At 35.4% G+C, this 144,179-nt stretch overlaps 8 protein-coding genes, 2 long non-coding RNA genes, 1 other non-coding gene and 6 pseudogenes across 16 annotated transcripts; 7 read left to right on the forward strand and 10 right to left on the reverse strand.

The window, feature by feature from the left end:
* The first annotated feature begins 15,659 nt into the window (after window positions 1-15,659).
* On the forward strand, window positions 15,660-19,951 carry LOC120153745 (annotated as a pseudogene).
* A 2,067-nt stretch (window positions 19,952-22,018) lies between these two features.
* On the reverse strand, window positions 22,019-24,655 carry LOC120153830 (pentatricopeptide repeat-containing protein At2g13420, mitochondrial-like). The gene is given in 2 exon segments (XM_039165700.1): window positions 22,019-22,185; window positions 23,177-24,655. Coding segments are annotated over 2 exon segments (1,587 nt in total). The 5' UTR covers window positions 24,645-24,655; the 3' UTR covers window positions 22,019-22,066.
* A 3,159-nt stretch (window positions 24,656-27,814) lies between these two features.
* Window positions 27,815-28,468, reverse strand: LOC120153835. The gene is made up of 3 exons (XR_005518822.1): window positions 28,372-28,468; window positions 28,106-28,182; window positions 27,815-27,880 (listed from the first exon to the last, which is right to left on the reverse strand). It is a non-coding gene; the product is annotated as an uncharacterized LOC120153835 (long non-coding RNA).
* A 2,432-nt stretch (window positions 28,469-30,900) lies between these two features.
* Window positions 30,901-37,362, forward strand: LOC120153831 (chlorophyll(ide) b reductase NOL, chloroplastic-like). 2 transcript variants are annotated; one of them, XM_039165703.1, is made up of 13 exons: window positions 30,903-31,184; window positions 31,356-31,424; window positions 32,028-32,086; window positions 32,212-32,298; window positions 32,792-32,859; window positions 32,951-32,999; window positions 33,074-33,159; window positions 33,688-33,745; window positions 34,588-34,638; window positions 36,378-36,428; window positions 36,504-36,545; window positions 36,942-37,052; window positions 37,183-37,362. In XM_039165703.1, exons 1-13 carry the CDS (start codon window positions 30,938-30,940, stop codon window positions 37,228-37,230), a joined length of 1,026 nt encoding a protein of 341 aa, XP_039021634.1. In that variant the 5' UTR covers window positions 30,903-30,937; the 3' UTR covers window positions 37,231-37,362. The 2 variants fall into 2 exon arrangements, with proteins under 2 accessions (XP_039021632.1, XP_039021634.1); XM_039165701.1 differs by having other exon boundaries at window positions 30,901-31,184; window positions 36,378-36,545.
* A 179-nt stretch (window positions 37,363-37,541) lies between these two features.
* TRNAM-CAU lies at window positions 37,542-37,613 on the reverse strand. The gene has a single exon. It is a non-coding gene; the product is annotated as a tRNA-Met (tRNA).
* A 950-nt stretch (window positions 37,614-38,563) lies between these two features.
* Window positions 38,564-40,474, reverse strand: LOC120153834 (protein yippee-like). Its single transcript, XM_039165707.1, has 5 exons — window positions 40,379-40,474; window positions 39,599-39,642; window positions 39,036-39,144; window positions 38,892-38,947; window positions 38,564-38,800 (listed from the first exon to the last, which is right to left on the reverse strand). The coding sequence occupies exons 1-5, from the start codon at window positions 40,472-40,474 to the stop codon at window positions 38,716-38,718; spliced, it is 390 nt and encodes a 129-aa protein (XP_039021638.1). The 3' UTR covers window positions 38,564-38,715.
* A 4,806-nt stretch (window positions 40,475-45,280) lies between these two features.
* On the forward strand, window positions 45,281-47,443 carry LOC120153833 (high mobility group B protein 3-like). Of its 3 annotated transcripts, none has more exons than XM_039165705.1 (8): window positions 45,281-45,353; window positions 45,807-45,913; window positions 46,023-46,151; window positions 46,234-46,291; window positions 46,388-46,432; window positions 46,891-46,971; window positions 47,049-47,129; window positions 47,219-47,443. In XM_039165705.1, exons 2-8 carry the CDS (start codon window positions 45,840-45,842, stop codon window positions 47,252-47,254), a joined length of 504 nt encoding a protein of 167 aa, XP_039021636.1. In that variant the 5' UTR covers window positions 45,281-45,353; window positions 45,807-45,839; the 3' UTR covers window positions 47,255-47,443. The 3 variants fall into 3 exon arrangements, with proteins under 3 accessions (XP_039021636.1, XP_039021635.1, XP_039021637.1); XM_039165704.1 differs by having other exon boundaries at window positions 45,282-45,353; window positions 45,821-45,913; XM_039165706.1 differs by having other exon boundaries at window positions 45,282-45,353; window positions 45,821-45,913; window positions 47,222-47,443.
* Window positions 47,444-48,120: 677 nt separating this feature from the next.
* On the reverse strand, window positions 48,121-69,600 carry LOC120153746. Its single transcript, XM_039165642.1, has 3 exons — window positions 69,130-69,600; window positions 68,751-69,019; window positions 48,121-48,198 (listed from the first exon to the last, which is right to left on the reverse strand). Exons 1-3 carry the CDS (start codon window positions 69,398-69,400, stop codon window positions 48,121-48,123), a joined length of 618 nt encoding a protein of 205 aa, XP_039021573.1. The 5' UTR covers window positions 69,401-69,600.
* A 9,222-nt stretch (window positions 69,601-78,822) lies between these two features.
* LOC120153747 lies at window positions 78,823-79,918 on the reverse strand (annotated as a pseudogene).
* Window positions 79,919-92,878: 12,960 nt separating this feature from the next.
* On the forward strand, window positions 92,879-96,618 carry LOC120153864 (GDSL esterase/lipase CPRD49-like). Of its 2 annotated transcripts, XM_039165732.1 has the most exons (7): window positions 92,879-92,883; window positions 93,900-94,010; window positions 94,704-94,781; window positions 95,088-95,228; window positions 95,506-95,582; window positions 95,671-95,820; window positions 96,261-96,618. In XM_039165732.1, the coding sequence occupies exons 2-7, from the start codon at window positions 93,900-93,902 to the stop codon at window positions 96,472-96,474; spliced, it is 771 nt and encodes a 256-aa protein (XP_039021663.1). In that variant the 5' UTR covers window positions 92,879-92,883; the 3' UTR covers window positions 96,475-96,618. The 2 variants fall into 2 exon arrangements, with proteins under 2 accessions (XP_039021663.1, XP_039021662.1); XM_039165731.1 differs by lacking the exon at window positions 92,879-92,883 and having other exon boundaries at window positions 93,820-94,010.
* Window positions 96,619-99,178: 2,560 nt separating this feature from the next.
* On the reverse strand, window positions 99,179-101,416 carry LOC120153862 (annotated as a pseudogene).
* A 6,659-nt stretch (window positions 101,417-108,075) lies between these two features.
* LOC120153865 lies at window positions 108,076-111,159 on the reverse strand. Of its 2 annotated transcripts, XM_039165733.1 has the most exons (6): window positions 110,639-111,153; window positions 109,760-109,888; window positions 109,565-109,685; window positions 109,366-109,447; window positions 108,666-108,718; window positions 108,076-108,550 (listed from the first exon to the last, which is right to left on the reverse strand). In XM_039165733.1, exons 1-5 carry the CDS (start codon window positions 110,933-110,935, stop codon window positions 108,673-108,675), a joined length of 675 nt encoding a protein of 224 aa, XP_039021664.1. In that variant the 5' UTR covers window positions 110,936-111,153; the 3' UTR covers window positions 108,076-108,550; window positions 108,666-108,672. The 2 variants fall into 2 exon arrangements, with proteins under 2 accessions (XP_039021664.1, XP_039021665.1); XM_039165734.1 differs by lacking the exons at window positions 108,076-108,550; window positions 108,666-108,718 and having other exon boundaries at window positions 108,734-109,447; window positions 109,551-109,685; window positions 110,639-111,159.
* A 3,709-nt stretch (window positions 111,160-114,868) lies between these two features.
* Window positions 114,869-119,016, forward strand: LOC120153749 (annotated as a pseudogene).
* A 2,361-nt stretch (window positions 119,017-121,377) lies between these two features.
* LOC120153866 lies at window positions 121,378-122,793 on the forward strand (annotated as a pseudogene).
* Window positions 122,794-125,423: 2,630 nt separating this feature from the next.
* Window positions 125,424-126,275, forward strand: LOC120153906 (transcription factor MYB73-like). The gene has a single exon (XM_039165770.1). The coding sequence runs from the start codon at window positions 125,528-125,530 to the stop codon at window positions 126,233-126,235; it is 708 nt and encodes a 235-aa protein (XP_039021701.1). The 5' UTR covers window positions 125,424-125,527; the 3' UTR covers window positions 126,236-126,275.
* A 384-nt stretch (window positions 126,276-126,659) lies between these two features.
* Window positions 126,660-127,046, reverse strand: LOC120153844. Its single transcript, XR_005518823.1, has 2 exons — window positions 126,940-127,046; window positions 126,660-126,834 (listed from the first exon to the last, which is right to left on the reverse strand). It is a non-coding gene; the product is annotated as an uncharacterized LOC120153844 (long non-coding RNA).
* An 863-nt stretch (window positions 127,047-127,909) lies between these two features.
* On the reverse strand, window positions 127,910-128,408 carry LOC120153962 (annotated as a pseudogene).
* Between the last annotated feature and the right edge of the window lie 15,771 nt (window positions 128,409-144,179).

Consider the following 144,179-nt stretch of genomic DNA (forward strand, 5'->3'; position numbering starts at 1 on the left):
AAAAATTTAAATTTTTATAAATTAAATTAATGGTGTTCGTCGTTAATGGTACTTATCGCTGCTCGTCAAGCGTAAAAGAATCTCCTAATTTAGGTATATTTTATATTTTGAATTATATAAAGAGGTTCCCTAAAAAGGTAGCATATTTTGAGGCTGATTTCAAGGGGCCATGTGTCATAACATGCATCATGATGGACAATCCCAATTTCTTAAAAATGTGAGTTATCCAATTTTAGATAGGAAGAAGGAAAAAGGAAATAGTAGTTATTTGCAAATGCATTGCTGTAAAGGATGAGCAATAAGTTAGCAGGCACGAGCTGGGTATGGTATTGGTACACGAGATTCCTTGTTTGGAAATAAATTATCAACACTTTCCATATTCAATGCATTAATATCTTTACGTCTAAATCGTTTCCACAAACAGGATGCTTTCTTTTCACAATCCAACTTACTATTAACTTACTAATCAATTGATCAATTCTCATTTCCCAATTCTATTCTACTAAATACTCTTGTAATCATTAATGTTATGCGAATGTATTTGAAGTATATTTTTCCATAATTATTTTAGTCTTAACATGGTATCAGACTTAATTTCAATCTGTCTTTTTTAGTTGAGCCTGACTAAGGTGTTTTTTGGGCTTTCTTCCTTAAGTTTTTTTTCTTGTTTATGCAGCCCACAGGTCCCAAGATCGAAACATGGTCTCTTGTTCCTTTGCCTCCAGGAAAAGTGTGCATTGGTTGTAAGTGGGTTTTTCGGGTTAAGTTTAAACCCTCGGGTGAAGTGAAGAGATTTAAGGCTCACCTTGTTGCTAAAGGTTATAACCAGAGAGAATGAGTTGATTTTATGGATACCTTCTCTCTGGTCGTTAAAATCACAATAGTTCATCTTGTCCTAACTCTTGCTGTCGTTTTTAATTGGCCCTTGTGGCATATGGATGTTCATAATATTTTTTTACAAGGCAATCTTTTTGAAGAAGTTTACATGGAGTTGCCTCCAGGTTTTTGTAGTTAGGGGGAGAATGTTGTGTGTAGACTACAAAAATCGTTTTATAAATTGAATCAAACGTCAAGGCAGTGGAATGCAAAGCTTAGTGAAGCTTTAATTTCAGCAGGCTATGTTCAAAGTAAACATGATTATTTTATGTTTACTAGGAGATAAGGGCAAGTATAGTTGTGCTTTTGGTTTATGTAGATGACTTGCTAATTACGGGTAACGATGAGAAGTTGATTGCTGAGTTAAAAAGGGTTTTGCATAATAATTTCAAAATGAAAGATTTGGGTGAGTTAAAATATTTTTCTTGGGTTGGAGGTTTTTCGGACTAAAGAAGGAATTCTTTTAAATCAGTGAAAATATGCTCTTGAGCTAATTCAAGATACTGGAACAGGGGGAGCTAGGCCAGCAATGACACCTTTGGAACAAAATGTAAAGTTTACAACAACAGATTACGACACGTCTCTTAAACAACAACATGACATTGAAGATTGTTTGGTTAATAAAACAGAGTACCAAAGGTTAATTGGTAGGTTATTATACTTGATACATACTAGACCTGATTTTACATTCTCAGTTCAGCATTTGAGTCAATTTATGCATTAACCAATGAAAGAACACTTGGAAGCAACCCTTGGAGTTGTGTGTTACATTAAAAAAGGTCATGGCCAAGGAATCTTGTTGAAGTCTAGGAGTAATTGTCAGCTTGTAGCCCACTGTGATTCGGATTGGGCAGCTTGCCCGATGACGAGGAAATCTATGTTCGGTTTCTATGTTAAGCTGGGAGAATCATTGGTCTCGTGGAAATAAAAAGAAACAAAGTACAATAGCTAGATCTTCAACAGAAACTGAATATCGAAGCATGACAGTTGTGACTTCTGAGGTGGTTTGGTTAAAGGGGTTGCTGCAAGAGCGTTTGGACAAGAATCAGTCAGCAAAACTTTTTAGTGATAGCAAGGTGGCGCTTCAGACCGCGAAATCTGGTGTTTCATGAACGGACAAAGCACATAGAGATAAATTGTCATTTTATAAGAGAAAAAAATTCAACAGGGTGTAATTCAAATAGAGTATGTTACAACTTCAGAAAAGCAAGCAAATATTTTAACAAAGGCTCTTGGAATATCACAACATGAGTACCTCCTTTCCAAGAAGATTTTATTCCCTATCTCTACTGGATTTTTCGAATTTTTTGTGGTGAAGAGCAATACTACCTTTGTTCACTTCAATTTCTTGGGTGTATGAGAATTTAGAGAACCATGTTAATCTCGAAGGGTATTCGTCCATTGTTATGATTATACTTATCGGGTCAAATTAACTTCTAAAACAATAGATCACCACGACACTATTTTTTATTCCAATTTAGTTTACTATTTATATTTCTAATCAATGTTAACGACTCTGTTTTACCGTTATTATCAATTCATACCCTAACATCACATTCTTGTGTAGTCGCCTAAAACATGATAACGATGGTAGATACTCTTCTCGTGAAGTTGTAGAGCAGGCGAGGCAGGGGTAGAATTAGTATGTAGCTTTGAATAGACAAATTCAATAATACTGTCAGTCGAGACGTGTGTATCATTTTATGTTGATCAAATGGTTATACTGGTTTTTTTTATTAGTTTACATTGAGTGCAAAAAGAGTTCAAGGGATATACTAGTATTTTTTTTTAAATTTGAGGGCCTCATATACATTTATTTTATTTTAATGACTCTTTTGTATGCTCTTGCTTGCAACAAGATTTTTGTGTATTTTTAAAATTTAATTGATGACCAATCTGCATTAACATTATTTTCTTATTGTAAACTAAAATATTTTTTTTGTTATGAATTTTTTATCACTATTTTATTTCTAAATTTAAATTTTCATTTATACTAACAAAACATATTTTCTAATTTTAAAAAAATAAAAATATTTTTATGAAAATAAACATAAAATTTAAAAACAAAAAAAAATCTCAAATTAAACATACCTAATATTCTATTAAAAGTTATCTAAATTCATAGTTAAGCGTTGATTGAGATTTTTATAGCTTGATATCTTTTGTGGTTCGTTTGTCGATGCGATCAAATATGTTTGTATCTATCTTTGTTCAAGTTTCTTGGTTAGATTTTTAATCTTTCATTGTACGATCTTTATGTGATCTTATGTTGCTAGTTTTGTTTCAATGATTATAGAAAAATTTCTTAATTATGTGCTTAATTCACAGTTGTGATTGTAAATCTTTATTGTAATTTGGTATAATTCCTATTTTGAATAAAATTAGTTGCTTCTTAAAAAAAGATTATTTTATATATTTATCTGGGATAATGATATGATTGGTTGGACTAAAAAAATAAATTATCCGTTATATATAATTTTTTGATAATTTTTATACATTTAAAACAGAAAAATAAAAGAAATAAAAACCTCAAATGAATAAACGGTAGAATTATCTTAAAACAATTAAACTATTATTTTTATGTATTTTGGAGTGTAAAATTATTTAATGCCTTTGGGTTTAACTTTTTTTTCTTCTGGTCAATAATATAGGATGCGTAAGTGAAAAAAATTAAAGACCAGTTCTTTTTCTACTAGAAAAAATTAAAATGCAATTTAAAGGTAATAGAAAAGCTACAATGATTTTATGGCATCAAAATGTATTCATCCACTCGTGATAACATATGGAACCAATGAAAGCCATCATAGGTGTGAATCACACATTTAATTATGTGGAGGTAGTGAGTCTATTATCCAAATATTTATTTATTTTAGGAAAATTATGTGAAAGTTTGAGCATCCACTTCATTTTGTGAATCACAATCCAATAGTTAAAATTTTGGACTATTAGAAACCTATAAAAATAAACAACACGTTTTCCATTTTATGCGATTTGTATTCTTACACCAAACTTTAGCCTAACCCATATTATGACACCAGCTTTTTATCCGAACATAGTTGATTCTGATCATGTTCTTGGAACCAAATCATAGTGGATAGATAATAATTTAAACTTTTTTTTTTTTTTTGGGTTTGGAAAGATGACATAAAACAGAGTGTTTGAATTGAATTCTCCAACTCCTCGAGTGTTATCGGATGTGCTTGGCTGAGGATGTTTCAGATTCGGAAGCTAAAATCAATCATTTAATGAAGACAAAAATAGTATCTTTCTTTCGAAGAGGTATGCTATTGGTTTAGTAAATTAGTTCAACTAATTTATTTATCCTTATTCAATTCAACTCCAAATACTTACCTCCAATTAAGTTGTGATAAAGATCAAATATTATCTTGTTATCCAATTTCCCATTAACGAGTAGTAAATAGTAATTAATAACAAGTGATCTGATATCTATAATTTTTTACTTGAGTTTTTTTTAAAACTACTTTAAAATCTAAATCCCACGTTGTCGGCGGCGGCAATTAAGATCTGGGTGTATTCGTCTAAGAGCTGGCATAGCTTCGCATCGTATGCGATTTTCTTGTCGGCCTTGGAGGGTTTCACTGCCATTTTATACGACGTTTTAAAAGGGCAAAATCGAGGGCCAAGACGATGCCGGGCGATCAGTCAAGGCGGACGGGCAATCAACGCCGTCTCTTTAACCTCTGGTTCGGCTTCAGAATCGATGATGTAGAAGAAATGGAAGCTAGTGAAAAATGAAGTTAAGGGTTATAGTTGTTTTATATTTGGGGGGGGACTAGGGTTTTTGTGTTCTCATTCTGGGTTTCAGGATTTGAGCTCGTTTAACACGATGAGTGGATCTGTAGCCCATTAATCACACCTTATTGCTCATCAGAAAATAACCTCTTTGGTGTTATCAAGAATTTGAGGCCCAAGATTAAGTCTTAGACTTTAAGGGCTTATAATTATCATATCCAGTCTAAGATTATTATTAATTTTCAATCATTCCGTATTAATAGTAGTAATAATAGTTAAATAAATTTTAATGTCGATTGATATGATTACTATTGTAACATGCAAGAGAATATGAGTTTGAGTGCGTTCCATACCTCAAGTCGTAAAAACAATCATTTTGTATTTGTTATGAGAAATACGCTTAGTGTCTAAATTTTCATCAGATCACCGAAATTTGATATCTAATCAGGCTGCTTTCTTGTAGAAGTTGATGCATGATTGTCGTAACCGTCTTTCGGTTGGCCCCGAATTGGGCTTCGACTTGAAATAATTGGGTTGGGAGTCACCATCGACCACTTTAAAACGAATTTAGGTAGGTCGGACACCATCTTACCTGATCTGCGTTTTTACTAGAAATGTATCGGGTTCGGGAGTCGGTTACGGTTAAGGAAGGATTAGCACACTTGAACCACCCTTTCGGTACCAATTAATTTGCCGGTTGTCTTAAATTAAGAAAATTGTAATTTAAAATTAAAAGGTAAAAATACGATCACAATTACTTACCTTAGATAGTTTTAAAGGTGTGGCATTTTATTTCCTTTTCGAATCGTTTATAATAGTTTTGCCTTTGTATTTTCTGTGTTTTCCTCTGTATTTTGTATGTAAATCGTGTGTTAAAAATGGGGAGGATTACATGTATTTATAGTGAAAAAAATAACTATTTTTATAATCATATTAACAATAGAATCCTAATGCGACTAGACTCCTTGCTCGGTTGTTGCACGTTTGTTAGTGTGATTGTTGCTTTAAAAGATATGGTGGTGGAAGAGTCCTCATAGGAGAGGAACTCTTGCTAGTTCTATCTTTTAAGAAAATGGGTGTCTACAGCTGCCCCTCTTTGTCCTTTTTCGTGGAACGAAAAATAGGACAAAGATAAAAAGACACAAATTTTCGTTCAGTAGAGTTGAATAATAACTCCCTGTCAAATTGAATTGCGGATGGCTTCTCCGTCGCGAAGTCGAGTCCATCTTGAAATGATTTGAATCAGAATGTGGCTTCTCGTTGTAGTCCACTTTGGTCTTCTTCTCGGTTTAAAGACCTTGGCTAAAAATTCGACTGGAAAGTAATCTATTGACTCCATAATGTGGTTGATATGCCCTCGAGCTGAATGAAACCGAACTCGAAAAGTCTTCGTTGACAAATAACTTTTCTCGACTTAAGCTATGCTGACGGAAAAAAGCTTCTTGCTACTATGGCACGGCTAACCTAGATCTTCTTCTCGGCTTGAAAACCTCGATTGTAGCCGGACAGTAGTGTGATTGAGGTGTCATCGAGCTGAATGAAATCGAACTCGACACTTTTATTGATAGATAGCCATTCTTTCCTTGAGCTATGCTGTAAATGATATGCCTTGGAGCTAAGCGTAATCGAACTCGAAGGTCTTTGGTTGGCAGATAACCCTTTTAGCCTTGAGTTATGTTGTAAATGATGTGCCCTCAAAGCTGAATGTAATCGAACTTAAGGGTTTGGTGTTTCAAGAGAAACATCTTCAAAGGTTTTTTTTGTGTTTCAAGAGAAACAATTTCAAAGGTTTTTTTTTGTGTTTCAAGAGAAATTGTATTCAAAGATTGAAGTTTCAAGGGAAACTGTCTCAAAACTTGTTTCAAGGGGAACTGATTCAAATATTTTGTGTTTCAATGGAAACATTTTCAAAGTTTATGCTTTAAGAGAAACTGTCTCAAGGGAGACAAAATATGCTTCAAGAGAAACTGTCTCAAGGGAAACTATCTCAAGAGAGACAAAATTCATTTCAAGGGAAATGTTTTCAATGTTTATGTTTCAAGAGAAACTATCTCAAGAGAGACAAAACTTAGTTCCAAAAGAAAATGTCTCAAGGGAGACGAAATTTGTTTCAAGGAAAATATATTCAAAGATTTTGTTTCAAGGGAAACTGTCTCAAGAGAGACAAAACTTGGAAACTGTCTCAAGAGAGACAAAACTTGGAAACTGTCTCAAGAGAGACAATGGTGAGCACGATTCCCTTCGTCGTGAAGTTGAAACCATGGATGGCCTCTTCGTTGTGAAGTAGAGCCTTGGAATTGGATATCCTTCGTCGTGAAGTTGAAATCAAAGTAAGTTGTATTGTTCTGAGTCCAATATCCTCCGTCGTGAAGTTGAAATTGACTCTGGAACTGGGAAATTGTTTGTTGACAACCAGCCTTCCCTTCGATGTGAAGATGAACTTGTGTTGTCTCGAGTCCAATATCCTTCGCTGTGAAGTTGAAATTGGTTTTGAAGCTGGGAAATTGTTTGTTGACAACCAGCTGTCCCTTCGCTGTGAAGTTGAACTTGTGTTATCTCGAGTCCAATATTCTTCGATGTGAAGTTGAAATTGACTCTGAAATTGGGAAGCCCCTTCGTCGTGAAGTTAAGCCTCAAATGACATGATATCTTCCGTCGTGGAGTTGAAATAGTGGATGTGTGGGTACGATATCCTCTATCGTGGAGTTGACATCGCAGATAGCTCATTCGTCGTGAAGTTGAGCCTTGACTTGGATATCCTTCGTCGTGAAGTTAAAACCGTGGAGTATTGTATGATGCGGGTGGACACGATTCCCTTCGTCGTGAAGTTGAAACCGTGGATGACCCCTTTATTGTGAAGTTTGGCTTCGAGCTAGATATCCTTCGTCGTGAAGTTGAAATATACTCTAGAGCAAATTGTGTCGCTTCAAGTCCAATATCCTTTGCTGTGAAGTTGAAATTGACTCTGAATGAAATTGGAAAGTTATTTGTCGATAGACAGTTGCCCCTTCGCTGTGAGGTAGAGCAACCACCATATGATTTTGAATCGAGCATCCTTCATCTTGAAGTTGAAACTTGACTCTAAAAGCTGCAAAAACTTATGTATACAAAAAATGATAAATGCGATGCTCTTAAGTATGTCTAAGATGCATGTAACATGAATTAGTTCTGTTTTATCCCCTGGATGGAGTCTCATGCTTTGTGTGCTTGTTCCTGCATATGGAGTAAATGCCTTCAAAAGGTTTGATAATTTGCATCAGGATGTTGAATTCCCAAATATGCCCCAATATTCGATGTTGAATCTCAAAAAATGCCACAACATTTGATCTAAAATCTAAAAAAATGCCCCAACATTTGATGTTGAATCTTCAAAGATGCCCTCATTGTTCCTGATTTCTTGCTTCAGCATTGATTCTAAGCATGAGTTTTATGTTTGAGAGCCACATGTCATTTATCAAGATCCACTCTAGAGAGATTGTCTTGTTTTGAAAAAATGTTTTTCTTTCTCTTTTATTTTCAAAGTTCTGAAAATATCAAAAAAAAAGTTTCGAAAAATGTTTAATCAAAAGTTTTGAAAATATTGCCCTTTTCACGGTTTTACAATTGAGACAAATCATAAAACTAGAGTTCAATAGATATCAAAGAATTAATTACATTGTTAATCCTTTAATAAATTATAGCTATTTGACACGTGCCAAGATAAAATCTATTTTTGGGAAATGGTTAAGTAATGAAAGGATAAAAAAGTCTCAGGTTATTGTGTTTGGTCAAAAGTTTGGCATTTTTGTTTATTTGATGCTCAAAGGTTTGATGGGGTAGCTTGCATGCTCCTCTATTGGAAGTGTTCTCCGATTCCCAGCTTTCATGGTCAAGCTCGGATTGTGCGATGCCTTATCAAGAAATTCGTGCGATCGCCTCAGCTGCCCAATTTTTGTATTCGAGCCGCCTTTTTAGGTTTTCAACTCGAATCCTCCTTTGGTTTCAAGACGTCATTCGTAATTTACGTCTTGAACCCATTTTGTTATTTTTCTTTATCATGCATTAATTACACTATTTTTTTGCAAATAAAGATTAATCCTGATGGGCGGGATGAAATCTGAAGATAGTCTCTTCCATTTAGAAATCCATGTATGATTAGAATGGACTTTTAAGGCACGTAATGTAGGTCATGGTTCATGGTTATGAAAGAAATGGATAAAAGGCTCAAACAAGTGTTTAAGGGTGATTGAACCAATGATCAATTCTTTCTGATGTCTTCGATCATATCTTGCTCAATTTGAATCTGCTCGTATGTGTCTTTCTCTTGATGCTCCATGATCTTCGAGTGGAGTAATTAAGAAATGATTGTGCTTGATCGATCTCATTTGATACTCTATAATCTTCGAGTGAAGTGGTTTAGTGATTCGGAAATGATTGTGTTTGATTAATCTCATAGTTTGAATCTCGATGCGTCATTTGAATCGATAGAATCTTTGCATATGCATTTTGTATTCTTTTTTCTTCAATTTTCCTTTGTTTTTTTTCTCTTTTTATTTTCTCTTTGCTTTTTTCTCTTTTTCTCTTTTTGCTTTGATTAAATCTTTGCACTTGGCATTTGGTTCACTTTTCAGTATCTCATTTAAATCAATGTCTTCACTCATACGAGCAGATTTTCTCCACCTTGCCCCCCAGTGTGGAGGGTGATCCTTGGTTAGGGTTGAATCAAAAAAAATACTATATGCTCAAAAGGGGACACAAGGGATATATATTTTCTCCTATTGTGAAGGGATGAATAAAGAAAGTAGTTCATCATTTCATACATGGAAGTCCTCACAGAAGAGGTATCCCTAGGAGGATAGATTTTTATGATTATTTTTATTCACATAAAAACAATACAATTAATGCATGGTAGAATTATTTCGAGTGAATTCTTCTTTCTGCTTCTTGCCCCCAACATGTCTCAATGTTCATGCTCCCTGCGAAATGCCCCAAGTTGTGTCCTAGAAGAAGGCTCATGTTCAAATGAACAACTCAATGCCTTGGGTTTTAATGGCATAAAAATGTCAATTTTAAGTCTAAAAAGACAATGGTGTGACTTTGTTTGACTCAAAGAAAGGTATGGGTGTATCAAAAGATAAAGGCAATGTTCAACAGTTTCAAAGGGATGTAATGTCAAAATTTGGTCTTTTTGGTAATGACCATGAGTTATTTTGGGTAAAGAATCAAGGTATTTTATTTTAGGGTTTGAGACAGGATAAGAAATGTCTAATCTTTCCATATGTCAAAAATCTATAATTCTTGAAGAATTAAAAGAATCCTTAATTCATTTAATATTCGAAGAACTAAAGATTAAAATTTGTTCAATTGCTCCACCTTAGAAAGTAGCATAAATTCAATTGTTTAAAAGATTAAGCAAACATGAAAGATCAAAGACGTGTTCAAACAAAATAATCCTCTAAGTGCAAATGATATATGCAATGTCCCCTTCTTCGGCTGTCCATGCCCCTGAATCCATCAGGTTTTGGATCTCGCGCTTCAACGCCTTATAGTTCTCAGAGGAATGCATGGAGAATCCTATGTGGCAACTGTAAACAACTTCAACATCGTAGCCCTTAAGATACGTTGACTCTTTTCTCAGATCATCCTGGCAGGCTTAGTCGTACAACCAGCTGATCGGGCTGATTCGTTGTGATTTCAGTTTTTTTCTTTTGATGTTACAATCTTGCTTCCATTTGGTGTCATGTGGTTAAAACCACTTTATCGAATTCTCCATAAAGAAATTTCATGTTTATGAAAATGCTTAAAAAATGAAATGTAGATGCAAGATGAAAAATGCAAAATGCATGAAATGTTCGAGGTATTGATCCAAAAACATATATGTTATTATAAATAATCTTTATTGGGACAAAAGTGTTTTATCTTTTAAGAGACAATAAACATATTTAAAGGTACATCCAAACTAAATCCTCTAGACCCTGAAACAAGTTGACTAGTCTTCTGTCTTCGTCTGTCACCGGTCGAATACCCTGCCGAACCGCTCTGACTTCTCTGGCTAAATCGTGCAAGTGACGAGCTGTTTTTTGTACTTGTTCCCAGAAATATCGAATGACTGCATCTCTGGCTTTCATCCTTTGCTGAACCTGTTCTATAACGGAAACATCATTGAAATCCTCCATCAAAGGGATTATCTGAAGTTCATTGAATTTTTTGACAATGGCTTCCAATTCAGCTATCGTTTTTTCATCTTGTTCTTGTTGTCTTTGAAGGGACTCTCGAGGTCAGTAACATTTTTCTCGTCTTGCCCCTGCCACCTTTGTCAACCTATTTTTGAAAAGTTGACTTTTGATCTATTTGATTGTGGGCACCATGTCTTCTTGATCGAATGTGACACATAGTTGTCTTCCAGATTATCCTCATTTTCTTTCTAAGTCTTTTCTGGCCATAGTCGGACCCTTGCGTTTTTCACCTCTTGTATTACAACCCCTTTGTCCATTAATGTAGATCATTCATGTTTTAACAAACACGTTTTCGGTGGATAAACACCTCTTTTAAATGATGCAAATGATGAAAACAAAATAAAAGAGAATAAAAGTAAAATAGAGTTAGTGAGGTAAATCAAAACAATAATAAAAACGAAAAATCCTACCCCACATGCTTTAATTCCTACCCAAGCATGATCTCTATCCCGCATGCTAATTCCACACAAATCCTAACCGCATATTTGTCTAGTTCGCATGCTTTGAACAGAAAGTAAAGCATGAAACAAAACAACCTAGGGTTTGGAATGAGATTTTAAGGTGGGCTCTAATTCTCCATAGCCTCCCGGTTTATGTTCTAAAAAACGGTACCCGAGTTCTCCTTGCCGGTGCCTCCTTGGGCTTACCAAACACTTAGTCCTAAGCCCATTACAAGCTTATGTGGACTAAGTTAAACTCGAGATGAAACATTCCCTTATGCCCATACGGAGAATAAATTCACACGAAGACATAAGGTATATGAATCCCGAAGGTTACTTGCTAGGCCCATACGGCGAATAAATTCACACGAAGGCATCGCTTTCACCCCCACTTAAAAGGGTTCGGAGCTCGGGTTTAGAGCCTTAGATGAAAAAATCTTTAAGGGCTGAAATCATGAGAAAACGATTAGTATAATTATTTACCCGAAAATATAATCAAAAGTAAGTAAAAAATGATCGAAATATTACCTTAAAATTTAAACTTACCCTTTTCGTTAAAAATACAACTGGAAATTACCTTAGCCTGACTCACTTACCTGTCCCCAGTGGAGTCACCAAGTTGTTGAAACCATCTTTCGGTTGGGCCCCGAATTGGGCTTCGACTTAAAATAATTGGGTTGAGAGTCGCCACCGACCACTTTAAAATGAATTTAGGTAGGTCGGACACCATCTTACCTGATTTACGTTTTTACCAGAAATGTATCGGGTTCGGGAGTCGGTTACGGTCAAGGAAGGATTAGCACCCTTGAACCACCCTTTTGGTACCAATTAATTTGCCGGATGTCTTAAATTAAGAAAATTGTAATTTAAAATTAAAAGGTAAAAATACGATTACAATTACTTACCTTAGATAGTTTTAAAGGTGTGGCCTTTAATTTCCTTTTCGAATCGTTTACAATAGTTTTGCCTTTGTATTTTCCGTGCTTTCCTCTGTATTTTGTATGTAAATCGTGTGTTACAAATGGGGAGGATTACATGCATTTATAGTGAAAAAAACTAACTATTTTTAGAATCCTATTAACAATAGAATCCTAATGCGACTAGACTCCTTGCTCGGTTGTTGCACGTTTGTTGGTGTGGTTGTTGCTTTAAAAGATATGGTGGTGGAAGAGTCCTCATAGGAGAGGAACTCTTGCTAGTTCTATCTTTTAAGAAAATGGGTGTCTACAATGATATATATATATATTCAAAAAAACATAATAATATATATAGTCATTTTCATTTTTATTTAATCAAGATGTGGTCACCATAGATTAACTGTCGTAAAACCATTAATGATTTTCTAAGTTGGTACGATAATTAAATAAATAGAAAATACATTATTTCTATGTGGATTGGGTTAACTACATGATTTATCACTTATGTTTATGTTTTGTCATTTTTTCTTCACTTACTTTAAAAAGCATAATATATGGTCACTTTAGTTTTTATTTAATTAAGATGTGATAACCACGGGTCAATTATCATTACACTATTAACAATTTACTGAGCTGACATGATAATTAAATAAAATATAAAATACATCATTTTCACGTGAATTATACGTGGATTAAGTTTTAAAAAATAAAAAAAATATTGATATTAACATGAAATAAAAAGGTAGAATCAATTATCGTTCTTCAAATCCCTAAAACAAAGTCTCCATTGAAATACTTTTCTTTAAATCCCTAAAACAACACCCTTTTGATATCCCTAGCAGCCTTTAAAATCCTAAGAAGAAAAAGAAAAAGACGCGCTGACGAAGAAGGATATTATAGAATCAAGCAGTGATGATTTCAACTCATTATCCACTGTGACAAATGGGAGAACTAGTATCCTAAAACAATACCCATTTATCGTTGTAAAAAATGAGTTAAAATCATCACTACTAGATTCCATAATATTCTTATTTATCGGTGTATCTTCTTCTTCTTAGTATTTTAAGGGTTGTTAGGGATATCAAAAGTGTATTGTTTTAGGGATTTGAAGAAATGTATTTCAAATGGGACATTGTTTTAGGAATTTAAAGAAAATTGGTAGTTGATGCTTCTTTATTTCACGTTTATATCAATTATTATTTTATTTTTTAAACTTAATCAATGCATAATCCACGTGGAAATGATGTATTTTATATTTTATTTAATTATCATGACAACTTAGAAATCTTTAATGGTCTGACCATAGTTCGTCTGTGATGACTATATCTTAATTAAATAAAAACGAAAGTGATCATATGTTATGTTTTTTGAAATAAGTAAGAAAAAAGTATACAAAACACAAATATAAGTGATCAATCATATAACATAGGAAATGACGTATTTTCTTGTAAGACCCTAAATCGCAAGTTAGTAGTTCGAGCTAACCCGAAATCCTTAATTAGAGCCCAAAAATATCCTTTGGACTAGTTGAATATAGTTAAGTAAGAATTGGGCTTGATTGGGCCCAAATATTATGTCTTTGGGGTAAGTTTATTAAAAATTAAGAGTTTGAGGACCTAAAGTGCAATTATCCCTTTTTTAATCAAAAGCTAAACCCCTTATTTTATCAGATATCAACATGAACTACCCTATCACTAAGCTCCCAAACACTCTTCCTTGCCATCTCATCTTCTTCTTCCTTCTAGTGAAGCAAAGATTAAGTCTTCAAGAGATTAAAGCTTAGTTGAGTTAAGTGAAGGTAAGAAATAAATTCTCTATTTCTAGAGCTTCATTTCAAGCCCCATATGTCAAGTTTTAAGCTTTAAACTAAAAAATGGGTTTTAGTGGGGGCTTATGAAATAGAGGATTCTAGCTTGTGTTTGGGAAAGGATGAAGTTTAAGAAATGTTTTTAAACCCTTAGTAGTCTCCTAAATAAGCTAGTAACATATTTCATTATGCATTAGTGAAAGAAGTTGGAGAAGGGTCCAAAGCAAGGAGAAAGAGAAGTTAACTTTAGGGTGATTTGGGATTCTTTCCAGCTATCAAGACCTTAAGGTAACACCCTTATAACCTTCTTATGTCAATTGTAAGCATTACCATGCATTTATGTAGCTTGCATTAGCTTTGAAGGGTCCAAAACATTATCATGATAGCTTTTGAAATTATGTGTTTTAAGCTATATGATGCCTCTTTATGACCCTATACTTAAATAAGATGCTAATAATGGTTGTAGACCTCTTTAGGGCCTTTAGGGTGTTTCAGAAGGGATGAAAATGCTCAAACAGGGCATTTTCTGGTGTCAGTACCAATATTGTATGGGTCTGTAACACCCCAAATTCAGGGCTACCAGTTTCGAGTTTACTCGAGAGATAAGTGAACCTTAAGAAGTTTTTAAATTAAGTTGTTGGGCTTAATTTGGTTTGTTTGAGCCCAATTTATCATAAAAAGGGGTTTTTAATTAGTAGTCGATATGAGATAGACCAAAGGGGAAATTAAATCATAAATAGAAATATGAGATATTTTTTAGGGTCTTTTTATGTTTCAGCCATGGGTTTCCCCTTCTCATTCTTATTTATTCCTCTTTGTTTTTTATTCAAAGACCAAGATTCAAGGTTAAGTTCTTCACCCATTTTATACTTTATTTTCTTTCTAAATTCCTCTAGAAGCATTGTTTTATTAAATTAAAGTCTTGAGTTCTTTCTAGCTAAAAGAAAGGTGTGGGTTTCATCCAAATCATCAAGAAATGTAATGTGTCTAAGCAAGGAGGTTTATTTCGGGTTTCAAAAATCAAGGTAGTGTACTTCTAATCCTTTGGAGTATTTAGTTTTCATAGATTTCAAGTATTTGTAAAGATTTGGTAATTTAAGCATTTTAAGTTCTATCTTTGATTTCTCAAGCAAATCATGTTTTAGGTGTTAATAACACGTTTTTATGATACCTTAGGACCCTAAACAATTTACTAGAACTTCAGAATAAGTTTAGAAACTAAACCAAGTCATTTAGGATTGTTTTGGGTGAATTTTTTAGCCTAAAATATCAGTTTCAGGGTTCGAGTATCGATACTGGGATGAACAATATCGATACTAGATGAATTGGGGCAAAAATTAGGGATTTTAAGTAAGAATATCGATACTGCAAATGGGAGTATAGATACTGCCCTTACAGTATCGATACTCAGGGTGACAGTATCGATATTGTTCTTGTAGTACCGATACTTGTATCAATACCCGTATCAATACTGCTAGAGTATCCATACTGCTTAGTAGAGTATCAATACTCCTTAAAACTAAAAGATTCAAAACATCGTTCGTTGCATCCGAATATCTATAGATTGTAATAAAATTTACAAATAACCTTAGGGAGGGGTCCTAAATTATGAAATGACCCAAATGCCCCCTAGGTGGCATAAATTATCAAAATACCCTTTGTTGGAAGTTTACTGCCATACATTGAGGGTCTTGACTCTTGGCTTTTTGAAGGGACACTGGATGACCCTTTTGAGGAGGTAACTTTGATTCAAGCTGAATTTTATTCTAAAGACTGAAACAATATCTTCAATTTTATCTCTGAGAAATTTCATATTCACAGAAAGGAAGAGTACCAACATTTACTATCTTTTTCAAAATTCTCTTGATGCATTGATGAAGGCCATCGTTTGGAACATGAACGCATTCTTTATTTGTGAATGATTATGTTAGTTTCCAATTTGTATTCCATCCTGCCTTATATGTTAGTTGCGTTTTAGTATGCTTCAGGTCTCTGATATATGTACTGTTTGACAATAATTCAAAGTTGCAATATCTTTACACAGTAGAGATCAGGTGGTTTTATATAATGTGTTTGTATTTCCAAATTCAAATGCATTGTTGTAAGTTCATCAGTAAGTCTACAATTATTGTCTTTGGTCTTTTGTGGCAGATGTTCTTGTATGCTAGTAAAGAAATCTCAGTTGACGAGCCCGAGTTCTGGGAAAAGAGTTATTTACTAAGGATTATGCAAAATTGCAATTTAAAGGTTGACTCATATGCCCCAAATTATACCCATGATTATGCACCTGGGATGAGTAACAGAAGGGAAACTGCTGAAAAGGAGTTTGTTTCTACACCTGGTTCTGTGAAAGGAAAAGAACAAAACAATAGAGATCTTGTAGTATGTCCTTTATTTATTAAAGACATAGCAAAGTCAATTGTTTCTGCTGGGAAATCATTGCAGCTGATCCGCCACGTTCCTATGACATGAACAATGTCTTCTTGCAAAAATAATGATAAAGGCGATGATGATTTTGGGAATTATAATGATTGTGATATAAATATGATAAACCATTGGCAGGGCAGGGGTAACTTTAGCTGAAATCTTTTGTGTCATTAGCTGGCCTTTTAGGCCATGGTGATCATATCTCTCGATATTTCTGTGAAGGTGACCATCGCAGAGCAGAGATTATTTCTTCCTTATCTGCGTATATGAAAGAACAGAACATAGAATCTGATACTGCTGGACCCTTGCCAACTCGGACAAAATATGGTATAAGTTCTTAGTCAACTCATTGTTAAAGAAAGATGCTATAGATACAGAACCTGCAGATAAGGATTCTTGTTTTTTACCTGATATAAAAGCAGAAAATCAATATTTGTTCCATAGATCTTTTTGTCCAGAAAATCCTGTCATTACTGTGTGTCGAATGTTCCTTGACAAGAACAGAAATTCATGGAAACCACTGAACTTATCACAAAAGTTTTGCTTACCTCCTTTAAATGATGAATGCTTAAGAAAAGCAGTTTTTGGAGAGAAAAGTGAGGTTTTTTCTGGACCTCATGGAACAAACTATAAGTCTGGTTTCCAGTTTGGTGAATCGGAACATCTTCATGCCCAACATGACACTGAGTTACTGGAAGTTTTGTTACCCTTTCCTACTCTTCTTCCTTCTATAAAGGTAGTACTAGACAAATGTTTTTTAAACTCAATATGTACCGCAAACCCCATGCAAACATTTTTCAAATGTAACCGAATCTGGAAACAGGATGATATCAGCATGTCCAAGCTATTGCCTTTCCAGAAGAATAGCACCCTTTCATCAAGATTACTTAGCTGGATTCAAACTGTTCAACCAAGAACTACCCCACTTCCTATGGTTATTATGCAGGAATGTCTCACTGTGTACATCAAGAAGCAGGTAAATTGCTGAAATATGCTTTTGTTGTTCTCTTATTTCTTTAATGTGAAAGTTTTCATAATTTTAATATGTTTAGATTTGATGTCATAGGTTGATTATATTGGCATCCTTATTCTGTGGAAGTTAATGAATGGCTGGAGATTAATGGATGAGCTTGCAGTGCTGCGTGCCATATACTTATTAGGTTCAGGTATTTATATGGTTTGTTGACTTCTATTGCAAATTGGTCGCCATATACTTGTTAGTTCTGTGTACCATATTCTATTTCTCTGACATTTCCCTCACACCTTACTATCTTCAGGTGATTTGCTGCAACACTTTTTAACGTTGACATTTAATAAGCTAGATAGAGGAGAAACCTGGGATGATGATTTCTAGTTGAACACAATATTTCAGGTAACTTTTTTAATGATTTAGTTTTTCACCATCCTTCAATGCTTTGGGATGCTTAATTCGTTGCGTTTTCACACATTGAAAGTTGCAATTGCTGATCTCAGTCATGCTATGTACAATTGTCTGCTTTTCACTTGCTTATTTCTTTATTACTTCCACTGGGATGGTGTTATATAACCTTATAAGCTACAGGAATCTATTAGAAACTCAGCTGATGGCACGTTATTGAGTGCACCAGAGTCTTTGGTGGTGTCCATTTCCAAGACTCATGGTTTTGATGGTGATGAGCCAACAAATAATGTTACTGTTGCTTCAACTCCTCGTAAAAGTTGTACAGAAAGCTATGGAATTGATAGCCTCGATTCTCTGAAATTCACCTACAAGGTCAGCTCTTGAGACCATAGTCCCCCCTCCCCCCGACACAAAAAAAAAAAAAACTTCAATGCTTAACAAGTGAATCATGTCCTTTATATACATGTACTGGACGTGGCAAGTCTCTTGGCCTCTTGAACTGATAGCTAATTCAGAGGCAAGAAGTATAATCAGGTACTATTCTCATGTTGGTTGTGAGGTGGTGTTATCTGGAAATATGCATGTTCTCAAATATTTTTTTGCAATGTAGGTCATGGCATTCTTGCTGAAGGTCAAGCGGGCGAAGTTTGCACTTGATAAAGCTCGGAGAAGGATGTGGAAGGTTTGTTTAATTTTTTTTTTTACAGTGCTCGTCTATCAGATAATCATTGTTTTCTCCATTGTAGTGCACATTCAAAAAGAAACCGTAAACTTGTGGTTGTGAGAACCAATCTTGCTGTTGTCACTATTTATGTGATGCCTTTCCAGGATAAAGGCACTGTAAGAAACAACCACAAGCGTCATTGGTTAGTGGAGCAAAAACTTCTCCATTTTGTTGATGCCTTTCATCAGTATGTGATGGACAGAGTAAGTTCTTTTTTTGAAAATTGGATTGAGATTTTGTTTATTTTATGATTTTATCAACGTTTCCTTTTTTATTTCAATATCAATGTCCTTATAATAAATTCCCCCCCCCCTCTTTCTGGTTCTATGTAATTTTTTGGGCTGATTGATTGTCCAATAAACATTCGGGAAGATTTCCTGTTATTACACAAACGAAAAATGGAAAGAAAGGACAAGTAGCAACCATCTTATCTGAATATAAAAAGGAATATGCAGTTAAATTGCGCTGTACACAAATGGCTCAGGGCATAGCTTCTGAAGGATTGATGTATTAACAATTTAGGTAAAGTAGAAATTTAGAAACAAGCAGTGACCTGGAAATGGTAGATAATTTCACTTTAAAGGTGTGGAGTTGTTAGCTTTAACTTTCGTTATTGTAGAATCACTAGGCCACATGTATCATGCTTTCATCACTCTTTAGATATAATTATACCGTCTCTTCAGAAAATTTCCTCAAATGAAATACTAAAATCCTTCTTGGTTGGAGTTTCAAATTAAGCATATCTTAATAAAATTTTGAACTTCCGACTTGATAACTAATCGAATGCTTTTGGACCATCTAAATTGAATGCCTCTATGTACCTTTAATGCATTTAAGTGGTATGATACTTTGGTGGCTTTTCAGATCTCTGACTACCTTTTGGAAACCAGGTGCATAACAGTGCATGGCCTGAACTCTGTGAGGGAATGGCAGCAGCTGGGTCCCTAGATGAGGTTATAGAGGTACATGAGACCTACTTATTAACAATTCATCGGCAATGCTTTGTGGCTCCAGATAAGCTGGTAAGATTTTCATACATTTTTATGTTTGTGATCTAAAAAATTGTGTGCACTGTGTAGGTTAAAAAGTTTTGAGGAATGAAGTTTGATTATTGCTTGATTGTCTCTTTGATTTTCAGTGGGCTATGATGGCAAGCCGAATTAACAGCATTCTTTCACTAGCTCTGGACTTCTACTCCCTACGGCAGACTTTAAGCAGCGGTGGAGCGGTTTCTGCAATTAAGGCCAGATGTCAAATGGAAGTAGATCGGGTTGAGAAGCAGTTTGACGATTGCATTGCTTTCCTCCTTAGAGTAATTTCCAGTCCTTCTCGGTTGTGTCAGCCTTTTTTTTTAATTCAGGGTTTTTATAGTTTAAATCTCATTCATGTTTGCTGAGGATGCTAAATATGCGTTCGTAGAGATAATATCCTCAATTGGATTCCCTAATTCAAAGGCTTGTTTTCAAAATGCAGGTTGTCTTTTAAGCTCAATGTGGGGCACTTGTATGGTTGTAAATGAGACGAGACAGATTACGAGTTATTCGAGATCGACTCGATCAAGGCTCGATAAATACTCGGATCGAATGGACTCGACTAGAGCTTGAGCTCAACTCGAGTTCTTAACAAGCTGAAACGAGCTACTCGATATTCGACTCGAAAAACTCGTGAGCAGCTCGAAAATATAATATATTAAGATTTTATTTAAAAAAAATAAATTAATAATAATATTAATATTTATGTATTGATTTTTTTAAAAAAAAATACAGTAAGATTTCATGTATTTAAGGTTTATGTTCGAGTTCGAGTTTGAGGCTTTAATCGAGTTAAGTTTAAGAATTTTTTTTTTTCATTTCGAGCCTTTTCGAGCTGCTCACGAGCTTCAGTTCAGGATTTCGAATTCGAGTCGAGCTTGAAAATTTTAAGCTCGCGAGTTTTCGAGTCGAGTCGAGCTCCATTTCAGAGTTTTCGAGTCGAGTCGAGCTCAGCAATACTCGAGCTCGACTCGGCTATTTTACACCCCCAGGCACTTGCCTCATTTGGCTGATCTGGTTACTAGAATTAATTACAACAATTTCTACATGTCTGATGGTGGAAATTTGATGATTGCCCCTAGCTCTGAAAGTGCCGCTGCAAGACTTGGGAGGACCTTTTCAAGTTGAACGCCAATACAGTTCTTTTTTGTTACTTATGGTGCTCCATCTCGGAACCAGGTACAATCAAGGAAATTTGAACTATAGTCTCTAAAGCTGATCATACATATGATCTTTGAGTTTGTGATAGACAAGGTTAGTGGAGAAATCAATTAGTTCGGCGGTGGGGTATAATCTTTGCAGGTAGATTTTGGAGTTGATCAACTGTCAGATTTTGGAAACCGATTACTTGACTGATAATTTGAATCCTGGTATGGAACATACCATCTTCTCATTAGATTTAGGTTATTTGTGGTGTTTTGTTGATTTAGGCAGTTGGCAACATGTTGATATAAGCTCCTAATTTTACTTATACATATTCATGACAATCAACGCTTACACAATTATTCATGTCACAATTCTTCGGACCTTGTTTTGCTGCTTTCGAATTGCCATATATCATTTGATTACCAGAATACTGCTTAATCACTGTTGCATTATGTTGAATAATCCAAGTGTTAAACCCGATTGGTTAATAACGAAAATGACCTAAAATTAGTAAGGCAAGAATCCAAAAATTTAAGAAGACATCAATCTGACCGGTCTAGTTTGCAATTGTAGCATTGGGAACAAGGTTGAGGCACATTAGTGATATTTATTAACCTTAGGGGGTGTTTGGTTTAGGTAATATGAGATTATCGGGAGATTGAAATCTCATTCTTCCGTTTGGTTGGCCAACATTCCCAGCCCCGATAATCTTTTATTCCCAACAATGATATTTTGGGGATATATTACCGGAAATGTAAATATCTCTATTCTCTTAGGTATTGTTGGATTATCGGCGTTTTAGACTAAAATGCCCTTAAATTTTTTTCAAAAATATCCTTATACTGTCTTTGAATAAAAAGAATTCTACGAAAGTTAAATTATAAATTTATCTTTAAACTATTTTAGGTTTAAAAAAAAATCTATAATTAGAATTTTATATGAAGTTCAGAGGTTAAAATAAAATTTTATCCTTTCATCAAACCAATTTATCTTTTCAATTTTGTAAAAAATTATATAAATTTGATAAATTTAAATTTTTTAAAGAAAATATACAAATTAATTATAGTAATATTATAGTAGAATTCAACTTGTTAAAAAACAAATATATAATAATAACAATTTGGTAAAATATACATTCCAATAATCTTTTATTCCTTTAATCAAACCCGGTAATCTTACATTTTTGCTAAACGAACCAAACACAAAATACAATATTCTCAGTAATTTTATTCCCGCCGATAATTCTATTACCACTGGTAATCTTACATTCCATGAACCAAACGAACCCTTATAATGATCTGGAAAAAGCAATTAACATACAATTAACCAAAAAAAAGGAAGAAGTGAACTTATCTCCTGTATGGCTTGAAATGATAATCTTGAAACTCGGAACCAAAGGTTATTGATTCTTCGTCAAATTTCTTATTTAACCGTCTCCAAGTCCTCAACATATTAGACTGTATTAAACCCTCTGTTTTTAAAATTGGATCGGATAGTCCGGTTCAACCGAAAATTATTGTTTAGTTCGGTTTAATCTAAACCGATTGAATCGCTATTAGTGAACCGACCAAAACCGCTAAACCCGTTCGAACCGAACAGGCTGAAAATCGAAAAAAAATCAGGATTTTTGTTTTTTGTTTTTTTAAAAAAATTAAACCAAACAACGTCGTTTGTTAAACGAGCCAAGTCGAACTCGAGTATTGCTGAGCTCGACTCGAACTTGAAAACTTTAAAAGTAAGCTCAACTCAAACTCACAAGCTAAAAATTATCAAGTTCAACTCAAACTCGAAATATAATATTGAAACTTGAAATCAAAAAGGTTTGAACTCAAAAAAAAATTAGAAGCTCGATTGAAGCCTAAAATTCGAGTTTGATTGAAATGAAAGAATAGTTCATTCAATGCTCACCAAAAGGTTCCATGATTTTGAATGTCAAATTACCTCTATTATTAATAGAAGTTAATTGTGATGCGCTTCTATGTTTCTTAGCAATGTGAGATTGTTTTGTTCTCATATTTTTACTCTTTAGACTTTTGGGATGATCTTCTATGTTTCTTAGCCATGTGTGAATGTTTTTAAAAAAAAAATTAAACCAAACAATATTATTTTGTTATGATTTTTTAACCCCAAATTTATTTTTTAATTATAGTTATATAAAATTATATTTATTATTTAATATATTTTACCTTAAATATTATGTTGTAGTTAATTTAAATCATTTTGTTTCACTTGATTTTATGGTTTTTAACTTATATATGTTATGACTTGCTTTGAATATGACTTGTGATATAAAAAAATATTTTTTATTAAATATTTTTGGTATTTTTATTTAATTTTTTAAATAATTATGACGTCGTCCGGTTCTTTTAACCGGTCGGACCGATTCGACTGATTAAACCAGTGAACTGATAGCATAACCGGTTCGCTAACCGTTCCGATTTTGAAAACCATGATTAAACCCTTGTACAATGTCTCATATGTTACTTTTTGAGGAAGTAAACCCTTCTCTATCATTTCCACGAAAAGTTGGCATGCATCTCTCCATTTTTGCTTCTCGCATAACCCGTTGATCAACAATGCATAAGAATCTAAATCAGGCCCTGGTGTAATTCCTTTAAGATCCTCCCACATTTCACTAACGATTTCCATTCAATCCAACTTCATGAACATCCCAAGTAAGATGTTATATGTATGCAAACTCAACTCGCATAATTTGTCTTCCTTCACCTTCCTATACAATTTCAAAGCACCGTTGACATCCTTCCTGCCTCTATACTCCTTAAAGAAACAATTATAAGTTGCAGCCGAAGGACTAACCCCATTACTCACCATCTCACCGAGCAACTTCTCCGCCTCCTCGAGCCTCCCACACGAGCAAAGGTATTTGATAACTGAAGTATAAGTAGCCACACTTGGGAAAATACCTTTCTCCTTCATGTACTTCAATTTATCAAACGTTAACTCGGGCTTATGTGCTCTGCTGTATACATGTAATACGATCGAAAAGCTTGTCACGTCAGGCTCAATCCCTCTTCGGCGCATTTCATCGAACATTTTCTCTGCATTCCGAATTGTCCTATCAAACCTCTCGTCAGGGTGCAAACTGGCTCTCCTACAAATCCCGTTTAACATTACGTTGTAAGTGACGACATTGGGTTCCATTCCTCTTTCCATCATCTCTTCCAAGAACCTCTCCGCCTTATCGATTCTGCCAATCTTGCACCACCTGCTTATCAAGATAGTATACATTTTAGAATCAACACGAAACCCTGATTTCCTTTCGTTGAAAATCTCAACAGCCACCTTCACGTAGCCGTATTTACAGAGCGTATCGAGAAGGAAACAGAAGCAAAACGAATCGTTTTGACTGTGATTGTATCTGTCAGTGTCGATTCCAGCAGTAACAAAACACCTCATATCATCGTAAGCGCGAATGGCTTGACGGGTGAAGCCAGCGGCGATCAAGCGACGGATTAGAATCGTGAAAGTGGAGGAATCGGGGGAAATGTCGGATTGGTCCATCTCGAGGACGAGCTGCCAAACGACGTCGAACTGACGGACTTTCCCGAGGATGTCGATGATGAGGTTGTAGGAGCTGGTGGAGAGGAGGGGAGAGGGGGAAGGAGGGAGGGATTTGGAAAAGAGGAAAAATGAGAGGGCAATTTTGGAAGAGTGTTGGAGGCGGAGGAGGGTCTGGTGGAGAAGGAAGGGAGAGAGGGAGACGCCGTGGATTTGGAGGGAAGATTCCATGAAATGGAAAGGGTTGTGGTGGGTGAGGAGGATTTGAGAAAGGGTGTCGGCTTCATTTGAAGGCTCCAGTTTGGGAAGGTTGAGGGAAGGAGATGAAAGGAAACAGTGGGAAAATGAAGGCAGCAAACGATGAGAAATGAAGGTGGTGAGAGTGTTTGGAGGTAATCTCAACGCCATTTTCCAACCCAACATCATCGCTGGTTTTTTTATGTTTGTTTTGTAACCGTAGGACGGAGCGAAAACGCGACTCATGCGTACATCGATTTCAAGCAGTGGCATCTAGTTTAACCTAATGTTATGGAAAAAATTAATTCACCAAATAAAACACTCCTAAGATTAATTGCTTAAATAAGGTGAAATTCACAGTGTTGACCGTAGGTCGTCATGTCTTCCCGGCAAGCTACAAGAGATTGCATGTGCCATGCACGTCCCAACACGCTGGGCATCTGAGGCCATCCGACCGAGGCCATCCGAGAGCATCCGAGAGCATCCGAGGCCATCCGAGAGCATCCGAGGCCATCCGACCGAGGCCATCCGAACGAGCTATGCGAGGGCAACCGAGCGAGCTATGCGAGGGAATCCGAGCGAGGGTAGGTCGCCCGGAGGGCATGGCGACCTATGTGTTGGGACGTGCATGTGCCATGCAACACGTTCATTCTCTCTGTTTGAGTAAAGGTAGGTCGCCCGGAGTGCATGGCGGCGACCTACAAGGTCGCCCGGAGTGCATGGCAACCTACGACCAACACTGTGGATTTCACCCTATTTGAGCAATTAATCTTAGGAGTGCATTAACTCGTAAATTAATTTATTTTAGAACATTATCTCGAAAGTTTTGCCAGTTTAACTCGTTAATTTTTATTTTTTTGGTTACAGATAAAAGAATGTTAGTTTTGATTTTGAAATTGGGTAAGCCCACCAGTGTTGGTCACTAATCTTTTGATTTTGTCACTATTTAATTATTTAAATATTATTTTTTGAATAAATATTATCAATCGAATCATGGATACTAATATTTAACGAAAAAATGGATTTGACGGTTATAATTTTATATTTAATTCTCATTTTGAATTCCAAATATGTAAATATTAAATTAAAATTTGCTGTAAATAGTGTGATTCATATCGAGGATTGGGGTTGAGGAAGTAAAATTATTCTTAGAAAGATGAGAAGGGACAAAGTTATCGGTTTAGATCAAATTTCAATCACTGTGTGGTTGATCCTAGGAAAAGAGGGAGTTAAGTGATTGACCAACATCTTTAATATTATTTTAGAGACTACCAAGATGCCAGAGGAGTGGAGAGAGTCTACGGTGATAGCAATCTATAAGAATAAAGGAGATCCCCAACGTTGTGGTAACTACAGAGGTATTAAACTACTCAGTCATACCATGAAGCTATGGGAAAGTGTGATAGAGGTTAGGTTGAGACATGTTACTAGGATTTCGGAAAACCAATTTGGCTTTATGCCATATAGATCTACTACGGAGGCGATTCATCTACTTCGACGGCTTATGGAGAAATATAGGGAAAAAAATAAAGATCTTCACATGGCGTTCATTGACCTTGAGAATACGTATGATAGCGTACCCCGCGATACGATCTGAAAGACCTTGAAAACGAGACGGATCCCAAATGCTTATATCCGGGCGATTCGTAATATGTATTGTAGATCTACTACATACGTCAGAACTACAGTTGGCGACACCGAGACTTTCCTGGTGGAAATCGGACTCCACCAGGGTTGGCTCTTAGCCCTTACATCTTCGCCTTGATTATGGACGACATCTATTGTGCGATACCAGACGGTGTTCCATGGTGTATGCTTTTCGCTGACGACATTGTCCTAGTTGATGAAACAAAAATTGAGCTGAATAGTAGACTGACTACCTGGAAGACTACTTTGGAAGAAAATGGTCTAAGGATCAATATTGAAAAGACAAAGTATTTATGTTCAAACTTTAGTGGAAACCAAAACGATGAAGATGTAGAAGTATGCATCGAAGGACACATTCTCCCCTCAAAGGATTATTTCAAGTACCTAGGGTCTATGATACATAAAGATGGGGGTGTAGATGATGACGTTACACACCGTATAAAGGCATGATGGCTAAAGTGGAGGGCTGCTACTGGAGTTTTGTGTGACAAGAAGCTGCCTCTAAAACTTGGGAAAATTTTATAGAATGACAATAAGACCAGTGTTGTTGTATGGATCAGAATGTTGGGCAATCAAGAAGGATCACGTAAGGAGGATGGAGGCCGTAGAAATGAGAATGTTTTGATGGGCACGCGGTTGGACTTTGTGGGACATGACACCAAACTCTACAATTAGGATGTCCTTGGGGGAGGTACATGTATCCGAAAATTGAGGGAGGGAAGGCTACGGTGGTTTGGGCATGTCCTTAGGCGAAAATCGTCGGATGCGGTCATGAGGGTAAAGTCGATTACAGTCAACGGTGTCAGAAGGAGAAGACGACCAAGGAGGAAGTGGGTAGACTGCTTGAGATCTGATTTGAAGGATTTAGCCCTTACCGAGGACATGACCTCTAATAGGAAAGTATGGAAACTAAAGACCATGGTAGCCGAGTAGTGTGGGTCACAGCCATAGGGTGTAGCATCTCTGTCTTTTTTTTAAATTGCCTTTGTAGTAATTTTCATGACCTCTACTTTTTATACGTTTCTGTCATTGGATTTTATGAAGGATTAGAACTAGGGTATCAGAGTAGTGTTGCCTTAGTTTAGGTTCTAACCCATTAGACTTTATTCCTTCTCGTAGCTTGCTATCGCTGACTTCCGTGTATCATTCTCTTCATGTTTCCTCTTTTTAAATTTAGCCAAGACTTATGTTTCTGTCTATATGCAGAGATTTTTTAGACAGGGATTACTTCCCATTTCAGACGCTCATATGAAGATTATTCAACAATGTATTTATTGATTTATTTATACATGCATTATATTTTATCTTTATTTTTAATTTTCTGACTGCCGGAGGTCTTCCACGGAAACTGCTCTCAACCTGGCGTTGAGGGCAGCCTACTACCCTACCTCCCCCTTACCCCATTACATATTGGGAATAGGGTTTTGTTGTTGTTGTTGTTGTTAATATTATTCAAGTGTACTTTGTTTTTGGTAAATATTGTACAATTTAAAGGGAACCACATTACTTAAAACAAAAACAACATAACATCAACTCCTGAAAGGAGACGGAGGAAAAGTGATCAACTCATTGTTGCCAGAGCTCATAAATGAAATATATAACCAAATAAAATAAAAATCTGTCCAACTTGCCTCCATAAGACGTGGTGCACCGAAAGTTGAAAATCCAGAATTTTCAGGTGCAAAGGTAACCCTCCCATGGATTCCCCATTGCCCGGAATAAATCAGGGCTCCATATTCCTCAACTGGATTAACAGTAGGCTGTACAATGGGCAAAAGCATCAATCATGCAATCACCAAAAGCGATGCAAGATACAACTTGAATAGTAAATCACAACAATATAGCATTCTACCATTTAAACTGCAAGTATACAAGTCGACAAGTAATGCTTGAATAAGTAAATCACAACCATCCTATAAAACCAAAATTTCAGTCCATGCATTTACATTTTCCCTAAGCATATCATTCCTTGGATCGAAACCTACCTGAGATATTCGAGGTGCCCTATTGTATATATCCCAGATTTCTTCTGCTTTAATCTCTCCCTTTTCAAGTAAAACATCTGCATAATGTAGAAGATAGAATCAGCCATTTAAGTGTTTTATTCTACATAGTCCATTTGTTGCAAAATTCAAAATTCTCTCAGTACGTTTAAGATAAATGAAATAATTATGTCAGACCAAAATTTTTATCCAAAATACGAGTTAGTTTAAAAAAACACATGAATTGATTATATGAAAAAAGAATTAACCTGTAATTGTCTCTACAGCCAAATGGAACTCTCTCAGCACAGAGGCACATTTTTCCACAGAAAACTAATATATTCATCATGAAGTGCTTCAAGTTTTGCAGCGAGCTAAACATGATGAAATTAATTTTTATTTATTTTTATTTATATTAACTTTGAATATAAACTTTTAATCATTTTAATAACGCAACACTCTAATTTACAGCACAGTCTCAAAATATTACGTCATAAGAAATATAAAAATTATAAATTTATGGATTAATAAGGAGGAATTGAGGGATCAACTGAAGGGAAAATAGGAATTAATAATTTATTTTCGAAGAAAAATTGGAGGAAAATGGGCGATTTTCTCGAAAAATTACCCTAGCTCCCTTTATTTTCATGTCAGGCACCGTTCATACTATATTTTTCGATCTAATACCCTTTTCAAAAAGACGCACCCTGCACCGAGCTTTATGTCACGTGGGGGTAAGCGCCCCCTGCAACGCGTCTTGTTAAATGTGTAAAAAATCGGGTGCTAGTTTTATAAATATTTTTAAACTGGTGCCTAATATGTAATTAATTTCAGTTAGAGTGATATTTGTGTAAAAACACCAACTTTATCTATTTATTTTTTATATTATTTTTAACAACAATTAATAATGTTTATTAATTTTTAAAATTAATTGTTTAAAAATATTAAAATATTAAAATAAACTTTAATTACAAATGAAAGATTAAATGAATTATTGTTCATTTTTTAAAAAATAAATAAAAATACAATACAAATGAATTAAAAATGAATAAAATTCAATAAAAATATAATGTAAAGCTAAATAAATATCATATCTTTATTTAAAATATTTTTTAATATTAATTTTAAAAAATATAAAATAAATATTAAAATTTAATTTTATTAAAAATGAATAAACTTTTTTAACTGTTGTTAAAAAATAATAATTAATGAATAATAATTCATTTGATCTCTCAATTGTAATTAAAATTTTATTTTAATAAAGTTTATGATTGTTAAACAGTCGTACGTGTAGAAAGCTACAGGAATCGAATGAAAATTCGATCGTACAAAGTCAATAACTCAAAATTTTCTAACTGTTGTCTAAATATCAACTCAATTGTATCACGAATAAACATTCGATCAAAAAGTTGATCTTTTCTGCTCAATCTTCGCAAAAACTGTTTTGTCTCATCATTTTCTCCCTCGTATATGCTCCTTTCCTTTTAAATTATTTTCTGTTGAATATAGTTATCCACGTGCATAAAAAAAAGTAGAGTGACTTTTATTGCAAAAGTCAATTGTAATTAAAAGTTTATTTTAATATTTTTTATATTTTTAAACAATTAGTTTTAAAAGTCAATAAATTTTTTAAAAATATATGAAATTTATAATTTTTTAAATTATAAAATATTTATTATTATTATCATCATCATTTTGTAAAAGAAATAATAATTATAAAATTTTTATAAAAATATTCATATTTTAAAATACTTTTAAATATTCTTTTGTAAATTATTTTATAACTCGACAAATTTTGATTTTTGCATGAAATTACACAATACGTATATTCTTTTGCATGAATGTTATAAAAAGAAATGAGCTTATACGCTGGAAAAAATGATGAGACAAAACAATTTTTGTGAAGATTGAGCAGAAAAGATCAACTCTTTGATCGGATGTATATTCGTGGTACAATTGAGTTGATATTAAGATAACAGTTAGACAATTTTGAGTTATTGACTTTGTACGATCGGATTTTCATTCGATCCATGTAACTTTCCACACCTACAACTGTTTAACAATCATAAACTTGACTTTAGATCTTGAGAATAGAGTATTTTAAAATTAATTGTTTAAAAATATAAAAAATATTAAAATAAATTTTTAATTACAATTAAGGGATCAAATGAATTATTATTCATTAATTCTTATTTTTTAACAACAGTTAATAATATTTATTCATTTTTAATAAAATTAAAATTTAATATTTATTTTATTGCATTTTATTGCATTTTTAATTCATTTTTACTTAATTTTTATTTATTTATTTTAAAAAAATAAATAATAATTTATTTGATCTCTCAATTGTAGTTAAAGATTTATTTTAATATTTTAAACAATTAATTTTAAAAGTAAATAAACATTATTAAGTGTTATTAAAAATAATAATACAAAAAAATAAATAAATAAAATTAACGTTTTTAAACAAATATTATCCTAATATAAATTAATTACATATTAGACATTAGTTTACAATTATTTATAAAACTAACACTCAATTTTTTTACACGTTAAATAAGGCACGTTGCAGGGACGAGTCTTATCTCACGTAGCGTCAAATTAGTAAAGCACAGTATAAGAATGTATCTTTCTATAAATAGTATTAGATCGAAAAATATAATCAACACGATGTCTGACAAGAAAATAAAGGTGCTAGATGATTTTCCGAAAAAATCACCAGGGAAATGGGTTGGTAAGGTTTTAATGTGGCAGCACGCCACGTGGGTAAACATGAAGCAATAGCAGATATAGTGTAGGCATTGGAGCTAATCATCGAAACTCAATCAATCATCCATGGCCACTGCTTCAACTTGCCAATTCTTCACTGATTTTTGGTCTTCAAGGGCTCATCCAATCATCTTCTCACCCATCTCCAAACCCTCCCATTTTCAGTCTTACAGCCTTACAGCTAATGTTTCACTTCAAAAGAACCACAGCCTCTCCAATCCTCCACTGCTAGTAAAAGCTCAAGCTTCCATCAATGGAAAAACGCAACCCATGGTTCCTCCTTACAACGTTCTCATAACTGGCTCAAGCAAAGGTGTCTTCTTCTTTTTCTCTCTCTTATTTTTTTATGTGTGTGGTGTGGATAGGGCCTGGATTTTCTTGATTGGAAGAAACTTAGGTTGAAGATAATTTGTAGAGACAGCTTTAAAACGATTTCCCTATCTTTTTTCTTTAGAAAAGCTATGAACGAATTTATTGGTTTCAGGAATAGGGTACGCCTTGGCGAAAAACTTTCTGGTAGCTGATGACAATGTCATCATTTGTTCAAGATCTGGTAACATTTCTACTGCTTTTCTCAATTCTTATCACTGAAAAGCTCTTATGCTGCATTGCAATATATTTTACCTATTATTTAACTTGCTAAAAGTCGTCTACTTTTTATTTTACGTGATAAACGTTGTGAAAAAATAATTATTTTCTTGAAGATATCGAAATAAAGGGCATCAGAGAGATTTGGTACTTCCATTCTTCATTTTGTTTTGGTACTGTTTGAAGTACACATGTTCAACACCTTGTTAAACTTAAACTTATATCGGATACGAGTACAGGGATATGGCATTGATTCTCCAAATGTTTACTTATGTTGAACACATGCTCGAATGAGATGCTTACACTCAAGTCTGAGTAATATTGTAGGAGAATTGAGATTTTTGTCATGTGTTGTTTTGCCATGAACATATTGCAGCAGGCCTTATCTTCTGGTGTCTGACTACTAATATAATTGCTTTCTGACCTGTCATATTCTGTCTTCCCCTGTTGATCTTTTAAATGTTTGTTTAATAGTATTCCAGTTGAATATTTTCTATTATTGGGTCATATTTTGTTTACGATCTTTCCGCCTTTAAACTAGTTTTACACTTAATTAATATTTGGACAGCTGAAGGGGTGGAATCCGCTTTTAAGAGCCTCAGAGAAGAATATGGGGAACGTGTGTGGGTACATCTGCTATAACTTGTTTTTATGGCTTCCCAATTCTTCTTATATACTTTTAACTTCATTTTTCACACCGATATTTTCTCCAATTTAAGCTTAATGCTGCTTTGAACCAATCTGGTTCACAGGGTACTCAGTGTGATGTTAGAGTGGCAGAGGATGTGAAGAATTTAGTTTTATTCGCTCAAAAGAACCTGGGATACATTGACATATGGGTATTTATGTCTAATCTTGGTCCCTCTAAGTGTATTTTTTATGGTTCATTTTTTTTATGTGGGAACTTGATGATGGGTTCTTTTAGTTTCTGCTACCATTTGAAACTTGTGAGTGAACTTCAACAATGTCATAAACATGCAAATAATTGTTTGGTTTAAACCATAGAACCCTCTGTCATAGTTTGATGTAATGAAAAATGATATTTTTAAGAGCAAAAGGTGTGCTTTCAGCACACTTTCCATTTGTAGTTGTACCCAAACATTAATGGTTGTTGCTACAGATCTAAACTCTGTCTCAACTCTGGGTTTTATATCATGGCACATGCTTGTGTTACACGTCTTTATCAACCCGTAAAATGAATTCTCTCTTTTAGATTCGCCTTCCTTTTGATTATGATATTTTATATTCTTTTTCGTACAAAGCTTTACATATTACTCTAGCAAAGTTTCTCTTCCAATGTTATAATCTTACTCTATGTTGAGAATGATGCAGATTAATAATGCAGGATCCAATGCATATAGTTATAAACCACTGGCAGAAGCATCAGATGAAGATCTTATGTGAGCATACATATATTGTCTTTTTTTTTGTCTTGGCCCTGGTTTCGGCATGTTTTTTCAATGATTTATTAGATGGGTTGTCATTATGCAGTGAAGTTGTTTCTACAAACACCCTTGGGTTGATGATTTGTTGTCGTGAGGTAAAAACAAAATAGTATATTTTTTCTTGCTTGGCACTGTTTTAGTTCTGTTATGATGCATAGTTGTCTCTCAGGCCATCAAGATGATGTTGCAACAGCCTCGAGGTGGTCATATTTTCAACATTGATGGAGCTGGTTCAGATGGAAGACCAACCCCTAGGTATTCCTCTTTTACTTAATTACTGTGGGCTGTAGGCCAAAAATTTTGGGTTGTTTAAGTGAATATCTCTATATCTTGCATTGTGCCCTGCCATAATGTTGTCTCAGCTTCTTATCATCTAGTAGTCCTTCCCGGTTTTGTTGGCAATTTTGAATTATCTGACCATGCACTATACTTTCCGATTGCCATACGTTATGTCTTTTGTTCGACTATATCTTGCTTTATCACTACTTCACAGCAGGGTTGTGTTAAATTTTTATGCTTCATTTAAGTGATATTGTTTTTCGAGTATGGCTTGTTTCATTATCATACAAGCTTTTCTTAGCATGTCGTTTCTAGGATAAGAAAGTTATATTAAAATATTTTTTTATGTAATGCTAATAGAGTCTTCTTCCCGTTATTGCAGCTTAATAACATAGGAGGATTTATTAAATATCTTAACTTCCATCCTCCCATGCGAATGCATTACTTTTTCTTAATATAATTCCGCCTTTTCCTTGTTTGATTATCCATCTTCTTTTTCCACAGGTTTGCTGCATATGGTGCAACCAAACGTAGCGTGGTTCATTTGACAAAATCGCTGCAGGTACATGTTCCGCTTGTCTTGCAAAGTGCCTTATAGTCTATAAATTCTTGTGAGGAAACTAATTCAATTGTTTTCTTTCATTCACGATGACAATTGAGTATCACTTTGTCTATTTTTCCTTCTTGAAACATCTTGAGGTTCCTTTTATTTTTAATGGCATATTTTCTTAATGGGGTGCAAAAAACTTATCGTCATGTGGGTGGGATAGTTTGGCTATGATAGTTAACTAAATTGCCTTAAGTAGAGTGACTGTCTTCGTTTGAAATGTTACTTTGAAGAGACTCAAAGTACATCATCGTCGTTGGAAAAGAGGCTTTAATATGTGAGGGAATGTACGTGCACTTATTATGCATGGATGCAGTAGAATTCTAGACAAAAGAATAAAGTGGGATCCAGGTTGTCTTTTATGCATGAAGGAGAATGACAAATCATATGCCACGTGTACTTGTTATTTTAGAGGGTGGCAGAAAAATGAGCGTTGAGCTGACATAATGTCTTAGGTGAAAAAAAATTCCTTGCACCTTTTTCCTACAAAAAAATGATTGGATGTAGAGTTTGGATTTTCTCAAGTTGCTCTCTTCTGATATTTCAAAGAGGAATAGTTTAGTTTCTGAAAGAATGAGCATGGTACGTATCGTATGCTCCATTTGAGTGTACATAACACACGCATATATAATCTTGTCTGCAGATTGTTGTTTTGTTGTTTTTTCTTGTAATGTTTTTTATGTGATCAGTCATGTAAAGAATGTTCTCAATGACTATAATGTTTATTTATCTTCTTTGGTAAGGACATTTCTTACAGAAATGAATTTGTAATGTTTGATATTTTAATCTGTTCACAGGCTGAACTGAAGATGCAAGATGTTAAAAATGTTGTAATACATAATCTATCGGTACGTTTTTACATTAAACAATCATCTAATTTCCATTCCAATCAAGGACGGAGCCAGGATTTTAGTTCAAGGGGGCAAAGTATAATTAACAATAGAGAAAGGGGGAATCAAAATAAATCGAAATTTAAAGACCTAAATAGGTATTTATCCCAATATTATTAATGATAAAAAAATTGGGGGGGTAAAATCAAAATTTAAAGGCCTAAATAGGTAATTATCCCAATATTATTTAATGATAAAAAAAATTGTTTTTTTTGGGGTGAGCTCCTATATGCCTCCGTCCCTGATTCCGATGATGCTTGTATATTTCTTCTTTATTCTTATCCTGTCTTCAATATTAAGTCTGCCTTACATCTGTGATTTAGGCTAAATTTCTTGCTTTCATGTTAGTTCCTTGCAGGCTTTACTAATATAAGTTAGTTATACACAAAGAAAATACGTAAAACAGAATACCAAAGAAGCTAAACATTGTGGATTTGTTTTTACACAAACCGGTATTTCTAAATTTATATTTCGATATATGCCTAACCAATCTAGACGTAGTCTCTCTCATAAATCTCTTTCAGTCAGACTTTAGTCACATATCACCCATAGTTTCAGGTCCTTGGTATGCAAGTAATCAGCAATAATACAAAAAGTATAGGAGGATGATTAACCTTTCCTTTCAGTAGGATGCCACTAGAACTGACTTGGAGCAAAATATTATATCAACGGCATTCGGCCGATGATTACATTTAGAAGTTTTGGATAGCCCCAAGTCAGATTTAAAGGTTCACGAAGCAAAGAATTAAAAAAACCATTAGTTTATTTCTTAGCTTATGCTACAAAGTTATTGTGAAGAGTTACGAGGTGGTGCCTTGGCCCCTTGGCTAAATGGTAAAAGTATACCTTTAGTCCCTCCCAAATATAAATAATGCAATTAAACCCTTTTGGCTAATGTTAAAAATTAATAATTCAATTTAGGCCTTAACACAAAAACATTTTAGCTTTGCCCCCCTCAAAATTTGATAATTTATCTAGGCGACCAACACAAATTGTGTGCCTTGATTGAAAAGATGATGAGGTGAATAGGAATGTACATAATAATTTTAAGCTTTATTCCATAACTTAGTGTCTTGGTTTACAGTGCTAACTTGAAAGAATTATTTCTTTACTCTGTTGTCATCCTTTGTGATTGTGTATCCTCCATTGTTACCTAAATCCATGTGTTTTTGCTACCGTCCCTTTTAATTTCTTTTGTTTTGCAAGTTTTAGAAATGAAAATTTACAGACCTTGTTTTTGGGTTCCAAAGGTGAGATGTTGTCAGAAAAGAAGGATACACTATGTTGCTTCGGCTTTTTATTTTTCTTGAAGTATCTTTGTTCGACACTCTGACCAGTGCATATCCAAACATGAGTTCGAGGATATGATCCTCCTTGGATCCTTCAAATTCATGAAAATCCTGAAAAGGAAAAAAAGGAAATAATGGAACATATCCATATTGGACAAATACTACGTCATACTTAAATATAGTTAGATATTTATTTCAACTCAATAGATTTATATGACTCTAATCAAATTTCTTTTTGCTCGATTTGATTCGGTAAAATTTATAATCAAGTCTGGTTGATAAAATAAGTCTAATTGACTCGACTAACTCGAATTTTTTGTTTGAGTTCCATTAACATAGATGCTATCTATATCTGTTAGATTTCTCAACCTTTTTCATATTGTCATATGTTTATCTTCTACCTTTCAGCCAGGAATGGTGACAACCGATCTTCTAATGTCTGGTGCAACCACAAAGCAGGTCTACTATGCTTCATATGCTTCTTTTGTTAGTTCAGTTTATAAAAGAAATTTTCTAATATTTTGTCATTTTCAGGCCAAGTTTTTCATCAATGTTTTAGCAGAACCAGCTGAAGTGGTAAGATTTAGGGTAGTGATCTACAAGTTCAATCTATGGTTCTTTATTTTATATCTTTTTAGTTTGGACATGTGGGATATTAAATTCAATCACGTTAGAGGGAAAAAAACCGGGGTTGAAGTCTCTGTCTAAATATGAAGGCCTCAGCTATAATAAGATTCCAAGTATGATAAATGTCACACAAATAAAAATTTTGTTACAAGAATAAAGTTAAGATGCCCATATTCGACATTCATATCTAACTTCGAGTAACATAAGATGAAACATACCTTGGTTTACTTTGGTAAGAAGTTAGCCTACAGCCTTGTATACTCGTTTTCGTCAATTTTGTTCTTTCTTTTTCATTAATTGCCTTTATGTATTGTTCTGTTCTGGGGAATTTGGTCTTGGGCACAGGTTGCAGACTACCTTGTGCCGAACATCAGGTCGATCCCAGCAAGTGGATCGTGGAAGCCAACTTATATCCGGTTCCTCACTGGCTTGAAAGCCTACTCCCAGATATTTTCAGTTAAGAAATGAAGCAAATTCTCTTATCTGTCATGATTTCCGAACTTGTTGGCATCAAATATTTTAACCTCTGCTGTCATAAAGTAGAAAAAAATTCACTTATGTGCTTTTGGCTGCCCTCGTGATGCAGAGACTAGCATTTGGTGCAAGGCGAAACCGATACATGCTTGAAGATTGAAGAACATCCAAACTGTAAAGTTCCTAAATGTGTAACATACCACCACAATTTTTCTATGTCAAAATTAGTGTGTTTTTAGGATAATATTCCCAGAATTCTTATCCAAATGGTTTTCCATTCTTTAACAAGGAAAGAATTCCATCCCTCCTGCTCCTCACCATTTTTGTTTGTTTGTTCGTTCAAGCTATCAATCTTTCACTAACAGAGGAGTAGGTTTGTTGTAAAATACTGCAACTGATGAAAATATTGGAAATGCAGAGGTAACAAAGAACATGATAAAAAGGAGGTAAGAGTGAAGAACAAGAAAAGGCTATCAGAGCCAGGTTTCGATCCTGGGACCTGTGGGTTATGGGCCCACCACGCTTCCGCTGCGCCACTCTGATTTGCTTGCATATATTACGATAAATATTATTTATTTTATATTTTAACACCGGCGTTCGACAGTGCACGCTCTATTCTAACACCTCGGTACACTACTCATCTGGCATCCCGTATTGCTAACCAAACAATCTACTTCATTTCCTTTAGAACTGATATCAACTTATCTTGGATTATTCCACAACGTATATCAAAACTTCTAAAGCTAGTTTCTAAAGAACAATCTACCAATCTTTTATTCTTAATCTTTGGCGTAAATAGCATTTGTCTCCTTTTGGAAATCTGGAACTCAACATTTTGAGTCACTTGGCATCTACTTGTCCACGAGGTAGCATCCTTCCAATTTGAAAACCGACAAAATCAGAGGTTTGCAATCATTCATACTCAAACAGGGACTCATGTGCAAGCATTATAAACTTAGATGTTATATCACAAACACTGCATAATTGGAGGACTGCTTAGAAAATTTTAGCTAATTTAGAGTTTACATTTCGATGCTACACAAGTAATACAAATATTTTGAAACAACATCGATACTAAAATGACACATTATAATCTTCAATCTAATTTACTTCATTTACAACAATCTAATTTACTTCATTTACAACGTTCATGCTTTTTTTTAAAAAATAATATTTTATTCTATTGAACCAGCTTATAATTAGTTTTATCATAAAAAAACTTTGGAGGTGTAAGTTGTTGTAAACAAAGTTCGGTTGGTTGGCAAATTGAAACCGTGTGGGATGGATCTCTTTAATTTAGGCATTCGGATATGCTTTCCTTTTGTAGTCACCAACATATGTCGTTTCATATTTAATATTATCACACAATTTGGGTCGTTAGACCAAATCTTTATCCTTTTCTATATGCCGCATATTATGATTTTGTATTAAAATCTTACTATGAAGTTCACCAATATTTCTGGTCAGGCTTCAATATTAGCTAAAACATAATCAACAATTCAATGTTTTCCAATCATGTTTGGTTTTTTTCCCACAGCGAGTTGAGCAAGCTGCTTAAGTACTTCTGGTTTTTAAGGATTCACATGAGAGTTTAATGAGATTTAAGGGGATAATGAATGTACAGTTTCGAATTTGACCATATTCATCAAACATCATCTGCATCACTCCCACCAACGTGTCTACCATGGCTGACCCAGTAATTGCTTCCGTCCGGACCAGACACCTTAAACCTTTTCAACACCAAGATCCAGAAACCTCTGTTAAGAACCTCCTTCCCTAGTCCGAATTCGAAGCTTCTATATTTCTGATTTATTTACTCACCGCTCAAGGACGGATTTTCCTTCCTTGTATTTCTGGTTCTTCTCATGGGCAAATTCCTAAAAGAAACAGTCCTCGTAAACAACAGCAACAAGTAACTGATACAATAAACCATGAATTTCGAAAATGCAATACTAAAAAGCTTACGTATTTCCACCCCACAATCGATCCACATCCAACGCAGAAGATGTCCGCCACGGTGTGCAACCCCGTCATCATCATTCTATCTTCCTTCCCTCCAGAAGAAATGTTTACTCTGAGAAACAATGGGAGATGAAAACTACAAACGAAAACAAGCATTCTATACAGATAACTCGAAATCTCATTTTCTCGAAAGGTCATGCAAGTGGGATGTCCACAAAGTCCATCCTTGGAATATATATCCTTCAAAATGCAACACACAAAAACAAGCATTCTATTCCGATAACTCAAAATCTCATTTTCTCGAAAGATTATGCAAGTGGGATTTGAAAATGCAATGCTATTGACTAGCTCTAAGTGAACAAAACAAATTACTAGAACCAACAAAAAATTCATCAAGCACAATTTTTCATCACCTGTTAATCAAGAGATTACGAGTACAACATAGTTTGATAACCGCAATCGTTATTTGTTTATAGAACTAGCCAACGCCTTATAATTATATCATAGGTAAACATTAGAGTAGTTGTTTAACAATACCAATGGGGTATCTAAACCGAGAAACTTACACCTTACTGAAGAGATATGCTTTCCCATGCCTGCAGTGGAAGGACTGAATAAAACAACACAGGCAAAACACTTGGTTACAAACTGTGCTCATAAGAGAACCCCAAACAATTTTTTCTCCAGCACCATAAAAATCGTTAGTACCGATGTGAAAGCACCCCCAAGACCAACCCAGAATAAGCAACTACACCGATATACATATGAAATATATAACTACTTTGGCGATAAAAAAAATTCATTCCTTACCACCATAGTTATCATCCACTACCCAGTTTCTAGGTCAAGTATAAGCATTATAACTTTCAAGCGATTTGAGTGCATATGACACTCACTGTCTTCTTTTCACAGTAGCGTCGTTTTACGACTACACCGGTAGAACCAAATATGCAAAATCTACCATATTTGTCTCTAGCACAAGTCCTTACTAAAGCAAAATAAAATACATTTAACATCATGTTTGTATTAAAATGCCAACAATTTGCTATCATCAAAGATCCAAACCCTTGCAGAGGACACCAAATTATATTCTATGCCTACAAAGAGATGAAATCCTCACAGCATCCAGTTTATCTATGATAAAATTAACATAGTAGAACCATTGAACTTGCAAAACAAATACTAATTCCAATGCATCATCAAGTCAGAAAAAAAAAAAACCAAAATGGAATACGAAATTCCTAGCTTAATAATAGAAGACATCTCAATTTAATCAACCAAGGGACCCAACAAAGATTTCATACAAAAGTTAAAGGAATCAAATTTAAGAGGAAAAAAAAAGGAACCTTGGAGACGATATCATCACAAAGAGCAAGATGGGTTTTGCAGTGCTTGCAGCTATAAACCTTCCCTTCAAGATTCACCAAAAATAACCTCCCCATGTATCCACTACCAACCAAATCTTTACAAAACACAGATGAAGAAGAAGAAGAAATACAAAGAGACTTTTTATTTTGGGATGCTCGAAAGGAAGAAAAAATGAGAACTTTGAACACAGTAATATGATTATCACAGAAAATAAAGAAATGATGGATGATCGGTGAAAAGGGTAGTCAGAAATGCAGGAAATTAAATGGATTGCATCTGAAATACCAGAAAAGGGAAGATTATAAGTGAAGGGAAGAAAGGGGTATAGCTTTGGAGTTTGGGATGATTATAAAGTAATTGTTTTTTAATGCCTTGCTGACTTGCCCTTCCTTCTCTGTTGTTTTGCTTATGCTTTGGTGTCCTCAATTGTTCAATTAACCAGAAAAGTGGTCCACCAAAGAAGCTATCACGTTCCACCATTTATTTTACCCTTTTTCTCTGAAAAGTGAGAACCTCCCGGACGTGTATTCTACGGATGATACAAGTTTTGCCTTTCTCGAAAATCTTTCCATTTCTTTAGTTTTCTTAATTTTTTACTTGAAATTATAAGAACTACATGTATCTTCCCTTGCAACAACGAGGGACAGAGAGCTTGGGAGGCGCTGTGGGGCCCACAGCCAAAATTTTTTTTATATTTAATTTATATATAAAATTTAAATATTTATAAAATAATTATGTCTCTTCTCAAATTTAGAAAAATTATATTTTATCATTTAAGTTGAAATCTTGACTCTGTCCTTAATAACAATCATGATAGATTTAATACTTCTCATCTCTCATGCGACAAATATAAAGATGTAGCTGTGCTGTTGGACCTTCCAATCAATGGTGAGCCATTAACAGCAGCAAGTTGATTTGAGATGATTAACTTTTACCTGAATTGTTGGATTAATGACATAAGGGTGAAAATGGCGTTCGCATAACATGCCAAATAATTCAAAGATTGCTTAACATTTCCTGGATGATTTGGACCTTTGATTCTAAACAAGTTTCAAATTATTTTTTTGAAAAAAATAAATTCATATAAATTCATAAATCCAAGACTTATGCTTATTGTGGTTCCATCATTGTTGTTTTTTCATTAGTAAAATAATGAGTAATAAACAAATATTTTACAAAAAGTTAGTTTGATAATCCATTCTAGCTATATTGTAATCATACAGCTAGAATATAATTAAAAAATGTCAAAAGTAAAGAGTAGAGTGGAAGAATAGGATCATGGGTTAATAATAAAAATTATTTCATCAATTGATTAATTAATTTAAACTTAAGTATTGAATAATTACAGAATATTAAAAAAAATAGTATTGTAAACGGCACGCATATTATTAAAATTATTTTATTCATCTAACCTACAACATTTATAACTCTACTTATTCAAGTCTTAAAAGTTAAAATTTTAATAGCAATTAAATCGGCAATCAAATAAAATTTTGAATTCATGAATTTATATTTTAGAATGAAAGCATTACTTTCATCCAATATGGGACAAGGATAATGGCCCAAAAAACTTATAAACCATTATCGTATCGGCCCACTTAGAATTTCTAAAGTTTATGCCAATTAAGTCAAGTGACGAAGCCATAATTAAATATTGACAGGGATCGAAATATTAGACTATTTAAGAAAAATATAAAGACTTATTAGGTATTTAAACTCGAAATTCAGCATTAACCAAGCGACCTTAATGATTAAGGGATTGTTGTTATCCTTGAGGTCCCAAGTTCAAGCACTTATGTAGGGGTATGAGCGCTCATTGTCAAATAATTGAAAGTCTTTGTACAAATATTACATTGTATTCACCCTAAATTAAAAAACAAAACTCAAAACTCAAAAGATAACTTCTAATTTAGTTAATATTTAAACTTACAATTACTTAAACTGTAATTAGACAAAAAAAATTGAGAACACTGACTTATCATTATTTAATTTGAACCTTACTTGATTAAATATTTAATAAATTTTTATATTTTTAAATTTAAATATTTATTTTTATATGAATTAAAATAATATTAAATTAAAATTATATTGAATATATAAATTTTAGCAGACCAGGGCCTTGGGCCTAAGAGAGCTCCTTCCCTGATTAAGCTCTTCAACATCAATGAAGTTCATGCTTATTGGCTCAAAGAATTCGTATATCTCAAAAAAAAAAAAAAATCAAGAGAAGAGGAAGAAGTTGTCTTGGATAATTTAACGTTTGCAGTGACTTAATTTAAAATCTATGTTTCTAAACATCTTAAATATATATATAATTATATTCTATAAGTGTCAATTAAGTGTCCTATGTCAGGTTCATAACTGATTTTTAAAAGAGGGCCTAAACTAGGAGTGTAAACGAGTCGAGTCGAGCTCAAGTATTACTGAGCTCGACTCAACTCAAAAACTCTGAAATGAAGCTAGACTCGACTCGAAAACTCGCGAGCTTAAAATTTTTAAGCTCGACTCGAACTCAAAATCCTGAACTGAAGCTCGTGAGCAGCTCGAAAAGGCTCGAAATGAAAAAAAATCTTAAACTTAACTAGATTAAAGCCTCAAACTCGAACTCGAACCTAAATCTTAAATACATAAAAGTCTTACTATATTTAAAAAAAAGTAACACATAAATGTTAATATTATTAATAATTTATTTTTAAAAAAATAAAATCTTAATATATTATATTTTTGAGTTGCTCACGAGCTTTTCGAGTCGAGTATCAAACAGCTCGTTTCGGCTTTTTAAGAATTCGAGTCGAGCTCGAGCTCGAGCCGAGTTCATTCAATCCGAGTATTTATCGAACATTGACCGAGTCGATCTCGAGTAACTCGCGATCTGTCTCGTCTCATTTACAGTCCTAGCCTAAACTAAATTCAGCCTTACTATAACAGGCATACAATTTTCATCTACCAACATCCTCACAGTATATGCCTCCAAACCTGATACCCGACTGAAAATTCAATTGTAAATTCAAACAGAAATACAACATCAAACACACAATAGTCATTTTCGCAATGTCTATCATCCTTACCCCTAAACCCACATAAACGAAAATCCCCATGGTAATGATAGAATGTCCTACGAAAAGTTCAGCAAAAAGAAGAGTGAACCTCGCATAAGGGCGTGAAAATAGTTCGCTTTTGATTCGATCAACACTTAATTTGAATTGGTTTGACTCAAATTCGAATTTGAATCGATACTTTAACAAATCGAGTTGAATAAGACTCAACTCAATTCTATATGTTCACGAACAACTCTTTAATTTTTATATATAAATTTTTAAGAAATTTGTCTTATTTTCAAGTTTGATAATGATTTGTTAAATTTTTTTTCAAAAATGGTTATAATATGTTAGTTTGGTGTATGTGTAACTTATTTTTCTAGTTTTAAGATATTAATTTAGTGTATATGTGAATTGTTTTCTAGTTATAAGATATTAATTTGGTGTACTTGTAATTTGTTAATTTAAAGTATTGGACTTTGAATTGCTTCACATACTATCTTAATTGTTTTTCTTGTTAAATTTAGTAATTTATGTTTATACTAAACTCTATATGTTAGTATTAGACTTTATGTATATTAAAAAATAAAGTAAAAATTTTGGGAACTTAACGAGCACAAATTGAATAAAATTTTATTGAATTTAACAAATAATGAGTCAAGTCAAGTCAAATATGAATGAAATAATTTTTAAATCAAATCAAATATTATTTAACTCGTGATTGACTTATACAATAAGTATATTTAATCATGGGCACACAAAAGAAAACAGACGACGTTGAAAAATCCACTATGGCTAACATCAAGCAGTATGGTTGGCAAACGAGTGGGACGGGTGCGAATATCTCTTCTTCCATCTTTTTACCCACCTAATATTTTTGTATTCATCATCTACCCACTATCCATGACCGGTAAAATTTTTAAATCCACACCTACCCATGCGAGTACATTTTCAAATTCATCCCACACTCATTACCCAACTAGATATCCATCACCCATCCTATACCTGTATGTATCCCATTGATACCCGTCAATTTGAGATAGGAGAAACGACCATATTCAATTATAAAAATGTTTATACTCTAATATTTGGTTAAATTACTAGTCATGTCCTATAAAATCTTAAGATTTACAGAATAAATCTAAAATTATACCTAAATTTATAATGATCCAAAATTTATGTGATGGGTAGTTAGTAGTCGAACGAATGTGGGGTGGACGAATGCACAGCAAACCTATGCGAGACGAGTAGATACGGGAAGGATAAGATCTCAAACTCATTACCTATTACGCATATAACTTTTTATATCTACACCAATCCACTACTTATCTTCGCTTCAATTAAAACAAACATTAAAAAAATCCATAAAATTATACCTATATGCAATCGCTGTCAAGCGGTCACATTTTACCTATCTGCTGAATTCCACGGAAAGGAAGGAATCGGATGAAGAAGACGACAGAAAAAGTTCGAAGGATAAATACGCTTAAGAGAGACCTATTAACATGCACCATGAAAACATTGGACGGGGAATGAACACTTATTGCAAAAACCCGCCACTTGGTTTTGATTCCAACCCACAGTCAACTGCATCCTCTCACTCTAATCTCCGTCCACCTAGGCCCTACAGTTAAATTCGAGTTTAATCCATTCATGGAATTAGTAATATAATTAAGTTGATTGTCGGGTTAAACCAATGTCTTAAAATAATCGAATTAAATCTTAATTTTTTAATTAAATAAAACCAACCAAATCGAATTTAAATACCTAAATGGACCCACTCAGAAATATCTTCTTGTCGTCTCCTGCTCTTTCTTTGCTTTGCATTTAGTTGGTTCCATTCTCTTTCCTGCTACTCCCTGTTTTTTATTTTCTCTAGTTTCTTTCTTTCTTTATTTTCTCTTCCATTGAAGAGGTATGTTATTCCTTTAACAAATTTATGCATATTATCTGATCTAATATATACCTTTTTAAAAAAATTGTTTATTTTTTTTCTCAGTTTTAATTATTCTTTGGGGGAAAAAAGTGTTTCTGTTATGATCCTCAACGATCTAGCTTTATTTAGCTTTTGTTGATAATATATAATAGCAACTATGGTTTCTTTGATTTTCATATTCTATCACAAGCTTGTTTCCCAGAAATTTGTTACCTTTTAGTGAGATTATAATTATTTTCTTTTGGAAATTTTCCAAAGATTTTGTTTTTTGTTAGAAATATGCTGCAAAGAACACTACTTTAAGCACAATAATAATGGAACTTCAATAAATCCTAAATTGCTAATTGAAAGTTGTCTTCCATGTTGACTGTAATCAATTAAAACCAGATTTATGACGTCAGTTTATTTGATTTTTTTTTTCATTTAATGAAGTCATTTCATTTCAGGAAGCTTTTCTTTGTAAGAATGAAGGCGGCAAGGAGTAGAGCAGCTGCAACAAGGAAGGACAGCAAGGAAGCAAAACAGCCTGCTGAGAACAAGTTTGTAACACTATTCTTATATATTGCGTTTTAGTTCATTAATTCTTGTTATTTCATGTTGTATATTGCAGACAAGATATGGATCATGTATGAATTTCTTTGCTTCTAGGATCGTAGGGAAGCGAAAGGTGGCAAGCCGAGCTGATAAGATTGACCAAAAACGCTCAAAGAACGTAACGTCAGCCAAGAAAGACCCGAATAAACCAAAGAGACCTGCCACTGCTTTCTTTGTTTTTCTGTGAGCTTCTTTTGTAGCAAAACGTTTGAAACTTTCAGTTCATATGCAAAGATATAATTCAAACTATGATTTTGATTTGCAGGGAAGAGTTTAGAACAATTTACAAACAAGAACATCCCAAAGTGAAGGCTGTCTCAGCTGTAAGTAATAATCTGCTGTCATATGTTTGCTTCATGTGTTTGTATCCCTTTTTTCGGATTGTTGACATGATTTCGTTTCCGGATATTGTGATGAAGGTGGGCAAAGCAGGGGGGGAAAAGTGGAAATCGATGTCGAATGAAGTAAGTTTCTAGATTTTTCACCTCAAATTGCTTGTGTTGGTTGGGGATTTGCATGGACAAGGAATTATGTCGATGGCTCCACTGATCGATGGTTGCCCTTAACTTGGAAAATACCATGGATTCTGTTTGTAAAGGTGATGCATAAAACTTCCACTGTGGCTCATCTGGACAAAGCTATGCACCGATCACATGTTCGACGTCTTTGGAACTGTTATGGCATGGTTACACCACTGTCATTCTGCCATTCTGGTATAAACTACAGGGAACATAGATGCATGGTATTGCATGGGATGGTGGATTTGTCACATATATAAATTAGTCAAATTAACTAGTTATGGGAAAATCGAAAATAGACTTGTTTGTAAGTTCTATCCTCTATCTGTCGTTTCATACTAAACTGTTTCGATAATCAGCCTCAAACCCTTAAACGATCTTTCTCTGTTGGTTGCCATTGGTAGGAGAAAGCTCCATACAAAGCAAAAGCAGCAAAAAGGAAATTGGAATACGAGAAGCTCATGGCAGACTACAACAAGAAACAGGTAGATTACAGTCATTCAGTACTCGAAATGCAAAATTCATCCTCTTAGATTTCTTGACATTATACTGTCGAATGCAGGAAACTACCGATGATGAGGAAGAAGCCGATTCCGAATCATCAAAATCCCAAGCGAATGACAAGGATGATGAAGAGAGTGAGGTAAAATTTTAAGCTAAATACACTTTCCTAGACTAAATCGCTCCAAAATTTTAAAGCTTCAATATGGTAACCTTTATCTGCAATGGCAGAAGGACGAAGAAGATGAGGATGAGGATGATGATTGAATCTGGGGTGGCTTCGGATTAAGTTGTGTAAATGAACCAAAATACTGTCTTAGTGACTCTGTATGATTGTGTGTTTGCTTTAAAAAGTGTGTTTGGCTTTTCGTTGTGAAAGAAACAGCTCCTGTATGTCTATACTAGTCTCTTAAGCTCGTAAGGTTTACAGTTATATATATTCAGTCAGCTTTTATACATAAACACATACATGATACATATAATATGTATGTGTGTGTGTTTGCATACGTGGATAGTAATAGGCAGCTTTCATAAAATCCTTCAAAATTGTGCTGCTAATGGTGCCATTGTGATTTCTGATACTGAATAAAACAATAGAAAAAGATCACCAAAAGGCCTAGAGACAGAGATCAAATTGTTTAATTTTAAACATTAATTGTCACGTAATACAAAAGATGTACACTCAAAATCGTGAAAGAATGCTTGAATATATAAACAATTTCGTGTATTTGTATATATTGGCTTTATACTACTAAGCTAGCTATCTGTTTGTTGAGCTTTCCAGGTGACGAGTTGTTTTAGATAAAAACTGCAAAAAGGAAACAAACAAAAACTGCAATTTAACAGATGAAATATTTGTATAAATTAAGCTAAGTTGTTTTCTGGTTTTGACTAATTTAAAATGTTCATCCATGGTTTTAAAGCTTTCCCATAACATTACCCACATAAAAATTATATATTATCTATATATTTTTTGATACAACAAATGAATTTATAAGTGTATTCGTACCTTTCACTATTATAGTTGCTTCTGTATCCAAGCACACTGTCGCGGCATTGCTTCAATTTCAGCACAGCAGTGTACAATATTCAGCTAGAATAATTAATTTTATGGACCAAAAACTATTTTGGTCTTAGATCAGATAAAGTTTCCCTCTTTCTTCTTGGAGAAGCTTCTGATACATTGGAAAGCCATTCTTGCAAGCTGAAATCTGTGAAACAAATTTCAATTCAGTTGCACGTTTAACGTCTGTTATCGAACGTTCTTCCCTTTAAAAATGTATCTACTTTCTTTTATTGGATAAATTGAATTGAGTTTTATTATCCAAAGCAACATTACAGGAAACAAGAAACTTCCCAAGAGGGAGTAAACCAGTTAATTACAACAAAAATTAGTCAATACTCCAATAATTACATAGAATAAAATTAACATCATCAAGTCTATTGATTTTCTTGTCCATTAGCTGGATTCTAACTTGCTCCTTGATGTTCTTCAAAAGCTGCTCCACTTCTCTATTTCTATTTTGGAAGATTCTTCTATTTCTTTCTTTCCAAATGAAATAAATGTAAGCATTCAATGCAATCTTCAAAACAGTGGAGATGAGGGATTTACCTTTCCATTCTCTACAAGACCAATCAAGCCTTGTTTCCCAGGACATGTGGGGTTTACGTAAATGAGTGAGCTGCAATATGGAGTTCCAGAGAGATTTAGCAAAGTGGCAGTCAACAAACAAATGGTTTCTAGTTTCAATTTCCTCTTTGCAGAAGACACATAACTCATCAGTTTGAATTCCCATCCGAGATAGTCGGGCACGAGTTGGAAGTCTATCATGAATAGCATCCAATTTATCATACTTGTTTTTGGAATATGGAGACAAAACCAAACCACTTTGTGCCATGGTACCTTGATCTTCTTTTCTTTAATTTCTTCCCATATTTCCTTAGTCTTAAATGCACCTGCATTGAGAATGGGAATAGCTTCTGTCCTTAGCTTTAACAGTTTTTTGATGCCCCAGCTGTGAGTAGGACTTTCACTGAAGTCAATAAAATCTTTGTTCTTGATCACATATAACTTAATCCAAGCAACCCAAAGTGAACCTTCTCCAGCAAGAATGTTCTGAATTAACTGAATCATGCAAGCCTTGTTCCATATTTTGATACTTTTAAAACCGAGATCACCTTCTGATTTTGGGCAGCAAATATTTTTCCAACTGATTCTGGCTCCAGCAACCGCTTAATCGGGTCCCCTCCAAAGAAAACGTGTGCAAAGATGGTCAATTCTATTAATAACCGACTGAGGAAGCATGAATTGTCTGCACCAATAGTTTGAAATATTAAAAAGAACAGATTTGATCAATTCAAATTTTCCAGCATAACTGAGCAATTTTCCAGACCAAAGAAGTAGTTTAGATTTAATACTGTCAATAAGAGGCTGACAGTCTTGAATGTTCAGTTTTCGAGTGACTAAGGGTACCCCTAAATACCTTACAGGCAGAAATCCTTGTTTAAACCCAGAGATTGATTTAATAGCTTCAAGATTTCTATGCGAAATACCAACAACAAACAATTCAGTCTTATTAACATTAAGCTTAAGACCAGGCAAGCTATAAAAGTGATTAAGAACAGTAAGGATACCAACAACAGAATCAATGTTTCCTTTGTAAAAAATTAAGAGATCGTCAGCAAAAGATAAATGAGTGAGTCCATTTTTTTGCATTTTGGGTGATATCCAAATAATCCCCTAACAACAGCAATGTTTAGGATCTTTTAGAGGATATTCATGGCAAGAACAAATAAAATAGGAGATAAAGGGTCTCCTTGCCTAATTCCCCTATGACCTTTGAAGAATCCTATCAAGCTACCATTTAAGGAGATTGAATATCTAGCTTCCTTGAAGCATGCTTCAATCCAGTTTATGAAGTTGTTTGGCAGTCCAATAGCAATTAGAACAGCTGAAATAAAGTCCCAATGAAGAGAATCAAAGGCTTTTTGAAGGTCAATTTTTAGAGCACACCTTGGAAAGATATTCTTCCTCCCATAGCCTTTTACAAGTTCTTGAGCTAGAAGAGTGTTGTCAATTATAGTTCTTCCTCTGAAAAAAGCAGTCTGGTTAAGTGAAATTATGTCAGGCAGTAGCATAGTCATTCTTTTGACAAGGATTTTAGAGATAATTTTGTAAACAACAGAGCAACAGGAAATTAGCCTGAAATCCTTGACTTTGTTAGGATTAGGAATCTTTGGAATCAAGGAAATAATAGTTGAGTTGGGTAGGCAGTAAGTATGTTTCCTTGAAGAAAAATTTGATAACATTTATAACATCATCTCTAACAACATTCCAAGTTCTCTTAAAGAAAATAGGGGTGAACCCATCAGGGCCAGGAGATTTGTCATTTCCTTGGTTGAAGATTGCTTCTCTTATCTCTTCAGAAGTGATGATTTTGGTTAAGTAAGAAACAGCTTCAGAGGACAGATTGACATGAAGCAGATTTTTCAAGAAGGAGGGGTCAATTTTTTTAACACCAAGATCAACAGTTCCACGTTGAGCTTTAAAGTAATTTAAGATTTCAGTAGCCATACCATCAAAAGATTCCAATCTTTGTCCTTGTGCATTAATGAGAACTCTGATAGTGTCTCTTTTATGTTTGTTTGCAATGACGGAATGAAAGAATTTGGTGCATCTATCTCCCTCTTTGATCCATTTGACTTTAGCTTTCTATTTAAGAAACAAATTTTCAGCTTCTTCAAGGGAAAACATCTCATTTTGAACATTCAATTCTTTTTCAATAGGACTAATGCCACTAAGAGTTGAGATTTGAATATTATCAAGCTAAGCTTTCTTGAGTTTAACTCCAGCAGAGATATCACTATAGAAGTCTCTGTTTAAAGACTGTAAACAAGGTTTCAGGCGTTTTAATTCGTGAAACAGTCTCTGCATAGGGTTTCCTTGGGTAGGTTGCTGCCAAGAGTTTTGAACTTCAGTAAGGAAATTTTGATGTTTAGCCCAGAAGTTGAAAATTTTAAAAGGCTTGGGATGATTTGCTTGGATATCTTTACTTAACCAGATAAGAGCCATACAGTGATCAGAAGGTCCAGGAGCAATGAATTCAACAAAAGATTTTTAGAAGGAAGATGACCAAAGAGGATTAATAAGCACTCTGTAAAGTTTTCTTGCAAGATAAATCTCTTTTTTCTTATTACTCCAAGTAAAAGAATGACCCAAGTAAGGATGATCACAAAGTTGAAGATCATATAAAACATCATGGAAATCTTTCATATCAGAGGAGTAATAAGGCCCTAAAAGATCAAAATCAGAACTTTCCTTAGGGTTAAGATAAGTGTTAAAATCTCCCCCTAGAACCCAAGGTAGAGAGCCAAAAGAGATATTAAGATATCTTAGGTGCTGCCAAAGAAATCTCCTAGAAAGGCCATCTTTGTTCCTATAAACAGCAGTGGTGATAAACTGTTCATTATTGAAATTGCATTTAACAGTGATGCTTTGAGAAGTAGAATGACAGAAGGAAATATAAATTCCTGTCTTCCAGAGGAACCAGATCCTACCATTAGTAGATGAGTCATAGTTGATAATCATACCCCAATCCCCAAATCTAGAGTGAAAGATATTAACAGAATTTTCAATCTTGACACGAGTCTCCAACAAACAAAGAATATCAACATTGAAAAGCTTGGCTCTATTAAGGACATTAATCTTTTTTTGAGGATTATTTAATCCTCTTATGTTCCAAAAACACATTATCATTGAGAAGGATAAATGGGGTCACCCCCTTGTTCACTATTTACAGAACTTTGAACTTTAGCAGTGTCCTCTTTCTTTTTTAATTTAAGCTCTTTAATCAGATTAGCAACCCCTGAGGCAGCAGGTCTTGGTTTCCTAACTTGAATCTCAACAGAAGAAGGGTTCTCATCAACAGTGCTTAGGATTTCAAATCTATTAGCTGATCCTTTTAAAACAACCTTAGATTTAGCTTTAAGAGGCCTACCTCTACCTCTTTTAAGGATAGGAACAGTTTCATTATCCTTAGTGTCGCAACCGTCTTTCGGTTGAGCCCCGGAATTGGGCTTCGACTTGAAAAATGGATTGGAGTCGCCACCGATTATTTAGTTAAAAATAAATAGGTTAATCGGATACCTTATATCTTACCTGATCTGCGTCTTACCAAGGATATGTCGGATTCGGGAGTCGGTTACAGCTAAGGAAGGATTAGCACCCTTGAACTGCCCTTTCGGTACTACGTAATTTCCAGTTGTCTTTAATTAAGAAAGTTGTAAATTTAAATTAAAATGTAAAATGACGATCCAAATTACTTACCTTAGATTGCTTAAATTGTACCCTTAAAAGATCAAGACATATATTAGATAAGGAATGCAAATAAAACACCTAAAGTAAAATGGAAAACAAATAAGATGAGGAAAATATAGAATATAAAAATAATATATATGATGGTAATAATAATAAAGATATAAACAATGGGAAAAATAAAAAGATATATATAATAGTAATAAATAAATAAAAACTACAAAACTAAAATAAATAAATAACTATAATCAAATATGTACATATAAAAAAAAGGAATAATGAAAATAAAATAAAAAATATAAAGTAGAATAAAATGAAAACGATAATGATGTAAAAAACACGAAAAATATATAAATATCAAATATATTATTAAATAAAACAAATGAATAGAAATAAATATACAGATAATAATAAAAGGAAAAAAATATATGTTTATATACGCTATCAATAATACTTAAAATAATAAAAATAACGATGATTACGTGTATATATATATATGTATAATAAAATAAAATAAAAATATACATAATATATATATATATATATTATATATATATATATATATATATATATATATATAAATAAAGGAAAAATATAATAATAATGAAAATATAGTATATAATAATAGTAGGGACTAAATTGAAAACGAAATAAACTCAAGGGTCAATTTACAAGGATTTCGGGTTCAATAATCGATTCAGAGGACCAAATTAAAGGTTTTTGAAACTGGAGAACCAAAACGCAAATCTCTCGCTTCTTGCAAAAACACGCGGGTCCATCAAAACCGGGTCGGGTCCAGGCGCGGGTCAAGAGCCGCTATAAAAGTTAAAAAAATTTTAATCTCGCCCTGGCCTCCTCTCGCCGCCTTGCCACCGCCGTTGATCGGCGACGGCCGCCGGTCATCGGCGGCAACCAACTAAAAAAAACTGGTTTTTTGAAAGCTCTTCGCCCGCACGTTTTAAAAACCAAAGTATTTTTTCCAACCAAGCCTCGGGGAACCGTAGATCTAAGAGAGAATATTACGGTTCCCGTGTGTTCATCGGCCCCAAATCTTCTGTTTTTTTCGAGAAAAACGACAAGGACATAACGCATGCAAGGGAAAGAAGTAAGAAAGGTATAAACTTTCACCTTTTTATTTCTTCTTGAAACGTTTACAAGGCTCGTTTTTTTTGCTGAGTAATTTCCTGTGTGTGCTCTTGTGATTTCCAGTATTTTTGTGTGTCTCCTTTTTTTTTCTTTTAAAAGCTTCTAATTACATGACTTTATAGTGATAATCCTAGGCTATTTTTAGAGTTTTAATATGAGTAAAACTCGGTTTGTTTGTGGTGATAATCCACGATTCTGACTTGGTTGTTTTTGTGAAAACACGTTCATTGGCGTTCGTTTGGTGGCCGAGAGTCTTGCGCCGGAGAACTCGGATCCGTTGGAGAGAAGAAACGTGCAGCCATGGGGAGTTGAAGGGGAGAACGGCGCTAGGGTTTCTGGAAACCCTAGCCTATTGGTCACGTGCCTTGGGCTGCTGAGGCGTTGGATCTGGGTCACTTGTATTTGGGCCGTTTGTTATCATTTTATTTGTAAAGGGCCTGTGTAAAAAAAAGAATTTAAGTGTGTATATTATGTAATGTGGTTAGAAATTATTATATGAAATAACATTATTTAAATCTGATGAAATTTAGTGTCTTCAGCTGCCCCTCTTTGCTCATTGTCGTGTAACGACAATAGAGCAAAGATTAAAAGACACGAATTTCGACCATATTGAATATCCTCCGTGGTTGAGGTCCAACGTTGAAACTGGTTTGTCACTCATGAAATGACATCCTCGTCGTGAAGTTGAACTGGTACTGTCTTGAGTCCAATATCCTTCGTTGTGAAGTTGAAATTGGGAAATTGTTTATTGACAACCAGCGGTCCCTTCGTCGTGAAGTTGAACTTGTGTTGTTTGGAGTCCAATATTCTTCGCTGTGAAGTTGAAATTGACTCTGAAATTGGGAAATTGTTTGTTGACAACCAGCGGTCCCTTCGCCGTGAAGTTGAACTTGCGTTGTCTTGAGTCCAATATCCTTCGATGTGAAGTTGAAATTGGCTCTGAAATTGAGAAGTTGTTTGTTGACAACCAGCGGTCCCTTCGTCGTGAAGTTGAACTTGCGTTGTCTGGAGTCCAATATCCTTCGTTGTGAAGTTGAAATTGGCTCTGGGTAAAACCTGCAAAGATATGCATATATGCGATGGTATGGATGTCATGCTCTTAGGTATGCCTAAAATGTATGGGCAACATATGTTATTATGGGCTCTGGAGAGAAATCTTGATTTCCGGTGGCCTGTCGTTGTTGACTTTTGATTTTGAAAGCTTGAAGTTCCGATCTCTGATCTTGAATTCTTCAAATGTCTGAATCTGGCGTGCCCATTCTGGGTTTTTTTTTTTTTTTTTTTTTTTTTTGGAGATGCTCCTCAACCATCTCAAGCATGTGCATGAGCCTTGATCGGCTTCTGGGTACCTGTACTTTTCAATGAATCTTTGTACAGTAATATGCGATTATCTTTCATAAAAATAAATAAACCATTAGGTTTAAATCTAATTCAAGATGCTCGAAAGGAATTGGAGGAAAGATGGTATTTATTCATAAGGGAGGAGAAGAACAAATAATACATGGCAAACATTCTAGAAGACGAATACACAATGATGTGTAAATGAATGTCTTAGATCTCGATAACGTGGGCACTTCTGAGCTGAAAAGCCGTTTGGTGATTTTGAATGCAGCCTTTGCCAAAGGATCTTTGAAAATGCGACAACGTTTGGGAGGGTGCAACATTTCTCCGATTTGTTGAGTTCGTAGAAGATTCATGTGCCGGGATGTTTCCGCCGTTGATATCCAAATCGCCCTTTCCGGGTTTTCAACTTGGACCCATCCTTAGTTGCAAGACGCCCTTTTCGGGTTTTCATCTTGAACCCACCTTATTTTCTCTTCTTTTTTCTTTTTTTCAATTTAGGGCGCCCTTTCGGGTTTTCACCCTAAACGTTCTTCTCCTTTTTTTTTTCAAACTTAGGACGCCCTCTCGGGTTTTCATCCTAAGCGAAGTATTTCTTGACTGCGTTCGAGTTAATGGGATGTGGCAGCTCAGGTCCGTCCATTTCAGCCAGGATAAGGGCTCTTCCGGAGAAAGCCTTCTTCACGACATAAGGTCCTTCCCAATTTGGCGTCCATTTTCCTCGGAAATCTTTCTGGACTGGCCAAATTCTTTTTAGCACTAGATCCCCTTCACGGAATATTCTCGGGCGCACCTTTTTGTCATGTGCTCGGATCATTCGTTTCTGATAGATTTGACCATGATGAATGGCTTTCAGTCTTTTTTCATCTATCAGATTAAGCTGATCATATCTGGATTGTGCCCACTCTGCATCATCCAGTTTGACTTCTGACAAGACCCTGAGGGACGGAATCTCGACTTCAATGGGTAGCACTGCTTCCATTCCATAGGCTAGTGAAAATGGAGTTGCCCCAGTCGAAGTTCGTACCGAGGTTCGATAAGCGAACAAAGCAAAAAGCAACTTCTCATGCCAGTCTTTATAAGTTTCAGTTGTTTTTTCCACTATCTTCTTAATATTTTTGTTTGTTGCTTCTACTGCTCCGTTCATCTTTGGTCTGTAAGCAGTGGAATTGTGATGTTTTATGTTGAACTGTTCGCAAGCAGCACTCATCATCTTGTTGTTCAAGTTTGTTGCGTTATCGGTGATAATCCTTTCGGGTAGACCATACCGACATATAATTTCTTTCTTCAGAAACTTGCAAATAGTGGATTGAGTGACACTGGCGTATGATGCAGCCTCTACCCATTTCGTGAAATAATCAATTGCTACGAGAATGAAACGGTGACCATTCGAAGCCTTCGGATGGATTTGCCCGATAACGTCCATGCCCCACACAGAGAAAGGCCATGGTGACGTCATTACATGAAGCGGATGGGGTGGAACATTTATCTTGTCTCCATAAATCTGACATTTATGACATCTCCTAGCATAGTTGATGCAATCACTTTCCAGTGTGGACCAAAAATATCCGCATCTCATTATTTGTCTTGACATCATATGCCCATTTGCATGTGCTCCACAAACCTCATCATGTACTTCTTCCACTATCATTTTTGCCTCTTCAGCATCGACGCACCTTAACAGAACTTGGTTATGGCTTTTCTTGTATAAAACCTCTCTGTCAAGGACATATCCAGCTGCCAACCTTCTAAGGGTTCTCTTCTTGATTTCAGTGGTTTTTTCTGGATAACTCCGATGCTTGATATACTGCAGAATGTCGTAGTACCAAGGCTTAGTGTCTTTCACTTCTTCAATTTGGTAACAATGAGCTGGGTACTCATACGACTGCATGTTAATTGGCATCATTTCAGACTCCCCGCCAGCCTTGAATGTGGCTGCCAAGGTAGCTAAAGCGTCAGCCATTTGATTTTCTTCTCTAGGCACGTAGTGGAAGGTGACTTCGTCGAACTCTTCGAGCAGATCCAACACGAGTTTTCGGTACTCTAATAGCTTTATATCCTTGGTTTCCCACTTTCCTCGGAGCTGATAGATTACTAAGGCTGAGTCTCCATACACTCGCAAAGTCTTTATATTTTGCCCTAGTGCAGCCCGAATTCCCAAGACACAGGCTTCATATTCTGCCATGTTATTGGTACAATCAAAGTTCAGTCTGTTGGTAAATGGGTAGTGACTCCCCTCTGGGGAGACTAGAATTGCCCCGATGCCATGTCCTAGTGCATTTGATGCCCCATCGAAGTGCATTCTCCAGGAACTGTCCGCCGAAATGCTTGCTTCCTCTAAAGATATGGCCATTAAGTCTTCGTCTGGGAAATCAAAGTCCAGCGGCTCATAGCTCTCATCAGTTCTGCTTGCTAAAAAATCGGATATGGCGCTGCCTTTTACCGCTTTTTGGCTCACATATTCGATGTCAAATTCAGACAAAAGCATCTGCCATCGGGCTAACCTTCCGGATAGAGCAGGTACACCCATCATGTATTTTAGAGGGTCTAACTTGGAAATCAGCCAAGTGGTGTGATACAACATGTATTGTCGAAGTCTTTTTGTAGCCCAGACCAGGGCACAACAAACCTTCTCAATAGGAGGATATCGGACCTCGCAATCGGTGAACTTCTTGCTTAAGTAGTAGATGGCTCTTTCCTTCTTCCCAGACTCGTCGTGTTGACCCAGGACACACCCCCATGGAGCTCTCGAATATGGAGAGATACAAGAACAGAGGTTTTCCTGGGATAGGGGACATCAGGACAGGAGTGCGAGATAAGTACTCTTTTACCTTCTCGAATGCAATCTGACAGTTTTCATCCCATGCCCCAGGGCTATTTTTTCGAAGAAGGCGAAAGATTGGATCACACTTGTCGGTTAACTGAGATATAAACCGAGCTATGTAATTCAATCTTCCTAAAAAACCTCGGACCTCCTTTTGTGTTTTGGGGTGGAGGTAGTCTCTGGATAGCCTTGACTTTATCAGGATCAACCTCAATGCCTTTTCTACTGACTACAAAGCCTAATAGCTTCCCGGATGTCACCCCGAAAGTGCACTTGCTAGGATTCAGCCGTAACTGAAATTTTCTCAATCTCTAGAAGAGCTTTCTCAAATTCTCGACATGTTCATTCTCAGTCTGTGCCTTGATAATCATGTCGTCGACATAAACCTCGATTTCTTTGTGCATCATGTCGTGGAATAGGGTTACCATGGCTCTCTGATATGTTGCCCCAGCATTCTTTAATCCGAAAGGCATCACTTTGTAACAGAAAGTTCCCCACATTGTGACGAAAGTGGTCTTCTCCATATCTTCAGGATGCATCTTGATCTGATTGTACCCCGAAAATCCGTCCATGAATGAAAAGTATGCGTTCCCGGCCGTATTATCCACCAGAGTGTCTATGTGTGGCAAAGGAAAGTTGTCCTTGGGACTGGCCTTATTAAGGTCCCGGTAATCGACACACATGCGTACTTTCCCGTCCTTCTTCGGCACAGGCACTATGTTGGCCACCCACTCAGGGTATTTGGCCACTTGGAGAAAATCGGCATCAAATTGCTTCTTGACTTCTTCCTTGATCTTAAGGAGCATTTCTGGTCGCATTCTTCTCAATTTTTGCTGCACAGGTTTGAATTCTGGTTTGATTGGCAGTTTGTGAACTACCATATCTGTGTCTAGTCCCGGTATGTCTTGATACGACCAAGCAAACACATCTTCGTACTCCTGAAGTAAGGCTATCAGGTTTTTTCTTGCTTCAGTCGAAAGAGTTGTGCCGATTTTTACCTCCTTTCGATCTTCCTCAGTGCCCAAATTTAATATTTCGATCGCCTCCTCATGTGGCAGTATTTGCTTTTCTTCTTTTTCTATCATTCTCAACAATTCGGTAGGCAAGTTGTATTCTTCTTCATTATCGCATTCTTCAAATTCCCCAAGACAAATGGTTGATTCAAAATCCAACTTCGGATCAGGATCATTAGTGCCCCCATTATCGTTATCTGGGAACCTGAAAGGAGGAAAATGTGCATGTGTGAGAGGATAATATCCCACACGGAACGGTCAAGAACTAACTTTGAGAGTAACTGGAAATGAAGTACTGGAATGAAGGAGATAGAGAATGAATTCAAAAATAAAAGAAAAGTTTGTTTGCCATGGAAAAGAAAAATGCATCTTTTATTAAACTTAAACAAAATATTTATTCACCCTTACAAAAGATCACCTATTGCCCCGGGTATAGGCAAATAGGGATAGTTCGAATATTACTCTGAAAGATTCTTGTAAACCACAGGTAGTTCTTCCACCGACCAACTGCTAGGCACGAACCCATGTGGCAGAAGGCATATCCCGGATCTATCTCCGTTGTCAACATCTTCTGTGGTCACGGCATTAACGTTCAGATCTTCCAGAGCCGTTTCTAACTCGGATGTGGTGGTCTCAAACACATAACCACCTGACTTGAATGTTCTGAAAAGCGGCGGGAATGTCATGGGCTTCCTTTGAAATTCGTTCCCAGTCAATCTGGCCAATCTTCTCTCCCGGTTCTTTTGGATCTCCTTTCTCTTTTCATGATAACCGGGCTGAAAACCGAGCCCAAATTGGTCTAATTTTGGGATAGGACGGACAGGGTTGATCATTCCTTGCAAATATTTTCCAAAACCTCTCCAGGTTCTTGCGCCTCGGCCTAGGGTTTGCTTGATCTCCATCCTTGTGCATTTGGAGAGTCGAGGTCTTGGGATTCTTTTTCCTTCTACCACGAATGTGGCATTCACAAATTCCAGGGAACGGAACGAACATTCTACCGCTTCCTCGCCTACTTCGATGTATGGAGCCTCTGTGGTCACGCTTGCCACGATATCTTCCTCAGCGTTGACAATTACTAAGGCCCCATCAATGACAAATTTAACTTTCTGGTGCAACGTGGAGGGTACTGCACCTGCTTGATGAATCCACGGCCTTCCCAAGAGACAGCTATAGGACGGCATGATATCCATCACAAGGAACTCAACATCATAGGTGGATGATCCGATGGTCAATGGTACCTCAATCTTTCCGATTACCTCTCTTTTGGTCCCATCAAATGCTCGGACCACATTCTGACAAGCCCTCATATGAGAGGTATCTATTGGTAGCCTCTTCAATGTAATCGAAGGCATCACGTTCAGGGCTGAACCATTATCGATTAAGACACTTGGTAAAGCGTGCCCCTTACAGTAGGTAGTAATATGTAACGCCTTTGTTCGGCCTCTTCCTCCGGATGGAATCTCATCATCTGAAAACGAGATGAGATTATCAGCTTGAATATTGTTCACCAGTCGATCCATCTTGCTGACTGGTATGTCTTGTGGCACGAACGTTTGATTAAGGACATTCAACAACGCTTCTCGGTGTGCTTCCGAGCTTAAAAATAGTGCTAGCATTGAAGTACGTGTAGGTAAGTTGTGGAGCTGTTCTACAATGTTGTACTCGCTGTGCTTCAAGATCTTGAGGAACTCTTTAGCTTCTTCCTCCTTTATAGGTTCATTGACGACTAGCACATCTTCTTTGAATGGCTCCAGTGGTCTTTGCCCCACTTTACTATTACCTCCTCCGGAAGTGCTCACCTGACACTCGTACTTCCATGGCACTTGCCGATTGTCCTTATATTGAAAAGGCCGCGGTGCGGAGATTACCACCTTGGCTGGTGTTGTCACTGTCATGCTTGCCTTAGGGGTAATTATCAAAGGACTACCCCTACCAAATTTTCTATCTGATGATTCTCCGGTGGCACAAACATCTGCTTCCCAAGAATCTTGAATTTCTTCGTAAAATTCCAACTCCTTTCGATCCATCATGAGCTGGACTAACAATCTGAACTCTGGGCAATCTTGCACTTTATGCCCTTCTTTGTTGTGGTAACAACAATGGTTACCATCTTCATTTTCTATCGTATCTGAATATGGTGCAAGAAATCCTGCCTTTACCATTTGGCTCCATACCCAAGCCAAAGGAGATTTAATTTCTGAAACCCTTGATTTAATTCTCCTTCCCCCTTCAGTAGTAACGACATTGATTCCTGTCTCCTGATGATTGGGCAAGGGATTCTGGGCGACGTTTGGTGCTCCGGAGTTGAAAGTGATCCAATTTTTGTTTCGCATTCGTTGCACAAGTCTTTTGAATGCGAGACAACTTTCAATCGAATGCCCCTGCACACCGCCATGGTATTCACAGTGAGCACTCTCGTCATACCATTTTGGGTAAGGGGGATTTATTGGATTCATAGGATAAGGCTACACTGCATGAGTGTCGAAGAGCTGTTGGTATAATTCTTTATACGTCATGGGAATGGGGTCAAACTGTTCCCTTTCCCTTTCTCTTCTTGGTTCTCTCTGGTTCTGTCTAGAAGTACCGGATGGTACAGCTGCTGTGGAATTTGAGCTTGAGATCGTAACCCCCTTGTTGACGTTGTAGGTGTTCACATTGTTGATCTCTCGCTCCTTGTTTTTCATGGGAGGTTTTTTACTGGAGTCTCCTCCCTCAATCTTTCCTTGTTTAATGGCCAACTCGATCATTTCGCCGGCCATGACTAAATCCGAAAAATTCCCCGACGTGATTGCTACCAAATGCCTGAAGTAAGGTGCCCTCAGGGTCTGTACAAACAGCTTTCTAGTTTCCTTTTCATCCAAGGGTGGATGAACTTGCACAGATAAATCCCTCCATCTCTGTGCGTACTGTCGGAAACTCTCATTGTGTTTCTTCTCTAGGCTTTGTAACATGACCCGGTCTGGTCTCATATCGTTGATATGCTTATACTGCTCCAAGAAAGACTTGGCTAAGTCTTTCCACGTCTTGATATGAGTCCGGCTAAGCTGGTTGTACCACCGAATAGCTGAACCGGACAGGCTCTCTTGAAAACAATGGATCAGGAGTTGGTCATTCCCGCCATATCCTGTCATCTTTCGACAGAACATAGTAATATGGGCTGAAGGGCAACTGTTCCCGTCGAACTTCTCAAACTCAGGAACTTTAAACTTTGGTGGAAGCACCAAGTCTGGAACTAGGCTCAGCTCTATTGCGTCCACTCCATAATAATCATGGTCTCCCTGGACCATCTTTATTTGATCTTCTAATATTTTTATCTTTTCTTCCATCTTTTTGGCTTTATCTTCCTCGTCAAAGTCTGGGACATTATAATCATCCGGATGATCATCAGGGATGATTGTAGAAGTTTGTATCTTCACAGCAGGTGCAACTTTCGCTTTGGTAGCGAATGAGTCCCTGGGTAGTGCTGCTTTCCCTTTAGTAGCAGATGCGTCCCCGGGTAATATTCCGGGTGAGAGAACCACTTGCGGGGTTGGTGGTATGGCCACCCCCTCGGAAGAGATGCCCCCTGATGCACTAGCTTGCTGTAGACCTGACAACTTGGCTACGATTTGGTCGACCAAGGACTCCTGATTTTTCTTGATGGACTCAAGAGTACTTTCACTGTTCTGAGCCATCTTATCTTCTAGTTCCTTTTGAAGTCTTGCCATGTGCTCTTCGATTTTCTCCATTCTGGCTTCCATTTGTCTCTTTTTTGCTCGAGTATTGTGCGGGTGATGTGTATCTGATGCTTGTGGTGGTAAGCTCGGTGTCTGAGACATGTTCTGTTAGTTAATACGAATGTAAAAACATGGAAAAACATAAAATAAACAGACATAAAATATAAAATGCAAGAAATGCAATGCATGATGTATGCAATTGGAGGCATTGATCTAGAAAAGTGTTCATTATTATAAATAACCCTTGTTCAGACAAAAATGTCTTATCTTTTAAGAGACATAAAAACAGATTAAAGGTACATTCGGACTAAGTCCTCTGGACCCCGAACAGCTTCCAGTAGGTTGACAAGTCTTCTGCCTTCCTCTGTCACTGGTAGGATGCCTTGTCGAACCACACCAGCTTCCCTTGCTAGGCCGTGAAGATGACGGGCTGCTTTTTGCACTTGATCCAGGAAATCTCGGATGGTTGCGTCTCGGGCCCTCACCCTTCGCTGTGCTTGTTCCCAACGGAAACACCATTGTAATCCTCCGTCGAAAGGCACTATCTGAAGCTCGTTTGCTTGCCTCTTGAACCCATCTATAATAGCTTCTAACTCAGCTATTGTCTTGTCATCTTTCTCATGTCTTTTTTCTAAGTCAGCTATCCGAACTCTCAAGCGCTGGTTCTGATATTGACTATCTGCCAAGCGTCTTTGGGCAGTCTTCATTTGTTCTTTCCAAGCTTTCTCATCAGGCCCCTCAAACTTCCTTTTCAGGCTATGAGCTTCGTCTTTCCAGTATTCAGAGGTTACCTTCAACTTGGAGTTATCCTTGACCTTATCTTGATACCCCTTTCTCAAGTCTTCGAGCTCAAAACGGACTCTTTTTTGTTCTTTTTCCAATTTTTCTGCCCGATCTTTCTGAGAGTCAGCATCAAGCTTCCACTGATAACGTTCAGCTTCAAGTTCCTTTATCCTTTGCTTCAGCTCGTTATTCACAGCTTCAAACTCGGTCTTGGCTATCTCAAGCTCAGAAGGGACATGCCTGAGATGTTCTTCAAAGGTACGGGTGTCCTCACAGTCTGGCACAGGGATATTGTCATTCTTTCTCAATCTTCGCCACTCCACATAATCCGGAGTGAGCATGCTTCTGGCAGCTACAACATCCATCCGGAATACTTTTCTCCAAGAATCGGCTGCTTCTTTGATCATCTTCTTATAGCTATCGCCGTGATACTCAAACTCTGACCTAGCCAACCCACACGTTGCTGGGACAAACTGACGTGCTCCATATTGTCTAAGTGCTAATAGCGGAGCATACCCGACTGCTCCCCAAAGTCCAAGTAAGGTCACAGTGTCGGAGTCACCACATCGAAAAAGAACATCACTAAGGAATAACCAAGGGGCTCTCCAGACAATATCTCGGTCTTGAAGATGCGTAAAGACCTTCATCCATTTTTCTTTCGAAGCGCCTTCATGCCATTTTAAGGTAATAAATTCACCTAGAGGTGAATAGGTGGTGCTGAAACGGCGGTAGGCAACCCCGTCAGTCTTCCAGAAGTGGTTGTGAATCCAGACTTGAAGGAGCTGAATGCACCCGGTGAATCTTCCTCCGCCAGTTCTTCGGCAATGATTGAGAGATCGAAAGGTCTCAGCCAAGATGGCAGGTGCTGGATTGACTCTTCTCGAGAGTTGTTCGAATAGCTCCACTACGGTGGCATCGATGTATCCCAAGGTCTTTGGGAATAAAATTAGACCATACAGACCTAATGCAAACAGGTCTATTGTCTTCCACTCATCGGGATGGTGCTTCATTAGTTGTTTGATATGAAGCCAAGCGATTCCTTCTCCACTACCCTTACATCGAGCTCGGTCAGTTACCCATTTTTCATCAACTCCGGCAACCTTAGCTAATGCATTTTTGAAAGGTTGACTTTTAATGTGCTTAAGGTAGGCCCGCTCGAGTTTGATGTTTTCACAATGCAGCAATGTAGTGTATTCTTCTATGGTGGGCACCATGTCTTCCCGGTTAAAGGTGAAGCAACTGTATCCCGGGTTCCAAAATTGAACCATGGCTCTAATTAAGGGCTCATCAATCTTAACATGAAGCAGAAGTGCAACATCACCGTACCGTTGGCTGAACTTCTGTTTCACCTCATTCTTCCAACTGTCCCAGATGTCCCGGAGCTCTTGTATGCATTCTGCTTTAGGCTGATTGAGGCGTAGCTAACCAGATCTGACACATAGCTGTCTTGAAGACTGTCTCCCTTTTCCTTCTGAGTCTTCTCGGACCATAGTCGTACCTCAGGGTTTTTAATCTCTTGTATTACAACACCTTTATCCATTAATTCAGATTATTTTGTACGTAATGAACGTCTTTTTAGGGATCAATGGCCTTTTGTTATGATGCAAATGCTAAAAACAAACACAAAGGCAAACGGTTAGTAAAATAAAAATAAATGGAAATAAATAAAAATAACAAGAAATAAATGGTAATAAAAACATAAGGAAAAACAAATGGTTAGGAAAGAATTGTCCTAGGTTTTGGAATGTGGTTTTGGGGTAGGCTCTATTTCTTCGAAGTCTCCTGGTTTAGGTTCTAAAAACGGTACCCGAGTTCTCCTTGCTGGTGCCCCCTTGGGCTTACCAGACCCTTAGTCCTAAACCCATCACAGGCTTGTGTGGACTAAGTTAAACTCGAGGGGACACATTCCCTTATGTCTATGCGGAGAATAAATTCACACGAAGACATAAGGTATATGAATCCCGAAGGCTACTTGCTAGGCATATGCGGTGAATAAATTCACACGAATGCGTCGCTTTCACCCCCACTTAAAACGGGTTTGGAGCTCGGGTTTAGAGCCTTAGATGAAAAAATACTTTAAGGGTTGAAATCATTGAGAAAACGATTAGTACAACTATTTACGCGAAAAAATATAATCAAAAGTAAGCAATAAGGATCGAAATGTTACCTTAAAATTTAAACTTACCCTTTTCGTTGAAAAGACAACTGGAAATTACCTTAGCCTGACTCACTTACCTGTGTCCCCAGCGGAGTCGCCAAGCTGTCGCAACCGTCTTTCGGTTGAGCCCCGGAATTGGGCTTCGACTTGAAAAATGGATTGGAGTCGCCACCGATTATTTAGTTAAAAATAAATAGGTTAATCGGATACCTTATATCTTACCTGATCTGCGTCTTACCAAGGATATGTCGGATTCGGGAGTCGGTTACAGCTAAGGAAGGATTAGCACCCTTGAACTGCCCTTTCGGTACTACGTAATTTCCAGTTGTCTTTAATTAAGAAAGTTGTAAATTTAAATTAAAATGTAAAATGACGATCCAAATTACTTACCTTAGATTGCTTAAATTGTACCCTTAAAAGATCAAGACATATATTAGATAAAGAATGCAAATAAAACACCTAAGGTAAAATGGAAAACAAATAAGATGAGGAAAATATAGAATATAAAAATAATATATATGATGGTAATAATAATAAAGATATAAACAATGGGAAAAATAAAAAGATATATATAATAGTAATAATAAATAAACTACAAACTAAAATAAATAAATAACTATAATCAAATATGTACATATAAAAAAAGGAATAATGAAAATAAAATAAAAAATATAAAGTAGAATAAAATGAAAACGATAATGATGTAAAAAAACACGAAAAATATATAAATATCAAATATATTATTAAATAAAACAAATGAATAGAAATAAATATACAGATAATAAAAAAAAAAAAATATGTTTATATACGCTATCAATAATACTTAAAATAATAAAATAACGATGATTATGTGTATATATATATGTATAATAAAATAAAATAAAAAATATACATAAAATATATATATATATAAATAAAGGAAAATATAATAATGAAAATATAGTATATAATAATAGTAGGACTAAATTGAAAACGAAATAAACTCAAGGGTCAATTTACAAGGATTTCGGGTTCAATAATCGATTCAGAGGACCAAATTAAAGGTTTTTGAAACTGGAGAACCAAAACGCAAATCTCTCGCTTCTTGCAAAAACACGCGGGTCCATCAAAACCGGGTCGGGTCCAGGCGCGGGTCAAGAGCCGCTATAAAAGTTAAAAAAAATTTAATCTCGCTCATTTCTCTCTTCACCAAACGAGAGAACTTCTTTCTCTCTTTCGTTTCCTCTGCCTTGTTCTTCAAAACGAAGAACAAGGCTATGTATTCCAGAAATCGGCCGCCCTGGCCTCCTCTCGCCGCCTTGCCACCGCCGTTGATCGGCGACGGCCGCCGGTCATCGGCGGCAACCAACTAAAAAAAACTGGTTTTTTGAAAGCTCTTCGCCCGCACGTTTTAAAAACCAAAGTATTTTTTCCAACCAAGCCTCGGGGAACCGTAGATCTAAGAGAGAATATCACGGTTCCCGTGTGTTCATCGGCCCCAAATCTTCTGTTTTTTTTTTGAGAAAAACGACAAGGACATAACGCATGCAAGGGAAAGAAGTAAGAAAGGTATAAACTTTCACCTTTTTATTTCTTCTTGAAACGTTTACAAGGCTCGTTTTTTTTGCTGAGTAATTTCCTGTGTGTGCTCTTGTGATTTCCAGTATTTTTGTGTGTCTCCTTTTTTTTTCTTTTAAAAGCTTCTAATTACATGACTTTATAGTGATAATCCTAGGCTATTTTTAGAGTTTTAATCTGAGTAAAACTCGATTTGTTTGTGGTGATAATCCACGATTCTGACTTGGTTGTTTTTGTGAAAACACGTTCATTGGCGTTCGTTTGGTGGCCGAGAGTCTTGCGCCGGAGAACTCGGATCCGTTGGAGAGAAGAAACGTGCAGCCATGGGGAGTTGAAGGGGAGAACGGCGCTAGGGTTTCTGGAAACCCTAGCCTATTGGTCACGTGCCTTGGGCTGCTGAGGCGTTGGATCTGGGTCACTTGTATTTGGGCCGTTTGTTATCATTTTATTTGTAAAGGGCCTGTGTAAAAAAAAAAAGAATTTAAGTGTGTATATTATGTAATGTGGTTAGAAATTATTATATGAAATAACATTATTTAAATCTGATGAAATTTAGTGTCTTCACTTAGCATTGGAAGAGATGTCAAGAGTTGTAGTTACCCCTCTAATAGATTCCACTAGATTAGGAGAGATAAGGAATGACATAAGATTCTTCACCAGAAAAGTTATTTGGGTCACTCTTAGAAGATGAAACAATTTGTACTGGAGAAGGAATTTGATTGGTAACTCAGAATCTGAAACCTTTGGAGAAGGATTGGAATTCCGAGTAAGTTCAGACTTTTCCTTAGGAGGAGAAGGGTCTGACTCTGGTTCCTGTAAGGATTCTGTTCCTTCAGAAGAGTTAGTCCCTTGGTTAGCAATCATGACAGATTTCTTCCTCCAAACTTTATTAGAGGAAGGAGCAGTAGAGGAGTTAATAGAGCAGTTTTTATCAGTATGACCAAAAGAATCACACCTTCTACAGCAATAAGGATACCATGGAACTTCGACAAAGATGTTAGTGGTTTGACCATTAGCCATAACCACTTCAATAATTTTTGGAATTACCTCCTTAGCACCTACTTCAATACAAACCTTAGCAAATTCTAATCTAGTTTTTGAAGCAGTAACAGAGTCCATGGAAATGGGGACTCCAAGAGCACTAGCAATATAACTAAGACCTTCCCTATTAAATAATTCGAGTGGAACATTGAACAGATGAATCCAAAGAGGAAGACAAGATAAATCAAAGTTAAGCCTTTGTAGATTAGGCTCTCATTTTATGAGGATTGATGGCTTATTAAGAATATGCCATGGTTCGTTTTCAAGGACCCAATCCCTAGCAGAATCAGAGTTGAAAGAAAATATATATAAATTGTTCCCATCAAGACTGACCTGAACAGAAAACCCCTTCGAAGCCTGATTCCAGAGATTATCAATAACTCGTTGCAGAGAGAGGAAATTGGGGGTTGACCCAAGAAACTGCCCAACTAGTGCGGACTTCCATTCTGTCGTACCTGCCTCGAATACCTCTGGAGGAGGTTGAACAATTGGAACTCTATCGTTTAATTTTGGGGGAAAATAAGAAAGTTCCTGATTTGCTTTACCCCCAAATAATCTACTTTCATTGCATGTCAATTGAGAATAAAATAGCTTATGCTTTCAAAATTCAGGGGGGGAAACCATGTGAAGGGATTCAAACACAACCAATTTCTCGTAAGTAAACATAGGAAGAAGTGGGCACGTTTGCCAATGGCATTGCCATGTGAAATGATTCATCAAATATATATATATATATAAGTTTGACTTTCTGAAAGCAAAATTCAAACTTTCTACTGTTTTGGTACAAGTTGGTAGACTAATTATCTTATAATTAATGAGATTAATTTAATCTGAAACTCTTTAATGTTGTTGAATGAGAGAGAAACTTACAGCTTCAATGTCAATCTTGTAGACCAGGAGTTTCCTTCTTTCTCTGCAACTTGTTCTATATGCCACGATTATATGCCCAATCGCCATCGCCATTGAACAAATGAAAAGAGCAATTTCCATGGCCGGAACATGCGCTTTCCCTGTACTCGAACTGAACACAAATGAAGCTTTCAGTGAAACAAAAATCAGAGACGAAACTGAACAAATCGTTGTGATTCCAAAGTAAGGTCCCCTTGAAAGCCTCGGCCCATCACAAAAACTGTAAACGCCTGCAAAAAGGAAAAAAAAACAATCAATAAAACGTAACTTACAGAAATCTTGCCTGGAAAAAAACGAGTGAAACATCATAGTATTTGCTCTGTTTTTATCATGTACTTACAGATTATAATAGCTGATCTGATGACAGAAATGAGGGGGATATCTATGAGAGAGTATCGAAAGTTATAGTTATCGAAATACGATGAGAGGGTTTCGAATGATAAAGGAGAGAGGGAAGCAGAAAACAGAGCAGAAGGCAAAAGAGTATCGGCAATAACAAGAAAAACTGGAGCGGAAAACACGAGAAAAGAAAACGCCATTGTTAACAAGAAAAACACGGTTTTAACACCTCTCAGTATTCTTCTTGATTTCTCTTCCTTTAAAACCCGCATCTCTTATTTCTTCTTCAACTCTTTGCTTGGCGGGTTAGAAAAGAAACACAACCAGAGATTATGTACAGAGAAAAAAAGGCCAAGAAAGTTATGAGGAAGAAAGAGGAGAATTAGAGAGCTTAAATTAAGAGACGGCAATGGAAGTTGAATGTTTTGACAGGAAAATGACACCCTTAGCGTTAGCGGTCAATAGATTAACATGAATATAATACAAATACATGATTTTTCTGCTCTACAATGTGCCTTGTTAACGGAAATACCGATATCTAGAGTATTTCCACTAGGAACTTTTATTAATATATTTAATAAGTGTTAAAATTTTAAATTTTAATATATAAATTTAATTTTTATATTATAAATTTGTGTAATATAAAAAAAAATATGGATTATAGTTATATTATTTAACAGTGATAAGCTTAAATTTTAAAAAAAATATTTGTTTCACAATTTTAATTTTATTAATATGATATTGTATGTGATTTTGAATAAAACTTATGCTAATAGAAAGCATTTTGTTTCTTAATATGTTTTAGATTCGTTTGACCTCGATACAATTTGAAGAACAAAAGGGTGTAAAAACAAAAATCTCGATTTTATATCTTTGCTGAGGATCTTGTTAATTGTCTTCATTTACAATGTTTATTTGATTATTTACTTAGCCAATAAGCTATCATTATTTTACTTATGATAAAAGTAGGTTAAGATTAGATTGAATATTGAGAAATTAAATTGACTAATTTTAAATCTGAAAAAGGTTTAATTAATATTTAAATTTAAAAATTAAAAGATAATTAAAATTTAATCTAATAATAACTAAACTGTTAGAGATTCAAAATATTATTAAATAAACAAATTGAAGGTCGGAGCGCCCACATTCATTATAGTGCAAACAAAAGTACTATACAATAAAATATTTAAATTAATAATACTTTTATGTTAAATGTTTGATTTGATTTTTAAAGTATATCTTTTTTGTTTGTATTAAGATTTAAAGTATTTTTATTAAAGGACCCAATTCTTATTTACTTTAATTTCGTTATTGTTCAGTTACATTTTAATTTAGTTTATAAAGATAAACATTTAAAATAAAATAAAGAAATGTAAGACTTTTTTATTAAACTAAGGTGATTACAAAGTAATACATGTTTTAAATACACTCAATAATTTGACAATGAACGTTTAATCACCTTGTTGCATCTGCTGGTGCTCGAACTCATGACTTTTAGGAACAATAACGATTTCTTTAACCATTGAGTTAAGTTAGTTAGTGCAAAAATATAAAAGTTAAAAATGAATAAAATGATAAAATTAAGGTTTATGAAGATTCTCTGAAAAAAAATCTTGATATAAGCAGATAGAAATGAGGAGGGAATGGTGGAACCGACCGTTTAGGATCATGTGATCATCACATGCAAATTTTGTCCTTGAGATTCTCTAGACATTATAGTACACTTATAAAGTAGGTATTGTGATGGTGGTCGTGACTGGATTGTCTAACAGTCAAAGACACCTTGCAAATTAAAAAATAAAATAAAAAACTAAATAAATTTAGCAGCTTTTCGTGGAGTTTAAGTTTTGTGGACAATATCTTTTGTAATAAATGACTCAAGTTATAAAGGGTAGTATAATATCACCAACCATTAACAATTTTCGGCCTTCTAGTTCCAACTTCGCATATAACTCTTGCATGGTAGAAGTTGGAACTTTTTTCGCCTTGTTCGGTGCATTTAACACAAGTATTTGAATTTTAAAATTTAATTTTGGACCTTCTGACGAGGTGAAAGGGCTGAAGGCAGCACATATGTGCAGCGTCATAATTTAATTTTATCATTATAATAATAAAAATCATTTTTTATTTTTTAAATTAAATTTCATCATTGCTTAAATATTTACATTGGGTTGATTTGTTGTACATTCAATTTTAAGTATACACATACCGATTTGATAAAATTGGCATGCTTTCTAGAAGGGGCGTAGTGATTAGAAAGTAGTGGGTCAAAGTAAAATGCCTACGAAATCCGCCTTGGTGGGCTCATGGTCAACTTGAGCTTCTTACTTTCTAGATCATCAGCTGACCGCCCACATTGAACCTATGAGCTCTACCTCGAATCATCTTGATCTGTCTCCGGGTTTAATTAAAACCATCTTAGTGGAAATTGAAATTTTCAAATATATAATATAAATTGTTAAAAGAGATTACGTGGATAGGGTAAAAAGAAGATTTCATATTAACTTTTATTGCCGAAGACGATTATCAGATAGAGTAAAATCGTAACTGATAATTTGAGAAAATAAAAATGAAGATAAAAGAGACATAAAATTTACGTGGAAACCTTAAATAATATAGGGTAAAAAACCACGGGCAACAGTAGAAGAATTTCACTATGAGAAAATAAGAATTACAACTTCTCTCGATCTACCAAGGAGAAAACAATGATAATTCTCTCTTGATAAAAAAGAGCAAACAACTCTCAAGAAACTCTCTAAATACTCAGTATTGAAAGAAATCTAGAATGATTTGAGATGGTTTTTGAAGCTAAATGAGCTAGGGTATTTATAGTTGAAGCTTAAGGACTAATCTTATAAATACCCTAAAGTATAATGACTAAATTAGTATTTTTACCATTTACAAAATTCAACAATATCAGGCTGATTTTTTGAAAAATCCATTGCACCTTTCGGTGAATAGTCAATAATCTTCCACTTGAAGATTTGATTAGAACAATCATATCTTCACACCATTCTTTCTACCTTGTACCTTCATGTTGCTTACATTTCTGATAGGCCACAAAAGGATCGACACCGAGTAAATATATCAACATTTACTGCCTTCGTCATGAAATCTGCTATGTTGTCTTTGGTATGTATATTCTGCATATCTATTATCCCTTCTTCTACCTTTTCACGAATAAAATGGTACTGAACTCGTATGTGCTTTATCCTTTAATGAAATGCTGGATTCCTTGCTAGATGCAAGACGCTTTGACTGTCACAAAACAGAGAGACATACTCTTGATTGTGCCCAAGCTCCTCCAATAGCATCTTCAACCAAATTGCTTCTTCTTAATAGGATACACCCAACATCTCCTGGAGTAGTCATCAATAAATGAGACAAAGTGTTGAACTATGTTTTGATACAACAATTTAAGGCAAAATGTTTTTGGACTTGAATTGAATTTATAAAATATTTTTGGACTTAATTGAATTTATTCAAAGTTTTAAAAGGTTTCAAAAATAATTCAAAGTCCATTAAAATCAGATTTGAGTCAAAATGCTAAAAGGTGTCAAAGAGCATCCATGCATCCCTGTAGTGCATCCATGCACCTGCACTAATGCAGCGAAGCATCATGCAATGCATCCATGCACTCAAACATTGAATGCACTTAGTGCATCGATGCATCCTGCCATGCATCCATACATGCATCGATGCATCCTGCCATGGATCCATGCATCAAGGCTGCAATGGCTAGTTTATTTGAATTTAATGAAGGGGTATCTATGCACCTTGATAGTGCATCGATGCATCATGTTATGGGCAGCCTTTTTTAGTAGAAAAATCATCCCCAAATGGCTCCAAAACATCCCCAACGGCTATATACAACATCAAACACATTACAAGCTATAAATACAAGCTAAGGACACTTGAGGAAGTAAGAGAACAACTATCCAAGCAATCAAACATAAGAGAAGAGTTTTTCATTCTTATTTCATCTTTCTCTTGTAAATATTTTGTTCTTGTGAGCTCAATCTTGTAAACACCTACCTTAGAGAGGATTTCTTGTTTACTTATTTTATTCTTTTGTAAAGGGGAAAGGTTCTAGCTTATCCCGTGTAAAAGCTAGGGAAAGGTTCTAGTTTAGCCCGGAAAAACTAGGAAGTTGTAAGGTTATCTCTTTGTTCTCAAAAGAAAGAACAAATTAGTGAATTTGTTGGAAAATCCTTGGTGAGGAGCTAAGGTAGTGGACGTAGACTTTGGTTTAGAAAGTCAAACCACTCTAAATCGCTGTGCAATTTTCTATCTTTCAATCTCCTTACTCCCTAAACTCAAAAACCGTTCTGACCCTCTTTGCAAACCGTTCCGATTGTCGAATCGAGCTTCCGAAAATCCCAACAATTGGCATCAGAGCCTAACTCATTAAGAAGGTTTAACCACCTTGAGACGATCCTCGAAGAAGCTCTATCAATTCCCGACAAAACCGAGAAGATGGCTTCCACCTCCGGCTCGTTTCATATGGAAGACTCCCTACCAATGGACAAGCCTCCATACTTCAATGGAGTCAACTATCGTTATTGGAAGAAATTAATAAAGGTATTCATCCAATCCAATGATCTTGATGCATGGGAGATAATCGAGAACGGCTACTCTTCTCCAAAGAAGAAGGAGAAGAAGATGAGTGACAAAGAACGGAAGAAAGCTCAACTTAATGCCAAGGCCATGCACATGCTGTTTTGTGCATTTGGTCATGAAATCTATGAAGGGGTTTCTTCATGTTCAAGTGCCAAGGAGCTTTGGAATAAGGTCGAGGAAATCCATGGAAACAAGAAAGAAGAACCAACAAAGGTGGTGTCTCTAATGGCTCGTGAAGAGCCCGATGTATCTTTTAACTCAAATGAATTTAATTCATATACGTTTGATGAGTTACAAGATGATTTTAATAGGTTATATTCAGAGTTTGAGACCATGAACTCCAAATATAAGAAATGATTTCAAAATTTAAAATCAAAAACGATTTTCTTTTGAAAACAAAAATAGATTTTGAAAGCCAAAATGAAATTTTGAAAAAGGATTTAGAGCTTTCAAAAATAAAAATTGAAAGTTTTGAAAAAGAAAATTTTGATTTAAAAGTTAAGCTTGAATGCTTAACAAAAGAAAAAGAAATCGTTTTAAATAATTCATTTAGTTCAATAATGACAATATGCTCACATTGTCATTATCATGGTCACAAGGAACATACTTGTCCTTTGAAGAAAAGAAAATGTTTTAAAATTAGATAAGTATGGATTCCGAAAGGAACAAGAGGCATTGAAACTAACGTTGAAGGATCCAAAGCAATTTGGATACCAAAATTGAAATAAATGTCTCTTGTAAGTGTGTGTGAGCAATGGTGATAAAAGTGATGATATTCAAGATGCTCTAGCCACACATGAAAAAGGAATGGATAACCTCTAAGCTTAATGATTTAATTTTGGTTATTTGGTTGCTCATTTGATTTTAAGCATGCATGAGTTGTGATATTAAATGATTATGTTTTTTTTTAATCTCATGTATGTTGAAAACAATTGGTATGATGAACAATTTTAAAGTTTTAATAATTTTTCAAAATTTTTAGTTCATCATAATAAAATTTTGGTCAAAATTGGTTTTAATGCAAATGATATCTCTTTAATAATTGATATCAATTTTCTTAAAAAAACTTTGATTTTACAAATTTTAAATTTTTGACCTAAATTTGAATGTTTATGCATGTGGTTTAAATGAAAATGATATCTCTCTAACAATTGATATCAAAAATTTCAAAATGCATAACATTTTTGGAAAACTTTATGCATGTGCACTTAATTTTAACAAATGGTATTGATATCAAATTTCAACAATTGGTATTGCATAAAGTATTTTAGTCTTGTATATATTGAATTTCATGTGCTACTAACATGTTTGATATTCTTTGTTGAAATTCAATTTTGTTTAAGTGTCATGATCCTAAAAGCTTAATTTTGTTTGGAATGCATTTATTGGGGGGGGGGGAGCTTTGATTTTTCAAATGATTTTTAAATGTCAAATTACCACTTACTCTCCAAAGTTATTTTGAACTTCAAAGATCGAATTATTTTTGATATAACAAAAAGGGGGAGAAGTTTGGTTTGAAAAATTCAATTTCTAAATGAAAAAGGGAGAGCTTAACATTTTCATATATTTTCCAACAATTGTTAACAATTGATATCTTTTTCATTAAACAATTTATTAAGGGGGAGTTTTGCCAAAAATAATTTTTTAAATGTTTTGTTATATCAAAAAGGGGGAGATTGTTGAACTATGTTTTGATATAACAATTTAAGGTAAAATGTTTTTGGACTTGAATTGAATTTACAAAATATTTTTGGACTTAATTGAATTTATTCAAAGTTTTAAAAGGTTTCAAAAATAATTCAAAGTCCATTAAAATCGGATTTGAGCCAAAATGCTAAAGGGTGTCAAAGTGCATCCATGCATCCATGCAGTGCATCCAAGCATCACTACAATGCATCCATGCACCTGCACTAATGTAGCGATGCATCATGCAATGCATCCATGCACTCAAACATCGAATGCAGTTAGTGCATCGATGCATCCTGCCATGCATCCATGCATCAAGGCTGCAACGGCTAATTTATTTGAATTTAATGAAGGGGTATCGATGCACCTTGATAGTGCACCGATGCATCATGTTATGGGCAGCCTTTTTTAGTAGAAAAATCATCCTCAAACGGCTCCAAAACATCCCCAACGGCTATATACAACATCAAACACATTCCAAGCTATAAATACAAGCTAAGGACACTTGAAGAAGTAAGAGAACAACTATCCAAGTAATCAAACACAAGAGAAAAATTTTTCATTCTTATTTCATCTTTCTCTTGTAAATATTTTATTCTTGTGAGCTCAATCTTGTAAACACCTACCTTAGAGAGGATTTCTTGTTTACTTATTTTATCATTTTGTAAAGGGGAAAGGTTCTAGCTTATCCTGTGTAAAATCTAGGGAAAGGTTCTAGTTTAGCCCGGAAAAACTAGGGAGTTGTAAGGTTATCTCTTTGTCCTCAAAAGAAAGAACAAATTAGTGAATTTGTTGGAGAATCCTTGGTGAAGAGCTAAGATAGTGGACGTAGACTTTGGTTTAGAAAGTTGAACCACTCTAAATCGCTCTGTAATTTTCTATCTTTCAATCTCCTTACTCTCTAAACTCAAAAACCGTTCTGACCCCTCTTTGCAAACCGTTCTAGTTGTCAAATCGAGCTTCCGAAAAATCCCAACACAAAGTATTTTGCACCGCCTAGGGATGTAACTGGTGCTTGCCATACGTCAGAATGAACCAATTCTAGATCACTTTTGCCTCTAAAATTTGACGTATTGAATTTCAACTAGTGCTGCTTACATGTTATGCAATGCTCACACAAAGTAAGTGATACATTTATTAAGCCTGGAAGTAACTTTTTCTCCACAAGGACTTTCATTTCTTGTTCTGACATGTGTCCAAGTTTCTGATGCCATATCATTGTAAAATATGAACTACATGAGGCAACAGAGGCTTCTGCTTCTAGCAAAGTCTCTCCCTTCAACATGTACAAGTTTGCTGCTATCTTTTCATCTTTCAGCACCACAAGCGCTCCACGGAACACCTTCATGATTCCTTTCCGTGTTTCAATCTTGCTTGCATTATTATCCAATAATCCGTAGGATAATAAATTTTTCTTCAGGCCTTTCATGTGCCGCACATATCGAACAACTTTAATTGTTCCATCATACATCTTTAATTTGATGGTTCCCACGCCAACGATCTCTAAGGCATTATCATTATAACTATACACAGATCCTCCTGAGACAGGTTCATAATGATGAAACCATTCTCTTCTCGAGGTCATGTGATATGTTGCTCCTGAATCAATGAGCCATATATTTTCATAATGATCATTGTAACTATGCACATATTCTTCTTCAAGTGACCATTCTTTCCACAGTTGTAGTATTTTAAATTCTTCTTGCTTCTCGACTTTGATCTACCATGTTTGTGACTGCTGCTTTGGTCACATTTTGTTAATCTTCCTCTCATCGTTATCAACGCTTCTGCTTGTTACAGATTTACTTGTCTGTCTTCCTTGTTCTTGCGTCGATTTTCTTCTTGTAGAACAGCAGTTGCAACGTCATCGAAGACTAGACTGGTGACAATACTGTTTGTCAAGTTGATGATGAGTTGATCATAAGAATCAGGTAAACTTTGAAGTAGAAGTTCAGCACGTTCTTGTTCTCCTATTGTACATCTTAGGGATGTAAGCTGAGAAAATAACGTGTTCAGTGTGTTTAAGTGCTCCGTCACTAAAGTAGATTCTGGCATACGGAGTGTGTAAAATTTTCTCTTAAGGAAAATTTTATTGTGCAACGATGTGGCCTCATACAGTTTGGCGAGATGATCACATATCTCCTTAGCTATCTTTTTCTCCTCGATGCTTGACAATACTTCATCAGCTAATGTTAGATGAAAGTTTGTCATATCATTCCCGTCCATTTCGATCCATTTGTTGTCATATGTAAACCGTCTTTCCTCGGGATGACCTTCATCTTCAATTTCCATGATGAGAAATTTCTCCCATTGAACTTTTCAATATCAAATTTCATTGCCATAACTTCTATTACGGATAGCTATCACTATTTCACAATCGTGAATAGTTCTCTGGAACCTTCAAAGAATGGGTAATACCTTTTTACTTTCTTAGGTTGGATGATTCACCTTTTGGTGACAACCACAAAGACAATAAGCAGATATTACACACTCAAATCTGGCTCTGATACCAATTATTGCGGAAGACGTCTATCAGATAGAGCAAAATCGCAACTGATAATTTGAGAAAATAAAAATGAAGATAAAAGAGACACAAAATTTACGTGAAAAACCTCTAAATAATATAGGGTGAAAAAACCACGGACAACGGTAGAATAATTTCACTATGAGAAAATAGGAATTACAACTTCTCTCGATCTACCAAGGAGAAAACAATGATAATTCTCTCTTGATAAAAATGAGTAAACAACACTCAAGAAACTCTTTAAATTCTCTAGTATTGGAAGAAAGCTAGAATGCTTTGAGATGGTTTTGAAGCTAAATGAGCTAGGGTATTTATAGTTGAAGTTTAAGGACTAATCTTATAAATACCATAAAATACAATGACTAAATTAGCATTTTTACCATTTACAAAATTCAACAATATCAGGCTGATTTTTTGACAAATCCATTGCATCTTTCAGTGCATTAAATTTATACACCTTTCGGTGCATAGTCAATAACTTTTACTAATTGATAATCGTTAAATATGATTCATTTTCCTTATGTCACTTGTAAAGATTAAAGGGTTAACTATTTCAAATATCATTAATCTTTAAGTGTTAACTCGTTTATACAACCAACATTTTAATTTTGTCAATTTTAACACTAATATTTGCTTTTAAGTGTAATTAAATTTAACGATACAATGACATGGTAGCTCCGTACCGTGACGTTGCTGATGTGGATGTCTCACCAAAATGACGTTGTTTTGACACAACTTTTTTATGCTCAATAAACACAAAACGACGTCGTTTTGCTTGAAAAAAATTATTGAAATATTATGGTTGGGGGGATTTGAACCTGAGACCCATGAAAATAGTTCTAAATGCTTAACCGTTGGGTTATCTTAAATCTGGTCCTACACCAACTCTAACAGTTTCAAATAAACTATTAACTCCAAAATCTGAAGCTTTCTCCACCTCTCGTCCGTCGGTTCTGCATTACCCCCACGACCACCGAAATTCAAACTTCCCTAAAAACTCAACGGCATTGCATTTATAGCCAACTCACTAATCTCTCTTCCTTCATATCCCCCTCCTCCCAAGCTCCCATTACACTACCTAACAACTCCTTAAACATTGTTGTTAAACAACTCCTTAAACATTGTTGTTAAACAACTCCTCACAGTCTCCTCTTTAAACCCCACCCCAACCGCCACATTAACTTCTCCTCCTCCTCCTCCTCCACCACCACGACCTCCACCACCACCACCACCACCATTAAATCCTTCTATATTACCATTATCATTATTAATCCTAACATTATAGTTACTATTGTTAATCAGAGTTCCATCGTTCAAAACTCCTTTCTCATTCATTTTCACTCTTTTATTTCTAGCCTTTTTCTTAATGGCAGTTGATTTCAGTGTAAAGAAAAATTTTCTCCTGACTTTCGTCTATTAAACTAGTTTTATTATTGTTATTTTTATCATTATCTAAAACATTACCTTCTACTTTGCCAACAATATTAGTTCAGATCCTACTGAAAATTTCAAAAGTAGCTTGATCATGAGGGGTTTTGAAGGAATTTTTTTACCTGAACTGATCTTACTCATCACGGTCCTATATTACTTCTTCATTCTAAGAAGCTTCTCCACTAATTGATTCTTGTTGAAGTCCAGATGGAGTTTCGATTTGACTTGATCGTAAAGAAGCAACACTTGAGTTCATTTTCAACGTTTAATAATCAAGAAACCATGATTTCATGTTCAGTTATGAACGACGATGATGAGTTATCTTGTTTGGAACAAACATTTATTCTAGGAACAAATTTTTTTAAAAACTTGTTAGAAAAAAAAGTAAAATACTGAGGGTGCGTTTGGTTCAGGGTATCTCATATTACCGAGGCAATTAAATGTCATTCTCCCGTTTGGTTGACAAACATTCCCAACCCCCGATAATTAATTATTCCCAATAGTGGTATTTTATGGGTATATTACCCATAATGTGATTACCTCCTTCTTTTATGCATTGTTACATTCCTGGCGCTTTAGATTAAAATGCCCTTACATTTTTTTTAAAATATCCTTCTTCTGTCGTTGAATAAAAAAAATTCTACGAATGTTAAATTACAAATTTATCCTTAAACTATTTTAGATTTACAAAAAAGTCCATAATTATAATTTTATATAAATTTCAAGGGTTACAATAAAATTTTACCCTTTCATTAAACCTATTTATCTTTTCAATTTTGTAAAAAAATCATATAAATTTTATGAATTTAAATTTTTTAAAAGAAAATATATAAATTAATTATACTAATATTATAATAGAATTCAACTTGTTAAAAAAATAAATATATAATAAGGATAATTTGATAAAATATACATTCCAATAACCTTTTATTCCTTTAACGAAATACTGTAATCTTGCATTCTTACTAAATAAGCCAAACACAAAATACAACATTCCTAGTAATCTTATTTCCGTCGGTAATCTTACATCCCGTGAACCAAACACACCCTTAAGGTAGCCTAGCGATTAAACATTAAGAACAATTTCAATGGATCTTGGGTTCAAATCCTCTTAACCACAGTATTTCAAAAATTTCTTTCAAGCAAATCGACATCATTTTATGTTTATTGAGTATTATAAAACAGTTGTGTCGAAATGACCTCGTTTTAGTGAAGCATCCGCGTCATCAACGCCACGGTATGGAGGTTATCCCAAAATTAAAATACGGATAAAGAGAAAAGTGTTCCAACGTAAGAGATTACGTGGCAGCAGCTTCTAATTGAAAAAATTCAAACACGGAATCATAACTCAAAGGTTTAGAGCTTATCCATATTATAAATTTTAGGTTAAATTATTCCAAGTACAAATTAACTTTATAAGTATACTAGATTACATTATTAAACTTTCAATTTTATTAATTATAACATTAAATTTTAGTTTTATATTTAATTATGTCACTCCGTAATTAAGTCAATAACAAGATGTGACATGTTTATTGATTGCTGACATGACCTCTCACACTAAAATGATATCATTTTAACGACGACTATTGACGCTCATATCATTATTTTGAGCATTAAATTTTTAGGGTGTATTGATTTTCGACACTAAAGTTTTGAAAAAAAATTTGTACTACACTTTTTAGTCTTCATTGATAGCAAAACACTGCTCTTCATTGGTCATATTTCACGATAATATTTCTCTTAAAGTTAATTTTTCACGAAACACACTCAGAATAATGAAAATTCATTTAAAACTTTAACTATAGTTACGATCCAACAACAAAGTTTCATAATTCAATAATGACATTATCGTAATCAAAGCAAACAATTGAATATTTTAATATCATTTTTTAGAAAAATAGCAATAAATATAATAATAAAATAAATACTAAGATTTTACATGAAAACTTTTTTTAAAACCCCAAACAAAATATGAGAATTTATGACTAAACCTAGGGATGATATGGGTTGGGTCGGGTCAAGTTGAATTTATACACTTTCCATCTGACTTGAATTTAACCTTTTTTCAGATAATATATTTACTAAAAATGTTACTTTTATTAAATAAAAATAGAGATTTAACTGAAAAATAATATATAAAATGATATTATTGTAATTATCCGTAAATATATAAGGTAAATTATAATTTTTTGGGTCAGATCGAGTATGGTATTTTTCATCTTAAATCTGAATCAAACCTGATCCGAACATAACCACTAAAAAATTTGATTTGAACCCAAAATTTTAAGAAAAATCTAACCTGATCAGAACCCGTCGTTCCGATCCATGCCATCCCGTCTAAGCCAATGTGTATAACTTGTGACAAGAAATGTATAAATGACCCAAGAGTGAAATTGAGTGACTCAGACTTTAGACCTCAATCCAGCTCAATATTGATCCATTAAGATCATGAATGGACTAACCTAAAAACAACAACAGAAAAACGCTGCGTCCTGTCTACTGAAGGCGAAACCCCGAAAATATGGACTGAAATCGAATACACAGAAACGAAGCGGCGCCTAAAAACGACAAGCGAGTGATGTGAATTAAATGCTGTATTTGAAAGTTGAAACAGTGTAAGATGACGACCTAATTGTACATGTACTTTTTTTTGCTATAAATAAATAATATATTAAATTTTATAATTCGTGAATATAAATATAAAAAATTGAAAAACAAATCAATAAATAATTATATAATAATATTAATAATGAACATATAAATTTATTAGTTTTTTTTGCTCATTTTGATTATTTTATTTACAAAAGTAAAAAAATAAAAAAATATTTTCATGTTGTCAATGCAAATAAGGATTGATGAGTATAAATTGATTGTTGAGATTAAATGTATGAAATAAATAAATTTTGTTAAAAATATTTGATTATTTTTATTAAATTGAAGTGATTACAATAGTAGTACATGTATTAAAGATTCAATCCATTTGAATAATTTTAGTCATCAACTTACACTCGTCAAATGATCTTATATCAATATACAACTTTTTAATTTACACGATTAATGAATCATACCTTAATTTTTATAGTTTCTTTATTATATTTTAAAATAAAATAATTTAAATCATTTTGTAACTAAATAAACATAAAATTAACTCTTATAAAAAATTAAATTAACTCGTAATATCAATTGAATTAAAAGTTTAATATATACTACATACGTAAGAAATGAAACGACGTTTCAGGTGAGGGTTTATGAATGTAACAAGTTGGGACACAGGAATGAAGCAAATTATGTCATTCTCCCCCAAAGTTCATTAGAGAGATAAGAGGGAAGTATTCGGGCAAAATAAGATCATAAATGCAGTCAGGTGAAAGACATATCAACCAGATTTTATTGCTTTCCTTTAGCGAATGTCCCTAAAACCTTTATTACTCATTAACCATGGCTGATTTTGTTAGTTGACTTCTATTAAAACTTTATATATTTTTCATTAATATTAAAGGAGTGGGAAACCAGATAATTTTTAGAGTATAAATCATCCTAATTCTCCATCACCTCCTAATCGTATCATCCATCCGAATCCGACTCAACCCAAAAGTTTTATATCCTACATTTGATCGGACTCGATCCGAAAATATATATTCTCCACTTGACTATAATTTTTAGAGTATAAATCTAATATGATATATAATAAAAATTTAATTAAAATAATAGTTTTTTAAGAAAATTACATTATTATCATCTGGTCGAAGTTTTTCACCCTTCACCCTAACTTGACCCAGAATCAATTTTTTTTATAAAAATTCTAATCCTATCAGATTTGGTATGATCGAAACATGTTGAATTCAAGTTAAATTGCCATCCCTAAGACTAGTGTGTATTGAAAATTAAAAAGCGCATGGGCTGCTTGAAAAAAATGGGGCAGCAAATTTTTATTATTATTTTGTAATAGAGATAATTATAAAATTGAGTCATTGAACTTTAGGGTATTTTCAAAGATTAGTCCCTAAACTTCAACTATAAATACCCTAGCTCATTTAGCTTCAAAATCATCCCAAATCATTTATTTCTCCCAATACTAGAGAGCTTTCTTGTGAGTAGTGAGTGTTTTGTAAACACCTGTAAATTTTCTCTCTTAGTAAAAGATCTGCAGCAGTCCAGAGACATATGCATAATTGGCTGAACTCCGTTATCAATTTCGGGTATTATTTTCCGCTTTTATTTCGCATTCTCACTAATCTGGTTATAGGGAAATTACTCGTACTCGGTTTATTTTCCCAACAACTGGTAATTAGAGCTTTTGGTTGTGAATTTTGTCAATTTTTTTGTAAGGTTACTATTTATTACTATCCACGAGAATAGTGAATTTCGTAAATAATAAAAATTTGTCGGTGATACGAATTTGTCGACGGATGTGTTCTAATACACGGTGATTCGCAAGAATTGTCAGAAACGATCCAATGGGAGTGATGGCTGCAGATGAAGGGAAGGTGAAAATTGAAAAGTTCGATGGTGCGGACTTTATCTTTTGGAAGATGCAGATTGAAAATTTTTTGTACCAGAAAAATCTATATCAACCTCTCTCAGGAAAGCAACCAGAGGGCATGAAGAATGAAGACTGGGCTCTTCTCGACAGACAAGCCCTCGGATTTATCTGACTGACGTTGTCCCGAAATGTTGCTTTTAACATTACAAAGGAAAAGACCACGGCGGGTCTTATGGCGGCTCTCTCCAGTATGTATAAGAATCCATCGGCTCAAACAAAGTTCATTTGATGAGGCGATTATTCAATTTATGGATGGAGGAAGGGGCATCAGTGACTCAACACCTAAATGAACTCAACATAATTACAACACAGTTGAGTTCCGTGGAAATTGAATTCGATGATGAAGTTCGAGCTTTAATTCTCTTATCATCTCTACCAGACAGTTGGAATGCTACTGTTACAGTAGTTAGCAGCTTGTCAGGAAACAGTAAATTGAAATTCGACGATGTTCGGGATCTGGTATTAAGCGAAGAAATTCGACGAAGAGAATCGGGTGAAGCATCAGCTTCCTCAGCCTTACACACGGAGTCTAGATGGAGAACTTTAGAAAGAAACTCAAATCGTGGCAGATCCAAATCCATAAGGGGAAAATCAAGAACGGGAAAGAAAGATTTTACCTGTTATAATTGTGGCAAGAAATGTCACTTTAAAAGAGATTGTCGAGCACTGAAGAAAGATACCGGCGTATAGGAATCTGCCAATATGACAGAGGAGACAGGTGATGCCATGATTCTAAACGTTAACAGTCCGATTGAATCATGGATCTTGGATTCAGGGGCATCTTTCTACTTCACCCCATGCCAAGAAATCATGGAGAACTATGTCAGTGGTGATTTTGGGAAGGTTCATCTAGCTAATGATGAAACTTTGAAGATCGTCGGAAAAGGAGACATCCGATTAAAGTTGCCAAACCAGACCACCTGGACGCTGAAAGGAGTGAGACATATTCCAGGCCTCAAAAGAAATTTGAATTCTGTAGGACAACTTGATTGATAAGGATATAACACAACCTTTTCAGGCTGTGAATGGAAGATTACCAAACAAGCACTCGTCATTGCTCGTGGAAAGAAGACTGGTACTCTCTATATAACCTCAAATTTAGAGAATATCATTGCAGCCGCAGATGCTGATGGAAAATCAAACCTATGGCACCAAAGGCTTGGCCATATGAGCAAGAAAGGGATGAAGACACTTTTGTCAAAAGGGAAGTTGTCGGATCTAAACAATGTAGATGTCGGACTATGCGAGGATTCCATCTTTGGAAAATAAAAGAAAGTCTGTTTTGCAAAGATTGACAAGACACCCAAGGCAGAAAAGTTAGAGTTGGTTCATACTGATGTATGGGGACCATATCTAGTTCCCTCTCTTGCAGGCTCACTATATTATGTCACATTCATCGATGATTCAACAAAGAAGGTGTGAGTTTATTTTCTGAAGAAGAAATCAGAAGTCTCTGATACCTTCAGAAAATGGAAGGCCATGGTGGAAAATGAGACTGGTTTGAAAGTCAAGCGGTTGAGGTCTGACAATGGAGTCAAGTACAGAAACAGTAGATTCAGAGATTTCTGCGCAAATAATGGGATCAAGATGGAGACTACAGTTCCCATGACACCGCAGCAGAATGCGTAGCAGAGCACATGAACATAACTCTGAATAAAAGTGCCAGAAGCATGAGGATACATGTCGGATTGCCCAAATTGCTATGGGCTGAAGCTATCAACACTGCAGCTTACCTGATCAACCGTGGGCCCTCAGTTCCCTTGGATGGTGGAATACCAGAGGAAGCTTGGAGCAAGAAAGAAATAAACCTTTCACACTTAAGAGTGATTGGTTGTATTTCTTATGTACACATAAATTCTACTGAAAGAAGTAAACTTGATGCCAAGTCCAACAAATGTGTCTTTGTTGGTTATGGTGGTGATGAGTTCGGTTACCGATTTTGGGACTACGAAAATCGGAAGATCATCAGAAGTAGAGATGTCATTTTCAATGAGAATGTGATGTACAAAGAAATGTCAACCATAGAATCAAGTAGCTCCAATACTGAAGCTGAAACAAAGAAATTTGCAGAGTTCGAGGAGATTTCTGGAAATGATGTTCAAATCAGTCCTGAAGAAGTTCAAGAAGAACCAGGCACACCGGAACTAAGACGCTCCTCCAGAATTCCTAAACCAACCTAGCGTTATTCGCCTTCTTTGCACTACTTGTTACTGACTGACAATGGTGAACCAGAGTGCTATGATGAAGCAATGCAGGTGGAGGATTCAGTAAAGTGGGAGTTTTCTATGAAAGATGAGATAGACTCGTTTATGTCAAATCAGACGTGGAAATTAGCTGAATTACTACCAGGCAGGAAAGCGCTCCATAAAAAGTGGATTTACAGGATCAAAGAATAGCACGATGAGAGCAAACGCTACAAAGCAAGATTGGTTGTCAAAGGCTTTCAGCAAAAAGAAGGTACTGACTACAATGAAATTTTCTCTCCAGTCGTAAAACTGTCTACAATCAGACTGGTGTTGAAAATAACTGCAGAGAATTTACATCTTGAGCAGTTAGATGTAAAGACAACTTTCCTTCATGGTGATTTAGAGGAAGAAATCTATATGAGGCAGCAGAAGGCTTCACAGAGGCAGGCAAGAAAAACCTGGTATGCAGGTTGAAAAAGAGCTTGTATGGTTTAAAAAAGCTCCTAGACAGTGGTACAAGAAGTTCGATAGTTTCATGAGTAGTAGTGATTTTACCAGATGCCAAACAGATCATTGTTGCTACATCAAGAGGTTCGATAACAACTTCATTATTTTATTGTTGTACGTTGATGACATGCTCGTTGCATGATCAAACATGCAAGATATTATAAACTTGAAGCAAAAATTGTCGAAGCAGTTTGCTATGAAGGATCTGGGAGCTGCAAAGCAAATTCTTGGGATGAGGATTAAGAGAGACACAAAGTTAGAGACTTTAATGTTATCACAGGTTGAGTACATCAACAAAGTACTCTCCAGGTTCAACATGTAAGATGCTAAACCAGTAAGTACACCTTTAGGAGTTCATTTTAGACTCTCCAAAGAACGGTCACCAAAGACGGAAGAAGAACGTGCACACATGGTGAAGGTGTCGTATGCCTCAGCAATCGAAAGTCTGATGTATGCCATGGTTTGTACCAGACCAGATATTGCTCAAGCAGTGGGAGCTGTTAGCAGATCATGAATAATCCGGGCAAAGTACACTAGGAAGTTGTCAAATGGATCCTCAGATATCTGCGAGGTACTACAAACAAAGTACTTTGTTTCAAAGGTGGAGATACGATACTGACAGGCTATGTAGATGCTGACTTAGCTGGAAATATTGACATCAGAAGGAGCACTACATGGTATGTCTATACTCTAGGAGGTATTGCAGTGAGTTGAGTTTCTCAACTACAGAAGATAGTTGCTCTCTCCACAACCAAAGAAGAATATGTCGTTGTTACGGAAGCCAACAAGGAGATGGTTTGGCTACAAAGTTTCTTGGAATAGTTAGGCAAGAAACAAGAAAATAATGTCTTGTATTGCAACAATCAAAGTGATATCCATCTAGCAAAGAATCCGTCTTTTCATTCCAGGACGAAGCACATACAATTGAGATATCATTTTATCTGGTCTCTTCTGGAAGATGAGATTTTGAAACTTGAAAAGATTAGTGGAGCTCAAAATCCGGCAGACATGTCGACAAAGACGGTGACTACGAACAAACTGAAGTTGTGTTCAACTTCAGTTGATATGCTAGAATAAAATACCAGAAATGCTGCTGCATTGATCAAGGTGTGAAGACAGATTAAAATCGGTCTTCAAGTGGGAGATTGTTGAAAATTAAAAAACACATGGGCTGCTTGAAATTAGCAGCCGACTGCTTGAAAAAATGAGGCTGCTGAATTTTTTATTATTTTGTAATAGTGACAATTACAAAATTGAGTCATTGAACTTTAGAGTATTTTCAAAGATTAATCCATAAGCTTCAACTATAAGTACCCTAGCTCTTTTAGCTTCAAAATCATCCCAAATCATTTATTTCTCCCAATACTAGAGAGTTTTCTTGTGAGTAGTGAGTGTTTTGTAAACACCTGTAAATTTTCTCTCTTAGTAAAAGATCTGCAGCAATCCGGAGACGTATGCATAATTGGCTAAACTCCGTTATCAATTTCGGGTATTATTTTCCGCTTTTATTTCGCATTCTCACTAATATGGTTATAGAGAAATTATTCGTACTCGATTTATTTTCCCAACAGTTGTATATCTTCAATAATAAAATTATACATAATTTTTTAAGAAATATATTTTAGACTCAAAATTGAAAATATATATGAATTCCATTTTTCTTAAAAACGCTATTATATACGATAATATTATATATTACGTAAGAAATGGGCTAAAAAGCTGCATTGATGGTGGAACAAAATTTGTTAGCCAGTTTGGTGGGTTATTTACCAAGATGACTGCCGATTGCGATTCCTCACATTAGCCTCTGCTTACATGATTTCATCTTTCCTATCCTTTGCCTACTATACTCGCACTATTAAATTCAATCTTAATATAAAAATAAATATTCAAATTTTTTCTCGAAAAAATATTAAGTGTTTAAAGAATTTTTTGTTAAAAGTTGATGTCTAATGTTTTCTCAATTACACTTTTTAGTGCCTACCGTCATATATTTTGTTTTATTTTTTAATTTTTTAATAATAAAAATATTATTTTTAATAAAAATTTAAAAAAACTTAATTTATTTATAAAAGATTCCTAAACTTTTAATGAAATTATAAAAAACTCTAAAAAAATAAATTTCTCATTTCAACAATACAATAATCAATTATTTACATTATATTTTTTAATGATCAAGTTAATAAAAAATAAATGTAGGGGAACAAAATAATTATGTCGTTCTTTTATGGTTTTTATAATAATTATGATTTTTTAAATCTAACACAGTATATTGACTTAATCTTAAAAACATATAAATTAAATTTTAAAATAATATAGAGTTATAGGCAACTTTATCATATATTTTAAAAATCTTTTTATTCGGTTAATCAGTTATATATTTAATTTAATATGTATGTCGACATAAACCTACTTATTTGATTTGAATTTACTGGGCGAAACTTCTTCAGATCTGTTTCCAAGAAATTCCAGATCTAAACCGTAGTAGTAGTTTACAAAGGCAGTAGCAGTCAACCCATTTCCTTCTATCTCTTTGTAAATTGTTTGGATTTACAGCGAATACGCTTGGGTTTTTAACTCCCTGGGAAATCCTTCATCCCACTTTCGCTTTTCAGATCTCCATTCCACTTTCGTTTTTTCAGATCTCCTTTGATAACATCGAAAATTTATAGTCTTCTAACTATATAATTTTGAGTTTATGTTCTTTTCAATTTGCAGCTTCTTCAGTCGAGTATATTTTTTCTTGTTTCTAATTGCTCTTTTGTATACAACGTTTTTCGTTTTATTTTGTTTATCGATTTTTTTTGGCTATTATATCTTGATTTTTTGAATTTTGCAGGTTCTGGGTTATCATAGTAGATAATATTTTGGAATTTTCTTAACTATTTATTGCAGGATTTTGAGTGGTTTATTGCTTTTTGTTTATCTGTTGTTATATATATCTGGTTTATATCATGATCTCTGGCTCCATACCACATCTCTAGCTACACCTTTGCAACTCCGAAATTCGATCTCACCACTTCCCATATTAAAGCCCTCGGAATTTTTTGTTGGTGTTTTAAAAGTTATAGATCTTGGGTGTTAAATTAGTTAAATTTGTTTGACATGTTCGAAATTGAATACAAAGATAATAATGACCTCTGTATTTTACTTTTACATATATTAAGTTAGATATAAATTCAATCATTGGTTTCTTGTTGTTGGTCTAAAGTTAAGTAAGATAGTGTTAATTTGTCTTAAAATCCTATTAAGTAACTAACTAGGCTTCTTAGTACCCTCAATTCTCTAGCGTTTTCATAGTTCCTCATAGCTTCGCCTATAGATGATTACTTGAGGTCATGTCCTTCTTTTAGATCCCATAGGGTGTATAGGGGGAGGGCTCGACAGAGTGGTGCCAAGGAGATTAGATTTAGAGTTTGTTCGTTGAATGTAGGTACATTAAATGCTATGTTGCTGGAGCTAACCGACGTACTTAGTAATAGGAAAATTGATTTTGCATGTATTCAGGAGACTAGGTGGAAAGGGGCTCGCGCCAGAGAGTGTAATGGGTACAAGTTGTGGTATTCAGGCGTAGATAACGTTAGAAATGGGGTGGGTATCTTGGTATCCTGTAGGCTCAAGGAAAATGTAGTTGAAGTTTGTAGATACCGGGATAGGATCATGATGATTAAGGTTATTATAGAAGCGGAAGTGGTGAATGTCCTTTCAGTGTACGCCCCACACGTTGGCCTAGGGGATGGGGAAAAACGTTGCTTCTGGAATCAGTTAGATGATGTACTTAGGAGCATTCCAGAGGACCAAAGAGTTTTCATAGGGGGAGACTTCAATGGACATATAGGTAGTGCAACCGACGGGTACGACGGTGTTCATGGGGGTTTCGGTTTGGTAGTAGGAACGAAGAGGGGCGTACGTTGCTTGAATTTGCTACTGCACATGATATGGTGGTCACTAACTCCTTTAAAAAGAGAGATGTGAACTTGATTATGTTCCATAGCAGGGGATATTGTACCCAAATCGACTACATTCTGGTTCGAAATCGGGATCGATGGTCTTGCATTGACTGTAAGGTGTTCCCTGAAGAGGCATGTACATCACAACACATGGGATATTGTACCCAAATCGACTACATTCTGGTTCGAAATCGGGATCGATGGTCTTGCATTGACTGTAAGGTGTTCCCTGAAGAGGCATGTGCATCACAATACAGATTGTTGGTTTTGGTATTCCACGTACGCCGCGGGCGGAGCACTCATAGGAGGGATAAACTTGATAAACCTAGGATCCTTTGGAAGCAATTACATGGAGCGACAGCTGATGACTTTAGGAGTAAGGTTTTGTCTAATACAGGTTTTGGAACTACAAAATTAAATAATGTAGATATGTTATGGAAAAATATGGCAAATTCCATTAGAGATGTGGGCAAAAACACACTTGGGTTGTCGACAGGGAAGGTCAAGGAACATAAAGAATCGTGGTGGTGGAACGAAGAAGTCCAAACTAAGGTGAAGAGAAAACAAACTTGCTTCAAGGAGTTTCTACAATGCAATGATGACGAAGAAAGATCGAGAGCTAAACAAAGATACAAGGACGCAAATCGGGAAGCCAAGAAAACAGTGGCTAAAGCAAAGGATAAAGCATACGAGGAAATGTACAAGAGATTAGACATCAAGGAAGGATAAAACGACATCTTCAGGCTTGCAAAATCCAGGGAAAATAGGAAAAATGATCTAGGTAGCATTAGGTTTATTAAGGACAACAATGGTGTTCTTTTAGTTAAAGATCATGATATTAAGAGGGTTTGGGGTAGTTACTTCTTTGGCTTATTTAATAATGGTGCCTCTCCCTGTAGAGATAATATCGTTGATGGGTCAGCCGACCATCATACTACGGCCAATGACTGTCCTACAAGTAGGATTGAGTTTGAGGAAGTCAAAATGGCTTTTAGAAAGATAGGGAGGGACAATGATGTCGGTCCAGATCAAATTCCTATCACTGTGTGGTTGACCCTAGGAGAAGAGAGAGTTAAGTGGTTGACCAACATCTTTAATATTATTTTAGAGACTGCCAAGATGTCAGAGGAGTGGAGAGAGTCAAAGGTGATATCAATCTATAAGAATAAAGGAGATCCCCAACGTTGTGGCAACTACAGAGGTATTAAACTACTCAGCCATTCCATGAAGCTATGGGAAAGGGTAATAGAGGCTAGGTTGAGACATGTTACAAGGGTTTCAGAAAACCAATTTGGCTTTATGCCAGGCAAGTCTACTACGGAGGCGATTCATCTACTTCGACGGCTTATGGATAAATATAGGGAAAAAATAGTGATCTTCACATGGCGTTCATTGACCTTGAGAAGGCGTATGATAGCGTTCCCCGCGATACGATCTGGAAGACCTTGGAAACGAGATGGATCCCAACTGCTTATATTCGGGCGATTCGTGATATGTACTGTAGATCTACTACTACCGTTAGGACTACAGTTGGCGACACCAAGGCATTCCAGGTGGAAATCAGACTCCACCAGGGGTCGGCTCTTAGCCCTTACATCTTCGCCTTGATTATGGACGACATCTATTGTGCGACACCAGACGGTGTTCCATGGTGTATGCTTTTCGCTGACGACATTGTCCTAATTGTTGAAACAAAAACTGAGCTGAATAGTAGACTTGCTACCTGGAAGACTGCTTTGGAAGAAAAAGGTCTAAGGATCAATATTGAAAAAACAAATTATGTATGTTCAAACTTCAGTGGAAACCAAAACGATGAATATGTATAAGTATGCATAGAAGGACACATTATCCCCTCAAATGATTGTTTCAAGTACCTAGGGTCTATGATATATAAAGATGGGGTGTAGATGAAGATGTTACACACTGTATAAAGGTGGATGGCTAAAGTGGAGGGCTGCTACTGGAGTTTTGTATGACAAGAAGGTGCCTATAAAACTAAAGGGAAAATTTTATAGAATGGCAAGTATGGATCAGAATGTTGGGCAATCAAGAAGGATCACATAAGGAGGATGGAGGCCGCAGAAATGAGAATGCTTCGATGGACATGTGGTAGGACTCTGTGGGACATGACACCTAACTCTGCTATTAGGATGTACTTGGGGGTGGTATCTGCATCCGAAAAATTGAGGGAGGGAAGACTACGATGGTTTGGGCATGTCCTTAGGCGACAACCGTCGGATGCGGTCAGGAGGGTAGAGTCGATTACAGTCGACGGTGTCAGAAGGAGAGGACGACCAAGACGGAAGTGGGAAGACTACTTGAGATCTGATTTGAAGGAATTAGCCCTTACCGAGGACATGACCTCTGATAGGAAAGTATGGAGACTTAAGACCAGGGTAGTCGAGTAGAGCGGTTCACAGCCATAGGGTGTAACATCTTTGTCTTCTTTTTAATGTCTTTGTAGTACTTTTCATGACTTATACTTTATACATGTTTCTGTCATTGAAATGTATGAAGGCTTAGAACTAGGGTATCGGAGTAGTGTTGCCTTAGTTTAAGAATTAACTCATTTGAATTTATTCCTTATCGTAGCTTGCTATTATTGACTTTTGTGTATCATTTCTATTCATGTTTCTTCTTTTTAAATTTAGCTGGGTCTTACATTTTCAGTCTATATGCAGAGATTTCTATGTAAGGAATTATTTGCAGGGATTACTCCCCATTATAGACGCACATATCAAGACTGCATATGAAGACTGTTCATCTATGTATTTATTTATTTATACACGCATTTGCATCTTATATTTATTTTTAATTTTCTGACTGCCGGAGGTCTTCCACGGAAGCTGCTCTCAACCTGGCGTTGGGGTCAGCCTACTATCCTACCTCCCCTTACCCCATTGTATATGGGAATCAGGGTTTTGTTGTTGTTGTTGTTGTTAAAAATAAAAAATAAATTCGTGGGTTAGTTTATGTATTAAACCTTTAAAAATGAACTGAGCAACTAACTTGTGTAACTTTATCCAATCTTAGGGGCCAATTTCAAAAAAGAAAATCACAACATCTAATCTGACAAAAGTCATCAAGTTTAGAGACCAAATTGTGCATTAAACCATTTTTATTGTCCCGAAAATAGAGGTGAAAAAATCAAAGGGGAAAAAAAGGGAGTGGAGTTGGTTTTCCATCTACCAAGCAGGGGTGAAACAAATATCGTCATAAATACAGGCAGACCGCAGAGAAGCACTTGGGGAGCAAAAGGCTGTATAGGCTCCAATTTCCTTGAAGGAAAAAAAAACCGTCCTAAGAGAGAAAAGAAGAGAGATGGTGAGACCAGTTAGGCCTCAGTTCGTCCTGTTTGGATCATCCATTGTTCAACTTAGTTTCAGCAACGGTGGATGGGGTGCTATTCTTGCTGACGTCTATGCCCGCAAAGTATTTTCTTCCTTATTTCTGGGTTTTTCTTTCAGTGCCTTTGTTGAGTTATCCGTCTCTGTTTCTTGCCCACTGTTTTTATTTTTATATCTCAGATAAATGATAATCTGGGTCATTTGATTCTAAAGTAAAGATTTTAATTATTTATTTTTCATTTTTTGAGGAGTGATTTGGTTCGTTTACTTTTTTTAACGCGTGATTTTGTTTGGTAATCAGGTCATTGAATGGTAGGATAGAAAAGAGAAAGTTTCTTTTCCCTTCTTTCTTCATATGAGGGAAACGTGGGAGGGAATTTAATGTGACCGATTAGTGTTCCTTTATTAGTTTTTAGTAATTTTGGACGAGTTAAAGGAGGGGAATTCTTGATTGTTTGTAAAAATGCTTGCCCTGTGATTTAGAAATAAAATTACAAAATTTATGATGGTAATTGTGTTTCTCAAGTTTAGCACTCAAATTATTTGGTCTCGTGCAGATTAAAATAGGAAGTTAATAACAGTTGAAAGTTTTTAACTATTCGATTATTTTCACTGAGACATGAAGTTGTTGCTAGTGCTGGGTGTATGATCTTATACCAGTTACTGCACTACGACAAATCTACTCTAATTTACTGTTGTTGAAGAATTTTCCTGTCTTACTGTATGTGTGTGGTTAATGTTCTGTGAGAATCATGCTTTATTTACTATCCTTCCGCAGGCTGACATACTTTTACGAGGATATTATGGATGGAATTCACGGCGCTCCCTAGAGGTGCTCGATCTTGTATTTCCAAAGGTATTAAAGTTTTGATGATAGTTACTACATCGAACTTGTTGAAACTGTGATTGACATTTATGGAACAGTCATTTATTGTAAAGAAGAGGATGCTGCTTTTTAATTATACTAATTGGTTCCTTTAATCTGTATTTTGAGTTTTGGAAAATAGTAACCAAAGGTAGTAGGGGAACCCTTTTTCTATTCAGTCTGTGTATCATTGTTGATCATACAATAGGTATTAGATTCCGAGTTCAGATTTGTAAGGTGTAATCTTTTCAAAGTGTTTTGAATTTAACACCGTAGTTCTGTTCTTTCGTATTACAGGACGATTCTAATCAGCCTTCATTGATAATTACTTATTTTGGCGGTAATGATTCGATGGGGCCTCATCCATCTGGCCTTGGGCCCCATGTTCCACTTCCCGAATATATAGACAACATGAGGAAAATAGCAATTCATCTCAAGGTATTTTCTAACATCTCTCTCAGTTATTTATATGATTATGAAATGGAGACTAAGAAATGTCCCAACATGTTTTCATGAATAAAAGATACAAAATCAACTGTCAGATCGAATCAACAATGAGAAAATGGTTTTGAGTGCTTCAAGATTTCAGTTTTTCTGTTTGATTGTCTTTTTAAGTGGCATCGTTAAGCTCAACCTAGCGGGTGTTTTCACTGTCTGACAGTAACATGCAATGCTCATTCCATTTTCTCTTCTGTTTTTTTCTTTCTGAAACCAGAGCCTTTCGGATTCAACGCGCCTGATATTTCTTACTTGTCCTCCTGTTGATGAAGAAAGAGTAAATAAGAACATAAGGTGATGTAATGGATGTTTTCTATGCCTTCTTTTCCACCTAATATCTTATTGCAAATTGTCAATCTAAGACGCCCCTTCGGTAAATCAGTCAATATTTAAGCCACCTTGTTCGAACAAACGAGTTATGCCGGACTTATTCTGAAGCTTGTATCCAGCTCTGCCAGGAATTGGATATCAAGGTGGTTGATCTTTTCACTGCTATTCAACAAAGAGATAATTGGAAAACCAATTGCTTCACGTAAGTTTACTGTCTACAATTTAATCTTATCTATTTTTCTGATGCAATCACATTTTGGAAGTTCATTGGCTTTATTTGTGAATCATCATCCATGTGCCTTTATTTTCCGTGCGGTCTTTTTCCCTTCCTGCCAACAACTTTAGGGAACTGTTATGTTTTGGTAGGGCAGTTTATTTTCCACCTGTGTTCTATAGTTCTGAAACTTTGGTTTTTCCTTATTAACACGAAAATTCCGTTTGGTCCAAAGAAGAACGAGAGAGAAAAATGAAGCTATGGTGCTCGAGCATAAATCACAGTGAGACTAGAATCAAACTGTAATTATAGTGTAGTGGGAGTTGGCTTGTTTCTTTCAAAGTTTATCCTTTAATTTATTTGCAGTTAACTAACTGTAATGATGTTGATCTCAAAACTGAATTTGTCAAATATATTCTTTTCAACAGAGATGGAGTTCATCTATCAGCTGAGGGGAGCAAAATAGTGGTGGCAGAGATACTGAAAGTACTGAAAGAAGCTGAGTGGAAGCCATCTCTGCACTGGAAATCCATGCCGACTGAATTCTCAGATGACTCTCCTTATGATCTCGTTGCTGCTGATGGGAAAACCACGTTGAATCCGTCCGAATGGACATTTCACCGAGCTATTCAGTGGGACTAGAGTTCAGAGGTGTCCTTAAGATCATCATATCTCGAAATCCCATGGAAATTAAATGATGATAAAGGTCTATAGATAAAATTAGGAAAGACTTGAGCTTTGAGTACTATGGTTAATTCTTGCAAAGATATCGAGAGTTTAATTCAATCTAGTGCAATATATACAGGCGCGCACACCCACCCACCCACATGGTTGCAATTCAATTCCTGCTAAATAAACGTAGAAATATCTATTTCAAGCTAACTCTTGTTCATGATTAAAACATTTTTACACACTAGCATTTTCCATAGTTTGATGCTAAGATATATGAACTCTGCCTTTTAGCAACAATTTTGTTCAAGGAAACACCGTTTCTTCGAATCCATCCCACTACAAAAATTTCAAGTAGTCCATCGTATCATTAAAGTGCCACGTCAAAACAAGTATCAATTTAAAAATTATTATATTATTAATTTAGAATCCATAAACAAAGATCTTCATATATTCTCCTACGTGAAAAGGGGATGTTTATCTCAAACTCAAATTAAATTTCATCACAATTAGGCCTGTAAACGAACCGAACGCACACGAACGGAGGTATGTTCATGTTCGTTCATTTAATAAATAAATGAACATAAACGAACACGAACATAAACGAACAAAATATTTTTTGTTCATGTTCGTTTATTAAGGAATATAACTTGTTCATGTTCGTTTATTTAATAAATAAACGAACATAAACGAACACGAACATAAACAAACACGAACATAAATGAACACGAACATAAACGAACATAAACGTTGGAGACCCTACCTAGGGGTATAAACGAGCCGAGTCGAGCTCGAGTATTGCTGAGCTCGACTCGAACTCGAAAACTTTCAAAGTCAGCTCGACTCGACTCGAAAACTCGCGAGCTTAAAATTATCAAGCTCAACTCGAACTCGAAATATAATATTGAAACTCGACTCGAACTCAAAAAAAATTTAAGATCTTGATTCAAGCTCGATTCTGAGCTCGATTCAAGCTCGATTCCGAGCTCGACATTGCCTCAAGCGCAAAGATGCTTAAACCTATTCTCCCCCATCTTCTTTTATATAAGTTACCAACCCCGAGCTGCTTGTTTGCTACTGATGTCGGATTGCATAACGTTCCTCCACTTTCTTTCTTCTTATCTCCTTCAACAACAGTCGAGATGAACACAGATTGTGTTTCATGTGATTGCCGACCTTAATCCATGGGGATCAAACAAACATGTCCTTCGCTTTGTGCTATGTAGAAGTTGAAAATTGGGAGATGAGAGAAGTATGTTGGTTTATTGTTCACACCAACTCATACATCAAAAACCATTCTTTCTCGGCTGGCTAAACTTTCATATCCGGATGGTGCACAAAATTTGTTCGATGAAACGCGTTAAAGAACTTCTCAACCTATGTAATAAGGCCTCACCATTATTGGGTTCTTGAGTTCAAAGTAAGCTGACTTGAGTTGCTGGTTGATCACTATTTACTTGTAAATTCGAATACTCCATTATATATGAAAGAAAAGAAGATTATTTGAGTAGAAGAAACGGTGCTTAATACTTAACATCCCTTCCAGAATCCATCACCTTTGGACTTGGTTTCGAAAGCAACCGGTTTCTGGGACTACTCTTTGCTCATCGGATAACCAGCTGGTGGTGCAGTCACATAGGGTTTCGGCGCAGTAGATGTTGACGGTGCTGGGTATGCAGCTTATAGATCGTTCAAAAAGAACTAAACTGTGTTAATATTATTGGATTTTCCAAATAAAATTGGGTTAATTATGGAATTGGTCATCAGAATATCATATTAATTAATATTTTTAAGATACTTACAAATTGGTCACCAAAATTGATTTAAGAAGATTGAGTTAAACATAAATGAATGAACATAAATGAACATAACCGAACGAACATAAACGAACATAACCGAACGAACATAACCGAACGTTCACGAACGTAAATGAACGAACGAGACCTATGTTCATGTTCGTTCATTTAATTAAACGAACACAAAATCTTATTCATGTTCGTTCATTTATTAAATAAACGCACATAAACGAACTTCCTGCCGTACGGTTCATGAACGGTTCGCTGAACGTTAAGTTCATTTACAGGCCTAATCACAATAGAATATGAAACATTTTTAAAAAAAAAACAATATCTTGAAAAGAAAACCATATCCAATCCAAAAACCTTATTTATTACCCAATCCCATTATTGTTTAATGAGATTTTGCATAACTGGAAATACTTTGAGGGGGAGTTCCGTTGCTGAATGAGTTGTTTTCATCAATGTGCAGAGATGATAATGATAGGGTCACACACTTTTCACCACATCTTTTTCTTGATTTTGCCAACCCTTTCCACACTTGCACTAATGATTGAAAATATGGGCAAAAAGGGAGGCAGGTCGCCGTCACTGTTCAACAATTCCCCCACCCCCCCTTCATAATTGTATTGACCAAACCCTAGTTGAATCAAAATCATTCTTCCCCAGTTTACTTCATATAAAACTCTCAATTTTAGAAGGATTTCTTTATTCATTTTTCATTGTGTTTGTTGGACCATTTGAGTCAACGGGTTTGACAAAATCTTGGGTACCCTTTTTAGTGTGAAATGAACTCAATTGGTCAAATTTGAATCCAACCCCAGAAATGAACACACTGCTATCAATGTGCACAAACAGCTCACGCTGTTAGATGGAGGGGAAAAAGAAGTCCTAAAAAATGGAACATCTTTACATTCCAAAATGATGTGTATTTAGATGAATAATTGATTGAAAAAAAATAGTTGACAAAAAGGGAAAAATTTTCAGTCTGAAACGAGTGAAAATGCACCACTAGAGATGCTTCCATGGCTGCCATCACAAACATTCAATGCCCTCTCCAAGTTAGAAACAATGTCACCAATTATGGGCCTTTCTTTGCCTTCTAAATTCACACAATGCATTGCTGTATATGCCATAAGCTCCACTGCTTCAGCTTCATTAAGCTCTGGTGGTCCAACCCTTGGGCCCAATACCTTAACCATTTCACCTGCAATAATTGCAGGCACTGCAAAATCCACCAGGGTTATTGGGGTGCCACCACTTTCATCATTCTTGAATATGGCTCTTTTCCCCGTTAGAAGTTCTAGCATTACAACTCCAAGTCCATAGACATCACTCTTTGTTGTTAATACGTTTAACCCATAGTGCTCAGGGTCAATGTAACCTACCGTTCCTGCCGCTTTCATCAGCCTGTAATCGCGGTTGGATTCCGGATCCTTCATGGAAAGTCCGAAATCAGAAACTCATGCTGTCCAATTCGTATCAAGTAATATGTTGGAAGACTTATATCCCTATGGATTATAGGTGGAACTGCATAATTGTGAAGATATTCGATTCCTCGGGCAGCATCCAACGCGATTCGGGTCCTCATTTTCCTGAATTAATCAAACTACTACTTTTCTCGACGTTGTTCTCATCATGTAAATGATCATACACCGGACCGTTCTTCATGTATTCGTAAACCAGAACCCTTTCATCTTTTTCTTCACAATACCCAACAAGCCTCACCAGATGCTTATGATGAAGCCTTGACAAAAATACCAATTCTGATTCAAATGCCGTCTCTTTCTCTTGGAATTTCTTGTTTTCTGACCTGTTTCACCTCTTTTAATGGCCACCTCACGGCCATCCCACAGCTTCCCTTTGTAAACGATCCCAAAGCTCCCGGCACCCATCTTGTTTTCGGGTGAGAAATCATTGGTAGCGGCAGCAAGCTCGACCAAGCTGAATTCCTCCGCTCCATCAGCATGTTTGGATGATGTTCCACTTATTTGACGCTTCATTGCTCATGAGCTATGGCGTCTGATCGAAAATGACCTCGAAGAAGGACTGTTTTTTTTATCCTGGACCACCATTGGAACCAGTTCTAGTGATTGTTGGCTGAACTGAATTATGTACTTTCTTTCTCCCACAGCAAATCCCAGTCCATAAACAGTAAATAATACTACAAATCCCCAGAAAAATTCCAACTGCTCCAACTATTACAAAAGCCAATAACCATCTCCTCCATGAAGAGACCGATTCAAAAACTCCGGAGGTGAAGCCGGCGGCGGTAATGACGGTTGTGATGGGGTGTTGAAATTAAAACAAGGTGAAGGTTTATAGATGTTACCAGTTCCAAAACAAAGCTTACTTGATTGAGGGTATAATCCACACTCATTACAAGGGGATTGAACGCAAGGCCCTGGTAAAATCACAGCTCCCAAAGGTAACTCGTTTGCATTAGAAGCTAACCCATCGTTTCCAGGTCACCCTGGACCCCAACAAACAATTGAAAAATTCCTAGTGGTTAATCCACACGTAAAATTTAAGACTGAAACAATGGATTCCAACTCGATTCCTTCGACGGTGGTCTCGTTTATGGAACCCCAACAAACAACTGTACCGTTCGATCTCCTTATTGCGCAGCTAAAATCTTCGCCAAGAGCTAACCCAGAAGCAAAGTTTAAACCTTTGTTTAAAGGAACGTTTAATTGACCCTTTGAGTTATCGCCTTTACAAAGTAAATCTCCAGCTGAGTTCACTCCACAAACATGGGAAAACCCAGCTTCGATATTCGAGACTGATAAGTTCCCGAATTGTTCTTCAATGTCTTTGCCTACTTAGTTACGTCCCCAACAAGTCACCCGACCGTTTTCACTCAAAACAATCCCACATGAAAACCCAAACCCGGATGTGATTTTACCCATGGTGTAATTTCCATGGGGTAGCTCATCGGTGCTATTCCAATCTTTTCCGACGGGTCTCCAGCAGTACTCGTATGGCTTCGATTCGTTGTCGAGCAGATTTTACCGCCGCCTATGGAGAGGGATTGTAGCAATCTGGTGTTGTTATAGTACAGGCGTTTGGCGGGAAAATTTGGGGCGTTTGTTTCCTAGCAGAGGAGGGTGTAACCACCGGAGCGGCCACAAATGCTTGTGTTGAGTTTGTAATCAGTTTTTTCTGTTAATAGTTTGTTACAAATAGTTTTAAGTTAGTTAGACAGTTAGATTGAAAATGTTCATATATATATATATGTAAACAGATTGTAATTTGTGAGTTGAGAAATGAAGATTAATTTTTCCACAACTCTTATATTACTTTTTAACATGGTATTAGACTAGCCCAATTTCACTGGGCCTTTTCTCTTTCTTGGGTCTGCTATTGCTTCATTTCTTTTTCCTCATTCCTGAAGTAGGTTACCTTTATGCTCTTTCTTCATCGCCGCATCTGTCACGATGTCACACACCACAGCCCCGATGAACGAATCAACGCTTCTTGACTTTAATCACCCGCTATATCTCCATTCCTCGAACACTCCGGGTACGATCTTGATCTCGCATCAGTTGTCTGGACCAGATAACTACACCGTCTGGAGTCGCTCAATGCGAATTGCACTTCTCGCCAAGAATAAATTAGGGTTCATCGATGGAGGTTACTGTCGCAATGATTTTTAGTCCTCTCTTCAAGAACAGTGGGACAGATGCAACGCCCTTGTGCTGTCATGGCTCATCAATTCGGTGAGCAAGGATTTGTCTGCTGGAATTGTTTTTGCCTCCAGTGCAGAGTTCGTTTGGGCCGATCTCAAGGAGCGCTTTGACAAGGTCGACGGTTCCCGCATATTTTTTCTTCATTGTGAGATTACCACGATGGTCCAAGGCGAGCTTTCTATTTCTGCGTATTTCTCACGGTTGAAGCTTCTGTGGGACGAGTATGATACACTGGTACCTTACTCGAGCTGTACATGTGAAAATGCTCAGTCCAGTTCACGCCATGTTTCTCAACAGAGATTGTTCCAGTTTCTCATGGGGCTGAATGACTCGTACACTGCCATTCGAAGTCAAGTCCTGTTGATGCAGCCCTTACCTTCGGTCAATAGCGCCTATTCCATGATTAGTCAGGAGGAATCTCATCGCCTTCAGTTATCCGGCGTTGTCCCCCTCTTGGACTCTACAGCACTGTATTCCAATGCTTCTGGCAACCGTCGATGTTTTACTGGCGTCTGTGATCATTGTAAGGTGAAGGGCCATAAAAAAGAGAATTGCTATCGCCTTATTGGCTTTCCTCCTGATTTTAAATTCAACAAGAAGAAGGGTTCCCAAGCTGCTATGGTGACTCCTTCTGATCGTGAGGTGTCTACTCCAGCTCCACCAGTTTTTACAACTGCACAGTATCAGCAGCTTCTGGGGCTTCTAAATCGATCTTCAGCTCAAAGTTCCAGTCCAGATTCCTCTGTGAATCTGACAGGTACATTCTGTTCTCTTACTTATAATTCAATTGAATGGATTCTGGATTCTGGAGCAACTGACCATATTTTGTCAGACTTAAAATGCATGCTCAATCATGTGCCTTGTACATCCACGCCTAAATTTGTTCAGCTGCCTACTGGCAAATCCTTTGTTGTCACACATATAGGTTCTGTTAGGCTCCCAAATGGTCTTCAATTATCTAATGTTCTTCATGTGCCTCACTTTACTCATAATCTCATTTATGTTTCAAGACTGGCTCATGAGTTAAACTGTGCTGTTTTTTCTATCCTGACCTTTGCATATTGCAGGATCTTTGCAATGGCATGATGAGGGTGATTGGTAAAGAATATAGAGGCCTATACATGCTCAGGTTTCCATCAAATTCTGTTTTTTCTATTTCTACCTTAGAACATTCTGTTGATGCATGTACACCTTCTGAAACTTTTCTCAATACTTGTAAATTTGTTGATGCAAATAAAACAAGTCTTTGGCATGCTCGTTTAGGACATGTTCCAGCTTCTCAATTAAGAAAATTGCCTATGTTTCATAATGAGAATTTGCATCATGAATCGGTTCAACATTGTTATATCTGTCCTTTAGCTAGACAATCTAGACTTCCATTTCCAGTTAGCAATTCCAGGACCACCACTCCATTTACATTGATTCATATTGATTTGTGGGGGCCTTATCGAATCTCTACTCATGCTGGTCAACGTTTTTTCTTAACTATTGTAGATGACTATACTAGGATGTCTTGGGTGTACTTATTGAAGCTTAAGAATGATGTTGTTTCCTGTCTTCGAACCTTTATCTTAATGGTTAAGAATCAGTTTTCTCTCTCAGTTAAAATTGTTCGTAGTGATAATGGTCGTGAATTTTTCAATTCTGAGTGTTCTCCCTTGTTTGTATCATTGGGAATTATCCATCAAAGTACTTGTGTGCGCACTCCTCAACAGAATGGGGTTGCAGAACGTAAACATAGGCATCTTTTAGAAATTGCTCAGGCTCTTCGTTTTCAATCTCGGGTCCCTTTTAAATTCTGGGGAGAATGTGTGTTAGCTGCTTGCTATATTATCAATAGGTTGCCTTCTTCAGTCTTATGTTGGAAAACTCCTTTTGAATTACTATATCATAAACCTCCTTCTTATGAACACTTTAGAGTTTTTGGGTGTCTCTGTTTTGCAACAAATCTTGCTCCTCATGATAAGTTTGATGTTCGAGCCTTTGTTTTTGTCTTTTTGGGATACTCTCCAACCCAAAAAGGTTATTTGCTGTTTAATCTTGACTCTAAAAAACTATTCATCAGTAGGGATGTAAAGTTCCATGAAAATCAGTTTCCATTTCATCAATCTTCTTCCTTTTATAATTCTGATCCAACCTTTTTCCCATCTACTACCCTTGTTCATGATGATGATTTCCTAGTTTTAAATACTCCAAGTCCTCAACATTCTAGCTCTCTTCATACTACTCCTACTGCATTGAGTACCGATAATGATGAACACACCTCTCAGACTTCAGTTCAGTCTTCTGCTTCACTAAGTGCACCTATTCCCTCTAGGAAATCCTCTAGAGTATCAAAGCCTCCTACTTGGTTAAATAACTTTGTTTGCTCTTGTCAATCCTCTTCTTCAAATTTCAGTTCTCTTTCTTATTCTCACTTACCAATTCACACTCAAATATGCTTGTCTTCCATATCTCAAATTTCTGAGCCTCAATCTTATTCTGAGGTTGTTCAAGATCCACTTTGGATTCAAGCTATGAAAGAAGAAATACATGCATTGGAGTCTAATAGAACTTGGTACATTGTTCCATTACCACCAGGAAAAATTCCTATTGGATGTAAGTACAAAGCATCAGGTGAGGTTGAGAGATATAAAGCTCGCTTGGTTGCTAAAGGCTATAATCAACAGGAGGGAATTGATTTTGTTGACACATTTTCTCCTGTGGTTAAGATGGTAACTATTCGAACCATTTTAGCACTTGCTTCTATTCTTCATTTGCCATTATTGCAAATGGATGTATTCAATGCTTTTCTGCAAGGAGATCTTTCTGAGGAAATTTATATGCAACTACCTGAGGGTTTTTGCAGTCAGGGGGAGAGGATTGTGTGTAGACTGCAAAAATCATTGTATGGTCTCAAGCAAGCTTCCAGGCAATGGAATCTGAAATTAACAGAGGCATTGGTCTCGACTGGTTATGTTCAAAGCAAGTATGACTACTCATTGTTCATCAAGAGACAACAAGGTAAAATGGCCTTGTTATTAGTCTATGTTGATGATTTGGTAATCACATGTGATAGTAGTGAATTGATTGATGAATTGAAGCAAATGTTGAATAGTCATTTTAAGATGAAGGATTTGGGGGAGTTAAAATATTTCTTAGGAATAGAGGTATTGAGGTCAAAAGAAGGCATACTTTTGAATCAAAGAAAGTATGCACTACAGTTAATCAAAGATACTGGTTTGGAGGAAGCAAAGCCTACTATTACTCCTCTGGAGCAGAATCTGAAGTTGACTACTTTGGACTATGATAAGATTGTGCAGCAGGATAATGAAGATGAACATAATCTTGTTGAAAAGTCAGTTTATCAAAGACTTATTGGGAGGCTGATTTACTTGACATATACAAGACCTGATATTACATATGCAGTGAATCTTCTTAGTCAATTCATGCATCAACCTAAGAGGTCTCATATGGAGGCAACTTTAAGAGTAGTTAAATATGTCAAGAAGGAACCAGGACAAGGAATCTTGTTAAAATCCTCTTCGATTTGTCAACTTTCAGCCTATTGTGATTCAGATTGGGGATCATGTCCGATGACAAGAAAATCTGTAACATGTTTTTGCATTAAGATTGGTGATTCATTGGTTTCGTGGAAATCAAAGAAACAAAATGTTGTAGCAAGGTCTTCGGCAGAAGCAGAATATAGAGCTATGGCAGTGGTCACTTCTGAGTTGGTTTGGTTGCAAGGTTTGCTTACAGAGCTTAGCATAAAGGGTCTGAAGCCTGCAAAACTTTACTGTGACAATAGAGCTGCACTTCAAATAGCAGCTAATCCAGTGTATCATGAAAGGACAAAGCACATTGAAATTGATTGCCATTTTGTGAGAGAAAAGATACATGAAGGAATGATTCAAACGGAACATATTTCAACACATGAACAGCTTGCAGACATCATGACCAAGGCCTTGGGAAGTCAGCAACATGGTTATCTACTATCCAAGTTAAGAGTTGAAAATGTTTTTCAACATCCAACTTGAGGGGGAGTGTTGAGTTTGTAATCAGTTTTTTCTGTTAATAGTTTGTTACAAGTAGTTTTAAGTTAGTTAGGCAGTTAGATTGAAAAGGTTCACATATATATATATATATGTAAACAGATTGTAATTTGTGAGTTGAGAAATGAAGATTAATTTTTCCACAGCTCTTATATTACTTTTTAACAACTTGTTTCACCACCGGCGAGGGTAAAGTAAGAGACGTTAGGGAGGATGGAGACAACGAAGGAGGAAGCGTCGCCAGCGCGGTAGCAGATAATGCGTTGGGCCGGCTCGGCGGCTACGATGGCGCATACAGTGGCGGTGGCGTAGGCGATGGCGAACGTTAAGCCAGAACCCAGAGCATGAATCAACGGAGAGAATGAGATAACGATATAGAAACCAACGGCGGAAAGAAAAAGGAAGTATGGTTTCGTCCTTTAAAACAGTCGAACTTGACGGCGGAAAAGGGAGCGTTTCCGTCCGTCAGCTTCATTTGGCAAGAGAGAAGAAAGGAAATAGTTTGAAAATGTGGGACTTCCAGGTTTTTAGAGCGTTTAAGCGGCCGTGTTTGTGAACATACGGATATTTGTATGGGTAAAGTACTTAAGACTCGGACTCAGACGGATTCTGAGTCACACCGGTAGAATAAATTTTTATGAAAAATCTCTAACCCAAAAGAATACTACAATTAATCTAATGTATGTAGGTATAACTACGATAATATCTTATATATATATTTCAATTAAATCTTTATTCTATCAAATAAAAATAAAAAATTTAATATATAAGTTTATGTTATTTCTTGAACAAATTTTATCTTAAAAATCAAATCAAAATAAATCTTTTTTAAATCTAAAGTTGTTGGATAATGAGGTATAATACTCAATTCAAGTTCAAAACAACTAAAAGTCTGACATGACTCGTACTTTATATTTCTTATTAAGAATAAACTATACCATTATCATTAACTTATTATCTCTTTTCTACTTTAGTAATCAAATTATTATTTAACAAAAGGATTAATTATATAATTAATCACTTATATATATGTGTTTTATTCATTTTTTTGTCACTTATTTTAAAAAATATAATATATGGTCACTTTGGTTTTTATTTAGTTAAGATATGACTATTTTTGTTTTTATTTAATTAAGATGTGATCACCATGGGTTAACTGTCGTTAATAGTTAACAAATTAGGTGATGTGACAGCTAAATATTTTGGTATAATCACATATTTGGTCCATGTTATTTGCATATTCTCTCAATTTAGTCTTATTTTTTATAAATTAAAATAAATTTAATCCTTAAATCGAATAATGCCATGTGTAAAAAATACAACATGATGTATATATTTTGTATTTTAGTGTATAAATATTTAACTTAAATTCATAATATTATATATATATATATATATATATTATCTTTAAAAAAAATTATATTATCTTATTAAATATATTTTATTAATAAATTAATTTAAAAAATATTTTATTTTTTATTTTAATTTAAAAATATATTAAATTAAAATAAAGTTAATCTAATGGTGATACATGGCACGACACGAGACACTAATGACACATGGAATTATTCGATTGGAGGATTAAATTTATTTTAATTTATTCAAAGTAAAACTAAATTGATAGAATATGTAAATAATAAAAATCAAATGTGTGATTATACCAAAATCTTTAACTGCCACATCACCTAATCTGTTAACTGTTAACGATAGTTAACTCGTGATGATTACATCTTAATTAAATAAAAATGAAAGTGAACCATATATTATGTTTTTTGAAATTAGTGACGAAAAATTGTCAAAACATAACCATAAGTGATCAATGATAGTCTTCGATCTTACTTTGGGAGCTTATTGAATGACGTCATTCATAAAAAAATATTTTCTTTAGGCATCTTGGGTAAGGACGGAACAGGATTTTAAGTTAGGAGGAGACAAACTTGAACTTAAAAAATTTCAAGAGACGAACTTGAGTTTATATAATTTTAGTATCAGCTATAATAGTTTCGCACCCCTCGCATATTTTGTAGGAAGCAGTATAGAAATCAACATGGTAAATGATGTGTAAACTACGAATAATCATTGATTTGAGAACAAATTTACAAAATTCAGAAAGATTCATAAACACCCAACAGAATCGTAAAGCTTATAAACAACGTTACACAGAGAATCAGGAGTTTTTTGCATACCTTCATCTACATAAAAGTTTTACCCAATCGAATAAGCGATATCATCACATTCATCGCTTTCCATGTCTCTGGTGGCATTCGTCGGCACCCCTAGAATTCGGATGCAGTACGAAGGTCACGAATAATATAACAAGATGCTGCCTGTGGATGATAGAGGTTTGCACTGAAAGTAGCAAGAAGAATTGAAGGCATCCTCTATGATCTTTTTCCTACATTGACCAGCCAGAAGCGGGGATACCCTGCTTCTGAAACCATTCAGGCATGTGGAACCTGTCGTAAAGAACTGGTCTCACATCTTTTTGCTGAGAAAGGTGCTTGAGAAGTGGAAGAATGACATCTACAAGCTTCTCAATATAAAACCAAATGTACAAGTTGTAAGTAAACAGCAATCTCATATCTATAGAAATTGGTATTGCATGCAGTTAACAGATTTAGCTTTAAGGCAAATCACGATGGTACCTGTGTATCATGTGGCTGCCCTGCAGAAAAGGGGACGCATGGAATCCCATTTACTGATTGCAGAGAAGGGGACGCATGGAATCACGAGGGTACAAGTTGTAAGGTGTATGCATATGCATCCAACATAAAGGAAGCACAAATTCACTCTAAAACGTCAAAGCTTGGCATAAAGCATTTTAGGAGTTTTTGGACACCTAAACTAAACAATATATCCTTATATCTTAGATATGAAATTAAACTACTCAACAATGCTTTCCTAAACTTTATCAAACAGAACTTAGAAGATCAAGTCATTAACACAACTTCGCAAAATCTTAAAATGAACTCATAAAATCTAAGCAAAACTCCAAAACATTTCCTTTTGGAGATTCATGTTGCCTAAAATTTGAAGTCATCTTACAAAAAGATAGCAGGGAAAAACGGGAAGGAATTTATACGTGCAGGTTTTGGCCCTTATACATGAACATCCCTGGGAAGAGAAGTCCCCCCCTGTATATCATGACTAAGGTCCATTTAACATAGGATAGGGTATACGAGAAAGCATATAATAGGCAATGAAATATAAAGAACCAGTATCAGTTTAATTCCAAAGGCAGGAAATGTGCAATGCAAAAGATGAAAACGTTTCATTGATTTTAGTCTACACTAGAAATAATAGGCCAGAAATTACGAAAGGTACATGTGGGGGAAGCATACTTACGTACTAATAGTAGAAGGTCTATAAAGTCGAAGACTAAATCGATTTTCTACATCAATTCTGTCAACAAGTGGTCTAGCATAGCCTGTGGGAAACCATTAGAAGTCATGAGATAATGCAGGAAAGAGGGCAGAAAAAGGAAGAAATATAAGAAAACTGTGAAATAAGTTCAAAATAAAACAATGTACAATTATGAGCAAACCTTCAAGGCCAGCAGTAAATAGTACAAGCTCAGCAAATTCACTTAGTTGGTTTAGAAAATCCTGCAACCCTGGGCGCTCAAACACTGTAACATAGTTGATCTTAGGCTTCCCTTCACATTCCTATAAAGACCAGAACACCCACATGAGAACTACTATCATTTAAAGTAGAGAATCAATTATTATTCATTGCAAACCTTGTCCGAAGATACACATTCCAACTCGAACCACTTCAATCCAGCATCCGTTGCTTGGTTACGAAGGGAAGGTGGCAGACTAGATGTCTCATATGCACATACTAGAGTTTCATCCAAGTCAAGAACTACCTGCAAGGGCATGAATCAGACCTAGATAGAACTCCACAACAATAATACACCAAACAATCAATCAAAATATTCACGACACGCCATATTCATTTTGTTTTACAGTTTCACCTGTTTTCAAACCTTACCTTAAAGTAATGAAAGATTGAAAGTTGGCACCTTTATAACAAAAAATGAATTAACTTCCAACCAGAGTTTCAAATCGCGGTTATGTTTTCGGTCATTTCGGATTTACCGTGATTGCGGCCGTCGCGGGCGCTATTACGAGTGTAGCAGGTAACTCGGACGGCGGCGAAACCGCTATATCACAGACGAAATCGCGGTCGCAGAACATTTTTTGAAACCCTGCTTCCAACTGAATTGTCTCAAGTTAACTGCAGTCTGCTTTTCTGTTTCCTACATGTCTACATCTCCCAAAGTAATGCTGATAACCCAATAAATTAATTGCTTAAGTTCCCTATTTATTTTTTTCATTCTTCAATTGAATTAAGTTAATTAGAACTATTAGTCCACGTCCATAACAATGCTTTAATGTCTTTATGAAATACTTACTACTTCTTCAAAGAAGTTAACGAAGCTTATTTTGAAGCAAATTAAGTTCAACAAAACTAACTACTTTTCTAACAAAATTAAAATATATTTTTTACTACAGAGCAATTGTTTCTAAGGAAAACTTCAAATTATTAGTGCATCTATTCTAAAACAAATTATAGATCATAATACAGGGAAAACGGTATTTTTAAAAAAAACTACCGTTAATTTTTTGACGTGGGCCTCATCAGCTGGAACAGGTGAGTCCAAAACGGCAGCGATCTCGACCGTAGCGGGCGACTCAATTGCAGTCGAGTCAACAACAGGCAATGGCTTGAAATGGTGCGTTGAAGTCGAAGTCGTCGACGAAGAAGACGAGGAAGAAAGCAAAGGATACTGACCAACCGCTGTGATGATCTGCGCAAAGATCTGATAGAAAAAGGTCAGCCAGTTCAAAAGAGCTCTCCATACTTGCAACGACCGAGGCGAGTACACCTCGGTCTGAGTCAACTCAGCCATCGAAACCCGTACGATTAATCTAAGATAGGCACGGGGTTTTAGCACGAATCGGAACGGTTCATAAGATATGATTATCACTTAACGGATAAAATCTTCATCTCTCCTTTGGTCAAGAGATTTTTCTCCCCTTCTCTCTTAGATAAGCAGTTTTATCAGAGTAGTAGCACCGAGAAGAAAGTCTGGAGAGAAAAAAATGAAAGAAAGTGAGCTGGTTCACGGCGAGTGATGGCTGATTTAATCACTTTGGACCCAAAATATACGGTTATGTATAAATAGGACGTTAAAAAATAAAAACTCAGCATTTCTATAATTTATGTAAAAAAAAAGAGAGTGATTATTAAAATTTATTATTTATCATGCTAGAGAAAATATTTTAAAATCTATCTAATAATTATAGATTAAGTGATAAGAATTTTATAATTAAGTCAAATTAAACATGAGTTTAATTTTTAAATTAATTTTTTTTAAATTTATCTAACAATAATACATATGTTGTTTAATGATAATCAATCTTGATTTTTTTAGTTTGTATTATTGATCTTATCTAAAAAAGTTCGTTCTGTCAATTTGGAACTTATTAAACGAAAACAAATGTAATAACACGCGACTACATTATACAACTATATCAACACTTTGATGATAATTCACAAATTGATTGGTGCACTATTCACGATAATTGAACTGCGAGTGGTTGCACGCGCTAGAAGAGAACGGTGATGGTGTAAAGGACATGAAGAAGAAGAAGAAGACAATAAAAGTGAATAATATATAATAGGTGGGAAATCTCTTTGGATTTAGATGGAATCAGCCAATCTGAAAAGACAACCATGGCTATTACTATCAGAGCAGAAATCTACTGTCCCCTGCCCAACATATACTGTAGTTTTAATATACGATTAAAGAAAGTAATTTTATTATTATTTATTTAATATAATTGATAATTTTTTAATTAAAATATTATTATTTTTATCTAAAATATTAATGTTTTTTAATATTTTTGGTAAAATCCCTAATAGTAAAAAATTAATAGAAAAAATAACAAAATCGATAGTATTTTACAATATATGTTAACAAAATCGGTAAAACGCCTAATTATAACAAAATAGATATAAATAATAATGTTTTCAGTAATTTTTTTTATCGATTTTATTAAAAAATAATAATAAAACTAATAGTATATTTCTTTAACTGTATATTAAAACTGTTGCACGCATGATTATCAAAACCGGACCAGCCGGTTCAACCGGTTGAACCGTGAATCGGTGGCCTATCCGGTCCGGTTACCTCACAAAAATGGGCTGGCAATGAACCGGCTGAAAACCAGTAAAACAGGGGTGAACCGACTGAAAATCAGCAAAACCGGTTTGAACCGCCGATTCACTTTTTTTCTTTAAAAAAATTAAACCAAACGACGTCGTTTGTTCAACTAGCCAAGTCAAATTCGAGTATTGCTGAGCTCGACTCGAAAAGTAAGCTCAACTCGACTAAAAAATTCACGAGCTAAAAATTATCAAGTTCAACTCGAACTCGAAATATAATATTAAAACTTGAACTCGAAAAGGCTCGAACTCAAAAAAAATTAGAAGTTCGATTGAAGCTTAAAATTTGAGCTCAATTGAAGCTAAAGAATAATTCTTTGTGCTCACCAAAAGACTCAATGATTTTGAATGTCAAATTACCTCTATTATTTATAGAACTAAGTTGTGATGCTCTTCTATGTTTTTTAGCATGTGAGATTGTTTTGATCTCATATTTTTACTCTTTAAACTTTTGGGATGCTTTTGTATGTTTTTTAGCCATGTGAGATTATTTTAAAAAAAAAATTAAACAAAATAACATAATTTATTATGATTTTTTAAGCTCCAATTTTATTCTTTTTGATTATAGTTATATAATTATATTTATTATTTAATATGTTTTACCTTAAATATTATGTTGTAATTGATTTGAATCATTTTGTTTCACTTGATTTTATAGTTTTTAACTTATATATGTTATGACTTGTGGTATTTTTATATCTTTTAATATTGTAAACTTAAAAAAAGTGTTACATATATATTAATATTGCTTTGAATATTATGTAAAATTAAAAAAATATTATTTTATATAAAATCTGGTTCAACCGTGATTGAACCCGATTAAACTAATAAACCAGTGAACTAGTACCTTCACCGGTTCAATATTCGATCCGTTTTTAAAAACATTGGTTGCACGTGATAATTTTCCTTGTATTTACATGATACTTTTTCTTTATGTATCCACTGGGTTTTATTCCTCCAATGCTTTTTTTTAATATTTATGTACGCTAGAATTAAATGCATGAACTTTTATCAACTAATTGACGAGCTTTTTCTTGTTAGAATGAAAGTATTAATCTAATTTGTCTACTTTACTTTTGTTGGTCAAATCTCAACCACTAAATTGTTTTCCCAGTTTGATTACTTGTCTGCGTTTTCTTTTGACCTAGACCAAATAAGGCCCAATTAATTTCCATGAAAGACTGCTGTGTTTTTTTTCCCGATTTAATTTAATAATTATAGTTTTTAGCCTATCACCCAGCTATCATATGAAATCTTTTGATCTATATTAACTCTTTGATGACAATCCAGGAGGTACGCTGCTGAAGAACTGTGAGACTATCCGAATGGAAGGTTGGATGAACAACACAAGCACATTTGGGCAAAAAAAAAAGTGTGTCGATCGCCTGGCGAACATAGCTAGAGAGCGGGAAGAAGAGATCAACATTTTGATGAGTCCACCTACAGAACTAATCCCTTGCTTATAGCTGATGCCAGAGGAGAGGGAACGCTCAGATTTTATGCTCCGCTGAAGGAGTTTTTACTCAATGTACCCAATATATATAAGATAATTTTAGTATGCGGCAACTTAATATAATATTAAAAGACGGTAAGCTTGTGATGCACTTGAAAATGTGATAAAAATTATAAAATTTTAAGAGATTAACTTAAAATATTAATTTGGGTCTATATAGTGTTAAAACTTCTTCTTATAAAAAAAATAGCAAATCTTAATTTCTTTTTCTATTGTCCTTTTGTGACTCTTTTTTAATCTAAACATCAGGAACACATTTTTGTGTAAAACAAGTTAAAGTTTGATTTTCCTTTGTTATGCTCAAATTTATATAGTGCTTAAATTTAAATATGACGTAATTTGTATTTTATAAATTATTAATTAATTCACATAATTGGTGTTGTTATTACGGTTAAAATGTTGAGGTGGATATTCAACATAATAACCTTTTTTTTATTGAAATTATTATTTATATGAAAATTTCAAATTAATATTTTAACTAAAATAATTAACATATTAATATATTCTAAAACTTTTTTTTATTAATCTGGGCTAAATACAAGATAATATTTATTCAAAGATTAGTCTTTTGACATTGAACACTCACATCCTTGGCATCTATAGTGCTCGAACCTGGGTCTTCAAAGAATAACAACAATTCATTCACTACGGACGTCATTTGGTTCGTGCTAATATATTCTATAAATTCTATTTTTAATTTTTATATTATGCGTAAGTTATAGAGTTGCTTTTATATTTTAATTATTTTATTTTTTTTAATTCAAAAAATTTGGATTCTAAAAAAGTATTTTTGTATTTTATTTTAATTTTTTAAAAATATTTTTCATTTTAAATTTTTTAAAAGTAAAAAAATGTTTGGTTAATATAAATAAAACTTGAATTCAAAAATAAAAATAGTTAAAATGACCCGAGGATCCGGGTACCCGGATTTAAACACCCTTATTCAAGGTGACTATTAAACTGAGATAAAAATCAATATAACCTTTTGACTAACGGAATCAAACGTTGATCGTCACGATGCTTACATAACTATTTATAAAATTTATATGACAATTAACAATATTAATATGAAAGTTCACGATACTGTTATGGTAATACATGATGGACGATAATGTGGTAGATTAGCTTAATTGATTTTTTGGTTAAGTTTGAGAGTGTAATTAATTCTTTAAAGACTTAATAAAATTTAGAAAAAATAAAAAATATTTATATTTAAAATATAAAATATAAACAATTAGTAAGATATTTAATGTATTAAATATAAAAATAAAAAAAATTATTAAAAATTTTAATTTAATAATCAAATTGAGTGTAAAAAAATTAAGGGAACATATTAATTTTTTTCAAATGTTTGAGGGTTTCACATAGGGATGGGCATGAGACCCGAATCCAACTCGATCGGGTTAATTTTAAAAAAAAATTGGATTCGGGTCTGATCGGGTCAGATTTTTAAAGGTGATGTTCGGGTTGGGTCAGATTTGGGTTTAGGGTGAAAATATCTGACCCGATCCAAAAAATATAATTTTACCTTACATATTTAGGAATAATTATAATAATACCCTCTATATATTATTTTTAATTAAATCACTATTTTTATTTAATAAAAATAATATTTTTATTATTTTGGGTCGGATCGGGTTCATATTTTATCTCAAAAATAAAGTCGGATTCGAGTCTGGTGGAGGGTATATATTTTTCAGATCAGATCGAGTGAATAATGTAAAATTTTTGGATAAGATCGGGTTGACCTAAACCCGACCTATGCCCATCCGTAGTTTCACGTACCATTAAATCAAAAAGTTATTGTTAAAAGACTTTGAATTTATGCAAGTTAATTTAAAATTTTAGATATTTATAAAACAATTTTAATGAAAAGATTGAAAACATTTTTTTATATTTTCACTTATAATTGTTTTCAATTTTCATAAATTATTTTATAATTTTACAACCAAACACATTTTCTATTTTAAGAAAATAAAAATAAAAAATAATTTATATTTTCTAGAAACAAAAGCCATTAATTTCAGATAATAGCCGTTAAATTTATTATATTGAAGCATTTTTTTTTTTTTTGCTTCTTAGATAAGGAGAATTTGTGTTTTTATGGACACCCAAATGAGGCTTGGGAGGTAGCTTTTCCAGCAGAAGAAGTTCCGCCGGAGCTCCCTGAGCCAGCCTTGGGTATTAATTTTGCAAGAGGTGGAATGAACCGTAAAGACTGGGTTTCATTGGTTGCTGTGCATAGTGATTGTTGGTTGCTGTGCATAGTGATTGTTTGTTGCTCTCGGTGCCTTTCTACTTTGGGGCTCGACTTAATCGCAATGAGAGGTACATTGTTCTGGCATCTATGATCTATCTTTCCTCTCCTGGAATTGGAATGTTCATTATTACTTTTGCACAGATATTGTGTTTATGTTCTGAGTTTTCTTCTCTTGTTAGTTGCACCATACAATGATTTATTTTAGTCATAGATGTATAAGAGTATGATTTGACATTAAAGGAAGTTGTGTTGGGCTGAAATTAGGCAAGATAACCATTGGAGTTGTGATGATGATATAGGGTAGAATTTATTCTATCCAGGTCATTGTTTTATGTTTCTTCTAATCATTTTGTCTTTGAGCTAGACTAATAAATGTGGAACTGCTACAATGATGAAGAATATTGTTTGTTATTGGCTATGAATCCATGAATATGTGGTTTCTGCACGATTTCTTCTCCCCAATTACCTTTCCTTACAGACTTCATTTCGTAGGCTTTAAATTATTAAACTGTTGATTCCATACTGTTTGCTTAATATTTTGAGTTTATAAAACCCTGGTACATTTTAATCTCGCTAAGCCATGAACATTGTCTTTTGGGTTGCTGATATTCACGGAACTTTAGCTTGTATAGGAATCAGGGTGTCTATAGTGTTCTGTTAGGATTGAGGGAGAGTGCATTGTTGATTTGAACTTGAGGTGAGAGTGAAAGTGTGAAACACTCTAGAAGAAATTTTATTTGGGTGGAGGTTGGTGAATGATGGTCAAGCGTTTGGAAATGAGAAGTTTATGGTCATTTAAGGAGGTTCCCTTCCTGCATTTAATTTTCAGCAATGGAACATTAAATTGCACTTTAAGACACTACAAAGTGATGTTAATATCAGACTAGGAATCCTTATTTCACTTTATAGGTTTTGGCAAACCTTTGGATGCATGCAATCTAGGTGGGGTCTCTGTTCTAGCCACCAAGGCAGTAACCTGTACATTTTCAAAAAGTTCACCCCCAAAGCAATGCTAAAGTCCTTACTCGTACCTTATTATGAGTTCTGTTTAATCTAGATTCTAGTCATCCACATTTTTTATGGACTGTAAGATGGAAATATAGTAATTTTACCTTCTATTCTTAACTCAATAACCCTTTAAGACCACTGTCTCCTCCTTTTCGGGCTCTTTTATCCTCAATCTGGGAGACTACTCTGAGGGTACTCCTTCCTAAATAACCTGAGAAAGACACCCTGTTTTAATAAGTGCCACATGCGATCCCTGTTTTAATAAGTGCCACATGCGATGATTCTTATTCTAATTTAGTTAAGATGCTTAGCACTTAGTTGATGTTATTTGCTAATCATCACTGTTCCTTATTAGAGTGTGTGGTAGGATAGATATTCTAATCTTTTAATTGGGTGATACCTATTGTAAGTACATTTTCTTAACTACAACCTGGATTCAATGAAGGCCTCTTGTGGCATCCTTTCCCTGGTGCCCTCTCTCCTCCCTCTTCTTTTTCTCCCCATTCTAGCAGCCAAGGCAACAGCTTAATGGAAGTCACTAGCTCTCCCACCCTTTCCCTCGTAAATTTTGATTAATATCTCAAATTATCTCTACCTGGTTTTTTCCTTCTTCTTCCCTCCTCTTTTTTTGGTTCTTCCTGTTGTCCTAGGTCTCGTTCTGTTGTTCTTTTTGGCTAAAGTTATATTTTGAGGTTTCAGCGATAACATATTAGCCTGGAAAAAATATGATATTGATGGAAGAGACTTATAACAACTCTTTCAGTCATTGACGCTCCTTATATATCACATGAAATGATATATCTGCTAAAGTAGATAAAAGGTCAGGTTCAACCAGCACTTTTGATCTTTGAAATTAACTAATCGAGAGTCTCAAATTGGTAACTCCTTGTTCTACTTGTGCCGGACAACCTTGTCATGCATACATATTTTACAAGCATGCATTTTTTACCTGGAGGCTGGAAGGTTGCTTTCTTGTCTACCTGTTTCTGATTGTAGACTAGAAGTTGATGTGCCTTTCCAATGTTTTTTTTTTAATATTAATTAGAAAAGTTGTTTCGTTGGTAAGATCACAATTCACAAGGGACCCAGCAGGCCAGCACCAGCTACCACATTGTTGGTACCTGTGATGTCAAAGCTCTCTCTCTCTATTTTTTGAAACATTTTGTGGCCGGACTATATAAGTAAGGAGTTTTGTGTTTTTTACTCAACAGGAAGTGCTTATTTAGCATGATAAATGATCTTCCAACTGTCTTTGAAGTTGTAACTGGAAGGAAGCCTATCAAAGACAAGCCCACAGTGGAGAGTGGAAGCAAATCGCGAAACAGCACAAAGGTGAATTTGTGATGACCTCCCCATTCATGAGGATAATGAAAGCAATTTGAACTGTTAATGTGGAACTTTGTATCACCATTTCTTCTTTCACTTGATTAGTTTTGTATTTATGATTTTATCTTTTTGCTTCAGAGGTCAATTGATGGACAGCCAAGACACAACCCTAAGTTAGCTGATGAAAATTATGAGGAGAATGAAGAAGAGCAGGGTGATACATTTTGTGGCAGCTGTGGGGGAGGCTACAATTCTGATGAGTTTTGGATAGGTTGTGACAATTGTGAACGATGGTACCATGGAAAGTGTGTGAAGATAACATCAGCCAAGGCTGAACTGATTAAGTTTTACAAATGTCCATCGTGCACAAAAAGGCGAGGCAGTAGCAGCTGAAGGAGGGAGGGGCTAACCCAATTGTTTTATTCACAGATGTTTTAAAGCAACAGCTAAAATGAATGCAAATTCTTTTGGTACTGTAAAATCTTTCCTTGAATTGCAAACCAACTACTTTGGTCCTTTAGGTACATGAATGAGATGCAGTGACATAAAATGCATAGGATTTATGTAGATTAATACTTTTTATTACTATAACTTACATTATCGTGTTCAGCGGTAGTGAATGCACTCCAGTTTTCGAATTTCGGAATCTGAGTTGATAGTTGGTTGCACTTTTGTCCTAATGGCTGTTTTGGGTGGTGGATGGATTTAGCTTTTGTGTGCTTATTAATTCACATCTTGTTGATCAGTTTTCCTTTTATCTCCAGATTTGCCTCGTCTTTACTAAGTTGTAATAGAGCTATTCAAAGGGCAGGACTAATTGCCCAAGTCCAAAGGTACAATACTGTTTCTGACTGTTTTTAATTTTTATTTTCCGGACAAAAATTGAGCCTCCACTCCCTTTTTTCCTTTGGAGTTTGGACCTTTTCCAACCTCATAACTGCATTCTGAGTTCTCTAGCATTGGGTTACTTTCAATCCCAGGTGAGATTTGCTCAAGTTTGTTGCAGTCTGCCACATCGTCAGTAAGCAGCTTAATTTGGCGATTTGTTATTTCTGTTATTTTTATTTAGTACTGTGAATTTTTCCCAGCCGTCATCAATATCATCTCCAGCACGAGTTAGTCAGAACTGGTATGTCTTGAACTTTACACGTTCTATTGTTCTTTCAAGTCTAAGAAACTGCAACAAATCTGTTTTCTGGGTTTCTTTTCATGCCACGCAATGACATATTCTACTTTCTGCTCCACATTTTACTTAGATGTTGATTCAAAGTATTTAGGATATCCAGAGCTCTAAGTTGTTAAACTCAAACTTCAGTTTCGTTAATCGCATGATTTGATTTGCTTTCTGAATTCTAAGGTGAGCAAAGGGAGCTTAATAATAATAATATGGAATGAGCAGATCTTTTAGAAATAAACTTGATTATATATTGGTCGTTTGTAACATATTGGATGTTACTGACACAGAGGAGGATTGGCCTATGATCAGAGCACATATGGAGGAGGTGAAGAACCACAGCTTATTGGGAGGCTCATTACTTCAATTGAGATAATGAAAAATCATTTCATTTTTTAGTTGGAACTTTAGGCAGTTCTCAAAAAAAGATAGCGAAAAAGGACTCATCCCAGTCAGAGTTACAGTCTTACAGATGTATATGTCCAGTTTAATGAATGAGGAGCCACGAGATCACATGAAGTAAGGACCTTGGAAACCCATATCACGAAGATCGTGATTGAAGATAAGGTTCTGAAAGTCATGACTAGGTTTGGAAGAAGACACACAACCCTTGCGATGCAAGGTGGTGAGGGTGGCATTAAAGTCGAATATGAGGAGCCAAGGGGAATGGATAGAGGAAGCAAGAGCATGAAGACAGGACCAAAGATATTTTCTTTTAGAGGGAGTGGGACTAGCATAAATTAACGAAGTTAAAGAAGAGTTACCATTAGAGGTTAAAGTATAATGAAAATGAATAAATTGAAAGTGATTGATAAGAATTTCGATATGTACCGAGAGATACCAGCAAAGTCAAATGTCACCAGAGAACACAAAGGCCTCAACACGATGGGAGAAAGGGAAACCAAGAGTAGAAATGGCACCATCTTCGCTTTGGCGTTCACCTCCTTTATCCCCCTAAAGTAATTCCATTTTTAATTGCATAAAGAGAAAAGAACAAAAAACCCTTATTTTCTTTAGGTTTAATTTGAAGTTTTCGTATTGTTTTCAGGTGGTGCATTTGAATAAGAGAAAATGGATTGAAGAAACAACATACCCACATTTCACAATGATTGGTCAAAGCTTGGGATCAGTTTATTTTATATTGGGAAGCCTTAACCAAGTTTACACCTTTGTACTATTTTGATACGAGTGGATACGCTTTTACTTACCCAATTGCACGTTTATTTGGGTGCAAAGTTATCTGTTATACTCATTATACTACTGTCAGTCTAGACATGATTTCCCGAGTTCGTCAACGAAGCTCTATCTACAATAATGATGCCTTAATCGCTAGAAGGTTTGCTTTCGCTTGATCATCTTCCCAGTATTATTTAGTGATACGAATTTGTATGCTTTAGATAGCTAGATTGAATTGTTTGGTTGCATTGCTAGTTTAATCATATTCTCTTCTTTCATATTAGTTTTCTTTTTGTTTTGAGTATGATTTGCATATCGAAAAGCTTTTAACATTTTGCACGAATTTGGTGCATTAATCTGTATTTGTTAAGAATACATTCTTAAACTACTACTTACCTGCCATATTTGAATTGATTGTCTACAACTATATAGGGTTTTCTTCTAGTGATTGTTCCTGTTCAATAACTTTTAACGTTTTATTATACCACTGCTTGATTTATTTTCATGGTTGACAACTAAAACTATCATTATTTTTATACTTTGGTGGAAACTTGATGTGCATAAATCATGATAACGTAGTTCATTAATAGAGCAGCCTAATTGCTTGCTTGGGTCTTAGAGTTATATCTGGCTTCTGATCTTGTCATCTGGATCCTGATAGTATCCTTCCTTGGCAGCACATGGTTATTCCGGTGCAAAATTAACTATTATACAGTTTTTAGCAGGATGTATGGAATGGTGGGCTCTTGTGCACATCTTGTAATGGTTAACTCTTCATGGACTCAATCTCACATCGAGAAGCTTTGGGAAATTCCTAAGCGTATTAAGCGGGTTTATCCACCTTGTGATACTTCAGGACTTCAGGTTCTGTTTCTCATCATTCATCACAATCCTGACTTCATTTTGTAAGTTTCTATCTTTTTTGTGCCTTTTATCTGTGGTCTCATATCAATTTACATCTGAAACAGGCACTACCTTTAGAAAGACCGGTGGAAACTCCAAAAATTATCTGTTGCACAATATTGTCCAGAGAAGGTGCACATACTTAAAATATCTTCAAACTAAATGTCCAACAACTATGTTGTCTCAGTTTTGGACCTTGATTAGGTCTAGCAACTCTTTACAGTTCAATTCTTTTGACACAGGCACATGGTCTTCAACTCGAGGCCTTCTCTGTCGCCATAAAAAAAATAGATGCCGACTTTCCAAGACCTAAGCTGCAGTTTGTTGGTAGTTGCCGGAATCAATCAGATGAGGGAAGACTTCAGAATCTGAAAGACAGAGCAGTGCAATTGAACATTCAGGACAATGTGGAATTCCATAAAAATGTGATGTATTGGTAGGAGGAACTGCCAATTTAGCTACATCGACAATTACATAAAGTTTGGTTGGTTTTCCCTCTAAATGAAAATCATCCAAAAATTTATAATCAGCAGAGAACCGACCATCTCCATTTGCATAATTGCTATGTTTCTGATTGCTCGTGCATTGTGATGTTAGGATATCCTAGGAGCTTATATGCATTTGAACCCTTAGCTTCATTGATTTCATACCCTATGCAGGGGCTTGGTAAGACTTTTGGGGGGTGCTGTTGCCGGAATCCACTCGATGATAGACGAGCATTTTGTCATTAGTGATGTAGAGTACATGGCTGCAGGAGCCATACCAATTGGTGGCGCTCATGGAAACTGATTTTTTTCTTATTTTCCTATTGTAAGTACTTTTCTGTTTATAAATTGTTTTTATATTCTAATTTTGCTCGCTCCCCTTTTCAGCTCATAATTCTGCTGGCCCCAGAGTGGACATTGTTTTAGATGAAGATGGACAACAAACAGGATTTCTTGCTGAAAATATAGAAGAGTATGCAGATGCAATCTTGAAAATCGTAAAGATGCCCGAGCCTGAAAGACTAAAGATAACTACAGCAGCAAGGCCAAGAGCTAGTAGATTTTCCGAGCAGAGATTTTACGATGATCTAAAAGCCGCAATCTGACCAGTTATATGTCATTCTTCCTAGTGATATAGGATTGCATTAGACTCACACTGACGTAGAAAACAGTTGTTATTGGGTTTCTTGATCGTTCTATTACTGCTCTATTTTATTTCATTTCAAGATGATCATGTTTCTTTAACATTAACATTAATTTGTGTTCCATTTGCATAATTTTGGAATTGAAAGAACCTAAAAAATCTATTTTATTCTATTTCATTTCAAGATGATCATATGTCATTCTATTACTGCTTCTATTAATCATAATTGGATTGATCTTATTTTTAAGAGGATCAATTTGTATAATTTTGGAATTGAAAGAACCTAAAATATATATTTTACCATTAACATTTGTATCCTTTTCATTAAAAAAATATTATTTTTTCAATTTCAAATGATACACAATATTTTTTGAATCAGTTTAAAGCTTCTACTCAATTTTAAATAATTAAAATTAGTTTAAAGTTGCACATTAATTTTTGAATCAGTTTAAAGTGTCTACTTAATTTTAAGTAATTATCACAAGTTTAAATATATAAATTAAATAATAGGTGGCATAGGGGCATGCCTTGTGTATTCTTATTTTATTTTATTCCATTTGTGTTATTCAAGCAAAAGTTCTCATCGTACAGTTCATGCAAAAACCGTGAAGGTATTGCTTCTGGTTTCCTCGCCTTGTGAGTCAACACTTAAATAATCTTCAAATTTTAAAGACAACCAAAAAGAGAACAAAGCTTTGTCTTGTTTACTTCTGCTCTAAAATCAAGCTTCTCCGACCAATAATTGAACACCATGAAGAAAACTGAAGATCAGCTTTGTGGAGAAAGCACCCAACAGTTTGACATTGAAGTACTTTTACAAGACGCCGATGCTTTCGAAAATGTCTTCTTTCCCTCAACCCACATGGACTACAGTCTCACGAACCTCAACGAAATCATCGATTTTGACGAACTGCAATCGATCCTAGACGAGGAAAAAGACCAAGGAATGCATTCGGTCATCGGAAAAGAAGGTTGCGGTTCTAGCGGCAGCCATGACTGTACCACCGTAGTGGCTGCCGCTCATGGTGAACCAATGCACGTTAAACGTAAACCAAAAAACGAACAACAAGCGATCAAGAAGTGGAAAACGAGAAAGAGGATTCAGAAGGGTACTCCGGAAGCTTATGAAAAGAAGGAATTACATAAAATCAAAAACAGAGAGGCAGCTGCTCGTGCATTTGCACAAAAGAAGGTAACTTTGAGGCCACCAGCTTCTCATTAGTTGCATTAATCCCACTGATAAAAGCTTAATGAGATTATTGTTTGCATAACCCCCGGTTTAAAATCTAATTTTTTTTCCACATTAGGCTTACGTGGAGTGGCTAGAATTAGAGGTGCAGAAATACCGCAAGAAGAACACAGATTTGAAAAGGCTGCTTCTGGTAATTAATTGGAAATATAACAATACATATGATATTATAATTCCTATAATAAGGAATATACTTATATATTTTCTGTTGTTTATAACTTAGTTCGCCGAAAGTAGCACAGGCTTAGACATGCCTCCAAAACAACTAAGAAGGATAAGCTCTGGACTGCTGTAGATGTCAGGCAAAGCCAACCGTCAGCAAATGAAACCTTCGAACAAGAAAGTAAATTGTAAAAAGATTAATTACTCTATATGGAACTGTGCGCGTATATATATATATATATATATTCTCAAATTCTCATTCTCTCTAACTTAACAATATATGAACTAATTAAAGAATGAAGCTTTCTTCCAAATTATCTGCCATAACAGGGTATTATAAAAATGGCTTTGGATGTTCTGTTTCCCGACATGTCCATAATACCCTGTATCCTCCATCAATACCCAATATTTTGCTCCTTTATTTGTATTTAAACTTATGATTTCAATGATTAAAGTAATCTTGTTATCCATAAAATATTTAAAGTGATTGACAAATAATTAGGAGTCATTACAACAATAGTACAGCTACAACTTAAGTTACGGTTAAATTTTTTAACTCCACTCAAACGAAAAAAGAAAAAAAAAGCGTAACCTCCGGTTTCAGTGCTCAATATTTCTCTAACTGCTGCCCGTTACATCTGCTCTTCCCCCCGTACCTCCCATATAAAAAATAGGGTAAATTATACATTTAGTACTTAAACTATTAGTTTTATCTTTTTGAATACCTAAACTTTCAATTTTTTCAAAATCATACCTACGTTTAGTTTTTGTTTCATTTTAATATTCAACCGTTAAAATGTTAATGCGATTAGTATCTAAACTATCAGTTTAGGTCATTTTTAGTACTTAAACTTTCAATTTTTTTCAAAACATCATGTTAAATTTTGAATAGGGAAACTAAAATGAAACAAAAAATAACTTTAGATATGGTTTTAAAAAAATTAAAAATTTAGGTACTAAAACAGACCAAAATCAATAGTCTAGGTACTAAATGCATAACATATCCTAGAAAATATTGAACAAAACAAATAAAAATATACATTTATTTTTATGAAAAGAAATGTAACTTCCACCATGGTTCAATGCTGATTTATTTGATTTTATTTATTTTGAAAAAAGAGGCAGTTATAACAACCTTTCCACTTCTATACCAACTCTACCCTACTCAAGTAACAAACTGAACTGAATCAATTAAAAAATGTTTTTAAAAAATGTTTTCATTTATTTAAGTAATAAGAGAGAAGCAGAAACAAACGCAGCAGAGCGACTCTACGACTCACACCACCACTCTTTCAATTTCCATTTTAACTTCAAAATCAATTTGATTTTGGTTTTGAGTTTTTGAATTCGTTTCTTTTCCATTGGTGTCTAGAGATGATCGATGGTGGTGGTCGAGTGAGGAATACATGGAGCCCCAAAGAAGACGCTAACCTTATCAAGCTAGTGGAACAGCATGGCCCAAAGAACTGGTCCATTATAAGCGCCGGAATCCCTGGAAGATCAAGCAAGTCTTGCCGCCTACGGTGGCACAACCAAGTCAGCCCTGCCGTGCAGCACCATCCCTTTCAGCCTGCTGAGGATGCTGTTATCATCAAAGCACACGCTATTCATGGGAATAAATGGGCCACCATCGCTAGGCTATTGCCCGGACGTACTGATAATGCTATAAAAAATCGTTGGAACTCTGCCTTATGCCGGAGACGAGAAACAGAGAGGTCATCGGGATCGTCCAAGTCAAAACCGAGCCGGGATGCGTCCCAGTCAAATTCAGGGAACAAGAAGCAGTGCTTGGAAAGGGTTTCGCTTGAGCATGAGAGTGCAGGACTGGTGGTGCCCAATATGCAGTTGACGCTGTCTCCACCGAGTGACGGCTTCGCATCGGAACACATGGAGGAAAAAGGGGAGGATAAGGAGAAAGAAACAGCAATAATACCGGTGGTTAAGAGAGAGGACTGGTACGTAGGTGCTGAGAAAAGAATGGTGGAGATGGACGAGAGTTGCATGTTGACAATCATGCGACGATTGATCAAAGAGGAGGTTAAGAGTTACATTGAATCATTAATAGCTGATGCAAACACTTAACCATAATAGTTTTCCCTTCTCATTTGAGTTTTCATTTTTCTTAAAGCACTGGGGTAGCTCTAGAAAAAAATGGAGAAAATTGGCGTCGAAAAGTAGAAAAATATAAATTTTGAATGTAATTTATAAGAGAAAAAAATATTGAAAACCCAGAAAAAGAGCTTTACTGTATCAATCTGTCTTTGGGCAAACATAAATATATGCACTTGATTGATTCTCACAGGTGTTTGTTTTTTTACCTTTTCCAAAATCCATTACGTACCCATAACCATATGATAAAATATTCGGCAGATTAGCTAAAGTAGTTGGGAAAACACCAATCAGAGAGATAAAGATGAAAGGGTTAAGTATTTAGCTAAAAAGTCGATAACATTGCCGAAGTGATGAAGAAGCCAAGGTTCGGCACAAAATGCAGAACAAAACCATGAAAATATTACAATGAACTTAAATCCTTTAACAAAACAAAGTACCCATCAAACAAGTATGTCATCTGAAGACAAAGAGAGATCTGATCGCTAAGTCTAAAGAAAATTAGTCTACTTAGATCTTTGTCTCATCTTTCTTCTCTTCCTCTTCAAACGCCTCATGCGCTTCTTCTTCCACTGAAATTACCAAAAATAATAAACAAAAGAAAGATAGAGAAAAACCCATCAGACGTCTCAATAAAAAATCAACAAAATTATCAGAAACATGTGGAGCTTTCTTACCTTAGCTCTCATGGTGAAAAAAATTCAATTTTCGTCCGGTTTCGCAGTCCCAGAGATTAGTGTCTTCTAGAGGGTACGCGGCGATAATGAGAAGATGAGCACCATCTTGTAAAGACTGTATATATCAAAATCGTAAAAACCCTAGATGCCTCCATAGTGAAGAAATTGGGCTTTGAGATTATATTGGGTGAAGGGATTCTACCCAAATTTCAGCCCAAAATCAAGACCTTATTTTATGTAAGACCAAGTCAGACTATATCAGATTTATACTATAAAAATGTGGATCAAATTAAAATCGGATGGAAGGTATATATTTTTCGGATCGAGTCGATTTCAAGTGGAGGCTATATATATTTTGGGTCAGACCTGGTTGACCAAAAACCCGGCCCAACTCAATCCGTTGTCTTCCCAACTTTGAACTTGGCATCAAATTAAATTTAATAAAAAATTTATTATAATATTTTTAATTATAGAAAATTTGAATATCAAATTGTATTCGTAAAAATTTAACCTGTTAAAAATAAAGGTGATTTGATAAGATTTATTCCCAAACAAATTTATATTTTGTCAACAAAACACTATAATATTATATTTTCATTAAATAAAATAATATAATATTTTAAATGATGTATAAAAAAATTTCAAATATAATTTCACATTCGACATTACAATACATTTGAATGATTAGCAAAGGTAGAGAGGACAGGGACACGGCCCACAGGGTGACAGTGGGAATGGTTATCATATGAGTTTTGAGGAAATGAGTAAGAATTAAGCCAAAGGCTTGTTAACACCACCACCATGTTTTATGGGCGGCACAGTTAGCCGAACTGAAGCCGCCACTCTGTCCTACATTGTCATCACCTTTTCACAAAAACCCTTTTGATTCCTGATATTATTCAAACTTTATCTAAGGAGATAGATAATAGGTTTAAACACTATCAAGCTACCAATCAACGAGAGAAATCTCTTATACATATGGAATTTGGCTAAAATCATACACGTGATTCCTGATTCAATTCGTATGAAAGATTCTGGCTAAAACTGTCAATGCATTCTTCGCAATCAGCCGAGAGTCCATCGAAAGGCTTTGTGATAACACGATCATCATCGGTGCTTCCCATAGCGGAGGTGTACCAAGCCAAGCATGCTCGAGCAAGGGCCAAATCATGTTGAAGCTGGATCATCTTCCTTTGCAACACAGCTATGGCACCAATGCAACCATAGACCGGGTCCCCAAGCCTTACTTCGGCCACATACGCTAGGGAATTCACTGTGTCTTCCTGCTGCTCTTCGGGCACTTCGATCAGGATCTTGCTCACGTTGCTAGCACCGAAAACTTTGTGCACTTTGGCGAATTTCTTCGGCTCATCTGATCGGAAATAGGGTGCGAAAATACAGTTGGGAATGCACCTCCTTTTCAAGAGCTTGCAGGCGGCACAGGAAGAAGCGGAACGTGGCTCATTGCTTCATATATTACTCTGCCCAACTCTTTGTTTTTTCAAGGCTTTAACTTCAGCTCGAGAAATTTCCATTTCTACAGAGAAAATAAATGGTTTACCTCTAGGTTAGTTAAGAACGAAATAGTCTTGGGTCCATTTTCACAAAGAAAATTTCCATCAATCTTAATGAAATAACAATCGAGGATTTTAAAAAGGACAAGAGACAGTATTTGTTTTGTATGTAGGTATGATGGAAGTGGGGGCACCATTATAAATATTTATGGGCGTTGTTTGGTTGAGAAATTATGGTTCATAAGGTAAATGGATAAGACTTTCATTTCAATGAAAGAAACAAGCTTTTACAATAGAAGTTTGGAGTCCCTCCATGAGAAATTTGGAATAATTTTTATCTTATATCTATTTTATAAGGGTAAACTACCCGAATAGTCATTAATGTTTGAGTAAATTTATGTTTTTCCCACTAAAATTTCAAAAGTAACAAATTGGATACTAATATTATCGATTTATAACAAATCGGTCACTGGTTGTTAAGAGATGTTGCAACAGTAATGGAAAAGTGAAGTGGCATGTTAAACTGGTGACCTAACACCATTTTTTTTCATACATTTTACTTCAAGCTTTTGACTGGCCTTTAAGAAGAAAAAAATGAAGAAAAAAGTTAAATAAAAGAGGGAAGAAGAGAAACTTTTTATACTTTTCTTTTGTTATTTACAAGTGTAGGATTTGAGAGCTTAAGGAAATAGAAAGAGTAGTTTCTTGGACATTGTTGCATCCTGGTGTTTTTTGGGTTTGGATCGTTGTATGAATTTATAAAACCCATGAACTTAACAATGATATTAGCAATTAAAGAATGAAAGTTGGAAATTGCAGATAGGGCTCATTCCAAACCACCATGATTTTTCTTTGGCTGAAACCTTTAAAAATGATGTATGACTTATCATATGAGATTTTCACCTTCTCTCTGTCGGTACCAAGATTAACACTAATGCAATACTAAAATTTATTGTTTGATGGAACGGAGTTTATAGCCTATTAAATAGTGGCAAAATCTCCACGGTCAGATTGATCAACCTTCATCGTTTTACATTTTGCTGATATTTGTTAAACTAAACAAAAAAGTAATGAGTAGAGTGTAAAAGCAATTGACCAGTGTCATCTTCAAGCTTTAGTTGTTGTAAAAAATTAAATTAAAGATCAAGAGAAGATTAATGGTATATATAAAATATAAAACATCAATAAAATGATACTAATGTTCATCATCATCAGCACCGCAACAAGAACATCATCAGTTCCAACACCATAACTTGAAAGAAGATGAACAAACTGGCAACAGCGGTGCAATCGTATGCAAAGAGCTATGATGGTGAAGGTGAGATGGGTAGAAGGCCAAGAGACAGGCATACTGGATCTAAGGACAAGCCTAAGCCATCCATTAATATCACTCGAGACAGCACTCTACACACCCATGTGATGGAGATCGACGACAGATGCAATGTCATAGATAGCGCCACCATGTCCGCCAGACAGCGCTGAAGAGGGGTTTGTAACATGAATGTGATTATGACTAATGTTACACTTCAGCAACCTGCCTTGACTGGTGCAGTTGTGACTTGCGTGCTTACGTGGGCGTTTCAAGATATTATAGTTGTCAGGTTCGTTTTTGCCTCCATCGGCATCGCCTTCGGTGACAGGTCTAACCATATACTTAGCCGACGAACAAGGCCAATTCGTAGGTGGAAGTGTTGTTGGGACACAAACTGGTTCAGGTCCTGTTGTGATTATGAAATATAACAACTTATTTTAGTAACGCTGCTTATGAGTGGCTTTCATTAGAAGAAGAAGAAGAAGAACTACCGTAACTCCCGATGCAAGGCAGTGCGATTGAATCCTCATCGGATGTAGTCCGTGGATAAAAACAGCAACAACAAGTGTCACCGGAATGAAATGCGTCATTTTTTCATGGACTCCAACAAAATCTTCTCAATTCTATTCAGTTACCAAATGGAACATGAATTTTCTCAGAAATTTCTACAAAAAAAGATGAACAAAAATAGGGTAAACTAGATTAAGGGGTTGGGTTTTTTTTTAAATTTAAAGAGTTGACTCATCAATAAAATTTGGAATGTGGCTAAGTAAGCACTTAACGAGCCACATAATTTTTCCGTCAACCATGTTAATGGTTGTTATGTTATGTTTTTAAATTTCAATAGGGAAAACGAAAATTTACTTAAACATTAGTGATTGTTCATATAGTTTATCCATTTGTAATTCATATTCAAAATTTATAATTATCAATTTTAACCTCATCTTTTAAATTTAAATAATAAAAATACATAAATTTATTAAATTTATATCAATTAAATTACTATTAATTTGTTAAAAATCTATTTAATAGAAGCCTATAAAATTATTCGAATATAAAAATTCCATGGTGATACTTGAAAGTAATTTGTGGAACATTATATATCAAAACTGAGAGGGAAAACACTGAGATTGATGGTCTATTTAGTAATGCTTATTAATGCATGGACTCCACTCAATTGTTTAATTATATTATATTTTAATAATTTAATACTAATATCCTTAAAAAAAGGAATTTATTACTTGATACTTTATTTTCATTACTTAAAACTAAATAAAATTCATTGTTTATATATTAAAATATTGATAGCGAGTTATTATAAAATATATTTTTATCATAGTTTAAGTTGATATATTTTATATATCATAGTATTAATGAGCATAAATATAATTTAAATTTTATATTTTAAATTTACAACATAATACTTATAATATATATTTTATCTTTTCAAATTCACTTTTTAAAACTAATATCAAATAGTTAAATTTTAAATTGTATTTTTAAAAATTCTTTTAAAACTCACTTCTAAAAAATAATATCAAACTTATCGCGAACGATGTAAGTTTTTCTTTTCCCAGCAAAAATGTTTTTCTCCCCTGATTCGGGCATTTTATTTCCATTTTTTCACAATTAATTTATTTCACAATACTCAACCTTAATTATTCAATGTTATTCACAAAACACTTCCTTCAAATTAAGTTTAATGGCTAATGACAATTAGAAGTAATTAAATATATATAATAATTTGTTTAACTTTAAAACTAGGAGATAAATTAATGTGTTTAAATTGCTTTTGAAAAAAATATCAGTTGAAATCACTTGACAAAATTTGTGTGGTGGGAAACCCAAATTTGCCCGTCGTGTCGTTTGCTCCAAAGTCGAAACCCACTTTTAACACAAAAAAACAACATTATATTGGTTCCGTCCGATGGTTGTCGAACGGACGGTGATTGAATTACTCTTGTGTTTCCACAGAGAATAAAGGGGAAATGGGCCGGCGCAATTAAATTAGATACTATGGAAGTTCGCTTTTTTATTCAATATCACCAAATAAAATATTATTTGTCATTTTAGCACCCATATACGATAATTCTCGAATTAACACCTTTTTTTTTGAGAAAATCGCCTCAGTGACCAAAAAAAAGTTATAATATACGATTTTAACCAACTTTTTTTGGATTTGCCAAAATGACCAACAAATTCGCAACGCGAAATAAAAATCGCAACGCGATCCCCAGAATCGCAAATTAGTTTCCAAAATCGCAACGCGATTCTTGAAAATCGCGATGCGATAGTACAAATTCGCATTGCGATTTTCCATAATCGCAACGCGAATATGAAAATCGCAACGCGAACACATAAATCGCAACGCGTATCCGTAAATCGCAACGTGTATCCGTAAATCGCAACGCGTATGGGTAAATCGCAATGCGTATCCGTATATCGCAACGCGTATCCGTAAATCGCAACGCGTATCCGTAAACCGCAACGTGTATCCGTAAATCGCAACGCGTATCCGTAAATCGCAATGCGTATCCGTAAATCGCAACGCGTATCCGTAAATCGCAACGATAATCCGTAAATCGCAACGCGTATCCGTAAATCGCAACGATAATCCGTAAATCGCAACGAGAATCTGTAAATCGCAACGATAATCCGTAAATCGCAACGAGAATCTGTAAATCACAACACTGAAATTTTGGGTATATAACACTGAAATCATAAACTAAATCCCTAAATCGCAACTCATTCCATCTCCATCTATCACTCTCTCCGGCGACATCCGTTCCTATATCCAACGACATCCTTCCCAATCCGGCAACAGGTTTTAGTTTCGCAGCTCGTCTGTTTAGTAAATTAATTTACAACCATGAAATCATCTAATGTTGATCATGTTTGGATAGATTTGTGTTTTGGAGGGTCATGGGATAATGTTCATGGTGTTTTACAATATATGCCTTTACCCATGAATCTTCAACTAAAATTGTCTTTACAAAAGTTAACTTATGAAACTCTAATGCTACGTGTTTCAAATAAATTGAATTTAGAGCCCCTAAGTGGATTTAGGCTATCTTATCAGAGAAATGGTAAAGTTTATTTGTTAACCGACAATGAAGATGTTGAACGATTCATTGCTTACATTAGTGTTTCACAAGATGATGTTACATTGTATGTTGTTGAACCTAGAAGTAGTATTGTTGGGTCAGTAGCGGGTAGTAATCAACTAAGTTTTTCTCAAAACCCACAACCTTTCTCTAATCCAAATCCCAATCAACTTTCAGCACCAAATTCCGGTTTTCGTATTGACCAGTTAGACGATGATGAGCCAACAGAAAAAATTGTGAGTACTAGTCAGTATTCGAAATTTGGTCTTGGTCAATATCCGGACTTTGATATTGGTCAATACACGGATTTTGATGATGTTTCAGAAGAAGAAACAGACCATGCGTGTAATGATATTGATATTGGTCAATACCCGAATTTTGATGATGAAACAGCCGTTGCCGAAGAATGTAATGTTGATGATAATGAGGAGGAAGTTACGACTGTGAATGAACATGTTGAACATCCATTCTGTAATTCATATAATCCTGAAGAAGAAAAAGAAGAAGAAAAAGTCCCCGAAGAAAAGAAAATGCCACGGGCGTATAACTGGAATATGCCAGAATTACTTCAGATACCGGAAGAAGAGTTGATAAAGAAAGCAGTTGATTGTTACACAAAAGTTATTCGTATCAAGAAAGATGATTGTTTTGATACAAAGGAAGACTTGAAGATAGCTTTATATACGAAATGTGTGGAAGATGGCTATCAACTAAAAGTTAACAAATCAAGCAAAGATCGTTTCGAAACAAGGTGTATGATTGACAAAAACTGTACGTGGCGTATGATTGCAAAGAGAATAAAAGATTGCAAAATGTTTCAAGTTAGGACTTTTATTGATAAACATACATGTTCAAGAACCCAAGTTTTTCCTCACCATAGACAGGCAAACAAAAAGGTGTTGGGTGGTTTTCTGGCTGAGTTAATGTTTTTGAATGGCAGGGTATATCGGGGACATGAAATTATGACTGACATGAATGCTCGGTTCAAGATTAGTATATCATATTCTCAAGCTTGGAGAGCCAAATTTTATGCCTTGGAATTGTTGAGGGGGTCGCCAGAAGCATCGTTTGCCCAACTGCCGGCTTATTGTCACAATTTAAAGCTGAAAAATCCTGGGTCGGTAACTCATATCAAAACAGATAGAGATGGACGCTTTGAGTTGCTGTTTATCGCCATTGGTGCTACGGTTAGTAAATCAATATAATTTTGTTGACTCATTTTTGTTAGTTACATGCATTTCACATTTAAATGATTATATTTCTTGTGTATATTATTTTGTAGATTCGTTCGTTTATTACTTGCATGCGCCCAGTTATTATAGTTGACGGAGCACATTTGAAAGGTCGATACCTTGGAGTAAACTTATTAGCAGTAGCCATGGATGCTAACAATGGGATATTGCCAATAGCTTACGGGGTTGGCAAATCTGAAACCTCTGATTCATGGACATGGTTTATGGGGCATCTTAGGGATTGCATAGGTCCTATTAGCAATATGACAATCATATCCGATAGGGCAAACTCAATTGACAACGCTGTTAGAAGGTGTTTCCCAGATGCTTTTCATGGACTTTGTGGTGTTCATTTGTATAGAAATCTAAAATCAAGGTCTGCTGGTATAAAAAAGCACAAATGGACATACTGGAAGGCTGTAAAAGCTTATCGGGAAGTGGATTTCAATAAGCATATAAATTGTTTAAGACGTGTTTTGCCTCAGTGTGCTCAAACACTAGAAGATGTCGGGTTTGAAAGATGGTCAAGAGTACATCAACTTGGAGCAAGATATGGTTTCATGACGTCTAATAGTGCAGAATCAATCAACGCTCTAAGTCGTCATTCCCGGAAATTACCCATTACTATGTTAATGGAGTTTTTTGGAGCCTCTATTCAACAGTGGTACTACAAGAAAAGAAACCATGCATGTATTATTTCTTTGAATTCGTAACTTATCATATTTATATATTTTACTAAGTATTGTTTATTTAAATTTACAGGAACATTGGAACATCGTGTTACACCATGGACTGAAAAAAAGATAACGAAACGTGTTGTGAAGTCAACGTCATGGAGAGTTGAACCATGTTCAAACACTTTGTTTCAAGTACTGGATAATAACTTAAATGGGCTAGTCGATCTAAATGCAAAGACGTGTAGTTGTATGAAATGGCAAACATCTGGTTATCCGTGTGGCCATGTTATAAAAGTTGCTCTTCATTTAAACCAAGATGATTCAAGCGCATACGCTATGGATTGCTACACTACAGAAGTTTATCGACAGACTTATGCCGAGATTGTCTACCCTATTCCACATCCTTCTGAGTGGGACATACCAGATGACTTACAAACAGTTTTGCCACCAGCCATGGACAGAAGGCTACCTGGCCGACCAAAAAGTCACGATCGTATACCGTCTAAGGGTGAAGAGAAGAAGAGATCGACATGTAGTCGGTGCAAGGAAAGTGGTCATACAAGGTTGACATGTGGATCACCAGTGCCATCAAAATCATCTTTTCCTCTACCAAAATATGGATCCTCATCAAAATCCAAAGCTCATATGGTGTCAAGCAAAAGGCAATCATCTTTAAAATCCCAATCACGATTGGCTTCACCTTTTGAGACTGTTAACTTAGGTGATTTTTAAATGCAAACGTTGTATTATGTGGATTTTATGTGTGAACTTTTAACATTTTCAGTTGAATTAATGACTCAGGCCAACCATTTTGACTTAACCAACTCTTGTTATTCAGTTGTTATCACTATTAGGCATGCATTTGACTATCGCAACACGGAAAATACAATCGCAACGCGAAATGAAAATCCCAACATGAAAATCGCAATGCGGAAATGAAAATCGCAACGAGAGAATCGCAATGCGAAATGAAAATCGCAATGCGAAATGAAAATCGCAACGAGAGAATCGCAATGCGAAATGAAAATCGCAATGCGAAATGAAAATCGCAACGACAGAATCGCAATGCGAAATTAAAATCGCAATGCGAAATGAAAATCGCAATGCGAAATGAAAATCGCAATGCGAAATGAAAATCGCAATGCGAAATGAAAATCGCAACGAAAGAATCGCAATGCGAAATGAAAATCGCAATGCGAAATGAAAATCGCAACGAGATAATCGCAATGCGAAATTATAAACGCATTGCGATTTTCATTTCCGCATTGCGATTTTCATTTCGCATTGCGATTCTCTCGTTGCGATTTTCATTTCGCATTGCGATTTTCATTTCGCATTGCGATAGTCATTTTTGCCTTCAACATAATGCAGATTGAAATCAACAAAATCAACCATTACATTTCAATCAATTAAACAAGCACAAATAAGAATTATGTTCGCATCAATTACACAAATCAACTTTTACAAATCATCTTTTACAAATCAATTAAACAATCAAAAAATAAGCAATAATTCTTATTTCCGATCATCTACTATTGAATCAACTTTTACAAATCAATTAAACAATCAAAAAACAATCAATTAAACTATTGAATCAACTTTTGCAGCTCGACATCATTTTCACGCAGTTCACTTCTGAGATTAACCTGCAGAAACCAAACATTTGTTCAAACAACACTTTCTACGCAAATTATTGAATTCTAGTTACTTAACCAAACATTTTCATTTATAAGTATATAAACTTACCAATTGTTTATGGACATTTTTATAACGCGGATGCAGGTAGGCAGCGTCTCGTATATATCGATTTAGCCATATAATGCCGAAACCACAAGCCTACTGCAGCTTTATCTCTATCGGTGGGAGGTAGATACTTGATGCTTCCCGTCGTCAAACGCTCCAACGCCAAGCATACGAGAGGACCACAATCTCCTCTGGCTCCGCTCGTTTGTTGTGGCGCGGTCTCGTCTCTAATAACTGTAATATTGAGCTTCTTTGGCTTCTTGTTTCCAGAACGAGTCCAATAATTGATCGCATCCAAGAATTTAGCCAAATGAGAGCTCCATCCCTTAATAACATCTCTTAAATCAGCCAATGATATGTAATTTATCATGCTGTCATACACTATTGTCTTAAGGGATGGGAGCTGAAGCTCGACGAGAATCCAATGTTTACGTTCCAAAACAGGGATAAACACCTGCAATCATAAGTAATAATTCATTCATTTGCGCACTTATTTCATAAAACCTTTAAACTCAATCTAAAATAAATACTAACCTTATCGACCTCCCACCATGCAGGATAAAGTTTAGCTTGTCCATTGCCCAAATCAAATGATTCATCTCGTGCATTCTTCAAGTGAACGGCGTGAAAAGACGTCGGCATTATTGTATATCGTATATTTTTATTTTTCTTAAGTTTTCTTATTATTAGAAGACATGTCACCCACGCATCGATATGCTGTTTTACAAAAAAAGACATATATTAGTGACTTACATAAATTTAAAAAAAAATTAATCAAATTGAAATATAAGAAAAATATAAGACTTACCCCCCCATCGAAATAGCCATTGTCTTCGACCCCTAATAATACGCCCCACCAAGGCCGTTCAAGCAACAAAAAGATATCATCGGTGAGCTTGCATATGTCAGTGAAACACCCCTTGCTCCGCTCATGTAGATAAAAATCAACTGCGGTCTTAGCCCAAAGGGTGTTATCCAAAATTGTGTCTGGTAGTTGTTCCCTCTCCTCTTCAGATACCGGTATGGTACTGGCCGGTAACTCATACGAGAGCCAACTTGAATCCATCATGTCCGGCACGTCAGAGGGTTTCTCAAGAAGCCTACATATGACGCCATGTGAATCGGGCTCTTGAATGGTGGGAGGGACCTCTTCAATGATGACAGTGGCCTCTTGAACGGTGGGAGGGGACTCTCGAGGAATGATATGGGGGGCCTCTTCAACGATAGGAGTGGACTCTTGAGGGATGACAGGCGAGTCGGGCTTCTTCTTGCGGTGTCTTCGCACTATTGGGGTGTACGGAGACTTAATAGCACGTGCACGCTGTCTGATGCGTGAACTCCGTCGTGCAAGCATAACCCGACGTAAAGCATCCACTCTATCGGGCCGCTAAATAATTAAATACAAAAATCAGTAAATAAACAGACATGATATTTAAACAGTGAAAACAAAGACAAATATGTTTCAAACTTGCATTGTATTCACCCAAGTCATTATTCTATCATAGTTCACAAAATGCATCAGATAACAAAGAAAAATATGTTTCAAACTAATACCCTGAAGTTAGTATTTGTCTTTGTTTTGTCTATTGGTTGAAGTAATGCAATCCATTCAAGTTTCAATTTGCAGAAGAAGAAATAGTTTACTTTCGCAACACGAAACTTAAAATCGCAACGCGAAACCAAAATCGCAACGCGAAATGAAAATCGCAACGACAGAATCGCAATGCGAAATGAAAATCGCAACGAAAGAATCGCAACGCGAAATGAAAATCGCAATGCGATTTTGGTTTCGCGTTGCGATCTTGTCGTTGCGATTTTGGTTTCGCGTTGCGATTCTGTCGTTGCGATTTTCATTTCGCGTTGCGATTTTGGTTTCGCGTTGCGATTTTAAGTTTCGTGTTGCGAAAGTAAACTATTTCTTCTTCTGCAAATTGAAACTTGAATGGATAAATTTACTTTCAACCAAAAGACAAAACAAAGACAAATACTATTTCACAGTGTTAAAGAATACACAGTTTAGCAGAATTGGCAGCAACCGAACAAATTTACTTTCAACCAAAAGACAAAACAAAGACAAATACTATTTCACAGTGTTAAAGAATACACAGTTTAGCAGAATTGGCAGCAACCGAACAAATTTACTTTCAACCAAAAGACAAAACAAAGACAAATATATTTCACAGTGTTAAAGAATACACAGTTTAGCAGAATTGGCAGCAACCGAACAAATTTACTTTCAACCAAAAGACAAAACGAAGACAAATACTATTTCACAGTGTTAAAGAATACACAGTTTAGCAGAATTGGCAGCAACCGAACAAATTTACTTTCAACCAAAAGACAAAACAAAGACAAATACTATTTCACAGTGTTAAAGAATACACAGTTTAGCAGAATTGGCAGCAACCGAACAAATTTACTTTCAACCAAAAGACAAAACAAAGACAAATATATTTCACAGTGTTAAAGAATACACAGTTTAGCAGAATTGGCAGCAACCGAACAAATTTACTTTCAACCAAAAGACAAAACAAAGACAAATACTATTTCACAGTGTTAAAGAATACACAGTTTAGCAGAATTGGCAGCAACCGAATAAATTTACTAAGCAATCTAAGTGAAATGGCTAATCTAAGTGAAATTACGAGTAAATTTATCATTAAGTTAAATATGGAAAATCTTAAACTTACCTCGTTGCGTAGAGTATGAACCTCATTCTGCAACGATACTATCATCTCACGTAGAGCGGCAACCTCACCACGTAAAGTTGACACCTCCACACGCCATGCACCATCGTTATCGCGTAGAGTACCGATCTCCTCACGCAAGGCATTGACCTCATCACGTAACTCCCTTAACTCATCCCGTTGAGGTGGAGGTGGAGAACAGGGAGATAGGAGTCGTGGCATCTTTGCCGGTCGCCTATCATGAGGTGATGGTGGAGAAGAGGCTCGATGATGTGACGGGATAGGTGATGGCTCTCGTTCTAGAGATGTATAGTCGGGTCGATCGGGTGATGGCTCTAGGTGAGGTGATGGCTCTCGAATTGGAGGAAGTGGATGCTGCTCATCATCCGTGCCATCAAAAAAATTCTGACTAGCTTGCCACCAATCAGTGGCAAGCTCTTCCTCCGTGGGTGTCAGTCTTTGTAATGGAATGTTGGCCTCCTAAAATATAAAAACTCAAACAAAGTTAAACGTCTACTATTAATAACTTGTTTATATATTATATGAAAGTATTTGTGTTAACTTACATTATTTATTGTGGCATATGGTATTAAGTCTTCCCAATCCAACAGAGTTTTCCTCTTCCAGGAAATAGCCCTGGGAATATCATTTGACGTTTTTATTGCATATGTACGCATGCTGGGGAAAGCCTCGAATATCCAAATCTACAAACAATATAATAACAAAATTAGTAATTGTTAAATAATTAATTATAATTTTAGAAACATTATATAGAAATTCTTACCTTAAAGGCCCAAACAAAGCCTGACAAAGTGTATTTGGACCCATCGCCCCGCAAACTTTGCGGTCATCAAAGGCAGACGACAACTTAGTCCAGGTAGCTTTCCATATATACGAACCCCACGGAAACAGATTCCATGCATTCAGGTCCTCTACCAATATTATTAGCTCCCGATGAATAGGTTGTCTGGCCTCTCTGCCTAAAAAGCCGGCATACACAAGTAGTAGAAGGCATACTCGGACAACATCGACGTCTTCCATCCGAGTGAAACCAGCTTTCTTATTAAATAATTTCTTCAGGTCGTCGACATGTAGGTTCGGCTTCTCCATTGACTCATCCGGAAAAACCCGGGATAACCATGATGGGCGGGCGATATGACGAGTGTACCGGCCTACATCATCGTGTCCGAATCGTAGACCAGTGATTAAGCAGAACTCCTTCCGCCCAAAGCAAGTATACGCTGGTGGAAAATGAAACCATATCTCTTCCTCACCACGTTGTATACTGTCGGGTAGATTTGATGTCATGGTCTGAAGCCACAAATGGGTCAAATTAGCATCTCCACCCGGATGCTGTACTCTCAGCCATGGCCCGAAGCAGGTTTCCTCAAACAATTGTCTTTGAGCAGGTGAAAGCTTCTTTGCAATTGTAGTGGCCAGGCTGACTTTATTTCTCAAGGTCAATTGAGCCGAAAAAAATTTCTACAAAAACAATAAACATACCAAGTTAGATATACCAAAAACTACACTGTGAAGATATACCAAAACAATAAACATAAAAAGTAGTAGTTTATTCTTGAAACTAAAATTTGCAACACTGTTTTGTCTTTTGGTTGAAATGAAAATCGCAACGAGAGAATCGCAACGCGAGATGACAATCGCAACGAGAGAATCGCAACGCGAAATGAAAATCGCAACGAGAGAATCGCAACGCGAAATGAAAATCGCAATGCGATTTTGGTTTCGCGTTGCGATTCTCTCGTTGCGATTTTCATTTCGCGTTGCGATTCTCTCGTTGCGACAGTCATTCTCTCGTTGCGATTTTCATTTATCTCGTTGCGACTCTTCTGCAAATTGAAACTTGAATGGATTGCATTACTTCAACCAAAAGACAGAACAAAGACAAAGACAAATACTAACTTGAAAATCGCAACGAGAGAATAGCAACGCGAAATGAAAATCGCAACGACAGAATCGTAACGCGAAATGAAATCTAAGTGAAATGGTTAATCTATTATTGAAATGACCAGTAAACTTATCATCAGTTTCAATATGAAAAACCTACAATAATGCAAACATTTCAAAATAAAAATAATTAAAAAAACTAACCCTCGGAGGTTGATTTTCCATTTCTGAATATTGTGAGGGATTTCTGACCGTGAATGGTTGTGAGGGATTTCGCCGGAGATGGGGACGGAAATCTTCGGAGATGGGGACGGATTTCTTCGCCGTAGAGAGTGAGAGATGGAGATGGGACTGAGTTGTGATTTTAGGTTTTAGGTTATGAGTTGCGATTACGGGATTTTGTCTTAATATTCTTTTTGTAATTTGAAAATAAAATACGCGTAGCGATTATAATGGCGCTTTAAATATCGCGTTGCGATTTACGGATACGCGTTGCGATTTTATGTATTATCGTTGCGATTTACGGATACGCGTTGCGATATACGGATACGCATTGCGATTTACCCATACGCGTTGCGATTTACGGATACACGTTGCGATTTACGGATACGCGTTGCGATTTATGTGTTCGCGTTGCGATTTTCATATTCGCGTTGCGATTATGGAAAATCGCAATGCGAATTTGTACTATCGCATCGCGATTTTCAAGAATCGCGTTGCGATTTTGGAAACTGATTTGCGATTCTGGAAACTGATTTGCGATTCTGGGGATCGCGTTGCGATTTTTATTTCGCGTTGCGATTTTGTTGGTCATTTTGGCAAATCCAAAAAAAGTTGGTTAAAATCGTATATTATAACTTTTTTTTGGTCACTGAGGCGATTTTCTCTTTTTTTTATCATGTGGGAAAAGACGCATTTTGCAATAAGTGTCTTCTATTGATGTCACAGAATACACGTTCTGCAAGAAATTCTTTCTCCTGATTTCGTTTGGATTGGATTGAAATGAAAGAAAAATAAAAAAGAAAGGTAACAAATGTAAAATTATATATAAATTTTATCTAAAAATGATAAAAGTGTGTGGTGCGTGTCTAGGACACATTATTACACAAGTACAACAATGAGACAAGACGAGTCAATTGACGGCGACATATGTATATTAACTTTATATTTAATCATTCAATAAATAGATACTTAAAATGTTATACTTAAATACTTAAAAACTCATATATCTAATCAATATCTAGTTCAGTTGGTAGAGCACAAGGTTATTAATCTTGAGGTCGTGTGATCGAGTCCCATGGAGGGTATTTCATAATTCAGAGGTCTCCTACGGAAGCTGCTCACAACCTAGTGTTGGGGGCAGCCTACTATCTTACTTCCCCCTTACCCCCATTACATATGGGAACAAGGGACAGCTATTTTTATTCTTTTTAGATAAAATTCGTATAAATTTTTCTATATTGACATCTATTTTTGTTTCTTTTATTTTAATTCAATTTAAAAAACTTATTATCTTTTTGTTTCACATAAAAAGAAGACTCTTCCTGTAAAAAGCTTCTTCTGCTTGCATGGCATAAAAGGGTACTGAACTAAAAAATAACATGAAATGAGATTTAAAATGATAAATAATTTGTAAATGGGTATATTTGAATAAAAAAAAGTAAAACCCCATAGAAGCTGCACTTTGAGTTTGATTTTGTTTTCAACATAATTGTGGGTCTGAGGGAGAATGTAGATTAACTATGGTGTTGCTCCACTAACATTGGTGTTAAAGGTTTCGGTTGGATTTCTTTTACATCCACTATGGTCAATATGATTTATTGGGATCTGCAAAATTCAATCATTTCTATATAATGGGAACCATTTGTGTTCTTTTGCTTTAGAGGCCTGATAAAAGGCTCTTTCTTTATCCTTGCTCATGAACACAGCATCTGTGTGCTATGCTTAGAATAGGGAGAGTACACAGTTTAGATGATTGATTTTTTTCTTAAAAAAGATTGCTTGTAGAATGCCTTTTATTCTAATATGATGTATACTAAATAATTATATTAATTTAATATAAATTGATCTTCTTTTTCAGGTTAAATGTCTAAATGAGGAGTAATATTTTAATAGTTATTAAACTCAGAGTTTAATTTTATAAAACAATCAAATAAAGATAAAATATTTTAATTGAAATAATTAACAATATTATTAATAACTTAAAGAGCACAATAACATTATGTATTTTATAAAAATATATAAAGATGAAATTATATTAAACTGCTTTTTTTTTGTATAACCATCGGTATAGGATCCATTGATCAATTAATCCGGATCGAGTATCGTAGAGGCAAGAAAGATCCTCCCAACCCAATTTATTCTATTTGTAATCGTCAAAATTCAAAATCTAACATTGTTTAAAAAAATCTAATGTCACCAATTGGTTGTTAATTATTAAATTGCTTATTCTAGCTATACATAATGTCTCCATTTCCATAATTTTGTCTTCAACTATAATTGCATATGGATTTAGGGTTTTGAAAAATTTACTTTAATCTAGTAATTAATATTTATTATTCTAATAGAATAAATACATTTGACTCGTTACTTAAATTACTCATTTTTATTATCCTATATTTTTTATATCATAAATTATAAACTCATTAAGAAACTCCCCTTCTTTCCCTTAAATTTATGGCCTTCCCTTTTCTTTAGTTAAATTTAGAATTAAATTTAAAATTAATATGAAAAAATGACCACCATAATTAAAAGAGAAAAATAATCTAAAGAAGATAAAGAAATCGTTATATATAACTACGTGTTGACAAATATACATGCATTCCCTTCAGAGTCAAACGAGCTAACATATTTTAGTAAAAGGAAAACAAATTACATATCTATTTTGAGTTTATTAATCTGAATATTTTTTAAAGCTACGAAAAGGGGTAGCTATTTCGACGGTGACCGGAGGGAGGGATAACAAGACGGACACCTAATGAGACCGTTAGTGTTACAATCGGCAAGTTTGACACCCTCATTTCTCAGAGAAGATCTTATGGCTACCTTCGCATAAATCAAAGACAC

Source organism: Hibiscus syriacus, unplaced genomic scaffold (assembly GCF_006381635.1).
Source record: "Hibiscus syriacus cultivar Baekdansim isolate YM2019G1 unplaced genomic scaffold, ASM638163v2 tig00111105_pilon, whole genome shotgun sequence".
In the NCBI taxonomy this organism is placed as follows: domain Eukaryota; kingdom Viridiplantae; phylum Streptophyta; class Magnoliopsida; order Malvales; family Malvaceae; genus Hibiscus; species Hibiscus syriacus.

What these genes read in the sequence shown, in the direction of transcription:
- LOC120153831 (XM_039165701.1), top strand. Translation starts at nt 30,938, where the DNA reads ATGGCCACTGCTTCAACTTGCCAATTCTTCACTGATTTTTGGTCTTCA. An exon ending in CATAACTGGCTCAAGCAAAG is followed by an intron (nt 31,185 to 31,355) that starts GTGTCTTCTTCT and finishes TATTGGTTTCAG; the next exon opens with GAATAGGGTACGCCTTGGCG. An exon ending in AATATGGGGAACGTGTGTGG is followed by an intron (nt 32,087 to 32,211) that starts GTACATCTGCTA and finishes TCTGGTTCACAG; the next exon opens with GGTACTCAGTGTGATGTTAG.
- LOC120153833 (XM_039165705.1), top strand. Translation starts at nt 45,840, where the DNA reads ATGAAGGCGGCAAGGAGTAGAGCAGCTGCAACAAGGAAGGACAGCAAG. An exon ending in GGAAATCGATGTCGAATGAA is followed by an intron (nt 46,433 to 46,890) that starts GTAAGTTTCTAG and finishes TGCCATTGGTAG; the next exon opens with GAGAAAGCTCCATACAAAGC. An exon ending in CAGACTACAACAAGAAACAG is followed by an intron (nt 46,972 to 47,048) that starts GTAGATTACAGT and finishes TGTCGAATGCAG; the next exon opens with GAAACTACCGATGATGAGGA.
- LOC120153834 (XM_039165707.1), bottom strand. Translation starts at nt 40,474, where the DNA reads ATGGGGAGGTTATTTTTGGTGAATCTTGAAGGGAAGGTTTATAGCTGC. An exon ending in GCATATCTCTTCAGTAAGGT is followed by an intron (nt 39,145 to 39,598) that starts GTAAGTTTCTCG and finishes ATTGTTTCTCAG; the next exon opens with AGTAAACATTTCTTCTGGAG. An exon ending in CGATTGTGGGGTGGAAATAC is followed by an intron (nt 38,948 to 39,035) that starts GTAAGCTTTTTA and finishes TGTTTCTTTTAG; the next exon opens with GAATTTGCCCATGAGAAGAA.
- LOC120153865 (XM_039165733.1), bottom strand. Translation starts at nt 110,935, where the DNA reads ATGGCTGAGTTGACTCAGACCGAGGTGTACTCGCCTCGGTCGTTGCAA. An exon ending in CCCACGTCAAAAAATTAACG is followed by an intron (nt 109,889 to 110,638) that starts GTAGTTTTTTTT and finishes ATGCCCTTGCAG; the next exon opens with GTAGTTCTTGACTTGGATGA. An exon ending in AGACCTTCTACTATTAGTAC is followed by an intron (nt 108,719 to 109,365) that starts GTAAGTATGCTT and finishes CTCTGCAATCAG; the next exon opens with TAAATGGGATTCCATGCGTC.
- LOC120153864 (XM_039165732.1), top strand. Translation starts at nt 93,900, where the DNA reads ATGGTGAGACCAGTTAGGCCTCAGTTCGTCCTGTTTGGATCATCCATT. An exon ending in CTGACGTCTATGCCCGCAAA is followed by an intron (nt 94,011 to 94,703) that starts GTATTTTCTTCC and finishes ATCCTTCCGCAG; the next exon opens with GCTGACATACTTTTACGAGG. An exon ending in AAATAGCAATTCATCTCAAG is followed by an intron (nt 95,229 to 95,505) that starts GTATTTTCTAAC and finishes TTCTGAAACCAG; the next exon opens with AGCCTTTCGGATTCAACGCG.
- LOC120153906 (XM_039165770.1), top strand. Translation starts at nt 125,528, where the DNA reads ATGATCGATGGTGGTGGTCGAGTGAGGAATACATGGAGCCCCAAAGAA.
- LOC120153746 (XM_039165642.1), bottom strand. Translation starts at nt 69,400, where the DNA reads ATGCGGGTTTTAAAGGAAGAGAAATCAAGAAGAATACTGAGAGGTGTT. An exon ending in CAGATCAGCTATTATAATCT is followed by an intron (nt 69,020 to 69,129) that starts GTAAGTACATGA and finishes TCCTTTTTGCAG; the next exon opens with GCGTTTACAGTTTTTGTGAT. An exon ending in ACAAGATTGACATTGAAGCT is followed by an intron (nt 48,199 to 68,750) that starts GTAAGTTTCTCT and finishes TTTGTTTCACAG; the next exon opens with ATTTCAGCTTGCAAGAATGG.